This window comes from Periophthalmus magnuspinnatus, chromosome 22 (genome assembly GCF_009829125.3).
Source record: "Periophthalmus magnuspinnatus isolate fPerMag1 chromosome 22, fPerMag1.2.pri, whole genome shotgun sequence".
Lineage (NCBI taxonomy): Eukaryota > Metazoa > Chordata > Actinopteri > Gobiiformes > Gobiidae > Periophthalmus > Periophthalmus magnuspinnatus.
The window spans coordinates 13,492,034-13,636,212 of NC_047147.1; the positions used below are offsets into that span (position 1 = coordinate 13,492,034).

The 144,179-nt window shown below is 38.9% G+C and overlaps 5 protein-coding genes and 1 long non-coding RNA gene across 10 annotated transcripts; 4 read left to right on the forward strand and 2 right to left on the reverse strand.

Moving 5' to 3' along the window:
- Nucleotides 1-2,216: 2,216 nt before the first annotated feature.
- Nucleotides 2,217-17,421, forward strand: LOC117390473 (filamin-A-interacting protein 1-like). The gene is made up of 6 exons (XM_033988219.2): nt 2,217-2,489; nt 10,127-10,412; nt 10,736-10,909; nt 10,986-11,164; nt 13,670-16,448; nt 16,862-17,421. The coding sequence occupies exons 2-6, from the start codon at nt 10,134-10,136 to the stop codon at nt 17,051-17,053; spliced, it is 3,603 nt and encodes a 1,200-aa protein (XP_033844110.1). The 5' UTR covers nt 2,217-2,489; nt 10,127-10,133; the 3' UTR covers nt 17,054-17,421.
- Nucleotides 17,422-17,729: 308 nt separating this feature from the next.
- On the forward strand, nt 17,730-21,267 carry LOC117390474 (cell cycle control protein 50A-like). Of its 3 annotated transcripts, none has more exons than XM_055231132.1 (8): nt 17,738-17,812; nt 17,950-18,210; nt 18,504-18,623; nt 19,032-19,139; nt 19,224-19,311; nt 19,380-19,523; nt 19,621-19,830; nt 20,149-21,267. In XM_055231132.1, exons 2-8 carry the CDS (start codon nt 17,950-17,952, stop codon nt 20,340-20,342), a joined length of 1,125 nt encoding a protein of 374 aa, XP_055087107.1. In that variant the 5' UTR covers nt 17,738-17,812; the 3' UTR covers nt 20,343-21,267. The 3 variants fall into 3 exon arrangements, with proteins under 3 accessions (XP_033844111.1, XP_055087107.1, XP_055087106.1); XM_055231131.1 differs by having other exon boundaries at nt 17,741-17,812; nt 17,906-18,210; XM_033988220.2 differs by having other exon boundaries at nt 17,730-18,210.
- Nucleotides 21,268-22,385: 1,118 nt separating this feature from the next.
- col12a1a (collagen, type XII, alpha 1a) lies at nt 22,386-64,432 on the forward strand. Of its 3 annotated transcripts, XM_055230903.1 has the most exons (66): nt 22,386-22,531; nt 23,446-23,553; nt 26,184-26,300; nt 26,427-26,570; nt 26,653-26,706; nt 27,719-27,982; nt 28,222-28,386; nt 28,610-28,783; nt 29,336-29,626; nt 29,911-30,513; nt 30,758-31,036; nt 31,109-31,384; nt 31,565-31,837; nt 35,141-35,410; nt 36,126-36,392; nt 36,529-36,721; nt 36,800-36,921; nt 38,271-38,420; nt 38,500-38,619; nt 38,737-38,901; nt 38,987-39,133; nt 39,236-39,375; nt 39,952-40,081; nt 40,425-40,570; nt 41,241-41,370; nt 41,530-41,666; nt 42,070-42,199; nt 42,268-42,407; nt 42,486-42,618; nt 42,789-42,809; nt 43,424-43,563; nt 44,826-44,955; nt 45,030-45,169; nt 45,253-45,382; nt 47,168-47,310; nt 48,007-48,136; nt 48,766-48,908; nt 48,992-49,121; nt 49,647-49,766; nt 49,848-49,994; nt 50,082-50,198; nt 50,270-50,422; nt 50,504-50,578; nt 50,678-50,817; nt 50,912-51,035; nt 51,111-51,254; nt 51,380-51,544; nt 51,810-51,848; nt 52,001-52,139; nt 52,806-52,948; nt 54,211-54,320; nt 57,624-57,782; nt 58,026-58,103; nt 58,260-58,346; nt 58,704-58,757; nt 59,030-59,125; nt 59,414-59,467; nt 59,987-60,040; nt 60,375-60,428; nt 60,932-61,003; nt 61,085-61,120; nt 61,214-61,280; nt 61,359-61,541; nt 61,615-61,692; nt 62,501-62,671; nt 63,717-64,432. In XM_055230903.1, exons 2-66 carry the CDS (start codon nt 23,484-23,486, stop codon nt 63,851-63,853), a joined length of 9,333 nt encoding a protein of 3,110 aa, XP_055086878.1. In that variant the 5' UTR covers nt 22,386-22,531; nt 23,446-23,483; the 3' UTR covers nt 63,854-64,432. The 3 variants fall into 3 exon arrangements, with proteins under 3 accessions (XP_055086878.1, XP_055086877.1, XP_055086876.1); XM_055230902.1 differs by lacking the exons at nt 26,184-26,300; nt 26,427-26,570; nt 26,653-26,706; ... (10 more) ...; nt 36,529-36,721; nt 36,800-36,921 and having other exon boundaries at nt 62,967-64,432; XM_055230901.1 differs by lacking the exons at nt 26,184-26,300; nt 26,427-26,570; nt 26,653-26,706; ... (10 more) ...; nt 36,529-36,721; nt 36,800-36,921.
- Nucleotides 64,433-117,695: 53,263 nt separating this feature from the next.
- LOC117390929 (CD109 antigen) lies at nt 117,696-127,592 on the reverse strand. Its single transcript, XM_033988734.2, has 32 exons — nt 127,505-127,592; nt 127,280-127,431; nt 127,118-127,146; nt 126,821-127,054; nt 126,614-126,736; nt 126,501-126,540; nt 126,325-126,406; nt 126,123-126,225; nt 125,934-126,054; nt 125,726-125,844; nt 125,018-125,209; nt 124,752-124,850; nt 124,561-124,623; nt 124,282-124,449; nt 123,601-123,753; nt 123,129-123,198; nt 122,972-123,044; nt 122,776-122,887; nt 122,330-122,443; nt 122,005-122,223; nt 121,758-121,899; nt 121,505-121,681; nt 121,350-121,431; nt 120,710-120,941; nt 120,467-120,638; nt 120,205-120,392; nt 119,975-120,130; nt 119,814-119,879; nt 118,849-118,991; nt 118,621-118,777; nt 118,428-118,530; nt 117,696-117,938 (listed from the first exon to the last, which is right to left on the reverse strand). Exons 1-32 carry the CDS (start codon nt 127,582-127,584, stop codon nt 117,745-117,747), a joined length of 4,158 nt encoding a protein of 1,385 aa, XP_033844625.2. The 5' UTR covers nt 127,585-127,592; the 3' UTR covers nt 117,696-117,744.
- A 1,962-nt stretch (nt 127,593-129,554) lies between these two features.
- On the reverse strand, nt 129,555-140,868 carry si:ch211-195o20.7 (cytospin-A). The gene is made up of 12 exons (XM_033988779.2): nt 140,523-140,868; nt 139,955-140,089; nt 138,177-138,749; nt 137,516-137,568; nt 132,670-133,172; nt 132,020-132,116; nt 131,890-131,953; nt 131,703-131,763; nt 131,393-131,489; nt 130,828-130,944; nt 130,685-130,744; nt 129,555-130,597 (listed from the first exon to the last, which is right to left on the reverse strand). Exons 2-12 carry the CDS (start codon nt 139,995-139,997, stop codon nt 130,508-130,510), a joined length of 1,758 nt encoding a protein of 585 aa, XP_033844670.1. The 5' UTR covers nt 139,998-140,089; nt 140,523-140,868; the 3' UTR covers nt 129,555-130,507.
- A 2,468-nt stretch (nt 140,869-143,336) lies between these two features.
- Nucleotides 143,337-143,697, forward strand: LOC117390581 (uncharacterized). The gene is made up of 3 exons (XR_004542957.2): nt 143,337-143,377; nt 143,447-143,573; nt 143,652-143,697. It is a non-coding gene; the product is annotated as an uncharacterized LOC117390581 (long non-coding RNA).
- The last annotated feature ends 482 nt before the right edge of the window (nt 143,698-144,179 follow it).

Below are 144,179 nucleotides of genomic sequence, written 5' to 3' on the forward strand. Positions count from 1 at the left end.
CACAGCCCTTATGAGTCCTGATAGCAGTGTCCACACAGTGAAATCATAACAGACCTCTTCCTCTCTGGGTCTCACCACATGACCTCATTCAGGGTGTGGGAATCATGGCGTCCCATCAAAATACACTCCTCATGAGCTCACCGGAGAGATGGCCTGTGTAGATATACCACATGCAGCGATGACATCATACGGGGGCCAGTGTCAGACAAACAGGCTTTTGTTGTTGGGCTCGCTGTCCAGCTTTACCTGCACAGATAAAGAAAGACGCACAGTGATGGTCTAAGAGAAAGGCACTGCACAAATTAGCAGGTAGAGGTAGTTTTGTGTCAAAGTAATGTGGAAGTAATTAAATATATTATATAAAATCCACACCCTAACATCTGTGGCTACTGCTTTGACATCAGCTTTGATTGTCAACAGAGTCCATGAGGCACAATGCTGCTTTTCATTAAACGTCAAGCAAGCCCTTATCAGTCTTTTATTAATGTATTAGTCATTGTGTAAACATTGAAATGATTACACAGGAGGACATATTCATATTCTGTTGACCAGTGTTTTTTATATAATCTATATAAATCTATGACGTCTTTAAAATATGGTCCAAGCTGAACAATAAAACCAGTGTATAATGTCTGAGCAAGTTTAAAATGTCCTATTTGTTGACACTACCAGCATCACAGTGAACTAAACTTATTGTGATTAAAATAGCATTATTCATAACCCTGTACGCACTTTATTCTCAAGTCTGTTATTCACTCCCCTGGCAAACAATGACGTTAAGGTACTTCTTTAGCTACTGCTGCCGATTAGAACTGACTATATGACATGTTTGTTGTGAAGGGGGAAGTGATTGAACCGCAAACTCTTCCATTATAGGGCAATCAAAATGTTTCTGGTGTCACTGTGACTATACAAGCCTGAGAACTCCATACTACCAAAATTACCACTACTACTGCTACAAGTCACCTATTACTGTTGCTACCCTGCTCGAAACATTTTGTTGAGCTTTTGTAGTATCCTACTGAGAAGACCATTAATAGAGTCCTTTACAGTGTAAAGTCCTTTCCTGTAGACACAAAACCTTCTTATTATGTCCGTGGGAATTGTGGGCGAATATTACAAAACGCCTCTGTTTACAGATAGTAAAATATGCATGAGTTGTAACAAGTGGGAATTTTCCATTTCCATTAAATCAACTCAGTGTTTTCTACCGCATTCTTTTCCAATCTCAAGCTAAACACAATCTTCACAAGAACACCCATCAGTCCAGAATAATTGTTTATGTCTCTATTTTAATTTAACTTGTTTTGAAAGCTGAAGGCCAAAGGAACTGTGAGTCTGCCAACAACCACTAGTGTTTAGCTGCATTCATGCCTTCCAAAGCCAGCAATGGGTGGTTCTTTCTGACCACTGCTGAGGCTCGGGTGGCTACATGGACTTTCCCAGGACATGGGAATGGCATGGCAGACGTCAGCTGTCACCATGGGGTCAGCATTGCAAGTTAGCCCTTTTGCAAGACAGTCCAAAACTCTAGATTTCAACTAGCCTCAGCTGCTAACAGCCCATGTGCTGGCAGCAGAGCACTGTTAAAAATAGACTGATACTTTTAGCCTCAGTGACTGGTTCAAAAGATCACAGCCAGACAATAGAGGAGTAAAAATATCTGACCATTGCGCTAAACCTTTGCCTTCTACACTCTAAAAAACACTTTTAAAAATCATTTGAGCGAGAATAAAAACACCTACTCAATTATAATTGCACTTACTATATATCGATACATATTGTACACAGTTAACCATGGACAGGTTGCAATAGCAGGAGTAGAAACATGATGCTTATGGAAACTACCATGGCAGTTATTTAGTAGCCACTGAAGAGTAATGATGATAGTACACTTATAATCGCAGCAAGTATTGGCGACTCAAATGTACATAATGCGTTTTTTACAATTTTGTATCTTTACTTAAAAATTGTAACCATAAACTACAATATATATTTCACATTTGTTACTTTGTACACAAAGTAAAAGTTAAACTCTTTTGTGTTTCTTTTTCTTGAATGAACTGAATAACTCGGTTGGGTTTTGCAGTGTATAGTCTATTGCCATGGCTCATTTCAATGGTCAAGAATAGTGACGTCCCACCTCCTACACGCCCCTTGCCCATTGGCTCCTACACTTCCAATCCTCAAGCACTCCTCAAACTGGGCAGATTGGTAAGAAATCAGAGATGTGTTTTGTAGTGCTACAGCCCATAGAGCAGAGGGTGTAGAGGGAGGAGAGATAGCGAAGGGGAAGTTACAGCCGCCTCGTTCTGCTGCGATCACCGTTCCCTCCCTGACCTGAGGAACTGAAGAGAGAGAGATTGGGATGGCTCTAGGGAGCTTTCAGTAACTACACACTGCCAGCTAATGAAGTGGAGGATACTGTACAGAAGTTAGATTTTTCGCAAGGACTAATTTTGCTTATAATTGGGGCTGTACCACTCAAAGTAAGTCAGTTTTTGTGATTTTAATGTCTCATTCTGTTTATTAAATGCTACTTCTGCTATACATATACAGTGAAATATTGTATTTTGGGGGTAGACTCAGATTTTTGTTTTCTTTTTTTTTGAGATACTGGCTGAATATCCAAAGCTTATTCCATTCTATGACTTTCTGATAGAGTTTTATACATAAAGAATCTTTGAGTTTCTGTCCAGGCTTAAGCTCTGTCTTTACCGTTGCAAGATGGACCAAGTGCCTTAACAGAGGTCAAGTGCTCATTATCTTAATCATGCATATTCAGTGACTTTTTGTGTGGTAATTTATATAGTTCTTCATGAAAAATGTAAAGATATGACTAAAAGGAAACTCACTTCTATATTTGAATTAATATATATTCCCCAACGCTCTTAAACAAGTGTTCGATTAATTCTCCTCACTTTAAAACATTCAAACATCATGCATACATACATATTACATGAAGCCCTTACTCACTTGAGGAAGACAAGTGCCTTGTCTTGCTATAATGTATGTACTTTGGCAGGCAGTAAAATGTTATAAATCAAATCAATGAACAAAAGTCTATTGATAAAGACTTTGGGAGTTGGGCAAGAAGCTATTAATCGGTATAATGTAATGGTTTCAAATGGGATGTATGGTCCACCAACTTAAAATTACTCATGCCTCTGCAGAACTGGCAGCTACAGGCTACACATGGGTACTCTGGAGGCAGCAGACTATCACTCAGAGGACCTCGATAACAAGTGAATATTTATGACTTGTAATGAAGCCAAGATGAATTCCATTTTATCTGCATGAGCTCATCAGCTTAAGGAGAAGACACCCAGCTTTTTTCATTAGTCAAAGTCCACATCTCTTTGTTTAGGTGAGACTCCAATTATTCAAGTAAGACTATGAAGACAAGAAACAGTAACATATGAATTTAATACAAAATTTTGCTTCAGGCCAACTTCAGGACATATTGTGACCTGATGCTTTTTTCAATAAGGTATGATGGAAAATCACTATGAGCTGCTAGTAAGCCAGTACTCAAAAGTATTGACACCTTCATACTAATTGAAACTAAACCTGTACGGAAACTCGAGAAGCTTTAGGTACTAGATACAAGTATGGAAACAGAAAGAAATTACATAAACAGGACACAGAGGGACCTTTCCTAAATTTTGAACTATCTCAAAATCAAAATTGGCATTGAGTACCCAGCCGTTTTTCTAGTATGAAAATCGACTTTGATATTTGGTATAATCACTTCTTCTTCATAACACAAGACTCTTCGCCCATATACCATATATGTCTCATCATTTGGTTGTTTTTAATAGAAATTTGTTATATGTTGGTGTAGCTTACTGACTGTCAGAGATCCTTGCAGCTGAGTCCACCTTTCTGTCAGGTTCAAGGGCTCATTACAGTCACTATTAGTCTTCTCTCTCCCTCTCCTCTTCTCCTCCTCTCTCTCTCTCCTCTCCGATGGGTGCTCTGGGTGCATTGGGTCCGGGCGCTATCATCGCTCAGTACTCACACTGGACGAAGACAACAAGAGCCAGATATTATTCATTAACATTTTTGTACTTGAGCCAGCATATCCTTGTCGGCCTAACACATGTTAACATTTGCTATATCCACAGTATGGAATGGTACACTCTAATTTATGGAAGACTATATTGGTGACACGCTAATGGCAATTCCACAAATCAAGTCATTTCACCAGTATGTCAGCTCTTACGGTATCTTAGCAGGGACATTTTTAACATATGATTTTGGGCAATGTTACTTCAAACCAAAACAAATAGTGAAGATCTATTTAAACAGTAACCAAGATAACAGCAGCACAAGCCAAGGCAACATTGATTTGACTTGTGTCACTGGTTTACATCATGCATTACATCTGTCCAAATGACTCATTATGAGATGGACATAGTTATCCAGTGAGACTTGTATTGAACATGTGATTGTGAGAGGACCTTTTGTTGGGCACTGCAGTCAAGTCACAAAAAGCAATGCAACTTTTGGCAGTGCGCAAAGGAATCTGAACAAAATAGCCTCAGATTTAGTTTTTTCTCTTACAAATCCTCAACCATCTTATTTACATCCTCCAGCAAAGGTAGTCCTGGCAAAGCCTCGTTCACGCTCTGGAGATGAGTGATGTACAGTAGTGACGGGTGTCTTGACGGGTTGCCTAAGGAGAAAATAAATGTACTTTAACCTTAATCTCAATATATCCAGGCTGCCAAAAACAACATATTGGCATGTAACTTTTGAATTTTTGATCAGTAAAACTTATTTGAGGGCATTTGTCTTTCTGAGTGAAATGACAGTGATTTATACAGCTATGTCACACTTTACCCATGGCCAGTTCCTCCCCTTATTGTAATATATGTCCGGTGGAGCCTTACACCAGCTGTCACTGACACATGCACAGTTGCACACCCAGTCCAAGGGCCTCTGAGTCTTGAATTCCAAAAACACTCTTTGGGCACTTTGGATATTTGACAGAACAGTGGCACTTATAAGTCAAGTTTTCAGTGGTAAAAATAGGTCAAACTCCAAAGCAACCCGGGAGCTATGTGAAATCATTTGATACACAGTCAGTGTGTAACAGGGTTTTACAGTGGGCTGATTGTTGGATGCTCCCTCACATTAAGTTATATTACAACTATAGGGGCATTCTTCAAGATCATATGGGTGTAGACATAAAAACAGGCAAAATCTAGTAGATATTGTACCATGTGTTCTCTTTAAATTAATGGTAAGAAAGGACAAAGAAACTAACTAAACTAAACTAACTAAAAAACTAAGAAAAACAAACAAAGCTAATTTTCTCTAAATTTGATCCCCATGCCCCAGGATGCCCCAGTGACATTGAAGGGTGGGTCAAATTTAGAGACACATGTATGTCGGTGTACCTTAACCACAGAAATAGAGTAATATTGATTCCTACCTTCTGCTAAAATAAATAACCATTGCACTTGCACTGTAATTTGCATATTAAATACAACAGAAAGGTGTATATAATCAAACAGAAATGGGTTGTACATTGCATGCTTTGTTGCTTCTTACAGTTATTGATCAATCCAATAATGCTACTGAGATTTCTAAACTCTCAATGTGTCTGACCTTGGAGGGGACAATGTGAATGGACACAGCCATAACTAAGTGTCCTTATCCATATGTTGCCTGGTCATTCTATTCTTAGAGCACCCTGAACTTGATCTCTCTCTTGGTCTTTCTGCTTGAAGATGATACTCAGTAACCAAGCCATACGACTCCAGAAGACTGTCCATGATTCGCTCCATGGTTTATAGGCCCACTCCCACCACGTGAACGAGAACAGTTGCTAGGGGAGTCATCACCTTTTAACAGCTTAATCAAATATATGACCAAGGATGGCATCAAGCTCTGTGCATCGCTAAATTCAACATTTATATGTGTATCTAAAACTAGTCTAGAAAAAGTTTTAAATTCAGGTTGTAAACTAATTAAATACTTGTATTACCACTACTTCTGTTACTTCAACTTGCACTTCCATCAACTAAACATTATTTCACTATTACTCCTCTTACCTGCAGCTAAAACTACTACTCCCATTTCAAGTTATCACAATTGTAAGATCACAATTAAATATGAATTAAACATAATATGATAACATTAGGATGTGCATGTAGTGCTTGCTGAAGTTGTAACTGTAACATATAATCCTCCCATTAGTGAAATCTTAACTGCCAAGGCTCCAGTCAGCTCCATGAGCAGATCAGGTGGACGTTACATCAGGAAAATATACCAGCAGACCCTGTGGGTGAATTTAGCTTTAGTGTGACATAACATGTTAGCGGCATTAGCACTATGAGCTCAGAGTAAAAGGTGTCATCATCACCTACAAGAAAAGCTGTAAATGTGCAAGTGCAACATTGTAATGTTAAGGTTTGCTAGGGTCAGTGGTCAGGGAGGTACAAGTACTCAAAATACCCAAGTACTCTTAAAGTTATCACATTATATACAAGCATGTTATTATCATTCATTCACTACAGTACTTAAAGCCTTACTTAATTACACCTAAGATTAAAATAAAAGGATTTATTTCATGGGTGTTTTTATTGCACTGAAAATATTGGAAAAACGTGAATTTACTGTGAGTGGACTTGCCTTTCCACAGAATTGACACATAACTTAGTCTGCCACTTGCTTGCTTCCATAAAGATAATACAGCTATGCCAGTAAAGTTCCAGAGTGGGCATAAAACAGATCCATCTCCATGGTGAATGTTTCAAAGTGTGGCTTTAGCTTTTTATATCCGTGGAGTCATGCAGATACCACTAGAATCTTTTAAAACATAATAATAAGAGTAAAAGTATGCAGTTCCTCACCACCTCTGCCTGTTATTCTGTACTAATTGCTCCATTTTCCAGAATGGAGCCAAAAATGTAAATTTAACCCTGTAGGTCAGCAGCTCTCTAACCTGGAACGTGCTGCCTGATGGACCATAAATACTGTCAGATTTGTGCTCTTACATGGTAACAGGGTCCACATTACCTCTCATATCAGACAGATCCACTCCCAGATACACATCTCATTCACAGTTTGAAGGATGATTGAAACTCCCTACTTTTGGCTGACCTGAGTGTTTTTCTTGTCTGGATGGAAGAGCAGTATTTTATCTGTGTCTTGAAGCAGAACGTGTCAGCTAGCATTATCTACTCCTTATTTAGACAAAGCATGAGTGAGGATATATCAGGCATCAATCATATATAAACACAGCATTTTTCTATAGGAGAACTGTAAAGTATAAAAGGCAGCTGTTCTTGGTCCTGTTTTATGATATTAAACATGGAAATAATTTTCCAGCAAATGTGAAATCTGAAAATAACATGGTGACAATCGAGTTTCAAGCCTCTCCTTTATATTGGTATGGGAACACATGTTTTGTTGGGGTAAAAATACTCATATGGGACAGCTGGACTTGACCAACCCCATAGGATAGATTTTACTTTAAATTTAGTCTTGGGCCTTGACTGGAGTGGAGCCTCTTGTGATATAGGGCTTGGTTTAAGCCTTGGTTTTATTGGTCCACGAATTCCTATTGGTCAATAACATTATGTATATGGTGCAGATGCCATGAGTATGAGTGTGGGCGTTATGGAGATTGAACAGGGCTCACAGTACAGACATATTGTCCAGAACGACTCCTTCAGACTGCACAAAGACAACTGTTCGGTGCCACACAAGAATGTAGGATGCGATCTGCTGGAATTCCCATTTGCTGCTCCGAGTTCATAACAATCCACACTTCACTGACACTTCAACAAAGACTAAACAAGACAAGTCTCTGCCGGCAACGTCTTTGTCCCATTAGGTTGTAACGTCTGAAAAACAATTAGAGGTGGACAGTTACGACTGTTGTTATGTTAGTAGCACCAGAAAAAGTAAAAACATCTTCAAAGCAGTACCTCTATAAAAATAATATGATGATACTGAGTCCCATGATTTTAGCCTGTGATAGTTTCCCACTTCTTCATAACGACTTTCACCTTCATTTTGGAACGTTGCTTGGGAATTTTAGAAGTTGTGTTAGAGTTTTAAATTGTTTTTCTTTTTGGACATACTCCTGAGAGACATTCTAATCATAATGACTAAAATGATTTTTTAAAATTACATTTTAAAATGTATTTACGTTAATTATGTGATTAAAAATGCATTTAGTCAGGTCTTGCTTAGCAGCGACTCATGACTTTCAACTAGTTTTCTGTTTTTTTTTTGTGGAGTAGGATTGCTTGTTTTGGGCTTTTCTTTCAAAGGACAGTCACTTGGCATTTGTCATTGTCATTTATCACCCCTGCACTGTGATCCTGAAAGTCTGATATGCGCCCCCTTGTTGGGTCATGAAGGTACTGCAAGGGGGTTGCCACAACAGTCTTTGATTTTGTTTTGTTTATGGGCTGGTTGAGGTTGATTTGGCCTGAGTGAAGTACATAGGGCCAATTCACTTTTTATGTCTGTCCCAAAATTTGATAAATAAAAAGTATTGTATCAAGAAGGCATCCAGTCAAAATTTACATCCCCAGAAATTACAATTTTAACTTTTTTTTCTATTTTTCTTATGTCTTACTGCTGACATGCGTGTCTTTTACTGGATTTAACTGTACTAGTAACACTTTACATAGAGTTCATTTCAGTCAAATGATATCACTCCCTTTTTGGATTCCCATGTCACTGGCCCAGAAAATAAAAATAAACTTTAGAGTGTCAGATGGAACTTGTGTCACCCTTTTGTCACTTGCATGCGTGCAATAGGAACTGTGCCCAGGTCTTTTACAGTAGCACAGGTTTAATTACCCCAGTGCCCCTATCGTGTCTCAAACAATTGCCATATTTGGAGTATTTACAAATCTCAACAATTGTTTACTTTGGCATGACACTACCTGATCATGTTAGCTTAATGCCCTGACATTTGACTAGTGAAACTAATAGTTACTAACAGAGCTGTACTTCCCCACCGTGAACCGACTGAACTCCGATAGATAAGAAGTGGGTTCACAGAATGGGGATAGTTTGTACTTTTCTGGTTGAACTGAAGACGCAGTGGTTAGCTGTGGCTTCCCATGGCACTGTTGATGTTTCCTGGAATTAGATTAGGATTCAAAGAAAATGGGGACAAGCCTCATTGAATTTCACTGTGATCTTAACTTCACTCACCACTATCACAGCACACAAACATTTGTCTCGTGGTCATTTGTGTTTCGATAGCCCTGCCAAGATTCTTCATAGTACATTTAGGGCTAATACTAATGCGAACAGTTATTATATACTTTACATATTAGGAATTAAGTGGTGCAAGGGGACAGTGGATATTCATTTTCAGAATAAAATCAATTTTCTCTTTTGGGGACTTTAAGTGTACTTTATAAACACCTTGATGTATAAAACTTGAAAACATTACTTTAGTTTTGGCATTTGTCCTTCTTGGTCATTGTATTATTTTGTCTACTTGGTTGTGTTTGTCTTTTGTTCAATAATAATCAAATTTTGAATGTGTATTGCATCATTCTGAGGTCAAAGTGCTATGACATAATCAGGGTGCTACTAGGGGATTTTGTGCCTTCTGTTTGCAATTAAAATGTTGATGTTATGAAAGCAAAATATATTGAAAAAAGGTGCTGAGATGTCAATGCAATCTTGTCTTTACAGTTAATTATAAATGATCCTCATTTTCACCAAAGTGTAATTTTGATTTAAATTTTTTTCTTTACCTTTTTAAGACAAAAGGGGAGGTTAGAAGATCTAGCAGCGCAACAAATGTGATCCCAGATTTGCAAATAGAGTAGACAAAACACCCTCTTTACTAATGCCTTTTATACAGTCTAAATAAAAGTGTACTTTCCCTTTAAGCAATAGCAATCTGTTTTATGACCAACAATTTTACAATTTGCATGAACTTGTAAATAAATAAAAGTATATCATATGACTTAAGCAGGTCAGGCAATAAAGGTGGAACTGCCACGAGGAATGCAAGGTCAAATACAAAACAACACATCTTACGGTAATATACTAAAATGTTATTGAAAAGGAGGAGCATTATAAAATCGCATACTGTTTCAAAAGGCTAAAACAATACCATTCGTCTTTGGTCCAGATAAAGGATGAGATCCAAAGGCAGCGGGGTGGAGACTCCAGCCAATGGTGTGCTGGGGGTTCCACAGAGTGATTCGGACATCAGACAGGAAGAAGATCTGGGGTTGTCTGTGAAGAGTCTCAAGGGCAAAGTCCAGCAGAAGGAGCCTGAGGACAGACTGGAGGTTGAGGTGATTTCTGAGAAAGAGGTGTGCCCACTGGACAAGAGTGAAAACAAAAATGGCATAGTGGATTTATCGAAGAAGGATCTGCTCAAACTGCTGGGCATCATGGAGGGAGAGGTTCAAGTAAGTATGTATGAGAATATAGATCTAATGACCTTTGACCCTTTGTTGAACTGTTAGACGTACACTTTTTAGGACAGAGGTTAGAAGTACACTTTTTTTTTACTTCATTTTTTTTTTTTTTTTTTTTTTTTTTACTGCAGTAACCAAAGTCAATTTTACTGTAGTTTACCGAGTGCTTTTTCCTCAGTTAGTAAATGATTGCATTTATTTTCCTCATCAACTCAACAGCTCTATCTAGTGGCCATAAGAGGTAATTGGTGTTACAGAACACCGACACGTGTTTCAGTCAGCATTTTAAATGTTAATATTTAAAAAATTGCCAGGCCAGAGAAGATGTCATCAGCATGCTGAAGTACAAGCAGACTTCTCCAGAGGCTCTCGAGTCTCGCTATGGCTCTGCGACCCCTGCTTCAGCTCTGCAGGCTTTGCAAAGAGACAGCATCGTCACAGGCACTAAGCATCACCAACCCAGTGTTTACCAGAAACCTATGCTGGAGGTCAGTCAACGTTGTATGGTGTATTGTATATATGATATTATTAATAATATTAATATTTGTGTTTTCTTTACCTTAGCTGGAGCGTCTCCAGGAGAAGCACAAAGACACCTACAGGAGGATGTTGGGTCAGCTGCTGCTCGCTGAGAAGTGTCACCGCCGCACCGTGCATGAGTTGGACACAGAGAAACGGAAGCACGTGGAATACATGAACAAGAGCGATGACTTCACTAACCTCCTGGAGCAGGAGAGAGAAAGGTGAGGAGAGGAATGAGGAGAGGAATGAGGTGACATGAACAAACTCTTTGCATGGCACTATCTGCACGTTTGCACGAAATTTTTCCGGTCAGCTGAAAGGCAGCCCTATAGGATGTTCCAATAAGGCTATTTATCTGGAACAACACGTGGCTTGATTTCACAAGCCGAGATCAAAACCAATACTATAGTAAATTTGCATGTTTTGTACACTCAAAGTCACTTTATATTTTTGTGCATTATTCTCTCACTGTGGTAAGCTGCTTGTAGCCTTAACTGCACTGTAGCAGACTGATGGACAACTAATTCAAACATGTCATAGGCAGTGGTTGAGCTACAATCATTCTATCTTGTTTTTGAGGATGAATCGTTAAAAAAATGAGCCATTGACACTCTAGCAAGAATATATTTAATATATTTTATATGGAAAATAACCAATTAAAAACAGTTCAGAAATTTGGCCTGATTTAATCCTATCGGTTTACTGTGCAGGGGGAGCATGACCTGGTATAGGTCTACTATAACTCTAATTGAAGACAGTGTTGTGTCTTTTGGCTGTGTCCGGTGTAAACAAGAGGAGGAGGCTGAACCACTATGCCCTCTGTGAGCAGTGGGAGCATATGAGAGTCTCCCATGACATCATGTATATAGTGAGGTGGATTCAGAGGTGCTGACCGTTCTGTGTGGTCAGTGCAGCTCAGAACATAAGCAGTGTGCCCCAACAGAGAAAGGCCTGGTTACATCACATGGGCCTCAAAGATCAAACAGGCCAAAGCTATAGTGTGTATGGATGTGTACGAGAGAGGGGCCCTAACCTACTAATTAAAGCTTTCACAAACTAGAGTTTCTAATGGCCATTTCTTGCTGGAGAATGCACTCAATGCATTTCCCACAAGGCAGTCCTGGCAGAGACTGGATGTACACATGAGGCATGAACAACATTTCCAGCCTTAATTTTTTTTTCTTTTTCTCATACTGAGACATAAAATCTAGTCTAATGCCTTCCTCTAATTCTGTCTGATTGATGCCAGATATGTAGATCTGTATTTCCTCTTTCCAAATCTTGTTTAGTTGTAACCCTCACATGGCGGTCACAGCTGTAGCCCTCACTTGACCTTTGATTTCATGCACCCCTGACATCATTGCTTTGACATTTGCAAATTTAGACAGCCAATTCCTAGAATGGCAATGATATGTGACGATGTAAGTATGAATTTTGAGATCTGAAAGCTACTCCTGTACAATATCCAGCCAAAGGGACGCTGATCCTACTTGGCAAAAGATGAAACTGTAACCAAGTATCCAAGTACACTTACAGTAAAAATAACTATAGTATTTTAAACATTTCACTTAGCAGGCTACTTCATATCTCATTTGTATTTTTGGTTTGTTGTGTAACTTAAGCTGTAAACATTCAATAATGATAATAATATATGATAATAATTTGGAAATAGTAATTTAGAAAGCTATCCCACATTTCATAAATGATATACAAAGCATTGTGTGTATGTGTGTGTGTGTGTGTGTGTGTATATATATATATATATATATATATATATATATATATATATATATATACACATACATACATACATACATACACGCACACATACATATATAGGATTAGGTCATTACGATATTTGAAGAAGAAACACCTATGTAATTAGATTTGTAAAATTTGATAAATGTAAATTTTTGTTAATTTTTATATATATAATATAATTGTTATATAAAATATTAGTGTGCCAGTGTCCCTTGTTATTATTTGAAATGTATTCTTACAGTGGCCTGGCTATGCACTTGTCAGATTTACTTTGCACAATTGTCAAATACTCCTCCTAAGGATCCGCCTCTTCACTGTGCACAATGTAGAGCAGGGCATCTCTCCCTCACACGAGACAAGAGGCTTGTATGGGTGAGATGACATCACATAGCTCTGGCTGAGGTGTGAGTGGAATGGATGCTTTTTAATCAAACTTTTTTGCTTTCTTAAACTGCTTTGGTTAGATTGATCTGCACAAGGTGAGGAGTGTGTTAATGTTTTAATAGTGTAAGGTTTTTTGGCTCTTTTGTGGCTGTGGACATTTCCTTCTAACATGATGCAAAGTGATTTGTTTAACTCATTTTGCAATGCAAAATTGTCTGGGTGAATATTGCACAGATGTCTGTGGGACTCTACAAATGCATTGTACTTTTCATGCATTTTGTCACAAAGATGTGAATGGCCATGAGCAGCATGGACAGAGACTGAAAGAAAAGACCACTTGGTGAGGGGGTATTAAACTTTTTCTCTCTTTTTCACAGGCCCAACCGAGGAAATGGGAAAATTGAAAAGTTTATTTACTTGTTTGGTGTGATACTATTATCTTATACTTCTCATGATATATAAAATGCTATTGTATTATTATACTTTCTTATGATCCTTTGCTGTTAGTGAAATTATTTACATGTGACTTACATTTCATTTTGTTTTAAATACCAACTAAATGTGTTTTTTTTGCTCTGTAGATTAAAGAGACTCCTGGAAACTGAGAAAGCCTACCAGGTAAAGAAGGAAAAGGAGCACTCCAAGCGACTGACCAAGGTGAGGGAGGAGCTGGTCAAGCTGAAGTCCTTTGCTCTGATGCTGGTCAATGAGCGCCAGCAGAACCTGGAGCAAATGGACCAACAGAGCCAGCGTGTCCAAGAGCTGAGCCAGCAACTGCAGCAGCGAGAGCAGGCTTTGAAAGAAGCTAACGATCGGGAACGTGACGATGGACACAGGCTTCAAAATCTAGAGACTGAACTGAAGGACAAATCTGCCAAGCTGAGCCAACAACACGATGAGATGAGCACCAAATTAGCCAATAATGAAGCCAACAACCGGCAACTCAATGCCAAAATTTTTGCACTGACTCACAAAGTGGAAGAACTGGAGTCAGAAAACAGCACACTGAAGAAATCTGAAGAAGAACTGATGGAACTGAGAGACAAGCTAAGCAAAGGAGAATATGGTAACTCTAATTTGACCACAGAGTTGGAGAATTTGAGAAAAAGGGTAATGGAAATGGAGGGAAAAGATGAGGAGATCACCAAAACTGAACATCAATGTAAAGAGCTGAGGAAGAGGTTGCAAGAGGAGGACTGTAGAAGCAAAGACCTCAGGCTGGAGGTGGAGAAACTTCAGGCCAGAATGATAGAACTGGAGAAGTTGGAGACAGCGTTCAGCACCAGCAAAGCCGAGTGTGCGCAGTTACACACAGCACTGGACAAAGAGAAGGGCCTCTCCAAAGAGCTCTCAGATGAGGTTGTAGCACTTCGTATTCGTTTAAAGGAATTAGAGTCTTCAGAACTGAAACTTGAAAAGTCTGAGCTAAGCCTCAAAGATGATTTGATTAAGCTAAAGTCCTTAACTGTTGCCTTGGTGGACGAGCGCAAAGGTCTGATGGAGAAAATCAAATCTGATGACAAACAAAAGGAGGATTTGAACAAAATGGTGGAGGTGGAGCAGGGTAAAGTTATGGAAGTCACTGGGAAGCTTATAGAAGAAAGCAAAAAGCTCTTAAAACTAAAATCTGAAATGGAAACCAAAGTGCAGACTCTTAGAAGTGAAAAATGTGATCTGTCAACAAAACTAGCTCATGAATTAGATATAAATAAGGAACTTAATTCCAAGATTAGCCAAATGAAAAAGAGGATAGATGGATTAGAGGCAGAGAAGTTGTCTGTGAAGAATTCTGTTAAGAGCGACTTTGGAAAAATGCCTGATCCACTCAAACAAGACAACAAAGTCAAGGAGCTGACATTTGAGATTGAGCATCTGAAAAATCGCCTAAAACAACTTGAGGTGGTTGAGGGAGATTTGATCAAAACAGAAGACCAATATGACATGTTGGAGAAAAAGTTTATTACTGAACAGGATAAAGCCAATGTTCTTTCCCAGCAAGTGGAGGAGATGAGGAGTCAGATAGCACGCAACAAAGCCATAGAAAAGGGTGAAGAAGAAAGCCAGGAAGAGGATCTCAGGCAGCGATGTAGGAATGAGGAGGTCAAGAACAGAGAGCTGCAGGCTGATGTTATAGCCCTAAAGGAAAAAATCCATGAGCTCATGCACAAGGAAGACCAACTTTCCCAGTTACAAGTGGATTATTCTGTTTTACAGCAAAGGTTTTTGGAGGAAGAGGAGAAAGCCAAGAACATGGGCACTGAGGTCTTCCACCTGACTAAAGAACTAGAGATAGTCAAGCGCCACAGTCGTGCATTAAGGCCGAGTATGAATGGCAGGAGAATAATGGACATAGCGATGACATCCACCGGAGTACAAACAGAAGTGCTATCCAATGGGGCTGCAGATGAAGACACCCCTGCAGTGTTTATAAGAAAATCAGTTTTGGAGGAAAACCACATTATGAGCAACATCAGGCAAAGGTGTCTCAGAAAACCGTCTGAAAAATCTATTGAGCGCTCCCCGTCATCTGGCAGCGATCTGAAAAAATCGTGGATTCCCTGGATGCGGAAAAAGGATAGTGTTACCCAGGATACCAGTCTTGAAAAGCACATGAACGGTGACGCCCTGCCATCTGAGCTACCCATGACCCAGAAGCAAGGTCAACCTTTGCACATACGAGTTACACCAGATCACCAAAACAACACGGCAACTCTCGAAATCAGCAGTCCAACTGAAGATGCATTCTCAAGCTCAGCCCCACTTAGCCCCAACCCATCCCATTCCCAACCGAAATCCAGGATCACCATCATTCCCACTGCCACTCCTGGTCATAGGAGGTCCGGATTTGGTTGCCATGTTCCAGAACGAGCCAAATCTCCAGTTTCTATCACCACCATTTCCAGAGCCAAGTCTCCAGAAAGCAGTAGATCCTCTTCCTCAGCCTCCAGCAGGCCTTTGTCCCCTGTTTCTATCATGACGGTCAGCACTGTGGTTCCTGAAGGTTCCCCCTCTCCTGAGCCCCAAGAAATGACCATGGGGCGGGCTGTTTTTAAAGTCACGCCTGAGAAGCAGATGGTTCCCATGCCGATAAGAAAAGGCCCTAACAACAGTAACATCATCACCACGGAGGATAACAAGATTCACATTCACCTAGGCAACAACCCAAAGTTGGCAGTCAGACAGGTGGCTTCTGCAGCAGAGAACAAAGAGATGACCTTATCAACCGGGACAGTCTTGCGCTCTCCTCGGCAAATCACAACCACTACAACAACAGCTACAAGGAGCGCACAGAGCAAAGTCATGAGCAGTATCACCATCACCCCAGTTTCATCAGCCACCTCCAGACATACACAAAACACGGTAAGACTCCTGCTATTACCTTGATTTCAAAATATAAATCTTAACAGAAACTAATTTAAAGAACCATAGTCATAGTTACATTTTCTGTAGACCTCATGCAATTATTTCAGTAAAAGTCTAATTGCAAATCAAAGATGGACCACATGGAGTTTTGCTACTTTGTCTTCAGTAAACATTCAATTAAATAATAATTTCAGTCTTTTCAATTTCATATTTACAACAAGAAATTGAAAGCAGCCTTGATCAAAGTCAAATTGCTACACTAAATAAACAAACTGCTACAAAACTGTAATTTCACTAAACACCTAAACTCATCTGGGTGGAGTTAAATAAAACATAAACTAATCCAGTATTATAAATCTTCACATTTGCTGTCCCTGTTTATTAAACTGCACTTCTTCTGTGTCCATCAGCCTGCACAGGACACTCAAGGGTCCCGCACAGGGCTGACTCGCATCCCAATGTCCAAGAGCCTCAAGACGGGAAAGGCAGTGCTGGGGTCTCTAGGAATCTCTAGTGGAGTAAAAATGGAAAGCCAGTCTATGAAAATAGAGGTTAAAAAGTCTGTAACTAGTACCACTTCGGAAAAAGGGGTCAAGTTTTGATATTTAAAAATATATCAAAATGTCATATTGTCCTCCTCTAACCTAAACATCTGACCTACATGTACTTATAAATAATGTGTATGTTCTCATATAGATAATTATAAAGACTTGTATCTATTCTAAAAATGTTATTTGTCTTATCAATATATAAATCATACTTCAATGTAAGGTTTGCATTTTTGTCATACAGTTATTGTGGTGGGTTTTTATTTTCACATTGTGCTGCTACTAACTGCCTTTAGTTTTGTATTTTATATGTATTTTATAAGAAAATAAGACTGTGTATATCAAATTTGTGTTAATAAATTATGAATTCATGTAAAGGATTTGTACTGAATATGTATTTTGAATAAAGACTTTCATAATCAGTGTGTATTCATTTCCAAACATCCAAAAAAAATCTATATAATCTCACAAAAAAAAAAGCAAAAAAAAAAAAGCATTTAGCCTTAGAACATCTTAAACGGGAATAGGAAATAGGCAAAACAAACAAATATTGAATGCCTGTCCAATACTGACATGGTCATGTAGTTCATAATAATATTGCAGCATTTTATAGCGTTACATAATAGGTTTGTCGTGTATCGTGTATCTAATCCTTTTTTTGTTTGCGCTCAATGGGCGTGGGCTTTGCGTATTCCACTGTGACGTCATACTAAAATACTAAAATCTCATTGGTTCAAAGGCTTCCGGGTTCTTCTTGGGATGGGATTAACAACACGTAGAAGTCAACATTTCATAAAATAGACAGATGATTAAGTTAGATAAGGACGACGCTGCCATGCTGAGACATTTTTACTTTTTATGAGTGTTGTTCTTGCTTCTAACATTTTTTTTACAACAACGACGAAGTCTATAGACTAAAGAACTAAAGTGGATTACTGCGCCCGAATCAGATGATCACAGCCATGATGGCGTCAAGCTACAACGCGAAGGAAGAGGACGGACACCACTCTGGAGCTGCGGGTCACGGTGGAGCGGGCGCTGATAAAAGTAGAAAACCAGACAACACGGCGTTTAAACAGCAGAGACTCCCCGCCTGGCAGCCCATCCTCACCGCTGGCACTGTGCTCCCTGCCTTCTTCGTTATCGGGCTAATTTTTATCCCCATCGGCATCGGCCTGTACGTCACCTCAAACAACATCAAAGAGTTCGAGGTAAATCTATAAAAAAAACAGGAGTAGGACAATTATGTTATAGAATACTTCTGTTCTATATTTTACTTAAAATCACTCAAATTTGCTATTTGTAAATTGTTTCCTGTATTTGATGGATTCTCGCACGGGCACCTGTTGAAATAACCATATTTTCCCACAGTAATGTAGCACTTCCGTAACAAGATCATGTTGATAAATGGATGATTTCTATATCTTTTCCAGTCATAGAATAAAAACAAACGAACAAACAAAACCTTTAGTATTGCTTAATAACGCGTATATTTTGTTCATAGATCGACTACACAGGTGTTGACAGTAAGAGCGAATGTTATGCCTGTGCCAGGAATTTCAGCTGGAACAGCACAACACCCTGCACATGCTCCATGAACTTTACACTGGAGCAGCCCTTTGAGGTGAGCCAGAATCTTGCTGACAATATGCGGTACAATGAATAATAGATGCCCCCTCCATCAGAATTGATGGAGAAGAACCTTTGTGTACAGTACAACAAAAAGGGGAAATATCTCCCTAGTGCAACTGGTCCATTATGTTCTATTTTTGTCCAAGGCAGGCATTGAATGTTTGCAAAGTGTTCATTACTATCGATTCTTGTAGTCTTAAAATATTCTGTAAAAGGTCCTGCCTGAAAGGCTGCATTGATTTTTAATAAACGGTGTGCCTTTAAACCAGCTTCATTTCATAATTCAATTGGACCAATTCTAATGTTACAAGTGAGGATGGCACAAACAAACACTCTAGTTAAACAATGAAATTTGTCTTAAGTCTAACTTTGCTCTATACTATGTGCCTTTTTCTTACAGAGTAATGTATTTATGTATTATGGCTTATCCAATTTCTACCAAAATCACAGAAGATATGTGAAATCCAGGGATGACAGCCAGTTGAATGGGGATCCGACAGCTTTAAAGGTACACATTTGCTTTCACACTCAGCAGTAAAATAGATTAAAAACAATACGTGCTAATAATGTGAGGAATTATGTTTAACTTCAGGATCCAAGCAAAGAATGTGAACCGTATCGCACAAGCGAGGGCCTGCCTATTGCTCCATGTGGGGCCATTGCAAACAGCCTTTTTAATGGTAAGTGGCACTGCTGAAATCTCTTATTATATGTATTTGGATTTTATATTGTTAATTTTTCATTTCAGATACTTTGGAGTTACATTATGTTGACTCTAATGGCACAAAGGTTGAAATTCCACTGGTAAAGAAGGGCATTGCTTGGTGGACAGACAAACATGTTAAGTTTAGAAATCCCAATGGAAACACCAACCTCACTGTTGCTTTTCAAGGTATTGCAATGTATTGCACTATTCAATGGATTGAATGAAATGATGAATGAAAACCTGAATTCAACCTGATTGTAACATGATCTGTGTCTGGACTTAGGCACATCTAAACCTGTGAACTGGGGAAAGCCGGTGTATGAGCTGGACCCATTAGACCCAGAGAACAATGGCTTTATCAATGAGGACTTCATTGTGTGGATGAGAACAGCTGCTTTGCCCACTTTCCGCAAACTCTACCGCATCATTCAGAAGAAGTCCAGCACGACCCCCACGCTCCCCAGCGGCAGATACATTCTGTCAATCACTTACAGTATCCTTTCAGAATAATATTGTGCATTCATCTTTGATAGTACAAATCAGAAGAAGGTGCAGTTTATTATTTTAGAACAGATGAAAGGTACTGGTGCAATCATTGAAATTTATTTAATATTTCAGTTGGATGTTTCTCTCTTGTTACGTAGAATACTCCATAGATGTAATCAGTTTATAGACATAAATTGCTACTTCTCCAAATAAACATAGGCCTAACACTTTGCTTATACCGAGCCTCAAATTCCCAAATTGTGCACTGTGTGTACAATATAAATGTGATACTTTGTTTTCTTTTTTCTTAACTCTGTAAAATCAGACTACCCTGTGCTCAGCTTTGATGGTCGCAAGCGGATGATTCTGAGCACAATCTCTTGGATGGGAGGAAAGAATCCTTTTCTTGGAATTGCTTACATTACGGTTGGCTCCATCTGCTTCTTCTTGGGAGTTGTTTTACTGATCATTCACCACAAATATGACAACCGTAACACCAGTGCTGATATTCCAAACTAAGTACTCTGTTCTGCATGCCCGGGTGGACCATTATAGGACCTTATATACAGCTGAATGCGGATATACTGGTCTGCAAATGTATGTTGTCTTTGCTGAATGCGCCTCATGCTAACTTGTGTAAATTATATTTTCAGCTAGAAGGATGCCAAGCCAGCTGCTAAGAATGTTAACTTCTGCTTTTTCTATTGAAAGTTGTACATTTTATTTTAGAAACGGTTATTGAAGGATTTATGCATTTTTTTTTTTTTTTTTTGTCCAGCACTGTACTGCGTCCTGCTGAAGCCTCATAAATCCATATACCTCTCTTAGGAAAACCAGAAATATCTATATTGTAGTACTTAAAACACACATAATCTAGTTAGGACAGTTTGCTTATGGCTGGAAAGGAGTCGATATTATATGCTTGAGCTTGATGCAGCACGTTGGGATTATAGTACTATTTTCAAATGTATCTAAAGTAATGGTCAGGTATAACAGAACGTTGACCAAAACACATGCACTTTTAAGTGTTGTTGTGCATGTCTATAAATTACCATTTGAGAAAGTTGAATAAAAGTTATTCAGCTCTATTAGTTTGAAATGCATTGTGTAAGTCGGGAAGGTTCCATAAATATTTAGTAACCAAATCTAACTGCATAAAAATGTTCACTGTATTCTGAATCATCTCAGAAAGCAGCAAGGTTAATGGTAGGCTTACCTAGTGTTTACCAGATATCCCCACTTTTTTCTTTACTGGAAGTGTTTCAACATTGCTTTTTTTTTTGTTTTGTTTTTTAAATCATCTGTACACCCACCTCATTAACACTCTTTGTTAAGTTAAACAGCCCTTAAAAGGTCATTGTTGTGCATGTATTTATCAATTGAACGATGTGTGTGGTATAATGGTGAACTTTTTTTCTGACGATGATTAAAGTATTTGAGATAATTTTCTAAATCTCTCTGTAACATACATAATCAAATGTATACTTCCAAATGATATAACATCGGTAAGGCCATGTAGTACATAGCCACAATAATGGTTAGGTTCAACTTCTCTATATGATTATATTACTGTAGTATTCACTGCTGGTGGGACAACCTGCTACAGAGAGTGGGCCATCACAGCGCAGTGTCTGCACAGTAACTTGATCGATGTTAATAGTTAAAAATATACCTGGCTGAGGATTAATCTATCCCCAGACATAAGGAGAATATCGTCATGCAAGCTCTTCGCAAACAAAGGGATGCAATGTAACCGGTAACCACCAGAGGGCAATATTTCTTCACAAATGTTTGCTCCTGTAATAAATCTGAATCCAACCTGCAATCAATGAATCTCTAACACACAAATCATAAGTTTCCACACATATCTGAATGTCCAGGATGCTGTGTGTCTGTGCCTCGTTGTCTTATACGCCTATTTTATTTCTCGCTATAAGTAGTGTACCCTATGCTGGTAAGAACACTTATGTTTTGTCCACATTTGGGGACTAAATTATTTGATTAGGATTACGCTTGGCTAGTATAATAAAGTGTAGTAGTCTGAAATGAATATTTAAAATACAGGAAGCACCAGCACGATTCTGGGCAAATGCTTTACATGTAGTAAATTGCATCCAACACTAGAAAGCGCCAAATACATCATAGATCACATAAATCAAACATCACAGAAATCAAGAAAAAACAATTATTGCCTGGGATAATCACATAGAGCCCTCAGAAATATGTCCCATTGTGTCTTGCGCCTTATTTTTGTTCAGCCTACGTTTTTATACAGCCTTGTCAAATAATGTCTGTCAAACCAAGCGACATCTCGTATTTCTTCTGGTTCATTTTATTTAACATGTGGTGTCCTTCTATCTCGTGTCCATGGTTTGATAAATGATCAGACTCAAAAGAATGCAGTCTAAACCATTCCCAAAGAAGGCATCTTAAATGACATCAGGGGCACGCACATCTACAGACAGGAAAAGGTCTGGAGCTCCCATGGTAAATTGAGATTTTGGGATCTGCCCCCTATTAAGTAGCCGCTGGTGGAAAGATTCTTCCCACTTGGAAAGAGGCTTTTCCTTCTTGGACATCTGTGGCGGAGCTTCCAGTAGTAGTGAGGGAGAGAGGGGTCCCGGCGCAGTCTCCTCACACTTGTACTCTGCACAGGGACAGGCTCCGAGCAGCAGCGATCCTCTGCTCCGTTCATTTAGGTGGTAACGGTGAGTAATTTGTCTTTTAAACGAGATTTTCAGTTCAAACTTTATGCATCAAGTGCTTTTGAAATTATTCCTAGAACACTTAAATTAATACAATTTAGTTTAATTGAAAATTCAAGTCGGTGGTTGAGCATTTTTAGTTGGTTTATTGTATTTAAATCTTTATCTTTGTTTAATATACATTCTTGCCATTTAACTGTATTTATCAGTAAGCAGTATGTGATAGCAGAAAGCAGGTGGGGATTTTCACAAAAAAGTCTGGATTTGCAATTAGAGGATTTGGGCTGTGAGAAAGAGGGAGACTTTGGGTCCTGCAGTTCTTCACTCATACACCAGGGGGGGCACTATGTCTACTGTATGTGGAAGTATGGGCTTGAACGAGACTGAATGGGAAGAATTCAACAATTTATAGCCAGTAAAAATGTAAGATGGTTGCAGATTGAAACATTTCAGTTGCTATTACATTATTCAAGAGGATGAATAAATTGGTGTATAAATTTGTAAGTTTTATCTCCTCATGAAAAGATGGAAAAAGAGAAACTGCACAATATTATAATGCGTTAAATAGTAATGTTACAAATTTCACTGTTATTATTTTTGTTTGAACTATACTACTTTGCTTTTTGCATTGGCATTAGCTGGCTATAAGGTGTGGCATGTGTTATGTAAGTCTGGCGGAGGTCTGAAGTTTCTTTAGTGTAGTAATAACAGTGCGTCTGTAGTATATCTACTAATCTGATCAAACTGAGATGAGATGTTTTGGTGAGACACGTTCAGAGGCGTTGTCTGTTAGCTAAAGTGGTTTATTGTCTTGTCTTGTCCCTTTCATGTTGCTCCAGCTGATCCTGTGGCTCTTAGACCAGTGTTTAGACTCTAAGCCGCACCAGGGGCCTAACACATCTCTCCTTTATCCTCAGACTGATTGATGCACTGCTGACGATATAAAGGGCTAAACATGAAGATAGGGCTGTCACTAGCCACAGCTGCCTTATTTGCAGCTTTGCTCTCCTCCATAGATGCTCAAGGTAAATGAAACCACCTGGCAACAGTACACACACACACACAGATACACACACTTCTCCCTCCTTCTGCCTTTCCTCTGTCTCTCATCTGCTGTTGTGTCTAAAGGATCAGGTGTTTGATGTTATCATAGAAGTACTACAAATCGTTGTATTTGGTAAGAAAATAAAGTGTTTTTATGTGTGTTGTTATTGTGACTGGTATTAATTTGCCGATATTATCACAAGGAAACCAGATATGGGCAATCCAAAAGTAAATTAAAACTGCTATCTCTGAATAAATCTTAATTGACTAAATCAACATAATAAGCACAACTGGAACGATTCTGTTGACTTTACTGTTTGTGGTAAGAGTTTATTGGTACAAAAAAAATCTTACATTTTGCCTTTGGTCAATGGCTGATTTATTATTATTAGTCATTGGTGTTTCTGTCCAAAATGTTTCCTTGATGGTAACATAACGAAGTTTTCTTACACAAAAATTCCTCTGACTGATGTGTTCCAAATGTATGCTGATAATTTGTAATGCCTTTTGCCATACTTGTCACCAAAGCTATTATGAGCTGTATATTATTTAAAATCTGCCTGTCAATTCTACAACAACTTTGTGATTTCATTTGCGAACTTCCAAGGCAAAAATCTTGGAAAATAAAAAAGTAGTAGATGTGGAAACCTTTAGATTTTTCCTCCTTGATCGGTCTTTGGCAGGATGCAACTCCCTTTCACGTATCTCCACCAGTGGAATGGAAAGATGAAATACGAGAATCGCAAATTAATAGTCAGACAGCACAAAGACAAAGAGCCTTTCTACTGCCTCTTTGTGGGCTCGAGCAAAAGTGCTGAGTTGCAATACGTATGGAAAGTAATATGCAGTAATGTTTAATGTCAGCACATGTTGTGGAATGACTTTGGCATCTCTCCTACCTTTTTGGGAGAGTTACTCTTCGCTCCTCCTCTGGTCTGTCCTCTGGCACTCATTCAGGCCTGGACTGCTGCTTGGCTGCAGAGCTGGAGACTTGGTTCTAACACAACAGTAGCCAGGCCTGAGCCCTGGAGCTGAAGAGGGGAACTTTATTAACAACTGATGGAGCAGACACCAATAAGATCAGTTCAAAAACATCATAAAAGTTTCATACCTATGATTGCAATGTGGACAAACCATGAAAATACCTACTTACACCCCAGTCCATCACCTCCTATAACTGGATATAGTCTCTCAGTGTCTCTAACTGCGTACTTTGAGTGGAACGCGTGGAAAATGACTGGGAATGCAGTTCAGCAGGACCCCTTGATTTGATGTGCCAGGTTGGTGATTCTCCAATCCCACTAATAGAGTTTGTGGTGGGCTGTTGTTTGTCGTCTGCCTGTGCACTCATTGTGTCAGAAACAATGGCTTCTTCGAGAAGTAATATTTTACAGTGATATTCCTCTATCCTCTGCTGTGCCTTAGATTACAATGATTCTTACTGATGCCTAAAACACTTTTGCACACCTCTGTCTTAAATGCTAAGAGGTTTGATTTTAAATACTTATATAGATACAAACATTACTAACCATGCTGAGAAGAGTATCTCTAAATAATCTCCAATCTTCTCCCATTGAGTCACAAAAAGTTATATGTTTAAAAAAAAACAACAGGTAGAATATTAAGGAATTCAATCACAAGCCCCACAATAATATTTTCTCTACTATTCATCCTTCTACATTTCAATACATGTAAAAGGAAAAAGAAAACATTTTAGATACTGACGTGTTCAGTTCTTGCGGTCACAGTGGTAAGAAGAATATCGTTTTAAAATATATCGTCCTCTGTGTCTGTGTGGTCTCAACTGTACATGGAAACTACTGAGGAGTCAGTCAAAGTTGTTGAACCAAACAACTTTCTCATGTACATGATGCATGATGTTGTGATCAGTCCACTCAGTGAAAACCTGTGTTTATTATATGGACTCTTCTTTATATCCTGAGTAGTGTATGCATTATCCTTCACCCATGAGAAAGTACACAAGAGTCTTCAGTGACATGCTGTGTATTATTTTTATAACGTCATGTTTGCATTAGATGTATGCCTCTGTAGGGAGTAACTATTCAAATAACAAACTGGTAATCCTCTGTGAAATATGTTTATATACGTTGTATATAGAACATATCCTGTTCACTTTTGTCTGGATGTGAAAGACGGCTTCATTCCCATTGTATAATCAGTCCAGCGAAAGTGAAGTCACTATTTACGTGATGCAGAGATCCACCTCATGGTAAACAGAGCCAGCTCGGAGGTGGGGCATGTGACTGTATTGACTGCACTCAGCATGTGTGGATGGTTCACTCATTGTTTGCTCTTTGGTACAGTCTGTTTGGACGTATGCATATGTTGCATATGCTGGTGCTTGAGCTGCAGACCAACAAAGTCAAGCAACTCAAACAAATGCCATTTTATCTCAAAATGGCTTCTCACACTTCTCACAGTGTTGTCATGTGTTCTCACAAATACTGTATGTGCACCCACCCAACAACAAGAGCAGTTTACTTCTCATGAAGTGTTTGTTGTTGGAATCTATAACAGAGCATTATTGTGTACAAATATCATACTGTACATGTTGATTTCTGTGATTCAAACTGTAATTCTTACGTTGCAGTGGAACCCCCATCAAACATGAAATTTAAAATTCTAAATGAGAACACAGTGGAAATGACATGGAAAAGACCCTCATCCACAATAGAGGGCTTTAGAATACAAGTCGTATCAGATGCAGGTAAGTCAACAAAAGCAACTACCAATATTGTATGTAAAAAAAAAAAAAAGAAAAAAAAAAGGAAAATAAATGCCATTGTTAATGTTTTTAACATAATGTTTTGTGTTTGATTTTTTTGTCCTTTAGATGAGCCAGTCCGAGATTTTAACCTTGATGCAGATACCACTATAACCTCCCTTACAAACCTGACCCCTGATTTGGATTACTCAGTGTCCATAAACTCCTTTTATGGGTCAGAAGAAAGCATACCAATCTTTGGCCAAGTCACCAGTAAGTCCTCTCCAGTCACCTTTTAAGTACGACACAGTTTATATTGTATTATTTAATGTGGTGACTTTGTGCCTCTTCTTAGTCCAGTCCAGTAACACCAGTGATCGTGCCAAAAAGCCACAGACTGATGCCTTGAGTGAGTATGTTTACTGTCCTGTCAACTCCAATCCATCCCTGTTTCCCATGTAGCTTTCAAATAGGCTTTTTCATTTACCTTTGCCCCCACAACTGTCATCTTCATATTTTTTTCCTATGTGGAATCATTTGCTCAGACCTACATTTTAACTTCTGCCATAGAGTGAGCAGACAGAGCCCAACAGTGAATAGGCCGCATATGGGTTTTGTTAATTAGAACCAGGTTGTGCATCAAGAAAGGGGCTTCAAGCTAGTTACTGTTTTGCGTCATAGAAAAAAGGCAGGAGGCCTGAGTATTGACGTATGGGTCCTGCCACGTATATGTGCGAGTTATGAAATGGTTAAAAGTTGCTTTAAAGAAACTGGCTTTAAATCAGTTTTCCCTTTTAGTTGTTGGTGGTCCATGTGTTTTGAAGGAATATTTAATTTTTATTTTACCCTATCTGTCCGCCTCAAATGGAACTTTTCCTAGTACAGCCAGAGCTTCCAAAAACCTTAAATTATAAGTAAACAAGCAGGTTTTTGGTCTCAAACCTCAAAACCTCTGTAAAACTTTCACTGCTACATCATTGCACGTATGTATACTATATTTTAAGGGAATGAAGATTTAGGTTCATGCTTATAATCCTGGAACATTATTCTTATAGACTGATCTGAAAGCCAAGTTCATGAGTTTAAACCCTTTGGGATTAGGAATCTGAAAAATGAGGTGGAACTTCTGCTAAATGTTTAGTCTGTAAAGCCACAATTAAACGCCTCTGCCTGTCGAAATGACAAAACCAGCCCACTGTTTGGCGCTGGTACATATTTCCTTTGATGTGAGAATGCAGTTTTCAGTCCAAATATCTGTCATAAATTTGATTTTATTTAGACAGACAGATCAAGGAACGGACCAGTAGAAAATGTTTTCCTAACATCAGCATATTTCTTTGTTTGGAAGTCAGTTGGAATAAATCAAAGTCGCAGCTTTTTATACTAAGCATTTATTACAACATCCATCTTTGTCTCCTCAGAGTGCTCTGTCAGTGCCATAGCGGACTTAGTGTTTTTGGTGGATGGTTCCTGGAGTGTGGGTAGGGAGAACTTTCAGCACATTCGTAGTTTTATTGGAGCCCTGGCTGGAGCTTTTGACATCGGAGCAGACAAGACACGCGTCGCTGTGGTCCAGTACAGCACAGACACCCGCACAGAGTTCACCCTGACTCAGTACACCAGAAGAGGGGATTTGCTCCAAGCCATAAGCTCCCTACCATACAAGGGGGGAAACACAATGACAGGTATGCCATTCAACCTCAGCCTACTACCTGGCAACATTTATGGCATTATTTCATGTAGTTTTGTATAATTTTAGATGTGTAATCTGTAATATATGTTTCTATATGTGTATATGATCCATTTGAATCCATCTGTTTTTGATTAGAGTTTCTATAGTTTAGTTCTCATCCCTAAAACACATGATAGTTTGTTAAGTGCTTATTATTTGCCTTTAAATGAACATCTTTCTTTCCTTGGGAAGGTGAGGCCATTGAATACCTGCTCAACAACATTTTCACTGAGGCAGCTGGATCGCGAGATAGCTTCCCTAAAGTAGCCATGATCATAACCGACGGAAAGTCCCAGGACCCAGTGGAGGAGCATGCTAGAAGACTTAGGAACATTGGAGTGGAAATATTTGTCCTAGGTATGTTTTATTATTCTCTGTTCTGTTAGATAGTTCTTCCATTTGAGAGTCATGGAAAAATATGTTATTTTCCTTGAGTTGTTCATTGCTAGGTCAATCTTACCTGAACTGATGTCGCTTTCCAAAATTGTAAAAACAGACTTTTAACGGCATCTGTATCAAAAAAGTTAAAAACACGTGGGTTGTTACTGATGTGTGTGCTATCCAATTCCTTTCATTTTAGGCATCAAAGGAGCAGATGAGGATGAGCTGAGGGAAATGGCTTCCACACCTCACAATAAACATGTGTACAATGTGCCGAACTTCAACCAGATCCAAGACGTGCAGAAGAAAATCATCTCTGAGGTGTGCTCTGGAGTGGATGAGCAGCTCACCGCTCTGGTCAGTGGAGAAGAACGTGAGTGGAAATTATTTGTGTTGCTTTAATCAATGTGGTGTGACAAAAATATGTTGATTAACCCAGTATGAGAAGATTTGATGATGTTAAAATTAATAAAAAATAATAAAATCACCTGTCAAGTCATAGAAAAGTTACATAGGGCACCTTTAAACTGGTCTATTTTCTAAATTATGTTAAACCAACTCCGTAACAACAGGACTAAACTGTGGAACTAACAGCGGTTGCAGTTAAAGCACACTCAAAATGTGATTATCAGATATCTTTGAGTTATAAGACTAAAAATCACATGGCTAACAGCAAAATGGTCACAATAGTATTTTTTTTCTTATTATAGACCCTCTGATCACTCACATCAAATTACGTGGTTTTCATATGATCTAAATAATCTCACGAGCCCAGAATCACAATCACAATCAGATTTTGGTGTGCACATAAACAGTGTGGCCATTGTATCGGCCATAGATCGCTCATAAGTGCTTGTCATGTACTGTCCTTCAATTTTTGGATGAACTCAATTCTCAATTCTATTAACTTCAATTTCCCTCTTAGTTGTTGAGCCACCCACCAACCTGCTGGTGACAGAAATTGCATCCAAATCGATGCGAGTGACCTGGGAGGCATCTCCAGGTGACATAACAGGATACAAGCTCACCCTGATCCCCATGGTGCCGGGGATGAAGCGGCAGGAGCTGTACATCAGCCACACACAGACATCCATCAATGTGCGCGACCTCTCCCCCGAGACCGATTATGAGGTCAGCCTGTTTGCCCTCAAAGGTCTGACCCCCAGCGAACCCGTCATCGCTATGGAGAAGACTCAGCCTGTCAAAGTATCAACCGGCAAGTATATGGGCTACTGATGTTCTCCTATGTCTACTATATACAACTACTTTTAAACATATGTGGGGGCCGTGTTGAGTTTTATTTACATTTTCAACATGCCTTTTGATGAAATACTGTAGCCACTCTACCCTTGTCATAGAGATGCCTGTATATTTATTGGATTCACAAGCTTTAATTTGTAAAGAAAGATTTGTATTTCTTTATATTTTTCTGCTGTTATTGCTTGATAGAACCAACATTTGACAGTTCTCATATGATTTTTTTTTAAATTCTTGTTGCAGAATGTTCTCTTGGAGTGGATGTCCAGGCTGACGTTGTCCTCCTCGTTGATGGCTCGTACAGTATTGGATTACAAAACTTTGCCAAAGTTCGTGCCTTTTTGGAGGTTCTTGTCACGTCTTTTGACATTGGACCAAGCAAAGTGCAGATCAGCTTGGTGCAGTACAGTCGCGACCCTCACACTGAATTTGCCCTCAACACTCACCATGACCTCAGCGCTGTTGTAAAAGCTGTGCGCACCTTCCCTTACCGCGGAGGCTCCACCAACACTGGCAGAGCCATGACCTATGTCAGAGAGAAGATCTTTGTCTCCTCCCGCGGAGCCAGGTCAAACGTTCCGCGCGTCATGGTGCTGATCACGGACGGAAAGTCTTCGGATTCTTTTAAGGATGCTGCCACCAAACTGAGGAATACTGATGTGGAAATTTTTGCCGTGGGTGTTAAGGATGCTGTTCGATCCGAGCTGGAAGCCATTGCAAATCCCCCATCGGACACTCATGTCTACGAAGTGGAGGACTTTGATGCTTTCCAGAGGATTTCCAAAGAGCTGACTCAATCCATCTGTCTGCGTATTGAACAGGAGCTGCTCAACATCATCAAGAAGAGTGAGTAACAGTTGGCTTGTTAAAATAATTCTATATATAGTATTGACCACATTCATAGATTTTTATGTATTTTTATGCTGTATAATGTGCAAAAACTTTGTCCAGATGACTTACTATTTCTACCATATTCATACATTTTCAAATTAATAGAATATTGTGTAATTGTGTGTTGCATTTCTTTCAGATGTTACAACAAAACATTTAACAAGCTCAAAATTACTTATCTCTGTCATTGTTTATTCAGGTCTCCTCCCACCCACTGACTTGCAGTTCTCTGAAATCACCTCCAGAAGTTTCCGTACCACCTGGATAGCCCCGACAACCAACGTACTGTCCTACCTGCTGCGCTTCCGTAAGGCTGAAGACGTGACTGGGGACTATGTTTCTATGGCAGTGCCCAGTGGGACCACCTCGGCCGTTCTGCCCCATCTTACTCCAGTCACTACTTATGAAGTTCTAGTGTTTGCTCAGTATGAAAAAGGAGACAGTATTCCTTTGTCTGGAGAAGAAACAACATTAGAAGGTATGAAGGCTGTCAGTTGGATATACCATCATTCTTTCATAAACCAGTGATAATTTAATCTCTATTTTTCAGAGCAAGGTACTGTTAGAAATATTCAAATCACGGAAGAGACAACCAACAGTTTTAGGGTGTCCTGGGAGGCGGCCCCTGGTCCAGTCATTAGGTACCGTATTGCTTATGTGCCAGTCAGAGGGGACTATGCCTTGCAAAATGCCCAAACCAGTGGACCAGAAACTACTATTGTTCTCCAAGGACTATTCCCTGCTACTACATACCGCGTGGCTGTAGCTGCTGAGTATGCTGGAGGTGTGGGAGAAGAAGTGAAGGAGCAGGGCACAACCAAAGAAGGTAAATGTCATGGAAGCTAGAGCTACAGTATCCCATCATTATAAGAAGGGGTGGGTGGTAAAACAAACAAAAAAAAAAAAGTTAATAAATTTACATCAATAGGCCAGTTGCTGTGGCTCAAATGGGTGGACATAATTTTAAACCAAATTACACGTTACTGATATACTCGTTTTGTTTTAGTGAGAGGTTCCCCTCGAAACCTGCGTGTGTTTGATGAAACTATAAATACTATGAAAGTGGCTTGGGAGGCAGCCCCCGGAAATGTCCTTCAATACCAGATCGCGTACAAACCAGCCGAAGGTGGTGACAGGAGCGAAATATCTGTGAAAGGAGACACTACCCAGGCCATGCTAAGGGACCTCACGCCCTCCACTGAGTACGAGCTGTTTGTTACGGCTGTTTACGCTTCAGGAGCTGGGGATCCTCTACTGGGCACGGGAACCACCTTGGAAGGTAAATTTGACATATTGTTTTGCTTGTGCTTGATGTCTTGTGGTTGCATGTAGGATGTGGCTGTCTTCAAATGTAATTACATCAGCAAGAAGGAAGTTGAGATTTCAATTTGCAGGGGTGGCAGCCTATAGGCTGCGGTTTAAGAGGAAAAGACGGGAATGTGGCAGTTGATGTAATTGTTGGCACTGGCTGTAGGATAGGTTGGCTTTGCCGCCCATGAAGGCAATGTTAAATGGGTGGGGGAGGCTTGTAAACCCAAGAGAGCCAGGAATGGGCTGGAACAGGAGTTGAGAGCCATATGTCTGACTGGTGCATACATCCTACTGCAGATGGTTGGACTGAATGTACTGAAGTGTGCAATTAACAGTTTGTGATTTGGATCATGAGTCTGAATTGAGATTAATAGTTGTTGGCAATGGGAATTTAATTTGATTACACCATACTTTGTACTACTATTTGACTACTTAAGTTATGTAATATTATTTGAATAACCATATTCTACCTGAGTGATGTTATTGTATAGTAAACTGCAAGAGATCTCATAAGTTACTGAACATACTGTGACTTGGTTTCAGTGGTGTTATACTGAAAAGTTTTGTTTTGCTTTTTGTCAGTAAATACCAGAGCCTGCACTGTATAAAGTCTATCAGATACTCACGCACTTGACTCTGTGAAATGAATGGTATTTTACAGATTGACCAAATGTTTTAAACCTGCAGTAGTTTCCACCAGTGCTGTCCCCAAACAGACAGACAAAAAAGGCTCCCTGACAAAGCAGTTTGTTTAGTCGTAACTTTGAAACTGTCATGACTTCAAAATGTCCAAACATTGATCTCATTGTTTTGTTTGAAACTAGCTTTGAGTGACCCTCTCTGGGAAGACTGTGTAGGCCTGGGCTGACGAAGTGGTTTATACAAAGTCATTCATTGTGGCTTAGAGCAAGGCCTGTACAGAAGCGTAGAGGAGGATGAGTTATAACATTCTGACCAAGCTGACCGTCATGGCAAATGCTTAGATAATCACCCCACATCTGGTTATTAGACACAAACATGAAAAATATTTACTTTACTAGGCTGGAACTTTGGCGAACTTTGAAGAAAAATACTGATGTTTCTGTCTGCCCCAGCAGGAACTTTCTGCTCATCTGCCGTCTGGGTGTGGTTCAGACAGGCAGGGGCATGGCTCCGGTCAGTGTCAAAAGACACACCAAGCGAAATAATTGAAATTAATAGCCACACGAATGCATCAATTATATTTCTCAGTTAGTCTGAAATAAATAAATCCTAACATTTCCTTATTATGACAGAGGTGGGCTTTATCTGTTAATCAAGAATTTTTCCCCTAAAGTTGGTTTATTACAATTTTTGATTCAGAAAATAAATATGGCTATTGTATAATAATACAGAATGAACGTAGACAAAAAAACTTTGTAAATAAATCTCGGCTTCAACAACTAATAAATCCTTTCCAGATGTGTGTCTACAACAAACAAACATTCTATTTATTCCTCCAAATTAAGCTCTGATTAAAACCACATGATTTTAGTATTTCTGCTACTCTATTTGCTGTAGTGACTCTCAGTTAAGACAATAATTACAATGTGTGGTCAGTTGTATCACATTCAGATTGAAATTCCTTCTTATCCCTTTTCATTTTGAATAGCCAAGGTCAAAACCGTGTGTCTTATTTCAAACAGAGGACTAAGCTATCGCTAAACAATGGAATACTTAGCCATGTATTTGCCCATATCTTCATTTAAATAGTGGATTCAAGTACTTTTTGTTTATCAGATGTAAGATTATAACTTCTTTGCTTGTGACTATTGATACGGATAATGAATTTCCAAGTATTGTAAGGGAACATTTGCGATACAGATTGTGCAGTACATGTTGAAAGACTTGCTCCCACAATCTCACCTTTGGGATCTTTTCGCCACAGTGCCCTAACAGTGCCAGAAGGTTCTCTCAGGTCTTGATACATGACTTGGAGGTGCAATGAGTGCTGCTTGTGAGCTGGACTTCCTGCAGTGGCCCCTCTGTCTGCAGAAGTCATTATTTTGAGCTCCTTTTTGGCCTTAGTTCACACAAAGCCAAAAAGAGTCATTTAAGTTCATCCTTTTGGATTTTCCGTAGCTAAGATAACCCTTTTGATGGAACAATCCCGGTATTTATAAGTGGTTATTTTATATCCGCACTGCTTGCAAGCTTGGAAATTTTCATTAAGTCGTGGCCATCAATTCATATCTGGCTCTAAAGGTGCAGATCACAGGACTGGCAACTCTGGATATTATTTCTGTTGAGATCATTTTCCAATTCATCTGCAGTGGACAGTTAACTCACGGAGGCTCACCGGCTGACAAGTCCTCTTCCCCTCAGTGCAACTCAAATACTATACAGACTGCTACTGCTGTATTTTATTCTATGTCACTTGGCTTTTATGGTGATGGATGAGCCGTAGAAGGACCACCCAGCCACACCAGTGATTATTCTGTCATTAGCTGCAAGCATTTTGGGTCTTAGAGGTTCTTGAGGTTACATGCAAGGCAAAGCTTGGGCCAACTTCCGTGCTGACTAATAATTATTAAAGCCCACTACTGTTGTTCTACCCTTCACCTATGCACAGGTCTTTGGGGAAAACAAAAAACACAGAGCTAAACGTCACAACATCTGTATTTGCAGCGAGTAGCATGTTTTTTTTCTATTCAGCATTTTCCCCCATATTCTGTGGAAAAGTGTTGCAGAGAAGGGAGCAAGAGATACGTGATTGGTTTTCCAGAGGTCTTTGATTATGAAAGGAAAGTCATGTTGTTCTAAGGGACCTATAGGGATTCCAGTGCAGACAGATGAGTGATTCTTAGTGCTTTATCGCCATCTGCCCACGTCTCAGTTACTTCCTCAACATTCACTCTCTCTATCTGCATTTCAAATCAACACCATGTGTGTGTAGTCTGATATCAAAACCCAACATTTTGGGAGAAAAACTTAAATACCTGTTTTGTTTTCCATGGACTTGTATGTATCCAGTTTAATTAACTCTAACGTAGACTAGTGGTTCTAAAACTGTGGTACATACTCATTTGCTGGTATGCTTTAGTCTATGTACTGGACAAGCCTGGGTCTGTTCTGTAGTAGCAATATTCTTACTTTACTCTCAAATGAAGATAATTTGCCACTTAAGATGTCAGTTGTTGTTTCCCCTTCAGCTTGACATGCATATGTTTTTGTTGCATACATTCACAGTCCATATGTTACACAAAGTTGCTGGCATTTTATTGACAGATTGTATTTTGCGCTCCCTCTCCAGAACTTGGCTCGCCCAGAGACTTGGTGACTTCTGACGTCACAGACACCAGTTTTGCCGTGTCGTGGTCCGCAGCTCCGGGTAGAGTCCGACTGTACCGGGTCACGTGGAAGTCCCTGTATTCAGAGGAGAGCGGAGAGAAGTCAATCCAAGGAAGCCTCACTGAGACTGTTCTGCAAGGACTGACTCCAGAGACACGCTACCAAGTCTCTGTCTACGCCGCATATGGGCATGGAGAGGGCCAGCCACTAGTGGGAGAGGAGACCACAGACAGTATGTTTTAGCTTTAATCAGTGCATGTAGCATTAGTTCAACATGTTCATCCTAGCTGCCTATATTTTATAATTAACACAGAGTAACAGAGGTGTACTTTCTTTAATCATACCATATGGTTTTATACTGGTTCTGAAATGGACCAAACCTTCTACCTTTCTTTTGTCCTGTTTATGTAATATTTTATTATTCAGTATTGATAATTCAAATGACAGTTTTAATGCTAATTTTAGTATTGATTAGTATCCTGACCCTATAGCACATAAACCCTTGTATAATATTTTGCATCAATAATTATTTTGAGGTTAATAAGGGATAAGGGAATAATAAGGGATACCATATTACGGTACCTTTTTCCAGTGACAGTAGTATAAAGATGGCTAATATACCCATTTAGACTAATCTACTTTGGAACTTTTTGTTATCTCCACTATTTAATACAATTCAGAACATGAGACGTTTGTGCCATAGGGCAGCTTGTACTTGTATTCTTTTTTTATTTTCTTTTGCATTGTTTCACTAATGTATTGAGCTTTTAAAACCTAGTACTAATGAGGTAATGCATTTAAAAAAAATTCCAGACAACCATGACCAAACCAACTGTAGCACCAGATGTATCGGATGTAGCACTCAAAAGTAGCCAACTGTGATAATCTTAAAAACAAACATTCCTACTAGCCTAAAACAACAAACCTCTCCTCTTTTTCCAACGCAGTCTCAGCCAATGCCCGAACCATAGTTGTGTCAGAGGAGACAGAGAAAAGCATGAAGGTGACATGGCAACCTGCACCTGGGAATGTGCTCAACTACCGCGTTACCTATAAACCCAAGGCCGGAGGACGCCAGCTGGCAGCCAAAGCTCCTGGTGGCACAACCTCCACTGTACTCCGACGCCTCACCCCCCTCACCACCTACGAAATACAAGTGATCCCAGTCTACCGATCTGGGGAGGGCAAAACAAGGCAGGGCGAAGGAACCACATGTGAGTTAGTCTTATATGTATTTTTCTTTAAATGTAGAATTAACTGAGATATTCCAACTTTTATGCCAACATAAACTTCACTTTGCAACAATAATTATACTCGCTAGTAAAAAAAAATCTATAACTTTTATTGCAGTGTCACCTTACAAAGGCCCCAGAAATCTTCAGACATCAGAACCAACCAGGACCAGTTTCCGTGTAACCTGGGACCATGCCCCAGGAGATGTAAAAGGTTATAAAGTCACTTTCCATCCGCAGGGAGAGGACATTAACTTGGGTGAACTGATGGTTGGGCCCTATGACAACACAGTAGTGCTAGAGGAGTTGAGGTCAGTATTCAGAATGCATTTTAGTAGACATAAGAAGTTATTTTACCATGTTTTAATCAAATTGTTTGTATTTTCTAGAGGTGATACTACCTACACAGTGAATGTATTTGGCATGTTTGAAGGAGGAGAGAGCATGCCTTTAGCTGGAAAGGAAACAACCACAATGTCTGATGGACCAGAGCCTCCTCCATACTCAGGAGGTATACATGTTAAACAAAAGCACAATTCATGATCCACATTGTATTGCAGTATATATATATAAATTTGCAACAAATTGGTTTAGTCCACCTATGATTGCTTTGAAGACAAGGGCCAGTATTGTGTCTCTTAGAAACCACAACACCACAAATTACCAGTCACTTAGCAAACGGCCTACTCGCCTTGTAAAACCTAAGTTTCTCTAAATGCCTTGAGCTCAGCATGATAGTCTTGTAAAACAGATCTAATGGGAATTCCATCTGTCTGACGCACAGTCGCTGTGTCACACAAGAACAGCCAGTGCACATTCAGTCCATGTGAATGATATGCTTGGGGACATAAAATATTAGACTACTTATGAACACAACAGGAGCTAATCGTGAGAAGAGAGAAAAAATGTGTTTTTATACGAGGTCAGGATGACTGTTCTGCTTCTGTTCTCATCCCAGTAAGGCTGCCATTTGAAGAGAAAAAACAAAGGATCATATAACCATTGTTATTTTACTTTTGTCACTTTTACGATGACAGTATGAATAACATAACAAAATCACTTTTTCCATTAAATTCAAGTTTATCTTAAAATCCATTTAAATAATTATTTCCTTTAATCATTGCCATTTAAAGCACTAAAGAAAGGTGTATTTCTTTCACTATTTTCTGTCCCAACCCACATGGTTTTACTTATATTAAAGGATTGGCTGAATAAAAACACCCAAGCATATCATTGAAAATTAGAGATGACTGAATCTCAATCTCGTTTAAAATGTGATTAATCTCACAGTATCAGTGTACACTAAATAAATATAAGAGACAGTGTTGAGGACATTAGTCATAAATTGCATTAGACTCTTCGCACATGCATAGCAGACATAGTTTTGCTACACCTCTTCTGTTGTCTAAGACAGCTTTACTGATTTATTCTGTTGCACTTGTGATTTTTGGCTTTGATCAAAACGTGATAAATCATGTAACCTGTTCTCAGCTGCAGACAGTGGCAGTTAGTACAACATCTGCAGCCCTCTTTTCAGGTGCCGACAATGATGCCTTTCCATGTTTTTGAAAAGAGGATGAAGAATTCTGAAAGTTTTCTTAAAGGTCGATAACAGAGTTGACTTGGAAGTGGAATAACTCATGGATCAACGCATGATCTACTGTCAAGAAGACTTCTATTACTTATGGCTTTTGACAATGTCTCTTGTTTCCCTACATCTGTCTTCTGATTCTCAAATGTTCTCAATCTTTTTTCCTTCCCACATACATAAATTGTCAACATAATTTCTGTTTTGAAAGGCTATGTTACAATTATATTAAACATTTTGGCCAAGTCTGACTGATCTAACCGTGTGCACAGATGTTCAGTGCAGGACCACAGCACAGGCTGACATTGTGCTGTTAGTGGATGGGTCCTGGAGTATTGGACGTCTCAACTTCAAGACCATTCGTGCCTTCATTGCTCGTGCAGTGGGAGTGTTCGACATTGGCCCTGACAGAGTCCAGATTGGTGGGTACAAAATTTGTCTACATAACAACATTGTAAAAAATGTAAGTAATACTAATGCAAGAGTTTTTTATTTGTAAAGGTCTTGCCCAGTACAGCGGTGACCCCAAAACTGAGTGGCATCTGGATGCACACAGGACCCGCGAGTCACTCTTGGAGGCTGTGGCTAACCTTCCCTATAAAGGAGGCAACACCTTAACTGGTCTGTACATAATTACAAGCTAAACATTCCTCTTTCAATTATGTAGACAGCTAATCCTTTCAGTGACTGAGATTTGGTAAGTGCCAAACATACAGTGACTGTTCATCGATATTTCAGGTTTGGCCCTGAACTACATTCTGCAGAACAATTTCAAGGAGAATGTTGGGATGAGACCGAATGCAAGAAAGATTGGAGTGTTGATCACTGACGGCAAGTCCCAAGACGATGTCATTGTCAACTCTCAAAACCTGCGAGATAATGGAATAGAGCTCTACGCTATTGGTAAAAATATTGTTATACTCCTTTACAATTTCACTTGAATTTGTTTCATATTTTGATTACCTTATAATGTGTATGATTTGTAAAGGTGTGAAGAATGCTGATGAGAATGAACTGAGGTCCATTGCCACTGACCCAGATGAGATTCACATGTACAATGTGGCTGACTTCTCCTTCCTGTTGGACATTGTGGACAGCCTCACAGAAAACCTCTGTAACAGTGTCAAGGGACCAGGTAAATTACCAGTGCCACCATTTCACATGAACCATTTTCAAGAAACTAACCAGTATTAATAACTTGATCTTTGATATACTCTTTTTTTCTTATGATTTAAAGGAGGCCCACCTGATGCCCCCACTGACCTGGTGACCTCAGAGGTGACCCACCAGTCGTTCCGTGCCTCTTGGACTGGTCCAGAGGGTCCAGTGGAGAAGTACCGTGTGGAATACATGACACTGTCTGGTCGCCCTCAACAAGTATGAGAATACAGGCAGCTCACACATCAGTGCTTATTGCTTATTATCAATAAAAAAGCTAGCACATCCTATTTTATGAGATTAGTAGCTAAATGGATCCTGACAGTTTTGAAGTCCAGTGGGAAACTCCTTAGTCTAGTCTATTCTCGGCTTATTGTTTAGTTTGGCCTGTTGGTCTGCAGGAGTCTAATTACATCACAAACTGACTCAAGGCAGAGAAACAAAAACATACAGCTCTCACAAGGGAAATAGGAAGTAAAAACTTAATTTCATAGTGATAGCTCTGTTTGCCTAACAAATAGTGAATTTACATGTTTGGCATCTGTTTCTGAATGAAGTCTTTCAGACTCCAGATATTTTCTTTAATAGTAAACCAATTTTTGACTTTTGTAGTAATTTGTGCCTGTGGAATTGGACATGCCACATTTAAAATATATGGAAATGTCAAGCTTACTTACTTACTTCAGTTATTCTTAAAAATACCATAAAATACCACTGACATGCTGCATCTTCTTAGAATAGAATTTAAATGGTCTTTACTGTCATACTAATAACAGTGTGTACTATTGCTTTTAGGTGTTTGTGGATGGCACTGAGACCACAGTGGTACTACAGGGCCTTAACCCTTTGACAGAGTACCTGGTGAATGTCTATGCCATTGTGGGAGAGGAGAGCAGTGACCCTCTGAAAGGAACTGAAACCACATGTAAGTCCCCACCTCATTCAGCCTTTCACTTACTGTAAAAATATTTGCTCTTTGTCGTTACACTCATAAACAGTTGGATGAATGGTAAAGACTGGCCGTGAGAATGTAAACGAACAACTAAATAATGGCTTACTTTGAAATAAACTATGTAAACAGTGACCAAATTGTAAAAACGTTCTGAGCTGTTATTTAATCTTACTAAGTGCTAATTGCATGAGACACAGTGTGGTTCATAGGGATATTTCCATTTTATGTCAGGGGATAGGAAATACTTCAGTCAACTAAAGGTGGTTTTCTGGTGGAGACAAAAAATGCATACTCAGCAGCTTGATTTTCCTTGTAGTGTCCCTGCCTGCTGTGAGAAACATGAACATTTATGATGAGCAGACCACCACCATGCGTGTGCGATGGGAGGAGGCTGAGGGAGCCACTGGCTATATGCTGCTGTACAGTGCCATCAATGCTACAAGGCCCACCACGGAGCTGGAGGTAAGAGTCTATAGTTAGTTTTAAACTGTAACATACGTAGATCATTATTTTACATGTGGTTAATTGTGAATTGCAATATTGGTTTAAAACAGCTTGATAATAGAAACAGGCCCATTGGCTCCTTTTTCAGGGTAGGGAGTATTTGCAACAGTCATATTCAGAGCACTCAAGCCTCAAATACAAGACAATACAGGATTACTCAATTATACATGAAACAATCAAAAATACAACTCTGAATACATTAATGATTAGGGAAAACATTTATAACATGCCAGAAGTTCATAAAAGTCCATTTTACATACTATGTCCCCTTTAACTTCAAATTTACATCCACAGATCAGCAAGCAGTACTAAACACCAGAAGTGAGAAAATAATTTAGTGTTGTGACAGCAGCTGATGAAGCCCAGATGTGTCAAACTGACACATTTAACAAAGGCAGTAGTGTTAGACTCATTATTCACCAGAGGAGGCAACAGGGAAATAACAGGGAAATAAGTAAGTCACAAAGGAGTGGGTTAGCACTGAGCTCACACTGTCCAGGGAATGTCATCATTGGTCCATGAGGTGTGAAATCCATTGTGTCTAAGCAGAGTTCAGCAGATGTGTGGTGAAATTGAAATATTACTCATCCAAATGTCACAAAATGTCACTCACATTTATTTATTGTAGATGAGAGTCGGAGGGGAAATGACAGATGTCCAGCTGGAGCGATTGCTCCCCAACACAGCCTATACTCTGTCCCTGTTTGCTCTGCATGGGGAAGCAGCCAGCGAACCTCTGACCCAGCAAGGAGTGACCTGTATGTATATGACAAATCAAATCTAATCATGCATTTTAAAGCTGCACTTTAACTTTTCTGGAGAAACTGGCCTCCATGGATATTGTTTTTTTCTTGCTCAAAATACCTTGAAAAACATCCATTCATGGATGCATAAATCTACAAATCTATGTCTTTTAGTGCCTCTGCCTCTTGCGGGAGAGCTGAAGGTTCGGGACATTACCCACAGCACGATGAGGCTGATCTGGGATGCTGCCCCTGGTCCTGTCCGCAGATACATGATCACATACAAACCTGAAGAGGGAGATCCTAAGGAAGTATGTATAACTGTACTGCATGTTTGAGTCTTGTCTCAAACTTTTCTGATTAATCATTTTTTCTTAGTAATCCTAGTAATAATGAGCAACCTGGACTGGGTTTTAATTTTTGTGTATAAATCGTTGTTCAGAGTTCTTGACAACATTTGGCCTGCAGATACTTTTAATAAGGGTGAAGAGGACGTGCCGGAACCATTGTAGAATTCCATGGCATTTATAATGTGTTACCAACATTTATAGTCACATCCATGTGTTTTTGATATCAGTTCACTGCAACTAAAGTAAGGATTTGAATAATTGTTTCAGTTTGCCTTGTAAAATTGAATGGGTTCAACAAGCAGTTTACTATGCCAGTTAGCTTCCTGAAGCTGATAATGTTGACATTACATTTGTTTTCTTTTAGCTTGAAGTTGATGGAAGTGTGACTACCAAAGTATTAGAAAATCTGATGTCTCAGACTGAATATGCCCTGTCTGTAACTCCAGTTTATGATGAGGGTATGAGTCCGTCGATGCCAGGAGTGGGTATTACAGGTAAGAATCCAACAACAGTGCTAAGTAACTGAACCAAACAAATTTCCAACGGTTCTTTTAACCCATAGAACCTGTTCCTGCACCAAAGAACCTGCGTTTCTCAGAAGTCACTCAGACCAGCTTCAGGGCGACCTGGGAGCATGGAGCCCCAGATGTGGCTTTGTATCGTATTGGATGGACAAAGAAGGGAGACTCCAACCTCCAATATGTGAGGAAAAGTCCAGTTATTTATTTGATTTATATTAAATCCCAATCGAAGTGTAACGGTATTCCACATCCATTATAGGCAATTCTTAACAACGATGAAACCACCCATGTTCTGGAGAACCTAGAGCCAGACACTCCTTATGATGTGTCTGTTACAGCCATCTACCCTGATGAGTCCGAGAGCGAGGATCTGCTGGGCACTGAGAGAACATGTAAGACTCCTCTTTACTTGGCCTTATGTAATGATTTAACTGTTTTGGCTTATTTGCAAGAATTTCCATATAGGATGTTTGCGAAAGACTGGACCAATGATTACATCCCCCATGTTTAAATTTTTCTATCAAAATGTGTGTATTTTATATTTCTATTTTTGCCTTTGTAGTGCGCAGAGGCGCTGTCCCATGTAAGTATGTGTTTAAAGCAAGAAGATCTGAATTGGAAATAGAAGCATGTTTTATTGTTTTGCCTTGTCATCAGTACTGCGTTTGGACAATCATCATCTCATCATCAGTGCAGCCACTTCGGTGGTTCTGTGTCCGAGCTGACACAGCCTTTTGTCTATGTCCTTGTCATTTATTGCTATTTGTGAATATGTTTTGTCAATTACGCGGCTGATTTTGGAATTCCTTCATGCATGTTTTGCTACATGAGCAAATGAATCCAGAGAGTAAAAGCTTATTGTGTCATGCATTCATCCATCCATCCATCATCTCCATGTAATGTTGGATGCATTTTCATCCCATCATCTAATCATTCATTAATCATCATTTCATCTCAGAAAAGATCAATTGAAGAATTGTCTTTTCTACTGCCACTTTAAAGCTGTTGTCCCTGATAAATCCTGATGTGTGTTACATTAACATGTTTATCAAATATTACATTTAAACATTACATTTATCATGGGCCCTGTCTTTAAAGTGTAAATGCTATCACCAAATACCATTTTGTTCATGACTATATCATGTATCATATCACTGTGATTTTCATTTTCCTTTCTATGTTCTTGTGCATTTCCAGCCCCAAATGCACCACCGACAAACTTAGTGGTATTCAATGAGACAACCACCAGTCTGAATGCTCGGTGGAACCCAGCTGCCGGCCGCGTTCAGAACTACAGGATCACCTTTGTCCCCACATCTGGAGGCAGAAGTCAGACAGTAAGTTCAGTTGTCACATTACATACATTACATACATTTTAAAAATTGCGTTTCCTGCAACTCTTATAGCTTTAACATGCATTTCAGATTTTTATGTGATTGTCGTATCAGCAGGTTTTCGTGTACTTTCAGTTAAATCCTTTGTAGCACATTTTGACTTAATCTTGAATAACAATGTTTGGTTTTCATTTAGTATCTGAACTTTAACTGTCTCAAGTTAGACATTAATATAGACTATTATTTGTGTGTCTCCAATTCCACAAACCCATTTACACCAGAGTAATTCCTTTGAGCACTGCCAAATACACTTTTTGGCCTAATGACGGCCTGTGACAGTGACAGAGCTGTCAGGCAGAGTAGTGATTTTAGAGGTTTTTCCAAAAAGTGGAATTTGCCTCTAGGTCAGTGTGTCCCTGTATAATGAGAGAGTCCGGTGTCATATATTATAAGCTCATTGTCTCTAGGAGGTAACACAGACGTGACTTGGCTATTGTGCTACAGCCAGTGGCTATTATCTTAAAGTTTAAAGCTCAAATGGCCTCCAACAACTGTCAGATTACACAAGGCTGTTCAAGGACACATATTTTATTCTGTCTTTCATCAGTTACAGTTGTTACAGTTTTTTTCATTGGACTTCATCTTTAGATGTAATCATGGTTTAGTTCAGTAAAGCAGGGCCTATATATAAAATATCTATATTCTATTATATAATATTATTCATTCCTACATGTTTTCTACTGTAAACGTGTGTTTAGCGAGTTTAAATAAGACAGCTAAAAGGCAAGTCTCTGTTGACAAATCTGTTTTTCATTGCCAGTACACATGTTGTGTACAAGTGCTGCTTTTTGTTCCATGTAAAAAGGCAGAGAGTGATAAAAACAAACCAGCTAAGATGAAGCGGATGTCAGCACTCAAGCTTGTGAATGGCCAGTTATTCTCTCTCACAAGCTTTTTTGAATTATGCCCCTGCTCTTTGCTTAAGCCAAAAGCATTGTAGTAAATCCATCAACTGTCAAGACTGTTATGACAAGACATCCAAATTCTTCAACCATCAAAGTCTATGTTTACCTTGGCCAGTGTACTAGATCATTGTCCAAAGCCCCTCAAAACAGCACTCATCATGCAGACGGTGAAGAAGCTTTTAGGTTTGAACCAATGTTTTAGAGCCATTTTCATAAGCACACATAGAAGTTTAAACCTATTCTCACCTCATTCTAGTCAGCTTGGAATTTTTTATTTTAAAAATGGCCTTGTTTAACTAGACCCAAGTTGGAGGGAAGAAGACTACTGTGCTGCTTCCGAAGCTCACCCCTGACACAGAGTACGCCATCACTGTGGTGGCAGTCTATGCCAAAGGAGTGAGTGGAGAACTCAATGGCCTTGGCAGGACCAGTAAGTGGTGCTGATGTTACAACATCTCTGCATGTGATTCTATTGGACTCTACTCTCTTATTATTTTATTGTAGAACCTTTGGGTGGAGTCAGGAATCTACGTGTCACTGATCCCACCACCAGCACTCTGAATGTCCAATGGGAGGCAGCTGAGGGTCCCGTGCGCCAGTATAGGGTCTTCTATGTCCCTGAAGCTGGAGGAGATGAAGAAATGGTAAGCATAATGACAATATTTACATGAATAACAGTGGGTTTGTATCCTCTGTAATATAGCAAGCCTTATCCCTGTGTCTTTAGGTTCAGGTGTCTGGCAGCACATACAGCACTGTCTTAAAAAATTTGCAGCAAGATACTGTCTACAAAGTGACGGTGGCCCCTGTCTACTCTGCCGGAGAGGGCCAGCGCATGTCTGAGAACGGCAAAACATGTAAGTAAAATCTGTATTTGCTGTGCCAATATTAGGCTACGGAGAACTATTAGTAACATATCAGTATTAGTGATGGGTTATTGTAGTGTGGCAAGTTAGGATCTCTATTTAAGAAAGTGAAGAAAATAGTATGTGTCAGTACCAAGCCCAGATAAATGGAGATTGAAATGACCAATTTGAATGATTTGCCTTGCTGACCTTTATAAGAAGCAATGTAATTTTAAGTGACTTATTAAAATGTTCATGTCTTTCCAGACTGAACTTTGTGGCCTTCATTTCTGGCATGTAATGTCTTTATGTCACCAAGATTCATTGCAGCAGTCAGCTAAGCAAATTTTTTTTCAACTTTTACGAGCAGTGAGACCCATCAAAATGCCCCTAAATTCCAATTTGGTGAACTATTTAGCACTGGGTTCACAATGACATTTACGCTATGAAAACGTAATACAAAAATTGAGCTCAAACATTTCTCTTTACTTGACCTTTGAATAAGCAGACTTGGATTTTCCATCTTCCTCCATCAATGTAAACCACTAGCCACTGCAAGGAATGAATCAGCATTTTGTGGGGTGATTGTGTAGGAAGGAATTTCATCAGCCTTGCAACGTTATAATGGTGTCTTCTCTGTCTTTACTGTAATATTGTCCATTTATAGGCTGGAATGGAGGCCGGCGGTTAGGATAATGATGGAGCTGGGGGAACGGGGTGGAGGGACTCTGTTGAGTAATTGGCTTTCCTTTGAGGAAAAAGAAGCAGGGTGCACGGAGAGGCTTAGAAATGAATAGAGAGCATTATGTGTTTAATAGCTCTCAACTTACCAGTCCAAGGTCACATTCGTGGTTGTTGCTGCTACCTCTGTTTTACCTTTACTCGTAATAATTTCTTATGTAACAATATTACTTACATTCAAGTCTAATCTAAACTAGTGCGGATGTCTCTGGTGCAATTAGGTTGTTGCCGACATTAACTTTTAAATGGCTGTCTCCGTGTTGTTCCTATTGTGATGTTCAGCAGTTACAAGGATATAAGAAGTAGTAGCACAAAGCTTTAAAACATGTGCTTTTTAATGGTACCTCATACTTTCATGAAGCTTTATAGAGCAGAGAGGAAGTGTCCTGTTGGTTGTATTGTTAAGCTGTCTTAAACTTGTCTGTGCTTCATGCTGAGCTCTTTTGTTACTCAAACACTCTCATTAGCCACCGCTAGCATCTTCTCCAGCTAGTCTAGACTTTACTATGAGAAAAATTCATTGTAACTAGTGTTGAAAAGAGTCCTGGAAATGTATACTTAAGTAAAAGTATAGTTACATTCTTAGAAATGTACTCCATTACCAGTACTGATGTAAAATTTGTACTTAAGTAAACGTATGTAAAACATATATGAAAAATACTACTCAAAGTACTAGTTACTTTTTTACACATTGTTACATTAGTCTTTTATACAATACATTAACAATTAAAGAGTTTAAAGCTCAATTAAGTTGTTAAACCACAATCAGCGTATTCTCTCTAGCCAATCAGAGGAGGCGATGCTGTGCCGTTATGTGTTTGTAGGTGCAGAGAATGTGACAAGAAAACCAGGGAACAATTGGGACTGTACTCAATAACTCCTATGATTTGAACTGTAGCTAATTACAATCACATGATTAGAATTATACGCTATTACAAGTACAAAAGCATGTTTAATCATTTACACAATTACAGTAACATGGGTATTTGTAATTACTCTCCAGCTCTTGATCATGTATGTGCAGTACTGTAATGTTCTTTCTTGTGTTTCTTATAGTGGCACGCGGCCCAGTCAGGAACATCCAGGTTTTCAACCCCACCACCAACACTCTGAATGTGCGCTGGGAGGCAGCTACAGGCCCAGTGCTACAGTACAGGGTGGTCTACTCCCCTGTGACTGGTGCCAGGCCAGCTGAGTCTGTAAGTCCAAATATTTGACTTGAAAAAGCCAATCTCATCATGTGTTACATTTCTGTTTTGTGAAGTAGTAGTAGTAGCAGTTGCAAATACTGTAGTTATTTGGGTAATAGAATGTTAACAACACTGTAAACAATTAAATTCATTGAATTCTTGTATTAGTTTAGTAGTTCATCTTTCAGTTTTCTCAAGAGTTAAAGCTCCTTTAAATAGAACTATACTTTTCATTTGTACATTTTTTGTACAACATTTTCTAGTATATGTGTGGCCCTAGGTAGTTGTAATAGTAGTTGTAACATATGGTGGGGTGTTAAAAGTGTTCACTGGGTCATTGAGACGTGACAATGCCACTGTAGATCACCCCCATTTGTTTGACATTGTGTTCAACATTTTTTTTTTTTTTCACACTTAGAGTTTACTTGCCCTGGTAAACCAATACACAATTCACTCATCTAATATGGTCATGGCTGTTGAAGAACATTGCCTTGTTGCCTAAACCAACTAATTAGGTTTCAGATACTATGTGACTATTTGCTTTCTTTATTGTGAGGTAGGCTTGCCCAGCTGTTCCAATTGTCAAACTTCACACTTTCTACAACGGGGGGTTATTTAGTGTAAATGTGGTGGTAAACATTATAACAAGCAACTTAGATTAGAGAATTAACACATAGTTTCATTATTGTGCCTGTTTATGTACAGATTGTAGTACCAGGGACCACCACTACCACTTTGCTGCAGCAGCTGATCCCTGACACCGACTACAACGTGGGCGTGGTTGCCCTCTATGCGGATGGAGAGGGACCTGCAGTTAGTGATGCTGGAAAGACACGTAAGCATAACTCAGCTATACAAGAAAAAGTATTTTTTTTAAACGTAGAAATATCTATTAATTGTAAAATATATTAATTTAATTGGACCATGCCAGAGTACTTTGTAGGGCACCATGTGGTGTACCATGTGGTGTACCATGTGGTGTACAGTGAGTTATGGCTTAGAGAATTAATGTGAAAAAATATATGTTTGACTATATTCTGCTTAAAGTTATTGAGATGGAATGCAGAAGATAAATTAATTAAAGGTGAACTATGTAACTTTTCTGCTCGTCTCCAGGAATATGCTTGTATTGTTTTGTCTTCCGATAATTAAATTACATTTAATTTAATTATTGGAATTCAATTATTCATTGTTTTTGAATTGCTTAAAAATACATTAAAAACATGTATTTTTATGGTTAGCAGTGTTAGCAGAGATAGAAAACTTTAATACCAGACTGAGAACTGAAACACTACAGGAAAAAGAGTAGCACATCTATAGAAACAAACAGGGGGAAGAACCTCCTCACCAAAAGCTACGTAGTGCACCTTTAATAGATCTAATATTTTGGATTTTCTTGTGGTAAACCATTATCACAAAATGTAACCAATTTTGGAAAACTAATCAAATGTTTCATCTTCATAGTTCCCCGAAGTGGTCCCAGGAACTTGCAAGTGTATGACCCCACCACCAGCTCTCTGTCTGTGACCTGGGAACACGCTCAAGGTCCTGTCATGGAGTACCGCATCACATATGCCCAGAAAACAGGAGATCCTATTGAGGAGTTTGTAAGTTAATTTTTAACTTAAATATTCTTGCCAAAGCCTTAGTGCATCAGTGTATATCCTCTCTTTGTAATCTTATTTTACAGACTACCGTACCAGGAAATAGGAACAGTGTTGTGCTTCAAAACTTAGATCCTGATACTCCTTATAACATTAAAGTGACTGCAATCTACGCTGATGGACCAGGAGGAGAGCTGGAAGGAGATGGACGCACAGGTACATAATTCAGTGTGCACACTCTATACCTCTGTATGGAAAGTTCTGACATCCTCTTTAAGCACACTGACAGACCCACATCACCACATAATCCACTGAAGATTATTTAAAATAAACTGGCCATTGATTAAGGTCCTGAACTACTCTTGCAAAAATGGCATAAGTGAAATTCCTGACTTTTCCCAGAGCCAAAAAGCAGCTGTAACCTCTGCCAGAGAATTAGGATCTGGCTATAGTCCAGTAAGGAGGATTGTATACTTTCAGTGCTTGACGGGGTCTCCACTAATATTGCCTTTCATATCATGCGTAATACCTTTCCACTCCTCCAGCTAGCTCAATTTTTGGGTTTCTGTTTTCTCTGATGTGGTTGAATTCATCATCCCAGCCTTAATTCAGAAGCTATTAACAGTAATATGTTTTAATACTATAAATACAACGCTGACAGCTCACATTTGGATCAGGCTGTAAGTAAAGCTGTCCACTTCTCCAAGCCATGGACTTGTATAGCTGTCTCTTTGTCCACAGTGGGCATGCTCGGCCCAAGGAACCTGCGTGTTTCTGATGAGTGGTACACGCGGTTTAGGGTGTCCTGGGATCCTGCTCCTTCCAGAGTGACTGGATACAAACTTATCTACCAGCCTGAGGGTAAAAAAATATTGTTTTTTTTTTATGACTTAATTATTTTTTATCAATGTGATATTATTAAAAAGGTAAATCATTTTTCAGGTTCTGATGAGTCCCAGGAGGTATTTGTTGGAGACGTGACAACCCACCAACTGCACAATCTCCAACCAGGAACCACCTATGACCTCAAAGTGCTGGCACAGTACAGCACAGGGATTAGTGAGCCTTTGGTAGGACAGGGCACAACATGTAAGTGAATACTCAGACATGGTTGTTTAAAATGTCTATGGACAGAAGAGAGAATAATAAATAAACCAACTTTGTTATACTTTTTAGTGTACCTGAATGTAACCGACTTGACCACCTACAATGTTGGGTATGATTCTTTCTGCCTTCGTTGGGCTCCACACCGCGCAGCTACCTCATACAGGCTTAAAGTTAACCCATTTGACAGTAAGTTAACTATTTTTTATTGAAATAAAAATGATGAAACCTGTCGTAATATTTTCTTTCTTTGCCCATAGCTTCTAAATCTGGTGCCCAAGAGATCACAGTCAGAGGCTCAGAAAGCACACACTGTTTTGATGGGCTGACTCCTGACACTCTGTACAATGCTACAGTTTACACTCAGACCCCTAACTTGGAGGGCCCGGGAGTCAGCGTCAAGGAGAGGACATGTAAGATGCCACTATTTCATTGGTCTTCTTTGTTTCTGCTGCACGCTAAACCTTACGTGTGTTTATTGGTGTGTGTTGTAGTGGTGAAGCCAACTGAGATGCCCACAGAACCCCCTCCCCCGCCGACCCCTGCGACTGTCCCACCTGCTCTGGATGGTATGGCATTGGTCAAATGGCCGACGTAACCATTTAATTATGATTTCAGTATTAATATATTGATAACAAAACTTTTTTTTTTTTCAAATTGTCCTGTAGTTTGCAAGGGTGCTAAGGCAGACCTTGTGTTCCTTATTGATGGCTCTTGGAGTATTGGAGATGAGAGCTTTGCCAAAGTGATCCAGTTTGTAACAAGCATGACAGGAGCATTTGAGGAGATTAGTCCTAAAGGCATGCAGGTCAGCAGACATACTGTCATTGTGGATTACTTTTTACCTGTTTATTAACAATTACTGTTTTAACAAGTCTTTCATCTGTGCTTGTTGTCGACAGGTTTCATTTGTGCAGTACAGCGACGATGCCAAGACAGAGTTCAAACTAAACACATATCATGATAAGGGCATAGTGCTGTCAGCTTTGCAGAATGTGCGCTACAGAGGAGGGAATACCAAAACTGGTAAATCAACTTTAAATAAACATGTTCATTTAAAGTGACCGATTCTGTAATAACTCCCCCTCAACACTCTTTCAGGTGTTGCTCTGAAGCATGTCTATGAAAAGGTCTTCACCTCTGACAGTGGCATGAGGAGAAATGTGCCTAAGGTGCTGGTGGTGGTCACAGATGGAAGATCACAGGATGAGGTCAAAAAGAGTGCTGAGAAACTGCAGCATTCTGGTACGTGTGGGACTAATTATATATATATATATATATATATATATATATATATATATATATATATATATATATATAATTTGTATTATGGCTAATTGAGCTATCATCTTCATCAATCTATCTTCCAGGCTACAGTGTGTTTGTGGTGGGTGTGGCTGATGTGGACATGTCTGAGCTGAGACAAATTGGCAGCAAACCAAGTGAAAGACACGTGTTTGTGGTCGACGATTATGATGCTTTTGCAAAGATCCAGGATAACCTGATTACCTTCATTTGTGAAACAGCCACTTCCAGTAAGACTTGTATTTCACTAAAACCTTTGTACATACTATCCATTTCAGAATGATGAAACATTAGGACTGCTGCTATAGCAATTAACTATTATTTTACTAGTGAAAAATCCTCAAAATGTTGCCTATAACAGGAAGCTCGAACCCCTGAATACTGTATATCTCCAACATTGTATTCCTGCTATGACTTTTGTATAAAATGAAAAACGTCAAAGACAGCTGAATTTCTTTTATCAAATGTTTTCTAAAATTGCCTTTCCTGTTTCAGCTTGCCCTCTGATTTACATCAATGGCTTCACCACACCTGGTAAGCACACATCATTGCCTTCAAACAGAACTATTATAAATCCCTTGTAAATCTTGTCAGCATTGTATGATTGCTCTACAATTGTATATGTGCTTTCTCTACTTCCACTTGTCTATGCTCATCTCTTTGCGTCTGTTTTGATCTCTTTTCAGGCTTCAGGATGCTGGAGGCTTTCAACATCACCGACCGCACATTTGCTGGAATGAATGGCGTGTCGATGGAGCCTGGTTCCTTTAACAGCTACATCGCATACCGGCTTCACAAAGATTCCTTCCTAAACCAGCCCACCAAGTAAGACACAGGGCTAAATAGTGTTTTTGTGTGTCAAATATGGGGTGTGTGAGCCTCATTATGTGGATATTCCCAGCCTTTTGGCCCTATCTCCTGTGTACTGTAATCCCTCTCAACCCACAGTCGTTAGTCATAATAGTGTTTAATAGTGTATTCAAAGGGGTTTCCTTGTTGCCTATTGGAACAGAGCCCACAGTTCCATTTGTTCTTAAACTGAGTGGATTAAGAGGTGCTCGAGGAAAATGAAATAACTGCCAAATGAAAATCCTACAATCAACAAATCGATTTTTAGTAGGTTCATATCAGTTTGGTGTTAACTTACGCAACGTGGAAGGAAACATGGAGAGCAAGCTATCGAAATTCTTCCCTAAGTATGCTGAAATGATGCGTATTATGTTTATAGTCTAGTTTTTCTTTTATGTGTGCAAATGGGGCAACTTCAAACTGTAATGAGGCAAGGCAAGAATACATTCAATTCCTTCAATATGTGCATAATCTTTTCAAGGCTGGACAAAAAATTGAAGACATTTGCAGATTTGGTAGGGATGAAATAGAAGCTGGATGATTGTTGCGCGATTTATGTTTTGTATTGATGTTCCTGTTGGATGCCTGGCCTCCTGGATTTGATTTTAAAGCAGAAACACGTGTATGTTTTTTGTCAAACAGGGAGATCCATCCGGAGGGTCTTCCCCCAGCTTACACCATCATCCTCCTCTTCCGGCTGCTCCCTGACACTGGATCCGAGCCGTTTGACATCTGGCAGATTTCTGACAAGAACAACAACCCGGAGGTCGGCCTCACTGTCAACCGTAAGTGTCCACAGAGAGGAAGCTCTTAGTAAACATCTGGGCACCTGTTTACTTTTAAAGCTAATGCACTAAGTTTTTATGACATCAGAATAAGGCTAGGTAATACGACAAAAAAGATTAAAGGGAAAAAAAATTGACTCTTGTGAGCTTTAATCAATGTTATAATGTTGTTACTCCCTTAAAAACAAAGCTGGAGTTATATTTTGTTTCATTCACACATTTGTGAAATCCTTTATTATTAGTCTGTCTACATCTCCAAAGCTCAAAATGCTCTGTTCCACCTTGGGTTGTCATGAAGTGGTAGTTTGTAATTTAACTGCTACATTTTACCTCTAGTTCTGTGGAGACTGACAATTCCAGGGCTGAAATTATATGAAATGATTCTAGTGAAATGTGTATGGATTTAAAAACACAGCAGAGCAGAGTATTTTCAGTTTGAGAGAAGAACTCAGGGTTTGTGAGTTAAACATGCATGAATGAAACAAAACACAGGTATGTGTTTGATGAGGAAACAACACTATAACATAGAGCAGAAAATAGTGTAATATAGGCTCTGTAAACACATTTTCTTCATCGTATTGTTTGATCACATTTTTTTTTCATTATTGCCATTAAAAATATAGAGCCACATTTATTCTTCCAAAGTCTGAACTCTGCTCTGTGCTTTTATTGACCGTGTATTGGCTGAGGACCAAAAAAGACAATTAGAAATTACTATCTCAATTAAAAACCCTACAATAGAAATCTACATGTACATAGGTAAATATGAGAACTTACAGTAAAAATGGTAAATGAATGGGTGTTGAAGGTGGGGAAGGTAGAAAAATTATACTATATAAAACTACTACTCAAAATGGCAAGAAATTAAAACTTAAGCACCTGAACTAAGGAATCTGCAAAAACTGACTGATTTATTTTTTGTGAATGAAACTTAAATCCTTAGTAGTGAATATTTGGCTATACAAATGCAATAAAAAAGCCACTCTAACCAGGCCATTTTATTCACATTGCACTAGCAAAGTGCTTTACATATACACCACAACAATGAAGACCATTTTTTTAGAAGTTTGAAAAAAAAACCCAAAAGATCATTGTACACACATGCCTAACGCATGTCAACAATTATGCTCATGAACCTAATCCTTCGTACCTCTCTCTTGATCCCCCTGCTCTGTCCTGAGCCATGTGCTTTCTATACTTATGCCTTCGCGTGCCACCACAATGTACCATTGGGGGTTCATCAAAGTCTTCTCTCATTTCAGCTTCAAGCAAAACAATCTCATTCTACAACAAGGACACCCGAGGAGAAATTCAGAAAGCCGTTTTCAATGAGGACCAAGTTAAGAGGGTCTTCCATGGCAGTTTCCATAAGGTAAACAGTGTATACATCTTATATATGTGTGCGCATGTTGATGTTTTGTATGGGTTTTTGTGGCCAGTTGTTTTCTATCGCCTCATGCATTATTGACTTTTGTTGCCCCATACAGTGTCTCTCTAAATCAAACACTGCTTTCTTTTAGGCTTAACCGCTATACATCCCAAAACATTTTCATATATGAAACAGAATACGCTTACTGAGCTTAGCCTTTGTTCCTCTGTGCACTTGTTTATTGTCAAAAGAACCACCCTTTTTGAGCTTGGACACTGAGTGTTGTCAGACCGTGGCCACTTGATGCATGAAATATGATTTGAAAGGTTAAAACTGTGGATGGAAACTCCAATGACCCAGTGTAATGTGCAAACTGTTAGGCATGAAAGCCTGGCCACATCTGAGCGTCAACATCACCTGGTGGTTGTTAGGAACATTCCACAGCAGCTTTCGCCAGTCAGGGAATTTTATGAAATTGTATTATGAATTTGGTAGATTTTGATTTGGGCTTACCTCAAGAAACTCTTTGAAAGGCACAAAAGTCAATGATTTCAAATTGATGTATCCAGAATCCAGCATCCAGAAGGAAAGATTAAAACTGTTAATTTCTTATCATCATTGGATGCTTGTAGTCAGATTATTTGCTTTTGTAACTTGCCATAAAAATGATCTACATAATTGAGTACTCTTATTTAGTAGCATACAATAATATAACAAGCTATTTTCCCACAGATTTATGCCCCCACCCATTGAGATGAAATTGTCTCCCTTAATGTCTTGGCATTGTTTTGTTTTTCTTTAGCGGTTTACCAAGCATGATTAACATTTTACAAGTCAAGCACAGTGCTAAAGTCTGAGTGTCTAAGAGAGACATCAAATTCAAAGTAAAACCAAATGTAAACCATCATTTTGTGTGTCCCACTGCTGTGTAGTGTATACAGACAATGAGCTGTATTATATTTATGCAGTGACCTAGAATGACTTTGTAGCTTGAACGCAGCAGGACAAACACAACCTCCAGTGTCTTGTCCATGCTTTGAGTATTGCAGTCTTCAAAATGGCTGACCTTTCTTGCACTTTCTTGCACTTTCCCACTTCATCACTTTTGAACAAAGTTTCTGATGCTAATGATACTAACTACTGGCGTGCACATCAGAGCTTACTGTAACTGCCCCCGGAATTGGACCGTTTAGCTAATTACAGGGTAACATTAGGAATGAATGGGTAAGGGGAAGAGCAATGGATTAAAATGACATCACTGTTGTTCCTGTTGGATAGCAGCCTGATTTATGCATGCATTTGTGTGTCTTTGGGGAGACAAGAGTCAGAATGTAGCATGAGTGGGCTAGTTTGTGGTTGTTACAAGTTGCTGTTGTATGAGATGGTGAGGCTGCAGTGGTCCACCTAGCTGCTTATTTACCGGACCGCTGAGTAAGTGCCCTTACCAACTGGTGGCGTGTGTTTTTATGTCTGTGGTAGACCAACATTAAAGCCATGGCTTGTACATCATTTGAACATGTATTACCAGGGTTAGCAGCATAAAAAGTTTTTTGTTGCTGCTTTCTGCATGTTAGTGTGCAGTGTGTGTACAGTGTTTAGTCAATAGTTGTTCTAAACCTTAATGTTGTAAGAAGGAAATTACATCATCAGGAAAATAAATACTATGTGGAACAATATTCTAATTTTCGTTGTGAATTTGAACTTCTCTGGTACCGAACATGTGTGAAAGTGGTCAGGAATGACTTTGGCAGATGTAGTCCCTCCCACACTCCGAGGGTGAGTTACCATCGGGGGACCCTTCCTGTTAGGTCATGGGGAGAGGATTTTCCATGCGCTTCACCAGGCATCATTGAGTTCAAAATTGTGTTGCACTGACTGTACACATCCCACATACAATACTTTGTTGTAATTTGAAATCCTGCTCCTAGCCCGTCCGAGTTTGTGGTTGGGAGGGTTGTAATAGTACATGCAGACTGCTCTTTAGTGAGGCAGGAAGGTGATTAGAGCTCTCTAAACACTTTTAAATAGGAACTTATTGGCCTACTCTATGTAATAGTATTTTATTTTGAAATTGTTTACAACAACTTTTTTGATAGAGCCATTATGTGTAGAACATGCATGTAAAATCCACATGTCAAATGGTTCTGAACATTCTTGTGCAAATGTGGTCCACATAAAGATTGCATAACTGAGAAGGGGGGCAATTCTGTTTTGTGTGTATTTGATGTGATGAAATAGCGAACAATGACACATATCAGTAGCACCTGAGCTCTGTGGAACTGAAACATCTTTCATCAGGTCACAGAGTCCAACCTACTGTGTTTGCCAAAGCCTTTTTCATTTTCCAGTGACTAAGTAGTGTGTACTTGCTGGTTTGGTTGGTTGGTAAAGATATTATACAAACATGTTAATTATCGGCTAACCCAGCATACCATTGAATTGTTATTTGGGTAAGTAAAGGAGGTAATATATCCATGCCATAATCCTCAGCCCACCACCACTTTGCTCTGTTGCCAAGGAAGTCAATTTTAATTTTGTGATTGGTTGCCAAGAACTATGGCTCGCTCTGTGGTTGGTATGGCTTTGTACAGAGAGTGGTAGCTTGCTTTTTCTGACATGAAGAATGCTGTCTGATGGTTGAGCTAGGGAAAATTTGCAACTGTGAAGAAAAAGTATGGAAAGAGTAGCACTTTTGATGGCACACCGCAAATGATATCATTTCAAGATGTGAACGAGGCGCCTTGGACAGGAAACCATCAAACCTGGCACTTTGTCATTGGGCCTTACACAATCACTCACCACAGCTTTGTGCAAATGCAGGCTTTTTGGTGACTATTCAACTTTGGAGACATCACAAAGTTGATGAGTGCCAAATCACTAACCACACTGGGGTAATATCCGAGTGTGTGATTAAACCCAAATCAGCTAAGACTAAACTATGGAAGCCAACCTCTTGTTTCTTAGAACCATTCAAGTAAAGGGTTGCCAAACAGTGCCTGTCTTAATTTTCACTAGTAGAGCTTTGCCATCCACAGAACAAAACCCAAGACATTTTAAAGAAATTCAATGGAAACTAGAGTCACTCATAAAGTTTGCTAAGGGACTGAATCAATCTCATAATATTGTTACAGACAGTGTGCCCAAACCTGGACTCAAAAATCATGAAATATTAAACCCCACAATGTCCAAAATCTACAGAAAATTGAAATTTGTTAGGACATGAAACCAGTATTTTAAGTCCTTATCTCAAAGTAGTCCTTTAAAAAGACACATGTATTCATACCTTGTTCATTCTTTTCTCTTTAGCTCCACATCACTGTCTCTCCGGAGAAAGTCAAGTTGAATGTGGACTGCCAAGCGGTGGCAGAGAAGCCCATCAAGGAGGCCAACAACATCACTCTGGAAGGCTATGAAGTGCTTGGCAAACTGGTCAAGTCTGGAGGAGGAAAGAGGCAGTCAGCAACAGTGAGTGAAAAGAAGCTGTTAAAATTCTGGGGAACGCACATTGTGAAACAGAATCTCTAAGTGGTAAATAAGACGATCCTCTGGTGCTGAAATGCACGATTAAGTTTTAAGAGCGTTCAGTGACTGTAGTATCTTTATAGGCACATTACAGCTCTTATTGTTGTCTGTTTTGGGACAATGGTCTTTTTTATTCCAAGCGCTTTATGCAATGTTTTTCCTCACTTTTACTTTTCTGTCTCGCAGTTCCAGCTCCAGATGTTTGACATTGTCTGCAGCCTGAGTTGGATCAGCCGAGACAAATGCTGCGATCTGCCAGCCACAGTAAGACTTTTAAACTGAATTAACAATATAATGACATTTGCATTTTTATTAGTGCTTATGTAAACTTAAGATCAATTTGAGAACACTACAGTGTCAACTTACCAGACATATAGGATTTCCATGTCTTATTAATGAACATGTAATTGTGTGTTTCAGAGAGATGAGGCCAAGTGTCCATCCCTGCCCCACTCCTGCACATGCACACAAGACAGCATTGGCCCACAAGGGCCTCCTGGACCATCGGTAAAACAACCATATAGTCTACAATTATACCCATTTATCTGTCTTCACCTCGCTCGAGTCTCTCTGTGCCAGATATTGATATTAATGCCATATAATTTTCTACCAATCAACATAGAGGCGTAATTACTTAAATATTTTCCAGCTACAGATGGAAGTAGCATGGATTAAAATGCTGGTTCAGGGAAAGTATCAACAGATATACAGTTTGTTTGCAGAGAAAATACCAGTTAAGTGCGTGTGGCCTGGGTAACCCTGCTGTCCCACAGAGGATTTTGTCTGGCTTTGGGTTTAATGCTTTGGAATCCATTCCAGACAGTTAACCTTCTTACACTCAATTGTGTGTCTTTAAATATCTAGGGAAGCCCAGGTACAAAGGGACCACGGGGAGATAGAGGAGACTCAGGTCCTCCGGTAAGTCCAGTCTTATTGTTTTCTATGAATAATTATTTGACATGAAAATATCAACTAATGTGGAAACTGGTCTGCTTTCGCCAAACATATTATCTTCATATATTAGACAAAGAAGAAGGAACACGTTTGAGATTATTTATTACATATGGGTGTATATTTGTCCTGTTGTTTTTTGAACAGGACTGTTCATTGTCTCAATCTGAAAAAATGATAAGGCCTGTCTGTTCACCTTTTGTACCAAATAACAGTTTTCATCTTTTTGTCTTGGGTAGGGTCCTATGGGTCCACGAGGTGAACAAGGACTTCCAGGCACAATGGGACCACCTGGCCCACAAGGGCCAAACGGACTGTCTCTACCTGGTGAACCAGTGAGTCAGACTTGTTTACTGTATATGGCTAGAAATAGTCCATGCATATGCGAGAAATGTCATAACTTATGGCTGTTGTGTGTCTTGAGAGGATATGAGTTTATTGAAAACCTGTGGAATTGTACTGAAATATTTTGATTATAAATCTAGTGGAAGGAATTTACAATTATTGACAAAACATCTTAGGCCAACAACTCAAGCATTCCTTTATTTTCCTACCTACAGTTCATGTCAAAACAATAAAATCAAACATTAAATGATTCTGAAGTTTTCCTTCTGCACCTACAGGGACGACAAGGACCAAAGGGAGATCCAGGAGCCCCAGGCCTGCCTGGTCTTCAAGTGAGTGTGCCTTCCTGTCTGTCTCGTCTCTGTGGTTTATGAACAGGAAGCAGCAGACTGTCCATGAAGAGAGCAGTGCTATTGGAGCCTGTCCACATGGTTAGATTGAAACCACATTCAAAGTGGGAGGCTTCTCCTGCCATCCTCCGGGAGCTCCTCATTCTACCATCAGTCCACTGATTGACAAACAGTAGAAAGCTAGTCCTGCAGTGAAATTATTACAAAGCCTAGACTCGTGTTACCAATGGGGAGCTGTGGATTGGAAAGTATCCATCCTTTGTATTTGAACATTGGAAGACTTTACATCTGTTAAACAAGTCAGTATTTTTGCAATAGTGCATAGCCTTATGTTATAAAATTTGATGAAATTGCTCAGTCCAACAATGAGTACTTTTCCTCTCATCATGTTGGAGCTGGAAGACCTATCAATGTTTTTGATTTATTTACTGAACATTTAAACTCAACATTGTTCCTCACTATTAGCATGTAATGAAGAATGAATGTCTGTTATTTTGGCAGGGGCCTCCAGGGCCACGGGGTCCTCTAGGCCCAGTTGGACCGAGCGGCGCACGGGTGAGATTTACCTCCAGGCTCGTCTCATTTACACACTGGATTCTAAACATTTACACGTTTTATTCAAAAGCACACATGAACCTAACACTTACTTCAGCTCTTGTTTGCCCTTTGGTCAATCACTTAGCTCTTTGCACGCTATAAACCTGTGCCATTTTTTACACTTTCACTCAGTGTTCTTGCTTGCGTCAGCCAGAATTATTAAACAAGTTCTGTTGTCAAAATGACAAAGCCAAGGCTGAAAGCAATGTATAGGCATGACATTGATGTATCGCATGAGCAGCGTCCCTTGTGTGTTGTAAACCATTTGTGACTGTATGTTGTTTCTTTGTAGGGCCCACCAGGAAAGGAGGGACAGTCTGGCCCCCGAGGTCCTCCCGGGCCCATGGTGAGTGTGTGTTTATGTTTTCCCTGTTCTACACAGCCAAATAAATATCCATGGCTTAGGGCTTTATTTCCTGACACATTTACAATAATTAGTGCTGGTTCCACTGTTGCCCTGCTGGAAGGCTGAGTAAAGAGTAGGGTAGTTGTGTTTCTAATTTTCTTTCTTGTGTGGTTTCGGGATGTCTGAATCTACTTAATGTATGCTTCTTGCCAAGAGAGCTGATGCCAGCATAGAATTGACATGCACTATAGCATCCTGCCTGCTCCAGCAGCCATTACCAGTGGCTGTGTGTTTATGTTCCATCTCTGTAGCTCTGGGTTGGATGTGTATTTCCAACCCCTTTGGTGTTCTTGGCTTATTGTGCCACATGCACTGCAGATGTCAAAGCATATATCCTTTCTGTAGCCTTCTGTACAACTCTTAACACAAGTTATTGGTGTAATTATGATTAGAGAGCAGGAAAGCAAGACAAACAATGTAATGCTGAGGTTTTCCATTTTTAGGGAAACCCTGGAAACCCTGGTGTACCTGGAATTACTGGAAAACCTGGAAAACCTGGAGACCCAGGAAGTCCAGTATGTATTAGACCTTCAGAATGACCCATTAATGTCTCTGAATCTGTGTTTTATTCATGCTATAACTGATATTTTTAATAGGGCCCTGCTGGTATTAAAGGAGAAAAAGGAGAGAGGGTATGTACTCTCATTCATGAATACATCTTGACACAACTGTCCACGCACCTATTTTGTTTTCCTAATCTCAGCATATTTATGCCACTGTTTTAGGGAGACTTTGCTTCTCAAAACATGATGCGATCAATTGCCAGACAAGTTTGTGAGCAGCTTGTCAATAGTGAGTCCTTCTCTCTTTCTCAATGCACTACAATGATTTTTATGTCTTATTTTCAATTTTCTACTTATACTTTTACAGGTCAGATGAGCCGTATTGACCACTTGATCAACCAGATCCCCTCTGGATACAACAGCCGCACAGCCGGACCACCAGGTCCTCCGGGTCCTCCCGGGGACCAAGGGAATAGAGGCGAGCCAGGACAGCCTGGGAGACCAGGTTTTCCAGGAAGTCCAGGTTTACCTGGAAACCAGGGTGAAAGAGGTACATCATCATAGATTGACAACAGGCCAGTGAGTGATCTTAAAGCAAGGGCTCATGGTGTTTTCTAATGTAGGTTTGCCAGGAGAGAAGGGAGAGAGAGGTTCTCCAGGAACTGGCATGCGAGGACAAAGAGGCGCTAATGGGCCACCAGGTAAAGAACTTTTTAAAGTCATAACACTTCAACACCTCGAAGCTTAATCCCCAACAATAATGTTTGTTATTTGGGCTGAGCCATGGCCTGCAGCAGCTGCAGGCCTCCCGCTGATGTGACTCTAACAACAGTGCTTTTACTATGAAATCACTAAAACATCTACCAACACAAACGGATACAGATACTATTATTTACAGAATCATCTCTGCTGAAAATACACTATATTATGTATTATTACTAATCACTAATCAATGCAAATCCATATCTTACGTTATTTGGTGATTGTCAGTGAACAGCTTGATCATTTGAGAGATGGTTTCATATTTATTGAGTCTTTTGTAAATCCCCCATAACATCATAAAACTCCTGTTCTCAGAGAAATGCATTTACATCAGTGGTTTGAATCTTCTGTCATTGTGTCGCCCACTCGACCAAACAGTGACTGTTCTGTTTCTGTGAATGAAGTGAGAAAGGCCAGTGGGAGGAAGTCCTCTGGTGACTCACTATTGTGTGTGTGAGAATGAAATAGCTGTACAATGAGCTTTCATTGGTGGCTTGATTGACAACACATGGGCCCACTTAAATCAGAGAGTACAGAGAGTGGGGGAAAATTCCATCCTGAATTTTTAACGTCTAGACGGACGGGGCCAGGGGGTAACTCCACCACACCAGACCATATCTTCTTTTCTCAGGCTTTTTAATTGAGTCATTGAAGCAGTTAAACTGCCCCGCTACCATGGAGTGTTACCCTATAATTTCCTCTAAATAATTTATGTCCGATGTCAATGCATTCTTCTTTCTCTCACAGGTCCACCAGGCGAGTCCAGGACGGGATCCCCAGGTTCTCCTGGCTCTTCTGGAGCTCGTGGTCCTCCGGGTCGGCAAGGTACTCCCGGAGTGAGGGGACCACCCGGACCACCTGGATACTGCGACTCTTCCCAGTGTGTTGGCATTCCTTACAATGGACAAGGATATACAGGTATACTGACCACTGTCTAGGCCCTGCATGGTGCTACTCAAGTCAAACAAGACTAAATGTATGCGCGTCAACTCACTACTTAAATGTATGGAGTAATGGAATGCTCTGTCCCAGCAAATTAAACTTGAAAAAAATTACAGTAGCAAAGTGGGAATCTCAATTCTTATTCCTCCATACATTTCAAACATGTTAGAATCAGCATGAAAAGTCTATTTAGTGTATGATCTTTTTATTATGATATGCCTATAACTTTGTTCAACAGAAAATACTCACACCTTCTTTGACCTATTTCCAGGTTTGGCATAGTAAACCTTAAGTCAACTGTGCCGCTTTCACTTTGAAGTCCTGTTTCTGAGATGTTTGCCCAGTTTCTAAGGGCATGTAAGGATACTCACCATGGACATACTGATACTTAAAAATAAAAGCCAAAAAAAATCGGACCAGACTGACTAACACCATCTCAGATACAAGTAATGACAACCTGCAGGCCTGCTTGCATCTTGAACTACAAACATGGAGGAAAGCAAGAGAGACAAAACATTTCTACGCAAGGAAGGAGCATGTTCAACTAACAGAGAGGATTTGATTAAAACCAAAAAAGCAAACAAACAGTGTTGACGTTAAAGTGATACGTGTAAATAAACTAATGTTGTGTGCCTTGTAAATGATGTATGATCCAGGAATCACACTAAAACATCAAGTTAACGTTGTATTTTGAAGCTTTCCGCCTCTTAACCCTTTGCTTACTCACCACCAGCATAACCTTACAACAGCTCTGATCCAGCATGTTCCTTATTACATCTGTTGGCCATGTCAGCACTATTTTTGTTTACCATTTGTTCTTTGTAGTTTTTCTTTTTAGTATGTATAATCCATTGTTTTTGATGTTAACACAACTCAGCCTTTTGTAAGAACTAAAGACGTGTAGAATGCTTTTACATATGGGGCATTTTTGTGGGAGTTCCATAGTGCAATATAATTTAATTTGTGCATATGAAAACTTGTAGATACAGTTTTTGTTTGATTTGGCCAAAATTTTTTTTAGCTACCCGCTTCCAGCCTGCACCTGACGTAGTGCCTTTACCTGTGGAGCCCGAGGCAGAGTTTGAGACAATAGATTCATCTGATTTCTCACAAAGGAGAAAGAGATCGCTACACCGGGGTAATGCAAAGAGATCATAGCTTTTTTGGTCCAAGTTCTCAAAGGGAAATATGTAAAAAAGTGTTGAAGAAACAATCTAGTACTTATGGGTTTGATACCCCTGGCTATGTTGAACATATATATATTTTTTGACATGAGAAAGTTACATACCAAACTGCAACCTGTGTGTCTCTGTGTTCATATATGTGTCAGCTTGTAATATAAAAGCAATTGTTCATTCGACTTCATCCTGTGCTGCACTAAACCAGCTAAAAGTATGCTATAGTACCGAGTGTATGTTTATGGACATTTTCAAATATTCCATCCCCAAAAGACAATTTTTTAAAGATTTTCTGAATGTTTTCTACGGTCAGTAATGACATTTGTTCATGCATTTTCTCTTGCCAACATGGGCTTGCATGTGTATATTTACTGAGGATTTCCAAGTCCAAATGTAATTGTTGTTTTTTGCCGTGCAGTACGATTTGGTTTGCGACACTATCCAATAGCTGTTCTAATGTTTTGACTGCACATTTTGTGAATTCCACACAGCCTTATTTTCTTATTTATTTCAGAAACAGAGAGGCATTTTTCAATAAAACTACTGAAAAACTACAAAAGGGTGTCTCTTGTCTATAAAAATGTCTCACTTCATTCTTTTATTGGTTTTGACAGTTAAATGTGTTTCGAGAAAACAGCTAAAACACCAAAGCCAAAAAGATGGGGAAGGTTTTAGAGTAAAAATAAATAGCAAGGTTTTCATCAAAAGTTATTGTTTTGGCAGGACTGGCTTTACTCTTATCAGTTTGTAAACACGTTTTACAAATAGGAGATAAAATGGAACCTGCAAAAGATCAGATGTGCTGTAAATCATTCAATAAATGTGAATAATTATTACAGACAAAGTCATTTCTCTACTGTTCGATCAGTAAAACAAAGACGAGTATAAACTAGATTTTGGTATAACTACTATCAGCAGTCAGAAACTGTTCAGTCTGGTTATTTATAATACCAACAAACAAATGTTAGCTTTTTGTATGCAATAGAATGTCCAAAATTAATTGTCATTCAAATAAACCAATGATTCATTTTCAATATGAGATTTACTTGAAATAGTCTAATACTGGCAGCTGTTATTTCGCTTGATTGCATTAGCACACTTTATTTACAATAGATAGCCTGAATGAGATCCAGGCAGTGTGGTGAGGCATTCAGAAATGATTGAAAAGTAGAACATTTATTTGGACTTTTAGACGATCACTGAAAGCACAAGCATAACAATAGCTGGAGAAAGGCAGCAATATGGAGTAGTGGAGTATAGTAGAACATGTGGAACAATTTTGTATTTTCTGAAAATATGAACCCACATTATGTAACTTCTGCTATATATAATGTTCATCAGGCCCCAGTCATGCCCCTATAGCACTGATGGGTTATGTATGGTTCTTTTATGTGCTCAATGCAGAATGCACAGTATGGAGAGTTTTAAGGTGCAGCTGGAAGGGAGTATTCAGACATCCACATGGACCATTCTTTTGATATATAGACCATAAAGAATATAGAAATTATGTATGTATGGTGAACTTTTTTCAGCTTTCTTGCCTTACTATTTCTGATATTTTTCTTAATATTACTTCTTTGTCAGTTTTGCTATTAGAGGCTCAAGGATCAGGGAAGTTTTTCCCAAAGTAGTGATTACAATCCAGACCAGAACGTAGAACAATTCAAAAGGGTATTGAATGACGCTAATATGATAACTTAGGGCTTTAAGCGGAAAACTGACACTGGTACCATATAGTCAGCCAGTCTGAAGATCCAATCCACCAGCTAAGTTGACCACTCTGCCAATAAGTACCCCACAGTCTACACAATTGTAACACTAAATACCATCCTTAGTGGGTAAACATACAAAACAAAGTGGACCAGACACTAATACAAATCATTTTCTTTGCCAAACCACCGATGCCTACTCCACAGTTTTGATTTGTGACTTTCCAACCCAAACTTGTCGAAGTATTGGAGCCGTGTTGTTAAAAACTGGAGGGGAGTTTGTCTCCTCAAAGGGCAAATATTCAGTCAGTGTGCAGACAGTAGGTTTCCACTGCATAACGAGCCAAGAGCAACAACAAGCCTGCCTTGAATCTACAGCTAAACCTGTTAAAAAAGGAAGATGGTAGTAAATGATTAAAAAAAAAACAACATATCCTTATTCGACCTGATATCTGTCACCCAAATGTTCCCCATATGAAAAATTAACCACGCATTCTTTCTTTTATAGAAGAAACAGTCAAACTCCATACAGTGGACTGAACACACAATTCTACACCATCCAACTGCTTTATCGGTTTATTGGCATCTCACAAAGGGCTTCTCATGCTATAGTTTGGACAGCAGTGGGTCCAATCTCCCTCCCACATCTTCTCTTTTAAGCACAAGTATCACGCAGCTGTGAGCGCTTCAGAGTGACAGCCAAAGTCTGTTGTTTGGGTTTGTTTTCTTCACACAATGTTTGGTCAATGTGAGATAAAGAAAAAAGTCGGAGCCGGAGCTGCACTCAGGAGGGACTTTATTATCTGGAGCTGTTGGTGGTCTCCGTGTTGACGTGAGGAAAGGTCGAGCTGGATGACAGATATGGGAAAAGTAAAGGAGAGATGAGGTCTTCGTTGATTGTCTGAAGGATTAGATACAAGTTTTAATATTTCAATACAGAAGAATATGCCAATTTAAACACTGGATTTTGACCTATTTTGATGGCTTCCTTTGGGTGACTTGGATTTTGCCAACTCAAACAATAAACCTCTGGCTACTAAGAATATAGCAATACCAGTCATAATAATATTGTGGGCTCATTTCAGGATACAATCGCATGCTCAAATTCCTATAAATACATTGGTTGCAGTAGCTAAAATAGTAGAAGGAACTACATAGACCATGGTGCATTGCTTCATTTCCTCAAACAGGAAAGATCGAAGATTTTACCTTTTCTACAATACAATTTACCTGCCCATAATGTCACACTAAATATTGTTCTGTTACCCCATGAGATTAAATATTGTTACATCAGTCCAGGCAAGGCTCTCCTGACAAGAATCCTGTCCAGTCAAGATATGGAGACCCCCCAGGCATAGCACTATTTGACCTATTTGAGGAATGGGAATGCAAATAATATAGAAGAGGGACAGCTCAGAGTCAGGACTGTTTCACTCAGAGCTGAACACTCCATCACTGCCTTCATTCTCCAAAGACCAGCTGAGAGTTTACATGTTTACAATCCCCTTTGGATCATTCACAACACTCTGAAGCAGCTGTAAAATATTTCATTGGGACCTACTTACTTTTTTGACAATTATGTTTGATGCATTTTAAGAGAATCTGGAGACTGTTAGCCAAATAATGCAGAACTGAAGCATGTGGTGACGCAAGCTCTAATCAAACTTTCCTAGACTTTCCCCAGACGCTTCTTCCGGCTAGACCTGCTTTCGGGGGAGCCATTCACATCCAAGGTGATAAGCAAATACAAGTAAATAAAAATCGTAATTAGATTTGTAAATTAATAAATCCACTCAATGATTTTGAAATTATAACAAACCACACATTAAGAGCTAACCCTGTACTTGCATATCTAACTATTTCATGCGACATTATTTTAGTTATTGGTGTAAAAAAAGGGTCCTTTGGGTCTTTGAAACACTATGAGGCAGCTGTAAAATATTTTACACAGGAAAGAAGTGGTCTCCAACTTATGACAATATCAATTTGAAGCGTCTACTTATTTTAACATTATTAGAATGTTGACATTTTGGGGACAGTTAGAGGATGTAGAAATGGAGCATGTTATGGCATTTTGTAATGACGCAAGTGTGAATATGTCATTGGCTTTATAAACCACCCAAACACAGCTGCTGCGATTAGAAATACTCATCAACAAGAAAAATGACAAACAAAAAATATATAAATGGAAAAAAACTGTAATGAACAGCCAATGTGTCATAAACGTCTCTTTTTTTACTCGTCATGTATTTATGTTTTAGTTCTACTTTCAAATTCTCATAATTGACCAAGATTATGGATTTGATATGGTAACAATCCAAAATAAATAAATAGATTATATTTTTGTGTTGTTTTCCTACCGGTGGAGGCAGGACGACAGCTCCATTTGCAGTGCAACTTCTTCAGGACAGTATCCCAGGTGTGTGAGAGTAAAAAAGCCCCCTCGTTCTGGTTTATAGTCCCGTGGGCACGTCTCAATAATGTTTGCTCCGGCCCAGTCCATAATATAGTTCCCTTTTTTGCAATGATCAAAAACAGCCAATTTGGGTTGACTGCAAACATCACAGCTACATCAACTGACCACAGCAACAACACATGACCACTCGGAGAAAGATCACTAGTGAGCAGTTGAAACGGTCAGGTATGAAAACAAACTAAACCGTCTGGAAAAAGAATGTAAGACCAGATGAACCTCATTGTTTTTCTAACTGATTTAATTACCTCACCATTCTCATTGTATCTGATCAACTACATGGCAAAAGCAGATGCAGTATAACCTTTGTTTTTTTATATGGAACTAAATCTCTGGTCATAGTTTAAACCATAACATGACCTGAAGCTACGACTTTGACAGGTGTAACATGGGTCATTTACTTGGTGAGATCCCCCAGAGAGGGAAGGGGGCGCACTAGGCTGCTGCTCCGTCATACATTCCCATTAGAGAAGTCCTCAAGATCCCCCGGGCTTAAAGATGTCGACAGGACAAGAGTCATCACCTCCTCTGACTCCTGTGCACATGACAAGACGGTGAGTCAGCCCCACCCCGGGTCAGCCTGGGTCAGCATGGGTCACACATGAAGACATTATGAGAAAAAAATCAGTTTGACAAGAAACTAGAGTCTTAAAAGTAGGGAATTTGCCTATTGCATATTTCACAGTTACTCAAGGTTTACTTCTTGAGTTGAATTCTGGATTATGCTAAGTGGCTGCAGAAGAGTAGCCAGAAATATTACTCAAGTTTACTGTTACTTCAAAATGTTATTATCGAAGTAATAGTATAAAGTCGTGATAATCAATCAAGTAGAAAAGACACAAAAGTCTTAAGCATAAAATACTATAAGGAATTACTATTTGATTAACTATGTGGAAGTTAGATCTGATTTATGTTTTAGAGTGAATGTAATCAGACTGGTGTTGCCAAAGAAAACAAAGCTATAACTTAATTAAACATAGCTTTTCTTTTTAGAAACCCACTGAGAATCAACCACATGATACTGAGGCAGACACTCTGCAGTCTAGACCACTCCACTAACAAACAGCACTATGACTAAATCATATCGGAATATGGTTAAAAAAACAAAAGCTAAAAGTAATTTAATATGTATATAAACATAATACAAACATGTCTGTTATAAGTGGAATTGGCCACCAAGGCAAACATTTTCAACCTGCTGAATTCCGTAACAGCTTGAAAAACGAACATTGTTTGGCAGGAGGAAAACAGCAGCAGGTATTAACATTGAGTAAAAATTGCCTAATTCTCTCCACATTGATGTCGTTAACAAGTTGAGAACAGCCAGAGGAATAAAACTGGAGTCTCCATCCCTGGCTGTGCATTCGAACTCACTTTACAGCCTCTCCGTGAAGTCATAGTCCAGTATGGAACATAAGGTTACAGAACACACCATATATTCTGGGCTCTAAACGTGTCACATGGTTGAAAATAACACATATTTAATAAACAGACGAATACAATGCCATTATAATGATTTATATGGTGTATGTGTTTAGTCTGTGAGTAACCTTTCCTGGGGAAGTTGGGGTAAAATGGTGGAGGTGTGTGGGAGGGACATTCCTGGTGGATGATAGCGGGGTTCCTATCGCTGATGTCTTCCACAGATGAACATGTCTGGAGGAAGCACACAACAACTGGGGGAATTGTGGGCTTTCCTATTTTCCATCCAGTCTAACCCCCAAATCGTATTCAATTACAATGGCTCTTAAATGCATGCATTGGTTTTTGCAAGCCAAGACAGTTATATGTTGTGTAGTCTGTTGTAGGCATATTAGATTAAATCAGTGGGTCTTAGGGCATGTTGGCACTTCTATGTTTGGTCCCGGTTTGAGACTAGTTAAATTTTTATGTAGATTTGATGTATGTTTGATCCAATTCTAGTCCTGGTTTAGCCCTGGTCTCCAGGTTTAGTGCTGGGTTTAGTCCCTTTTAAGTCCCAATTTTAATGTGTTGTGCAAGTGCAAACCCACCCTTTAATTGTCCACACCAAGTACTACTACTACTTCTACTACTACAACCACCCACTAACTATTTGAAAATATTTGTAATATTACAAGAAGGTAAAAGTTAATTAACAAACAAGTTCTTTAAATTAATTATTTTCCATAGCGATTATAGTTTTGTGGATTTTTTCCAAAATGTGTATTATTCTGAGAACTCAAATCTTTAACATAGCAAAATAAGACAACTGATCTTCAGTTTTTTCTTAGCCGTGGCTTTGCATGAGTGCAGCTACCACACAATGTCCACTGTATAAAAATTACTCCACCCACTGCTGGGCCTGTTTCAAGATTAATCATGCTTCTTTATTGTTCTAATAAATTGTTTCACAACAAGAGGCTTTTTCTTTACACTTTGGAAGCTTTGGACGGGAACAGCAGCTGCAGGCCCACGGCTCTATTAAAGTGATTTGTACCATGAAAAGAACACACAGCAGGCATCTGAGTACATCAATAAATATAAACTTATAATATTGTATTGAACAGGACAAAGAACTTGGATTATTTTCAATTGGTCTCATTGATTATTCTAATGATTTTAATCAAGAATGGATCACTTTCTCTAAACAAAGGTTAGCATGTCAGCAGCTTTCCTGAAGTCATAGCAACAATGTAAAAAATGAACTAAAAAGATCTTGACTACCATTGCTTGTAACTTTGGCACAAATCCTTATAGTATGTATATCACTATGACCGTAGCCTTATTGATATGGCAGTAAATGTACAGATGTGACTTTGCTTGCATTTGTGGTGCTACACACTGTATTTCATATTTATGTGCACATTTACAAACCTGGAACACTCCATCCAGACCAAATGAAGTTATAGACCACAGTAACCCCACCTCCTCCTGCTGCTAAGGTGATTTTCTGTCTGCAAACATCTCTTTTTCCACATCCTCTTTAACTTTGTCTCCTCTGTTACACAACTGTAAAATAAAACACAATTATAAACCGATGGATACACACACACACCAGTTGAGTGTCGTTTGCTATAACCTATCCCATAATGGGGAAAAGATGTTTAAAAGTTTGTTTGAGTTGAGCTGTCTCCATTTCTTGTAACAACAGAAACATGTCTGTGGTTAGGTGAGATGGCCCATACAGCTCGGCAGGCCTGACCCTCTTCCTCCAGAGATGATCTTGTGGTTTTAAAGCCTTGTTTAGCAGCTACTGCTAGTCAGCATTGTGCAGCAGACTCCTACATCTCCTTACCCAAGACAAGAATAAAGTATCAGTCATGGGAAACTTATTTTTCCTCTCAAAGTGAACTTCAGTTTATGTAAAATCTAATCATGTTATTTAACGGTACACTATGCAACTTTTCTGGTGCATCTGCTTGTCTCCCTTTAGTCGTTTTTGTTTTGTCTGAAATGATCCACTGTATGACAATAAATTGATGTAGCTTGCATTTACTCAATAACAGGTGTTCTTATTGCTCAAAAATACATTGAAAGACAGGGCCACCCCTATCCTACCTGCAACTTGGCCCAGTGGTGTCACCTGCTTATTTCCATGAAGATAGATACTTTCATAGTCTTAGTGTGGAACATTCCCAGAAAAGCAATATTATTTCCACACAGTAAAAATTTTATTGCAAGCACACTTTATTGCATTGTGTGTTAACAGCTGCCTTAACAAATGAACGTTGCTGCAAGCTAATCTCTTACTTCACAACAACTTACTGCAACACCATTAACTCCCAATAACCGCAACTATTACTATTAGCACAATTACTCCAACTATGCACTGCGATAGTATTACTAAACTCTTCCAGGAGTACATTCCAGTGCTTTAGATTCTCACCATGGGCCCAATATATATGAACAATATAACTAAATGAGTGCCATGTTTTATTGAACTGAACTGTCCCTAACAAACAACACAAGTGCCTCTGACTCTATTAAACATGGCGTGGGATGGAGTATCAAATTAAATAAGATTTTATAAAGCAGGTGTTTACGGGGAGGTTCATTTCCTCCTCACTCATCATTCACATTTAAAATACATTGTACCTATCTGTAGAGACACAGTTATACCCATGTGTTCCTTATTACCAAGCACTATCCAGCGATGTGGGAGGAGAGGCTAGCAGATGTTATGGTGTTTTGGAGTCTAGCTTGGGCCAATTGTGCTATGGAACCCTACTGCGCCCCTCTCCCATCCTCTGGCTTAAGTTTAGTCCCTGCACAGATTGTTAATAATGGCCAGTCTGTAATAAGCCAGCACTGAGTGATTCCTATGGCTAATCCTGGGCTTTCCACTGTAACAATCTGCCTCATGTTACACTACAACTCCAAGGACATCTGCCAACCCTGTAGCCGAAAAATCCTCCTAGGTACATTTTGTGAGCTATGGTGTTTAACAGTTGCTTTTAAAGATACACAACATATTTTTCTTATAAATTGTCTGCCACCCACTTGTCTCTATAGGGATGTTGTTGCTTTGGCTAGAAGGTTCCAGAGTATGGCATTGAGTTTATAGATGTTAATGGAAGCAGGTGCCACTTCCAGGCCAAGTCATGCATCAGATATCTGCATTCTTACTGCTCATAGTAAGAATTCATGTTTTTCAAGATATTCTGAGCAACAAAACACCTGTGACTGGGTGTAATGCCAATACCAGCAGGTAGTGGACCCCTCACCAGAAAAGTTACAACACCAGAAAAGTTACCTAGTACAAAAGCTCTTACGCTCTGCAAAGCAAGTTGACATGTAAATAAAACATGACAGCAATGATGAAAGAGAAACAGCTTCTAAAGAGGAAGTTTCACCTTAAGGACAGGGCAAACAGTCAGCTTGCACGTTGTTTGTTAGAATCTGCAGCATCCTCTTCCACAGTGATGTAATCCTAGGGCAAAATTCACAAAAATATTTCATAAGTGCATCATTCCCAGTCCTTCTGTTTGAACTGGCTGCCCTTGCATCCCTGTGGGACTTTTATGAACTTTTCCAGATCCAAAGGGTAGAAAAACTGCGTCTATAAATATTGGAATGATGCCTAATGTTTATCGTGGGGATAGTGCAGGAAACTACTGCAGCATCTACCATACAAGTCGATTGAAGTCAACCTTGTCCAAATTCGGTGAGAAGTTTATAAATAAAACTAATATAATGAATAACAAATGTACTATCAGTGTTTCGAACGATTACATGGCAATAATTTGATGTCTTATTATATGTAAAATTAATGGTAGTAGCAAAATTATGCTGATCTTGATGGATTATTAAAATTTCTGCTATTCATGTAATAGACTGAAAATTGTCGTTCTCTGATATTATAAGCCTTTTTTTGCATTCATATTTGTAGGCGTTAAAAAAAATTAAATATGGCAGATGTATGTATGATTTTTTTTTTTAAAGCTATTGCTTATTAGAAATATTATTCATGCCACAGATACTCAATGTTATGATGAATATTTATAGTGGTTACACAGAAATAGGTTTACATCTTAATATGTGTAATTTTCTTTCTTAGACAAATTGAAATAGCACAATAATGTTAAAAAGAGGCCAAAGCGAAAGATCTACTGAACAGGATTTCCTAAACATACTGTTACTAAGGTAAAGTTGTTGCAGACGCAGACGTCCTTAGGAATATCCAAAAGCCAATTATTATTTTAAAAATTTCCCTTGCTTTCTTTGGATGGGGATATAGAGGGGCCGCAGTGGGACCCTGTGGTAGGGTCTGAGGCGGGCCAGAGAGGAGAGGTTCTCACTGGTGCAGAGGTGACTCAGCAGGCACACTTCCATTGGAGCGTGAGAGCGGCTGGACACCAGCCCAGCCCCCGGTCCGGTCAGACCACCGATGGTCAGAGAGAAGAGAGGAGTGCTGCTGCCTCCAAGTGACTGGAAGGAAAGAAAGTACAAGTCACATGCCACACAAATCATGCAAAATAATATATCAAAATCTCAGCTGGATCATAAATTATAAATAATAAGGACATCCAGTAAAAATGTATCAGAAGCCCCAATAAATGATTTGCGGGAGTCATTTGACAGAAAATAGAACAGTTAAAGGGAAGAAGCTGTTGACGCCCAAACCAACTTTGAGCATGTTGTTGCTCCAAAAAGTTTGGTTTTAGGGTATAAGCCTCCCAAGCCTTCCTACAAAAGGAAAATCAATAAATGAACATTCAAAAAACCACAGAAAAATCCACCAATGAAAACCCATTCGTTATTTATTTGCCTACCCCTAAAACCCCACACTGCAGCTTTAATGTGGTCCACTCCACTTCTTGGCCAAGAAAAATGCTGCTTCTTGCGTGCCTACCGTTGATATTGGAAGTTCCTATTTTCCCTGCACTTAAATAAAGAGTGTACCCCTTACTCCTAAAAGTGCTGGGACGTCGACTTCCACAGCAGATGGAAAAAGTGAGCGCAGAGTGGAAAAAGTTCCGGCTATGGTTTGAACACTTCTAATTGAAGCAGACAGTGCCGGGGTCCACAGACAAGGATCCCATTTTGTCTTTATGGCAGACTAGGCAGCCCTGCAGCCTGTGGATAAATAAATCAATACAAGCTGCTTAAAGGTGTAAAAGTGGTTCAGAAAGTATAAAACAATATTTAGAGAATGGAAATCTAATAGAACATTTTACTAACTTAGTAAAGGCAATAGGGATTGTTTGGTACAGATGTTCACAAGTCCACAAGGCAAAGGAGTGCACATGACAAAATAGTCTTCATTGGTTATTTTTCTGGTGTTTAAAGTTTATTGCAGTGGTTATGCCCCTTCCAGGGTTGAATCTGGAATATTAGACACAGGCCTGACATAAGGAGATTCACAAATCTTCTAAAATGTCAATCATGATATCATTTTTTACAATGGACAAACCCATCAAACCCCATGTGGGTCTGTGGAAGAATGCAGATCAGTTTTGGTTACAATACTCATATAATAATGTAAAATAAACCATTAAATGATATATAACAGTTTGCAATTATCATCAATTATGTTCAAAACCACAAATCATGGAAAACTGAAATGTTATCGTGTGTCATAATCCACGATTGTTCCAGTTACAATCTTCTGGGGAGAAGTTGAAATTACAAAGCAATGAATATTTCTTTGGCAAATCACAATGTCAAGTTAGTTTTGTATGATTTGGGTCTGATTTTGGAAAGACATTGGATTGATTAAATCATTTTGCACTGGGAAATCGACACACCTCCCTTTTCCTGTACTTAGGAGTATAGACCACCGCTTTGTTCTAGTTCATGTTACATTTAGGACACAATAGTTGTCAAAACCATTTTAGTCAATGCTGATATCCTTATTGTCTTAAATTATCATGCACTTCATTTGGTTAGATGATGCAGTTACATTTTAAACCTAAATTGTTGGGATAATAATAGCTTATGCCAAGAGTTGAACAAAAGGCAAAAATGTCCAACACCATAAATCTCCAAGTACTCCTTACCAACTTGTACTAGGTTAAGTAAGGGCAAAGTGTGCACGTAGCAACTTTGAGAAGCCTGGAAACAATGCAAATTCCGACAGTGAACTTTCCTATGGGTAATTATCTCTGCCAGTAGTTCCTGTTTCGTGCAGTGGTCATGAACATTTGGGGTTTTTGTCTTTGAACCAAAATGAAAGAGCATTACCCCATCAGCTATTGGGGTGCGCTCTCATAATGGTTGCCAGAAATGAGGATGATGTTTTTGAGTCGTAACTCTTAGCTCCTCTTGAATGAGATGGGGAGACACTGAAGGAATGGTGGGGAAAGTATTGCACACAAAAGCTAAAAACAGACTAAACATCGGCGGAAGAATGTCAACACTACAGAGTTGATGACCTAGAAGTAAGTGTAATTATTACTACATGCAAGACAAAATTTTTAAAGAAACATAACAGAGAGCATAAATCAATGTGAGTTTTATTATTGTCTTGCTGAAGAACAAAGGTACTGGCAATTAAACCATAACTTTGAATAAGCTAATAAGGTCATGTTATTGTTATCTGACTTTTTAGTTTATCTAAAAAGAGCACACATAAAACCTACAATTGTAAGAGGGATTTAAGGAATGATGGCCAATTGGTGGTTAAAAAAAAGAAAAAGAAAAGTTTTTGGTGCAATCCTTGGGGAATAATGTATCCATGTTAATTTATGGAAAGACTCACAAGGTCTGAACTGCTTCAAACTTCAAACTTGTTTCAAATGACATACCAGAATACCCTTTTTCGCTGAAATATTAAGATCAAAAACAGAATTACAAAAGCTGTATAGCCCTGTCAAACATGCTCCAATTAAAAGGCAAAGCTAACAGACTGGATCATTGTAACAGCAAACTCATTCTGTTTTGGCATCTGCACAGGGAAGCCTAGCATGACCAAGACTTTTCCTTGTGCTGTGTCTGCCCATTAACCACAGCTCAGCGGTCACCCAGCCCTAGGCCAGTTGTATCTCATATCCACACTTTTATGGTTCTAGTGGCTGCAGGGGTTACACTATTCTCCAATGAACAAACACTTTCCCTCTTGGTGGTCTGAGCCCTTGTGACCTTTGCACTCTTGTACCTTATTAGGGAGCCAACATTCTCAACACAAGCCTGTCTTTGCTGAAGAATTTTGCACAATTCATGCTTTTGTCTGAGAAATGTCATCACCACATTGCATTTTTATTTAAACGTAAGCCCTTACCCCTCCGTTCTGTGCTACGAGAGACCGGATACTACAGGCAGTAAAACGATACAGCCTGCTCCGTTAGCACACTTTCAGATTTCAGTACCTTGCACTTGGCCAGCACTATCAGCAGTAGTAGTTATATCCATGACGTTATGTGTACGTAGCATGTTGTGCAGTTAACAGCTCTTTGGCCCCAGCAGAGTTCTGGTGAGGGGAATGCTTCTCATTAAACAACACATCCTGACTCACTCTCTAATCTAGCATTAGGAAAGGGCTTGTAAGGCTCAAAATAGAACCTCGGCCACAGTTATAGAAGAAAGTCTGGGAAATCATAAAAGGTTCCCATGTAGGAGTTCTGTGAGGTCTCAACAGTGTGTGGAGATTTGGTACACATCTGTGATCCTGATGCCAACGTGATGACTTGCTCAAATACTTTTTCATTGGGGACAGAGCATTTGATTACATTACAGCAAATATTTTTGTATTCCAATGTTTAAATGGAGAAAATGACGCACGGGTTAGTTAAATGACTCATTATTTCACAAATCTAAATGCGTTTGAATAGCTGGGGCAATATAATGTCATGCGCTTGGTCATCTCTACACATTTTATCCAAAACATTGCCTGACTTAAAAAAAAAAAAAGGTCCATGTTTATTCACGCTTAAACACGCTTCACTGTGTGTGTGAGTGAGATCTTGGTAATTGTACTTTTATATCGTATGTGAACCCAAATAAAACAAAGGAAAAGTACTCCACAATGCCACAGTACAGACCCTTCGTTACATAATCATTATTGATGTTAAATGCTGTGCAGGCACTAATAAAGGATTAAGTGCAGTAATGACCTGCAGTCCAGCGGCTCAGAAAAACCAAAACATTCAGAAGCAGAAATGCAAAGAGGCAAATGTGTGGTGCCTGAGGATGAATGAGCAGGATAAGCCTTTAAACCTGATCTCCAGAGCAAAGGGGAAAATAAATACAGTAAGTGTTGGCTCAGGTGATGGATGAGAGCTGCCAGCCCTGTTGTTACTGCTAAATGATGACTCCAATTAGACCCATTCTGACACCTCTATGGACTGACACTATATTAGGAGGCTGGGGCTGTTGTTTAATAGCAAGAAACATAAAGACATACTGCTTCTGAGATATACTGCCTGGAATGCAAGTAGTACTTATTAAATGTAGTGTTGTAGTGTTGTGCTGTTACAAGTTCAAAAACCTCCTTCTGTTCCCTGAAAGGAATTTTGGCTTGAGGTGAGATGTTTATTATAGGAACAGCTTTTGTACAAATTTGGATAATACTTCCTTTGAAACGATTTCTGTTTTTTGTCAAGTGCAAGGTGTAACTGAATTTTCTAAACAATCTCCAGTCTTTTTCAGCATAAACTGTGCAGGGTCTGTGGAGTGGTCTGCAGTCAAACTAAAGGTGCCTTTGTTGGCTGTGCACTGTTGTTCTTTTAAATGAAGCACTAAACCTCACTTTCCATGGAGCTGACTCTGAGGCCCAGACAGGCCTCTCCTCCACAGGACAGGCCCAGTACCTGCAGGACGACATCAGAGTGACTCATAATATCCACACGAACATGCCTTCCACTAGCATTCATGGCTGGATCACTAAATCATTATGCACATGCTTAACAGAGCTCCAACAGTGCTGTAATGCACTATGCAGCGTTTTGTAATGGACTTACTATAAAGCTCTCATTTTAGTCAATGACTTACATACTGAAATAAGCAAGGCAAAAGTACAGTACATATGAGAGGGATGCAGTCAACCTTCATACATATTGATAAGTGAATAGTGAACAAAAGTCATATAATAAATTGATCTCTCAGATATAAGTGTATCATGTTGAACACTATGGTCAGTTGAACTTCAAGGCCTCATAGTAATTACAGTGTACGTAAACAAGTCATACTTAGAACACACATTTACATTTTCATAATGTTGTTGAGGCCCATGGTGCCTTGAACTCTGAAGTGGAAAGAAAAAATGCATGACAGATCTTTGCAACAGTGGAAAAGATCTCTAAGTGCTGCCACATGTCCATGTAGACATCAAGCAACCATCATGTAAGAAGAGAGAGCAGACAAGCCCTGATACGTCCCTGTGGTCTGCCAGAAGACTAAAATGAAATTACCATTCGGCTGCTGTGATTGTGGCGCTGGTGAACCTGGACTGTGGTATAAACTCACGTGTTTTGTTTCACACAGATCTTCTGACCCAGCCGTGAGATCCCAACCTGTGGTTTTATTACTCTATGTTACATTAAAGAGCTGTTTTATTGTCCAAATCTACAAAAAACAAAAAAAACCAAAAAAAAAACAACGATTGAAGCCTTTAAATTGACTTCTTCACTGGGTATTTCTTTATAAAATATAGCACTCCATTAACTCATGCACCGTTATAAAGTTTTAGTACGAGTCACATTCTGACCCACTGGTCCTGAAGCAGCAGGAGGCCACACCTGGGGCCTACCAGTGATGCACCTCTCATCAGGACATTGGACACAATGTTAATAAAGACCAGACGTGGGTCATGCCTCATCTGCCCTTCCCCACAAGCAAAAGTCATTATATTCAAACTGACACCAGAGCACCACCACAACCTCCAAACCTGTTCAAACTGTACTTTCTGTCACTGACTGTTTAGCTACTGTAAATCACAAGTGCTGGTGCTAAATACTTCTTTTGTGCACAATTACCTGGGCAGGTTCCCCTTGTTAAATCCTCACCACCACAAAAAGTACCCTTGAACATTTCCACATAAGACTCAGGAGAGGCAGGTGTGGCAGTAAAGACCATCCAGAACAAGCCTGCTGATCTGAAAGTGCTTACCACCAGTCATTACTCCAACCTACTAATTTGCACATCTCGCTACATGGCCATAAAGCTGTCTCAGGATTTTCAAAGACACCCCATCATGCACCTCTCATCCGCCTCGCTCAGAACTTAAAGTGGAAACATGTGCAAAAGAAAAAGGGGTTTGTGATGTAAAAACTCTCACGTCGAATGGTACGAATGGAAGAATGGTTCAACAAAAGTTCTATCTCATGTGTTGATAAGCAGAGATGGAAAAAAGGATTGCTGCAGTGCCATTTGAATATTTAAAGGGTTGTGAATGGAACATGGAAAAGAATTGAATGAATCGCAGATGGTTTTACATATGGACTAAAATATTTTGGAGGTCATGATATTGTCGAGATACTTGATATGTTTTCTTGCTGTATCAATTAGTCTTTTAGTTTTTTAGCTTTCCATTGTGGGGTCATTTGGGGAAATAATCAGACTCCCTGCGTGCACTGTATTTTAATTTGGCATCGGTTTTATTCCCTGATGCAATCACTTTAAATTTGTCCTGGAAAATTGCTAGAAAGTTTGCTTATTTTCTGCTGTTATCCAGACAGTGATTTAAAGTAATGAATGTCTGCTATTTGTCAAATTGTGATTTTTTATTGTAACACTGATTCCAGTTAAAGTGGATACTTGCAACTAAAGGCCAGACACAGCACATTGTTGTCTGTACTAAATCTGCTAATTAGTAAGATTGTAAAAATGTAGTTGGGGAAAAATTGGATCTGGAATTAGCATGAACCTAAGTCATAAAGTCATAGAAATAAAGTCATTTGTAATTTACCTCTTTGCTGTTCTTTCAAGCTAGTGTCAAATGGCAACTTTTAAAATACCATCATTCTGTAATTATGTCCCTGTAGTTAAACTGACTATACCCACTAGCCCTATAGCAAATTACCAAAATTGTTTACTAAACGGTATTTTTTGCCAGTGTTCAAACTTGTTTTACTGCCAGCGATATACAGTTGGGAAGTAACTAAATACATGAACAGAAAATACATATTCAGAATACATATTGTGAATAATAGTATTATGATAACTGCCAGAGTACAGTTACTTTCCTAAAAGCAAAGGAATACACTGGGGTAGTTGGGTTCAAACTGAAAATATTCCTCCCAACATTGGCTATACAGTGTGCTGTGGTTAATGGGCAGTGTAGTAACACTCTAAGTACTTTGCCTTATCACTACTACCAAAAAGTTCTCTGCTGGTCACTCGTGGTCAGTCCTAGACAGAGTTTTAACAGTATAAATGGACACAGACTTTCCATTGGGATCTGTCAGTGGGGGATGAGTAAAAGTCTGCTGGGCAGCTTCCAGTTGAGGAAGACTCCGGATTAGAGCCTCTGCCAATGGGATAATTCTCCACACATGTGCAGGGAGCCCAGCGTAGCACCCACTCAGCTTTATAGACACACACTACCACATCTAATTCCTCAGCATTAGGGAAGATTAAAAGGATTTTTGTAACAGGGCAGCCTCTGAGGTACAGTAAATATGGTGAGATGGCACATAATACAAGTGTCAGGCCTATATCTTCAACTTTGACAGGTCTATTACTAAATATTACCATAAATGCATGCACAATTGAGCGTTCTATATATATGTATATTTATATATTGCATTCTCTGGTTATGTTTTTACTTTTTCTTTACTTTTTTTTATTTGGCATTAGGAGAAAATACAATCAACAGGCCCTCTACATCTAGTCTACATTCATTTACCTATTTTCACGCTGTGTAATTCTCTTTTTCCACTGATTCTTCATGTTCATTTTACATCTCTTTGTAAAAAATATACAAAGAAAGCAAGTAAACAGTGTAATGTGTTGTTTTCATTTTAATAGAGCATGACTGAGTTGCCCTCTATTGATCTCTTTTTCTCTGTAGTATTAGTAACATTTACAATATTTGTTAAAACCATGAGAAGTTCAGATGTTTTTAGAGATTGTACAAAGTTTAGTTTATTTATTACACTGGCTTGTTCGAGTGCAGATCTAAAACTTGCTGAAATGCTCGACTCATCCCATGATTGAAGACACAACTGTAGCAGCCATCTTGAATTCAGCGATGACATCATTTAGACAGTGAAGCCCAGGATGTGTAAGAACAGATGTAGCTGTTCGCAGGCCTCACTCAGCCTCTGACGATTGCACATGACTTATGAAGGAGCCATGCTTGTGCTAGTCCCATGGTAACACAGTGCATTCTCCTCTGGACTCAACGGTGAAGCACCCGGGCCACATATGACACTCTGAATTACTGCGATGGATGAGTTATCCAGCCCATACTGTTGTACTTAACTACTACACATGATTCAGGGGGGCCTTTGGAGGTTTAAATAGACAAGAATGGATGGGCATCAGGTCATGTTGGGAGTACAATTCTTGAATTAAATATGTCTACCTGTGTAGTCCTATACACCTTATTCCTTTTTGTGGCCAAACCTGCCTGTCAAAGCCTGATCTCGTCAGATTTCAGAAGCTGAGCTAGGGTGGGCCTGGTCTCCTTGGATGGGAGACCGCTGGGAATTCCAGGTGACACAATGAGGCGACAGTGGGAAAAATTATGGTTGTGATCTTAGGCAAGGCACTTCAACCACACTGTATAATAGGAAAGCGGTGTTTGAATATTGGTGAGGGGCTGATGGTGTAGATTGGCAGCCTCACTTCCATCAGTCTACTGCAGGGCAGCTGTGGCTACAATAGTAGCGTACGACCACCAAGTGTGGAGTGAACGAATAATACACAAAATTGTAAAGCCACTTTGAGCATCTGGAATAGCACTACATAAGGCTAAGGCATTCTTCTTATTATTATTACTATTATTATTCAGGAAGTTGCGACTGCTGCGGCACCATTTACTGTAGCCCTCCTTTCGGCTGTGTGTGATTTTGAATAGGACTGCCAGTCTCAACAGGAAATAAATTATATGCAAACTACAAGGCCATTTTCAAACCATCCAACCATGCTAATCACCAAACTGAAATGCACGACTGTCAAGACTATTGGATTGGTGGCACAAATTACAACACTGACAACAGATTTAATTGCTGACAGCTGATGACAGTGTTGGTGATAATGAGTCAATAATACGATACACAACTGGACAATACTTAGACAAGCAGCGTAAAGGTTCACTTTTCTGGTGGGGGTCTAGGATTTTCCAAAGAATGGCATTAAATTTATATATTTCCATATAAAGAAGCAGGTGACACGACACCACAAGTCCAAAATACAGGTCAGGTCTGTGGAGAACACGAGGTATTTCAGAGCAATAATACAGCAGCAATGAAATAAGATATAAACATACTGGGGAGATTATGATAATATCTCCATTGGGACAAGCTGGTGACGGACCATCAGAGAAGTTACATAGTGCACGTTTAAGGGAGGAATGGTTCTGCATTCTCATAAAATTAACATTAAAAGAGAAGAATGCAGATTAAAAATTTTCAGTCATATGCACAGCTAAACAGAACTGTTTTGGGCCTGGATTTAAACATTGTCAAAGTAGAGGTCTGTCTCATATCTTCAGGAAGACTGCTCCAGGTTTTAACACAAAACTGAAATCCTGATTCCCCCTGACGATAGGCATCAGTCCCTGAAGTCCTCAGAGTGTGAGATGGTTCATATGGCACTAACATGTGGGAGATGTACTTTGGTGCTAGGCCATGGAGAGACTTGTACATAAGCAGAGCTGCTGTAAAGTCTATTCTCTGAGCCACAGTCAGTGTAGACACCTGAGCACAGGACTTATGTGCTCGTACTTCCTGGTTCTAGTCAGGACCTGATCAGCAGTGTTCTGGATGTACTGCAGCTGTGTTAACGTTCATTTAGATAGGCCAGTGAGCAGGCCGTTACAGTAGTCTAATCTACTGGAGACAAATGCATGGATAAGTCTCTCCGAGCCTGGTTTAAACAGTATATCTTTGATTTTTACAATGTTTTGGTTGGTAAAGAGCTGCAGATGTTATTGATTTGATATGGCTGTTAAAGTTCAAGTCTGATTCCATTATTACTCCTAGATTTCTAGTCTGATTTGAAGGTTTTAGAGAGAGACTGGAGGTGACTGCTGACACTTTGTTTTTGTGGGCCAAAAGCTATGACTTCAGTCTTGTCAGTGTTTAGCTAGAGAATATATGCATACAACTTGAAGGCATCATTCTTCTAAAATCAAAAGACTGACATTTGAAGGCCAGCCATCTTGTGTAATAAAGGCACTGTGGCCAGACATGTTAGATCATTGGTAATACTAATATATTGGCTTTGCAAAAGACAAGCTTTTATTGTTCTGAGAATGGTTACGCATCAGCTTTCACCCACTCACTATAAATGACTATAACCTCTAAGTTTATTTTACCAGATACTGTCAAAAATCAATAAACTCCCACTAACTGTGTGGTCAGCGTGCCCCTGAACGCACCACGGCCTCCCTCCCACTTCAACTCCCCTATCCGCCCCTATCATTACACTGTACACTGCAAATGGATATTAATGATGATAATGAAGGCTAGGATGAATAAGCCTATTTAACTGGAATGATGCAAACACAGATTATCTCCTCAATTTAACTTCAGCTTTTGGACAAAATGGAAATTGGTTGGTTACATTTGTTGTGATGGCATTCTTCCTGTGCAATACTAAAACATCTGGACTTTTATGAGCGACTGAGACATGTGTCTATGAGCCTGTTTTATGTCAACAATGACGAAGCAGGGGGTAGTCCAGGTAACAACAATATCTTTGTCCTTAAGCCTATTTTCCAGCACCAGAGATCCAAACAACCCGAGACGCAGACCTATAAGACACATATGCTGAAACACTTCACTGTGGTTAAGGGCGAGTGCACATTTTCAGATTTGTTTGTGGCTTTAAAGAAATGCTCAACTGGATCTAGGCTGAGTAATCATCAAAATAAAGTTTCCCAACACACATGGTCAGCACAATTTTTTATTGTTCACAACACAAGAAACTTAGGATAAAATCACAATTCTTTGACAGAGACTTGGGCAGACATACATAATCATTCAACAGGGTTATACAAAGTTGGCAAAATAAATCAAGAAACAAAATGCTGTTATTTGGACAACAAATTTGGTTTCAAATCAGAATTGCGCTTAAAGTGCACATTTTCAACCTAAAAGCATTAACATTTACGAGAATACTGAAATGAACTGTTGTTGGCTAGTATTCATGTTTCACCATAAGAAGGTTTAAAGTTTGATTCCCAGGTCACCCAGGCCATTCTGTGAGGAGTTTGCATGTTTCTCCCTCTGTGTGAGTGGGCTTCCTCTGGGCACTTCAGTGTCCTCCATCAACCCTATACATGTACCATAGGTACAATTCTCCAGCTAAGGTAGTTCTGACCAAGACTAGCTCAAGATCTAGAGTCCTAGATCTAGAGATGAGTCCTGGGCATTGCACTGCAGCGCCCACTGCTCCTGACAGGTTGCCTGGGGACATTGAAGGATGGGTCATATACACAGGACAAAGAAAGTGTACCTTAAATTGTTTTTCTAAAAAAGAAGAGATGTGTTCTTTGCAGGACAAGGACATTCTATCACCAAAATAATGACTCTTGAGATATGATAATTGCAAAAATTGCAGTTCTCTTCTTTTGCATGCATTTGAATGAGAGGAACACTAATATCTAATTATTAGAGCACTGTTTATCATCTATCTCATAACTGAACCTTCATTAGGAGAAGCAACCGCACAGCAAATGCTAAATCTAATACTGTTTTCCATTTTATGAACTACCACATATCCTAAATCCTTAACCTTTACCTAATGCGGACTAAACTAATTAAGTTCATTTTGAATAACACATGCTTTTAAGTATTTGGCTATAGTATCCTTATCCATCATCATAATGACAGGAAAGTGTGCCTCAATGACAAGACTGTGCCAAAGTAAACAGTAGCAAGTAATGGTCTTTCCAGGTAAAGTTTTTGCTTGAATAAGTCAGGCTTTATTTTAAAGTTTGGTCAGAGAACTTTCCTCTTTTTACAAAGCACTCTATCCACAGATCACAGGGTTTGGTATAATTTATCACAAACTTAGAGCAAAAAAAGTACTTTTAAAAGAGTTCTCATCATATGTTTGGATAATTGGTGAAAAAAATGCAAGAACCACTGTCTACGTAGTGCATTTACTCTGGCAATGCACAAGTCCAGAAGTCTCCATCTGGTTACTGTCCTCATGGCAGATCATGACAAAACTCAGTCATTCACACTGATGGACTAAAACTGAGCAGAAGAGTGTTAGCCAATACAGACTCATTCCTAATTTTTACTCATTCATTCACTCCCAAAGGTATGGAAGCCCGTTTCCGCCATGAAAAAAAAAATAAAAGCCCCACAGAAAGTCGAAATTACGAGTTTTAAACTCGTAATTATGAGTTTAAAACTCGTAATTATGAGTTTAAAACTCGTAATTACGAGTTTAAAACTCGTAATTAGGACTTTTAAAACTACTAATTATGAGTTTAAAACTCGTAATTATGAGTTTTAAAACTACTAATTATGAGTTTAAAACTCGTAATTAGGACTTTTAAAAGTATGAATTATGAGTTTATAACTCGTAATTTTGGGAATGTAACATTTACAAAAAGTGAACCTTATCAATTTTGATTAAATGAATTTGGTATTTTAATAATTTCCTCAATAAACCAGCGGGGTTGTGACCAGCTGGCACTCTGCTCAGACCAGGAAAACGAGCGCTCACAGACACAGAGCACAGCTCATGAGTGGTCAGAACAGCACTCAGGGCCCACTGATTTGTTCAAGACGCCAGAAACTTTACTGGAGCTTAATTTATTCATTTTTTAAAAGTATGTAGGTGATAAACATAACAGTCCTCCTCCTGTCTCCTCTGCTCTGTACACTCAGTTGCAGTGTGCTACAAGCTCAATTAAGACTTTAAAAGTTCTAATTACGAGTTTTAAACTCATAATTAGTAGTTTTAAAACTCATAATTACGAGTTTTAAACTCATAATTAGTAGTTTTAAAAGTCCTAATTACGAGTTTTAAACTCGTAATTACGAGTTTTAAACTCATAATTACGAGTTTTAAACTCATAATTACGAGTTTAAAACTCGTAATTTCGACTTTCTGTGGGGCTTTTATTTTTTTTTTCATGCCGGAAACGGGCTTCCATACAAAGGAAACCCTAGCAGCTCAGTTCTGCAATATGCTTTGTCACCTATCAATCAAACTACCAAAAGCATTGTTAGATCTTAAAATTAAAAAAAACCCTTAAGACAGCTGAATAAATATCAGGCCTTTTCAGAAACTTGTTTAGACTTTGGATTTTTCACATAACCTTGCCGTGCCTTTTGGTTTGGCCATTTTTAAGTTTTCCACTTCTTCTTAGCTAACGGCTGCATCTTCTTTATGACAGGTCACGGGGAAAATTTGTCATGATTTAAAACTTTGGCTGTTCTCATGTGCACATGCAGCACCTATCTAAGCACCAGCCACCTACTAGGTTTTATTTTGTAATTGTTCAGGAATTCTCATCAAGCCCATGTTGAAGTGATCATGTTGGATTGCATATTCACCCTATGGGGAATGCGCCGCTGGACTGGGGCAGCTTGGATTGGCTTTAGCCCACAGAAGACCCTCGGGATTTCCATAAAGTCTTTGTACATGTACGTTTTTAAGGGTTTCTACAGATGTGTGAGATATTTAATCCACTGCTAGCTTTGGGCATTATGTCAGACACCTCCTATCAAAACACAGAGCTCACCACGATACAACTCAGCCCACAGTCAAACCTGATTCCGGCCAGGACACACCACTCACCACCTAACAATTTCTGATAGAGCACATGACCTCTGGAAAACTCACTTTAGCCTATAGACTCTTTTAGTATTTGTAGATTAAGGGGAAAATGTGCAATGAAATAATTACCAGTGCCTCGCTGGAGACAAAAAGAAAACAAGCATTTACTCATTCATTCACTAGGGATAATTTGGAATGGATTCATCAACCACGCTGGTGTCTTTGGGTACTTTTTGTAGGAAGCAGGAGTACACTTTTAGGCATGCAGACTGGAAAAGCATGAAGGCACATTCTGCAAATAACTTTTAGAAAAGTATTTTACATCAGCTAAATATTACAGCTAAGCAACAAAAAGCAATCAGCACAAATCCAACTTTAATAATTAAAGTACCGTATGCATAAACAATGCTATCAATGCTGATAATTACAGCTGCTCTAATACGTCTTTATTTTGTACATGCATGCATTTTCACTTACGCCCATAACTACTATAAATTTCCCATGTTCCATGGAAGACAGCAAACACTGGGGATTTTAGAGGACATTTAGTGCTCCATGTGCTCTTGCTCTTGGTTCATACTTTGCATAGCCATTTTTTTTGCACTAAACCATATGAGTCGTCAGGAGTTATAAAAAGTGAGTAGGGGATCATGCTGGGAAATTAAGCCGGGATTTGTCAGTTTTCCTGTTCTATCCGTTTCCACAAAACTTTGGAGGAGGTTCTTTCCATTTGTTGTCCACTCCACACAGCTGATGATTTAGGTGGTAAGAGCTTGCGGCCAGTAGCTCTGAGGCAGAGCGGTAACAGCCTGTTGCTCATTACCAGTCAGGCCTTGGGAACACACTTTTCCTTTTCGATGGAAGACATTTCTATTCCATACCCAAGACACACTGAAGTCTTTTCAGAGGTCATAAAATCCAGACTTGTTCTTTCCTTTGAAATCAATTTTGTGGGATCAAGAAATCCACAAATACAGTATATGGTTGGTGTAAATTGCAGCCTGCAATGATGCGCCCAGGCCAAAAGTATTAGTCATACTGTATGTGGGGACATATATATGGGGTGTACAGTGCAGGGAATCCCTGCATCATGAGGACAACATGTGTTTGTACCCCACCTTATAGCTCAAGGCTGCAGTCAGGTCACACACACCTGACAAAGCAGACAAAGGAATGTGGAGGTTTTATGCACTATAGTAGTGCTTCCAGAAGATTTTAGTGCCTATAGTAAATGAAAAAATATTATCAGGCTCAAGACTTGACATTAAGCACCATGAGCGGTTGACATAAAGCCTTCACATTCCTGATCAGTCATGAAAAGGAATCATCTGCCTCCACACATCTCTGGCAGCACTGATATGTCTGTGATACTGTCGAAGGCAAAGATCTTATTCTAAAAATATCCACATTCGACTTTGACTTTTGTTCCTTACTATTGAGGTTTATTGTGGCCACAGTTGATGCCAAACAAGTAGCATACTCCACTCAAGTGTCACCACCACATTAGCAATGACTTCAATGGATTTAATAGATTTCTTAAATTCAAACTTCAGCCAAGCTAAACTCATATGTCAGAGTGAGTGAGCGCCCGGTGGAGGTCCCTTGCAGGTGTGCTGGGTGGATGCTTGTGAAAACAAATGCACATGTCTAAATTAAAGCTTAAATGTAATTACTGGTCTCTTATTTCAGTTGTATTTTAAGATGCTTATCATGTGGTGGGGTTTTCTGCATTTGTTTGTGCTGTAGTCGCTCTTGACTCTTTATTTTTGGTGTTGAAGAGGGGCCTCCCAGCTCTCACTGATTGCTGCCTGTCAATTATCTGGTGTAGCGTAGCAACATCAGTTCCCATGAGGATGCCAAGAGCCCACAACAAAGTCTATACAGCTGAAAGCCATCCGGACGAGCAGGGAGGCAACCTGCAGAATGGCCATGTTTACACCAACTTTACATGTGTAACTATTTTACTGTTAAAGCTAAAGTATGTAACTTTTTTAGCGAAAAAAACTCAAATAAAGCAAATTTTAAAGCAATTTTACATAATGGCTGTGCTGTTTACTAGACTTTACTTCAGACTACATACTACAGTCTGAGCGGGCTTGCATCTTCACAGACCTGAGTGAACTTTCTATTTCCATGGAATCAGGCAGGTGAGATGTGTAACCAGTTCATATATATCTATTTAATTACACAAAATTGTGCTTTTGGTTATTACAGTTTGATTTACTCTGCAACTTTGGTCCTCCAGCTGTTTGTTTCTTCTTTCAATATTGGGAAGAGGTCAGTCATCTATTGTAATCTCATGATTTAAGTGACCTTTTGTTATTATTTGCCTTTATTTAGATCCATAAAGATATTTTACTTGTATTTAAGTTTATCTTGAGCTCTGATTTTACTCTGTTGTTTTAATTTATTCATGTGAAGATGCTGTGGGGAGATGCTAACTCTGGAACTTGGGAATTACCTTTTCCCTGTAGTTTGGGCTGGACCGATAAATGTTGATCCTATTTTCTATTATTGTGAACCAGATTAGTCGGAGAAATCCACCGGTCACACATGCCGCCTCCCAACAGTTATAGACTGTACCTTTAAATTGTTATTTTTGAAAACTGACTTTCGCCATTTTATTTTTGACATCCTCGCTGCTGAGTTTCACAGTGTCCTACAATAACATTCCCCAGTCTGGCATCTATGACTGCCAATATTGTAAAAATCGAGAAATAAATGGGCCAATTTCTAAAAGGAAAACGTTGAAATAGTTCAGCTTGAGCCACATGTCTTATTGTGTGTAGACTGCGGGCCTGTTTTATCCTTGAATACATTGGAATAGCTGCAGTCTGGTGTTAAATGGAACCGTATGCAAGTGTCTGAGTTATGGCAATGATGCTGACAGTTGACAGGAAAAGTATGATTCTCATTTTGTACTCTGCTGTGTAATGACAACACAAGAACTTCTATCACTCAAGACCCACTGAAGCAACACATCATTTATCAACACACTGATAAAATCCTTTGATATCTCAATACAGAAATGGGATTTTCAGTACTTGTTGCATTAAAGGACACATGCAAAACATTTTTGAGCTTTTATCCATCTTATAACATTCAAAAACATACTTGGAGATGTTAATTACTTCTATTTTGTTGATCAATTTTACAGCTTCACATGCTGTAGTTAAGAGTTCAGGTTACAGATAAATATTACACAGGTGTGTATATCAATCACCTGCAAAATCATCTGAACAAATAAAGTCTAATTACAAAGTGCACATTTATGATGCTTTCTATAAAAACAACATAGAGCCAGGTTATAATGAGGTGCATACCTGAAGTACATGTGCTTTCCTATCCTGCAGGCACTGAGCATATAATAATAATAATATCTACAAGGGGCTTTTATGCCTCAAGGAAACCACTGTGCATCTGAACGGTAGAAGTCATCTCTAATTTATTGTTCCACAGCGGATTTGGGAAATGGTGTAAGTGCAGCAGACGGGAGCAGACATGGTAAGAAAGGATGTTGAGTGGAACAGCTGTTGGTGGGGTGGACTTCATCTACAGTCCTAGGTCTGTCTGCTTAAACGAGTAGCATCCTCACCACAGGGGCACAAGGAGCACACCCCACCTATGGAAGAGTTATTAACACCCAGCTATACTGAATCATGTTTTCCAATGTACTTAAATATTGCTCCCCAGAAAGACCCAGTGTACATTCTCACTGCAGTGTCTGGCACAAGGTAATGTGTTTATTCATCCTCTACTTTTGAGCAACCATTCAGCACTGCCAGGGCAACTCCTGAGCTGCACCTGGGGAAACTTCACTCATATCTGAGCCAGGATCTTGGTTAGAGCTAACTATTCTATTTAGTGGATGAAGCATGTGTATATAAGGTTCATATGTGTACACAGAAGAACACTGGAGATCCACCCACACAAGAGAAAATGTGTTCTACGCAGAGTAACCCCATTGGCAGCAGGTGTCAATACCAGCATCTGCCACAAAGTGACAGAGCAACCTATTCCTTCAGTTATAGTACATTACACTATTTCAAGTTAATGTGACAGTTAATGGAGGTCAAATACGAAAAGAAAAATGGAGTTAGTGATAAAACTATTCAATAAATCAAAAGATGCTTCATACATGGATTGTTTTATTGTTCTATTTATGAAATTGGCCAAAGTAGTGCTTGTTTATACATGGAGAAGTGTGCAAATAGCCTTTTTCTACAACAGTTATAAACAACTTTTTAATTTATGAGCAGTTACAATTTAGGAAAATGATGCACAAACAAAATATTCAATATGTCATTTTATTTGCACAATGAGATGATGAATGGTTTATTCACATACTATGAAGGAGAGAACGATGGATTTCAGTTCTAGCTGTGCCGGTGTCAGACACTGGAAAATTACCTATAATTATTCCTCCACTGAAGTTTACAATATAACTACTACTCCAGCTGGGATAGTGAAAATATGGTTTGAAGGTCTGGTGTGAAAACCTCAGAATAAACACCACAAAAGCTGACCATGTACATGCATTAGCAGTCTGCTATAGTAATAATAAAACAGTACATCCAATTAAAACATGAGCATGTACGATTGGTTGTCAATGACTTATTATGATAATTATTCAATTCTTTATTGAATCGTTGTTTGTTTCTAGTTCTCACAAACCCTCTGTCTCATCACTAGTATTAACATATGAATTTTTTAAGTGTGTGCAGAGCCAACCAACTTTAAACCCAAAGTATAACAAAGAAACATTTCAAACTCTTTCTTTTGGCTTCACAAGTGATTTGTCATTAAAAGCAGAAAGGGGCCTCAAAAAATGTAGAAACGTATCTGTTGTTTGGTAAAATTAACAACAATTACTGGTCAAATCGGTTTGGCAATTTAAAGAAATGTATCAAATCAAAGCCAGAGATCAGAGCTCAAGACCTACATGAGAGAAGTCTATCTAATACTAGATTACGGCATCAGTTCTGATTTCAAATGCATTTTGTGTAATCATTTATATTGCCAGTACTTGACATGGTGAACTTACACAGGTCCCACTGCTAGATTATGAGTTTACTTTGTATCTGTGCTTTTCCAAAGTTCAAGAATTAAGAAAAGGCGATTTCTACGTGCGTTAACATGACTACGGACAACACAACGTTAACTACTTTGTACCTGTACTTCCTGTGGTGGTATTTACTGAGTGAACAGGCGAGGTCCAGATGGATGCTAAACACTCACATCTGGAAGGGTCAATACGTGCTACATGCTAACAGCTGCAGCAAACAGAGGGAAAGGGAGACATGCAATACCAATTAGTGTAACAATTGTACAGTGGATAGATGGAGTTGATTACACACATGTACATTTACTCCGCAGTCATGGCGATGATTGAGAAAAAACAAGTGTTGTGAGAGCTGGAATCAGGACCAGATCAGTCTTCTGTTCACATCTAAACAGTTTCAAAAGCCTGCATGTTATAACGCTTTTTCTGTATGTTGTGCTTGCCATTCTCACCAGAAACAAATGGAAATGTCTAATCATCAGCATGTGAAGTCATCTATGCCACAGCTTTCATCAGGACAAGGGATTTGCCAGAGTAGACAGTTGTGATTCCGTGTAGACCAAACACGCCTGTTAAGTTAGTCATTCGTCGTTCAACGCTATAATGATACAGGGTAATGGGTAGGGCTGTGCAATTAGTGAAATTTTAATCGAGATGGGGATTCTGTCATTGCAAAAAGTTGATGAAATGCTTTGAGAATTTAGAAATTAATATACTGCAGCTATGCAAAATCTGTTGTGTTTATGTTCATGAATTGATATTGTAAAGTTCTAATAATAGGACATTGCATAAGTTCTTTACCTCTACAACATTTGATTACAATCATAATATTTTCTCTTATATAGCTTACTTTACTTGATAATTAAAGTCACTCCGATATTTACATATTAAATGATTCCCAAACCATACTTGGAGGTGGTAAGCTACAACCATCACTACTCTTGTGGCAATACACTTTGGGTCATGACTTAAAGGACATGAAAGAAAATAAAGAAAACTGAATGAGGAAGTCTTATTTGCAGCAGGAGCTTAGGGTAGAGATGCTGCTCCTCCATATAAAGAGGTATCCAGAATGTTTGTCTTGACCTGATTGAAATAATATTCAAAATCCAACGGGAAAACTACTTGGGGAAATGTTTATGTGTCTGGAGTTCATAGAAAGATTAGTATTGTATTGTCTACAAAAATGCACATGCCATCAATTACGGTTTAAACACCAACATCTGATTAACTAAGCAACATCTAGCAAACTCGTGCTTTAGAAACCAGACAATGACTGAATCCCTGATCAAAACAAAGGCATGCGGAATGAGTTATTATCAAAGGGTACCAGAGACATTGAAGTGGGGCGCATGTTTTCCTTATTACATTCTCACGTGGTCCATGTGGTGTCTGCCCAGTGCTGACTGCTGAGTTATATGCCGACATATGATTGTGCATATATCACACAGTGGGTTAGAGATCTGGATGAAAGCATGTTTTTGGTCATGTTGTTTATGACAGTCCATTGGTGTTTCTTTTTCAAGATGTGTGGACTACTGCTTCTATAGTTACCATTGTAGGATTTTTACACGCAAGCTATTCATAATACTATCCATCATATGCTTCTGGTTTAGTCATAAGAAAATATACCTCCAGCTTTTAAAGACAACTATTTGGGCTTTTAGTGTGCAGCAAATGACATTTTAATTAATTGACCATAGCATGTTACGTGGGCACCGCTATAACAAACATTAGCAATGACTTCAGTTATTTTTGGCCCTCGACTGGCATGTCAAAAGAAAGAAGAATGGATGTCGGCAAAAGCTGTGGAAGCCAAGAGTAAACTGGCAAACAAGCTACTACAAAAAGATGGAAGTGTTTTGACAAAGTAGACTGACCGCACAACTTCTGCACTGTAACAATTGTGATGTGAAATATGACTCAATTCTTTGATGGTCTTCTTTCTTGGAAACTAGCACACATATATAAACCATGGAATCAACATGATGAAACAAAGAATCTAGTTTTACACAATGCGGAGCAGACTACAGCGCCATAGTGGCCAGCACTCCTGCCATGTAACCAGTTAAATTAGCATACCAGGTGGGGACTTTCAGTGTGGAGTTTACATGTTGTCCCGAGTAGGTTTAGGAGTGCTTTGGTTTGCCCTGCCAGTACTCCCCTGTCAAAGAGATTCTGAATCTCAGTTGGACTTTCTGGATTAAATAACAAGTAAAGCACACACACACAAAAACATCTGAAATTATTAATGCATAATCATGGCACTGTAGGATATAAATTCAGCAAATGTAAGTATATTTGGGCCAAGGACAAAATGATTACATTCATCATATACTGTACAGCTTCCTTCAGTTCCATGGTCAAAGATTTAATTTTTCCTTGAACAAATATTGAAGTCCTTCAGGTATTTCAGGCCACAGTTAAAATTTACTTGTAAAACACAAAAGTTGCTGTGTTTGCCACAAGAAGGATTATTGAGGAGATTGCTATATGGGTTTAGTGGTTTCACACATTATTCTATTTCTGAATGAACAAAATGGGGTTACCGAACTTCTATAATGAAAGAGTACCAGAAGGTGGGCCCCTTTTAGCTGACAAAAATAATATGTTTCAGCTAACTAAAAAAGACTGCTTACAGATGATGGTTCCATATTGGAAGAACACCGACTATCTGGAATTTCACTAAAGAAATGGCATGGTAAGCATTGGAAGCAGACAATATTGTTTTTCCCCTGATGTTTGGAAATCCTCTCACTCTCCTGCTAAGACAATGATCTGTCTGTAACAGCTCCAAACATTGGAGCATTTGAATGGTGGGCTTAAACTTCACAGTAATTTGAAGTGCAGAATGACAACTGGATCGTGGCCGTGTGATTCTCCATAATCCTCTTGTTTTACTCCCAATCTGTGAACACACTTTTCTCCTCTTCATGCCCAGATGAGACCAATTACGATAAATAATGTTTATAGTTCTTAAGTTCAAGTGCTTGAATGGAATGATGTCATTAGGCAAATTATAACCCCATTTCACATACTTGAAATTAAACGCTTTATTAAAGCTTTGCAATGGATTATTCATTAATTCTAGAGTCAGTGGCTATCTGCCCTGTTGTAGTCTAAGGGAAGTGAGGCTATCTGCGCCACCTGCCTCCATTCACTCTCTCATACACACACACATAACTCATTCATACTTGGTTGAAGTGTATTGCCAAAGAACACAACAACAGATGGCTCTAGTTTGAGTGGGGTCCTTGCCACTGAGCCAGTGTCGCCCCAGTTTTGTCACATATACATATAACACTGGGCCAATTTAGTGACATTAAAGCTTCCTCTTTAATCTTCTCTTCTCACCAATAATGCTCAACTCAGGGAACCCAGAGTTATACCTAAACCAACTTCAGTCATGTACAGCAGGTAAATCCTCTAGTCCTGCCAAACTCAAGCTCTGATCATGTGTCCCCAGGTGCTGCACTAAGTAACCCACTCCTCCTCCTGACATGTCGCCCCAGCAGCATTCAAGCATGGGTCAAATGCAGAGGACAAATTTCCCCACAAGGACAATAAAGTATAGCCTTAAATCAAAAATCTGTCAGACAGGATATATTGCAACTTGGAGATATATGTGGAGACCTTGAAAAACACTCTACAATCTGCTTAGCTGCTCACGCTCAACTATAGCTTCATTGTGCGATTATCTACGACCGGTGAGGTCTCATCACGAGGAAGTGGAAATGTGCGTGCCATAAATCAGGGATATTTACTTGCCCTAGCTTCTGGATGATTGAGTGAGCAGTTTGTGTGATGTTCGCTTGATTAACCCACACATACGAGCTGCAATTGTAAAACTTTACATCAAAAGCCATATTACATGTTGATACAAGGCCTCTCTAAGTTCATGCATCCTGTCGCACTTTCCACACAGCCACATGAAAACCTTCTTGTCCTTTTGATTATAGGAATATTCCAGACAAAACACGCCACGACCAAATTATTTATTGCTTTAAAATACAGCATGTAAACAGACCTGATTTCATGTGATTACCATCATGCAACAATGATAACAACATGGTGAACCTCAAATAAAAAGACATGAGAAAATCCATTGTTCTACAGAAGGTTAGATCATGTTTAATTGTGGGGACGTGCTAAGCTGGAGATTGGGGTTTCCTTTGGCATCATTAAAGGGCTCAAATAAAAGCGTTTCATTGTGACTGTTAAAGTAAGTATGCTGAATGATTGTGTGAAAATTAGCTCTTTATGTAGTCAGAGAGTGGGCTTGCCAAAGTTAAGAGAAAATGCATTATGACAAGCCAAAACCTCACTTAATACAAGGAAAATCAAAGTCTGAAGTTACACAAATTGACCCAAGAGAAAACTTCTCAAAATAATTTAACACATCATAAAAAATTTCATAAGAGCATCAGAGAATCAGGGCGAGTGGCGAGTGCAAATTGAGGGTCTGACCTTGCCAAATCCACCAGTGTCACCACAACTGAAAACTCTATGGTTACGTTCCCCTATGGTTTGGTCAGAGCGGTGGATGGGTGTCCCCTATACAGAAACCAAGTGCAGCCGGTATTGAGGTTAAACTTTGGCCATTATTATAGAGTTGTAGTCAGTAATGGGTATCCAGGGAGCATGCCATATGATTGGAGCTGGTGACTGGTATTATAAGTCAACACTCAGCTGGACTGTGGCAGCACCATTGTCCCGTATGATTAGATAGTGAGGCTGTGCCATGGGAAAGTGCAAACAGATGACTTCAAGCATTACACAGTGAATCCCTCCACAGCTATATTTGTACTGACAACCAACCAATCAAATAGCTCAAATAGATATTTTGTCAATACAACAGAAAAGTGTTATCAGACAAATGCGAAAGGAGTCTAAAATTACCCACAGATGTGAAGAAATACCATACGTTTGTTAAATTTGTATTTTTAATCAGCTCTGTCTGCAACATTTTTAACACAATATTCAAACCAACATTTATTATATGATCAATAATTCAATATACTGCCCTGCCCACCTCCAGAAGTCCTACTGTAGTCTTACTATACAAATATTACTAAAAGTACTACTATTTTTTATAGTTGAAGTGCTGCATGAACGATAAACTAACACATATTTGTCAGTTGTCAGTAGGTGCTTATCCCAAGTTATGAAAACAGTTGTCAAGAAAGCGATTAACAGCTCTCCTCCAACCTTTTCTTTTTCTCCTTTCTTTCAAGTTTTTTTTTCTTTGGATATAGGCTATATGTGCGAGAAAAGCAATACAAAATGCAGATAATGAGTGGGGAGAGAAAATCCGCCGACAGATCTTGTGATTGGACAGTTCTGCTAGCTTTTTATGCTATGATAATGTTGCATTCACTGTATTGCGGTTCTTTCACTCTCTGTATAAGACATAGTTTTCCAATAGTAAAAAATAGTAGGAATTTTCACTTACTACACTTGTTCTTCTGTCTTACTTATACTAAAATAACCACATTGAGCTCCTCATCAGCTGGAATTAAGTAAGCATCAGAGCCATTCATTTAACAACAGAGCTTTATTGTTCATTAGAACTCTCACAGCTTGTGTTGTACAGCTTTAGTTATTTTTCCTCTTTGTTTATCACCCAGGAGCAATAAACCAGGATCGGAAACACGCACTTTAAAAGAGCAGGGGTAAACAGAACTCACTGAATCGCCTATTGTACTTAAGCCTAATTATTAACTCACCAGTCCCACCAGTTGCCATTCCAATCCAGGCATCCTGCGACCTGATGGGGCTTATTCGTCCTGTCCAATTAACGTCTTTATGGGTCTTTAAACCAATCACTGTAGCGGATTCTTACGTTACATTTTTGTGCTCAGGCATTGGCAAGTGTATGTGTTTTTCATTGCAGGGCTTCCAGATGAACCAGATGTTACTTCATGTGGTCTGCGGCCCGGGCCCTTCAAGTTTAGAGACACTGTCCGCCCATCTTTACACAATGCAGAACACAGCATGCCTCTAGCCTCCAACGAGCAAACCCCCCTAAAGATACAAGGAGAAGAAAATGGATGACACAATTTTAAACAAATGAAAAAAAAGCTAATTATTCAAAAGATGTGAGAAGTTGTGATAGAAAACAATGAACTATGGCTACAACATAAGATCAAAAAGTGCCAGACTTTTACATATAAACATTACAGCAAATGCTTCATGCTGGGGGTCACGCAAATGGTGGAAATGATTCATCCGACGGCAGTGCTAGGTTGGTGATCACATCTGGAAGCAAGTCCATACCAAGAGCCCAGAGCACACCAAGTCCTTTTGTGGAAATGAGCTCCCAATCATCATTTACGATCTAATGGTTTCATAATGCACAGAGAAAAGAAAAAAATCTCTCAAAAGTGTTTGTGTGTGAACTGTATGTCAGCAGTTAGCTATTACAGAGGCATCTATTCCGGGGTGCAAATGGATTTAATGATTAACATCAGCAGTATAAGCAACAAAATCTAGCAACAAGCTAGCAATGTATATAGATTTTATAGATTAGGTCACATATCACCAGACTGTAATTTATTTTAATGCTATTTTATGCAGTTTCGAGGGGGTGCTGAAAGAAGCGGTTTTATTAAGTGCCCCATAAAGTGGCTTAAGTTGCTGGGAGGAATGAATCCATTGGTGTTTACAAGACACTACTTCCAGTCTTATAACAGGGAAGATGTGTTAAACTGCCCAGATCCAAAATGGCTGTTCTGAAGTATCTACATCTGCTTGCTGGATTTTATGGACAGATATAAACACAATTTTAAAGTGAGATGGAAAATTAATGAGACAGCTACCCTTTTGCACCACTGCATTTCACAAGTCATTATAGTAGTTGAAGACTTTCTTAAAAACAAACTAAAATGTTTTTTATTAAGAGCTTATATAAACAATCGTGACCTTAAACTAATACTCCATAATGTCAAAAACATTACCATATGGAAAAAGTACCCATCTAGTCATTTGTAGTTAAAATCACCACTACAAAGTATTCAAACCAAGTCCACACTTTGCCCATGTCCAATGCATTTACATCACATACTCATACTGTATTCATAAGGGGCAGCCTTATACATAGCTAATTCAGGGCATGTTTTTATTCCATGACTTTCCTAGTAGATTTCCACACCGAGATTCAAAAACCTGATATAATAAAGTTAAAAATTGTGAGAGGGTATTTGCCAGCGTCCATAACTTCTAACTGAACAGTGCCTCCTACTGGCTTTGACAACGACTCCAACTCTTTAGTTTCCCATTCACTAAAGAGACCACATAAACCACACACACAATGAGAATTGACATATCAGTGCAATTTTGTTATCTTGATTTCATTTAATTTCTATATGTTTGGGTGTAATTCTACGCAATCTTTCATGGTCTGATGAAAAATCGTAGTTACATGATTGGTTGGTGGCCCATTGGTAAATCTATTTTCAAAGATGGCCATTGCAATATTCATGCTTCCCTAGACCTTTTACACGTCATTGTAAACCTGCCTACCTCTGTCTCTGTCCTTCACAGGCCAGTGAGATTTTTCCTCATTAGTGATATCATTAAGTTTTATGGTTCAAAATAACTTCACTTTTACTGCTGTGTAACCTGCAACATTTTGCCACTCTATAAATTACTGTGTTATTTTGTAGGGGTCATTGAAGTTATGTAGTCAAATGTTCAGACTTTTACTTCTTCTGTGTAACTTTTCTGGTTGTGGACCCTTTAAGATGTTTTTTCTATTGCGTTAAACAAATGATGCTACCAGGACAATCTGTGGAAATCTGACCTGTGACCTGTAATTTCATAAATGATAGATATGTACATTTAAGGCCGTACAGTGGAACATACCAGGGAAAGCAATAAAATCTCCATCAAGGCAAGAGGACTGCATATCTACCATCAGAAAAGTTAGATTGTGTATATCTGGCTGTGTTTATAGTCCTGAGGGTGAAAGAAAGACAGTTTATCCAAGACAGACCAAGCGGTATCCATGTTCTATTAATAATTCTAACTCAATTATAGTAGAAGTAAAACTGGTACCACACTGTTAGCTGAGTGTGTTTTCGGTCTCTTGTTTTCATGACATCATCCCTTTCTATGTGCTGAGGATTCTCTTTCTGCTCCATGGTGTTGTCCTAAGCCCCTACCCCCAAGGAGTCCCTGCATGAATATCCCAGCTGATAGCATCTACCTAGTAACTAATACTTTGTTTACTTATTCAACTGTGACTACATCTCCCCCTAAACCTCGAATTTGACCTCTGCCCCGTTTAAAGATTTTAAAAGGAAAGAATAACAAATAAAAAGCTAACCGGAGAGGTGCATTAGTCACTGTGGAATCTTGAGCAGCTTGTATTAGACGACATATGGATCTAGAGGGGTCATATGGAGTCAGCACCTATTTGGGTCAGTCAATTGTACAAATTGTGAACGTTTTAAAAGCATTTAGGGAGACATTGCACTGCATAGTCTAGTGTATACACTTTGCCGATTGGATCTCGCTCCCTCTGTCTCCACACTCTCCACACTCTCCACTACTTCACATCTGCGAGTTGAACTTACAAGATTGTCCATAAAATGCCTGAGAGCAGTTCCTCTGTCTGGCTGCACCAAAAGCTCCAATAAGTTTATGGGCATCCTGTCTTAAGAGAAGAAAGGCTTAGCAGCTCAGGATGGAGTGAGAGAACACAGACTGCCCCTGGTTACAGCTGAGACAGAGTGCTACACAGATCAAATACTTTAAATCATGCTTATTGTGTGTTATTGGGGATGTACTTGTAAAGTGCAGTCTGACAAAGACCACGGCATTTGTGGAAAGTATGGGTAAGGCAGTAATGTAAAGAAAGTGACTATGCGAAGTAGACCTTTTGAGCTTTTCCTTTACCAAAAAACAGGGTTGTATATTTATAATGAGGAGTAATGAGATGAGAGGAAAATAAGGACATATTTTATTAATTAAAAAGTAGTGTTTTTATGGTGTTTTTATTGTTATTTTAATGGTAAAAACTTTCCCTTCAGAAATACACTTTCTCATATTCTTTTTAGACATGCCAAAGCAAACCACTTATTTGTGTTGTACAGGTGCAATTCCTGACACAATCACATATGGTTGCTGGTTGGTAAACAATGTGGATTTCCCTCGGCAGTGGACACTACAAGCCTCGTAACAGCCTCTTACACACTGTCTTTGTGGCCATTATTTAACAGAGCAGGTATGTTTTTGTTTTATAATTGGTAATAACCATTCTAATGAACAAAAGATGTGTGCCTGGCCAGCTGTAACTCACTTTTATTATCGCATCAAACTTAAAAATCAAACCTTCAGTCATTTGGTTGATTTAGCGTCAGCATGTCTAATGGCCTGAGTGTCCAGTGTACATGTGGAGGGAGTAAGTGGGGCAGTAGGTCAGTCTGGGAGGAAATCCTGGGGCCCTTCATGGCAATGGTTTCATGAGCTCATAACCAGGAGTTATATGGTTATACATTGGCTAGCCAGAGCTAAATGAGGTCATGCTTTTTGCTAGTGATCAAACCCAGTGTTTCCTGTTTGGGATTTCTTCTATTTTCCAAGTCCGAATATTAGAAGAGACACCTCCTCACCACATGATGTAACTTAAACGTGTGTGTGGCAGTAGTATTTTTAAATTTTTTTTTTACATGTTTCTGAATCATCACCTTTTAGTGCACACCTCCGAACTTTTTCCCTCTGACAGTCAATAAAAGGCAGGACCAGACGCACTGCATGAACTGCGCGCGACATGGGAATATGCTGGGAAACGCTGAGTCGACACATGGTTGTATTGTTTTAAGGGAGAAACGTGATGAGCGCAGAGATTTGAGTGGTCTAATGAGTGGAAAATCAGGCCCGTGAGCAGAATTTGCATGTGAGGCCTGAAAAGCCAAACACCAAAATCCCTTCTCTCTACACCAGTCGACACAGGATCAGATTTCTAATGATTCTTAAATTTGGCTGTATATCTTTGTAGTAAACACTTGATTCTGAACTTTTTTGAAAGAAAATTGTAATTGAAACCACGCTACAATGGATTTCAAGTGCTAGGACTTCCACAACCACTATTATTTTAAAGTAAAACAAACAAAATGGAGCAGAAACAGCTATTACTCATTTTGTATTTTTTGGCAAAGCACAACGTGTTTCAAAACAGTAGGAACAGGGACAACAGAAATAGAAACCTATGATATTTAACACAGAAAAAAAAAAAAATCTAAACTAGTTGTATTTGGTTGAATGAGAAAAGTTAAGACTTCCCTGAATAAAAGTTTATATAATTGGACCACAGTAAAACAAAAGAAAAAAGGATTTGGCCGCACAGCAGACCTACTGCTGTGAATATTTATTTTAGCACCTTCTAACAGCAAGGTATGACTTCATCACTTTAGTTTTTTCTTCTCAGTGGCTGGCTGTAGAACTCATGATGTCATGGCTTACCTTTTTCCAAGACTCACTAATGACAGGCTGTAAATCTCATTATCACATTAAGCAATGTCTTGTTATAGGCAGCACATTATTCACTGTAAGTTCACGAGCTACAGGCCTAAGCTATGAGAGTGTGCAGAAGGCTAAAGAATCCATTATTTAAGACAGTTGATGGAAGATGTTAGGAATATATATTTTGAAGCAAATTAAAGTTCCAATTTAGCCTATTCCAGTCTGCGTACTTGATGATTAAGATGTACAGGACTATACCATTACTTTACATTTTACAAACTCCAATTTAGCATGGAGTTTACAGTCTGCGTTATTATGACACTGGAAAGCAGAAGAGCTCAGAGTTCTGCCATTTATCTGGAGGTGGAGTATAATATTTACTCTAATTCTGTGTTTATTTCAGGCATACATAACATTTGTACAAATATAAATATTGGATATTTCTAAATAACTAAAGTAGGGTTGCAGTGGAATTAAGCAGTAATTTAGGCAAAAGAATGTCCAGTGTAAACAATAAAATATCCTGTTAATGTTAATGCTCCTGGAGTTGTTTACAATGTGCACTCTGAATAAAACCCTATTTTTTAAAACATTAATCACAAATTTAATTGCAATCGCAGTACTTGGAAAAATGAAATGCACCTCTAATCTAAAGTACATTCTATTTGGTAGACGATCACAGCTATCAATCACCTCGCCTGTTCATTTTTCCAGATGCAATTCATTTAAGGTACCACACTTCAATAAGTACAGTGTAAGACGAAATATTATTTGCAAATTGCTAACAGACCGCAATTCTATAATCTGAAGCAGTTTATCTAGTCCCTATCTGATCAGTCTTCAGCCCTGTACAGTGGTGTTGACAGACGGATTGGGCATGTGTAACAGGACAGCTGTCAATGAGGTGTTGTTGAAAGCGAAACTCCTCTCACAACTACTGCCGCCTCTGCGTCATTTCACTTCGAAAGCTTGTCTTCCCTGTTTCCTTCCTGTTAGCTATGCACACAAAGCAGAGAGGTTTGCTCAATAGAGACAAATGGAGTCCGTGGCATACACCCTAATAGCCCCCAACTGCTGAGCCAGGGAACAAGACATTGAAATTGCAATCGCTTTGACCCAAATAGATTTCACAGCCGTTGTGTCTTGCGCACCGACGCTGGGGGAGTTAAACATATGTGAAAAGCATTAAAGCGGAGGTGAGACCAGACGTTATCTACAGTCAGTGGGAGTTCAATGCCATGTTGCTTTTGAGGAAAATGGCTCTCTAGAAGACGCATTGCCAAGTGTTACATAAGGCTACCCACAAACAGGCCCTATTCCAGTTTGCAAAAAGCCTCTAAGCCCCGCCTATTTGTCAAGCAGGTATCCAATGAGAGAATGGAACAGAAACGTGAGCCGTGGAGGAGATAGTGATGAGGGATTAAGACGCATTTCTCCCATGCGAAGTGATGGTTTTCCGATGTCTAGACTATGATGTATTATGGCAGCTTTTTCACCACTTAACCTTAGGGGAGGCTGGGCTATAGACATCCATCTGTATCAAAAAACCACCAATCTCCCCCCTCTTTCCAGGAGACGGCGCGGAGCCTTCAATGGTGAGCCACGAGCAGCTACTGGGGTTAAGTCATGGAAAAACTGAGGCTCCGAAAGCTTGTAATTGCTTAATTGGACAGACCCTCGGCTACCCCTCAACCCTCAACCCACTCTCCCCCTATCAGAGTTCCTATACGGGACTCTCTCGCTCTCACACGTGCAGGTAGCTATGGGAGACGGAGGGGGGAGAGGGTCTGTGGGTGATTTGTGGTTCTGTCATTTGAATACATTTTTCCAGCTCCGAAACCACTTGGTGCACATGCAGTAAAGATGGTCTTGGTGGATCAAGATAGATGGGATAAACTTTTGTGAGTTTGTGTATTGGGCGGCAATTTGAGTCCCCTATGAGACATGCACAGGATATAGCTGTGAAATATGTTTTAGAAGCTATATTTTAATAGTCTAGCTGCTCAAATTTAGTCAAAAAAGGTAATGTAACTTTATAGGCTTCATTTAAAGACTGTATTTTTGTAGTTGATGTAATACTTCAGTACAAAATTGTCTTTATTTTCTTGTAAATCCAGGCTAATCATAATCACCTGTGCTACATAGGGAAAATAAAGTATGTGAATGTACACATTTATAAATGCCAACTTTACAAACCCATAGAAGCAGTTTGCAGCAATAAGAGCACATAGTAAACCTACAATACACCACAGAAGCCAAGTCATTCACAGCTCTCGGGGGGCGTACTCACACAGAATTTACGGTAATCTCAACATCAGCGCTTACTTTTCAACTGAACCATTTCGGCCAGCTCACCCTTGGCCAAGTCGATTTGCCACTTTGAGCACTGACAAAACCGTGAAAGTCAGCAGACCCTATAGCCCCCATAAGGCCCTAGAAAGGAGGCAAAGAAAAGGGATTATTCAGCTTTATTTTCTAACAAGATTGTATATTTAGATAATGAACGAACGCTTGCCAAGACACATGGTTTAATAATCAGTCTGCGTGATGGATTATATGGTATCAAAATACAGAGCTCAAATATAGGGATCAAAGTTTGGTTCTACAGCAATTACTCCAGTCTTTCAATTTGATAACACTGCTAAAGTCAGCACACATTTTAAGCTATTCGACAGATACACAAAGTCAAAGGGTTTCCTCTTGCAGTAAATTTCTGCTATTACTGTCACCACGCACATGACTTACGGTACTCCTTACTGGCATGATGTCATAACTCTGAAGATCTGAGTTAGACAATATATTTAAATGTGTTGTGAACAGAAAACAGGCTCTCCACAGCATTTATGACCTAATCTTACAGACAAGCATTTGAAGTGTCTATCACATCTATTTTGGGATTAAGAGCTCAAGATGTTGTAAGAGCCAACTTGTTTTACCATATGCACTGGCAGATCGAATCAAAAGATATTTCATCTACAAATCTGAACGATGGAGCGTTTGGATGTTCCGTGATGTTCTCAAAGTGGTATTATCCCAAACTATAAATTCGAAATGTCTTTTGAAGCTGCTAACCAGAACAGTGCCGATACAGACTTTGAATATCAAGAAAGCAGTCGTTCATTTTATGTTAATCAGGACACAGATTGTAAAAGTTTGTGTCTAGGATTACTATTACTTTCGGGGTAAAATTGTGTTTCCATGAAAGCCACAATAAAATATGTGGTTACATTGCAGTCAAAATAATTAGGGACTGTTCAAAGGAGAAGTGACAGAACCAAAGTCGTCTGAGTTATAAAATCAGCACATAATATAAAAAATAATAAAATAATTGGAAAAATTGAATGAAATAACAGAGCTTGAGACTCTAGTCCCTTTAGCTCGGGAGCCAGACCCTTCCACTGCGATTATTTTGCTACCTTTTTCTTCTATTATTTTTCATTCACGTACACCTTGGACCATTACAAATTCAGGGTCTTTTGGGTTTTTTTTTGGGACCCACCTTGTGTGAAATTATATGAGTCTGTTAAAGGGCCCATATTACACTATTATTTTAATGTTATAATGTCGTTTCCTCATCACAAATATACCTGACATTGTGTTTTGCTTCATTCACACATGTCTAACACACAAACCCTACATATTTATGCTGAGTTCTTGTCTCAAAAAGAAAACACTCTGTTCCACCTTGTGATGTCATGTAGCAATACAGTACTACATCACAAGGTGGAACAGAGTATTTTGAGCTTTGGAGATGTAGACATGCTAATAATAAAGGGTTACTCAAACATGTGTGAATGAAATTAAACACAACTCCAGGTTTGAGGAGGTAACAACATCGTAACATAGTTTAAAGCTCACAAGAGTCCATTTTGCGTAACACAGGACCCTTAAAAGTGGTGCGCAGTCACATGCAGAGTCACACAGAACACTTAAATGATGAGGAATACAACAATATAACCTTTCAGGGAGTTATGCATTCTTATTTACATTTATTAGACTATTTATAGAAAAAAAATGTCTAAAATGACAATTGTATCATTTTGCACAAGGTTGGGCTGAGTTGAAACAAAAGACCCCAAACTTGTAACGGTGTACACAAATGAAAAATAATAGTAAGAAAATAACAGCGGTGGAGGGGTCTGGCTCCTGGACTAAATTCCTTTTGAATACGTGCCACCAACATAGACTACTCTCAATTGAAAATGTTACAATGCATAAAAACACTTAAGTTTGCATGTCTTTCTTGTGCTACAAAAGGTATTCACACTCAGTTGGTGAACCGTTCAGTCATTAATCCAAAGGTTACTGATTTAATCTCCACAACCAGTATACTGCCATTGTCTCCTTGGGCAAGACAGTATAGACAGTGTAAAGTGTTTTCTAGTAGTGCTAAAAGATCTTGGAAAAAAATGATTTATCTGACTAGATTTAGAAATTATGATTCAATGGTGGATTCTGTTCCATGTTTACGTTTTGGTAAGTTTTGTCTAAAATGGAGACATATCAAAATTTACCAAAATATATGTGAATGGAATTGTCTTGCACTTCCTATATGCTATATCTTTTACTTTGCAGGGCACTGGACTGTGCACAACTATATACATTTCATCACTACACATCTATACATCACTTACAGTAAATTCGTGCCATGGATGCCTGCTGCTTATGAACTGAAAAGTGATTTTGCACCCAAGTGTAATGCATGTGTATTTACATTGACCTTGGTACATTGAGCCTGTGCAAAGACATTTTTGCACATTTTTTGGTACTTTGGAATCACCAAGGAGCCTCACAGCCAAAAGGGCAGACCCTGTGCTTCATGTGGCCCTCAGATGTTAAAAAATTCCACTGTGCTTGAACAATAATTCATATGCCGGACTGTTGCAGAATGCAACTTGTGCTGAGCAAGTGGAGACCAAAGCAGACTGTCCAGGGCTCAGCAAGGTGAGCATTTTATTCTAATCTAGGGACAATCCTTACAGATAAATAGACTTGATAAATGGAATTGATCTTGCAGAGGCTTCAGTGTTGCCTACAATAAAGATAATATGAACATTTATTATAAGAGAACCAAATGTATTCCTTTTATGGATGCAGCTTTCATGTTGTGAACCTAGATTCAAAAGCAGCAGGAGGAAAGTCAAAGCAAGACAGATGAAAGTTTGCATAGCCAGTTTCAATCATTCCACCTTCAAAGAATACAGTTGTCAGTCTATTCTTGCACTACACAGCTCTTTATAACCAGTTAAATGAAGTATATTCCTACATAGACATGATATATCAGCAAAGACACACTATCCTGACAGGCAGCGCAGGTGAAGAGCTGTTGAAAAGCACCCAAAGTGGTGAAAAGTGTTGCCGAGGTTTGTGAGTCAAAGTGAGCCATGGTGTTTTGCAGAAAAGTAGAGGTAAGTAACTACCGGTAGTACAATAGTTACAGTGCCCAATAAGCAGCAGTGGTAAAAGTAATAATAGTTGTAGTTGAAGTAGTAGTAGTATTAGTAGTAGTAATAGTAGTAATAAAAGGTCACATTTTTATACAGCGCTTTTCCACCTACAAGACACTTTACATGAAGGAACCACTCATCTATTCACACATAAGTACGTAGATACTGGGGGCAAGGTGGGTTAAATGTCTTGCCCAAGGATACAGGGACAGCATTCATCTGGGGAAGCTGGAATCCAACCTCCAACCTGTGGGTCAGTGGATCTGAATGCTCAACCAATGACCAACCTATGGACAAACACTCAACACCAACTGAGCCACTGTTGTTTGTGTATTTTAGAGTGCCAAAAATATTAAAACTACCTCAATGTACAGACATAAGTAGTTGTAGAACCAGGATAACAGCAGTGAGAGTAGTATTAAATGTGGTCTTCTAACTTTGCGGTGACAACACTTTGCCTTATGGGAATGACAAGCATACATTCCCATCTGTCATCCCACTGATAGAGCCACATTTAAACATTGCAACTGAATTGTGAGGAGAATAATGATGTGTTGTGCAGTGGCCAATGCAGAGATTTACAGACATTTCCTCTGGCTCTGTTCAGCTTTGCAGCCCATAGCTCTTTATTAGCCACTGTTTGTTGGTTTCCGTCCAGTCTACTCCACATATGGCGGAGTTCAGTCCATCTACAAACACATGAGACTGACACGAGGAGCAGGAGCAGTCTTGGACGTGTTTCTCTGAGCAGTGAGACTACAGAGGGGTGGGGCACTCTCTCTTGGTGTTTAAGTACAAATGCTGGAGAAGCAAATGCCTCCAGCTGTGCAAGAGTGAGAAATTATGCAATGAGAAGTTGAGAAACTGTTTGGTATTTTGTGTTTTGTCACAAGGGAGAAGGTAATTCTCTTTGGATCAGGGTTATAGGCGAGACACTATTTTTGAATCCAAGCTACAACAGCGTTTGAGTGTGAGTCACCGGTCCAGGCATATTTTATTTTCTCACTTTTGGCAAGTAAAGATGCACTATGCAACTTTTCTAGAGGGGGTCCATCATATTCTTTCCATAGAGTTTCCACAGAGATGTTTTTTTTTTTTGGCTTGCCTACAGTGATCAACATTGCATTACAAATATATCTTTAAAGAGACAAACAAACACCACCAGGCCAAGTTACCAGTCAGATCTGTGGAGAGGCGAGTCAGGAAGGTATTTTTGAGCAATGCTGAAGTAACGCAAGATGGATTGTTTAATGCCATCTAGTGACAGAGGCAACCAATAGCATCTCCATTGAGACAGGTACATGGCTGACTGACTGACAACCAAAAACATTACATAGTGAACTACATAGTGAATTTTAATTTACAGCCTCTGATTTTTTCTTTTGGACAATGTTCCATTTGGCAAAACTAAAATCAACCAAGACCAAAGTTCTTCCCAAAATAACAATATATCAATATCAATCAAATTATCAACAGAATGTGAGAATGTTTCAGTTTGCATTAATGTAGACCATGGTTAGAGGTGAATGAACCACTGGTGTAAACCTGACCAAACAGGAAAGTGTGTTCATTGTTTGTGGCTGTTGTGTAAGCTGTAAACTTTACAAGCTCGTGACTGAAAACGCAACAGTCTCAATCGGGGAGACTGCGGTTCATTAAATTTAATACAACTCATAATGTAACCTATATAAGTGCCTCAAGTCGACACACATACTGAGGAAGACCAGTTCACCCTTTTTTTGTCTGTGTTTATACTTAGACTTGCTGACAGATAAAGCTCTCCAGTCAATGACCCTATTGCATTCATAAAACACCTCCATGATCATTAGGGTTAATGGTGTGGCAAAGTTTGACACCTGACAGAGAAGCGTTGGTTATCTAGCCTGGGATAACCCCTATAACTCTGTCACTCATGTAGCCCAGTGGTAGAATAGAAATATTAGACTCCTGACATTTAGAATATCGGGCCTCCTGCAAAACCATTCAAACTGACAGGAAATATTTAGACAACAACATAAGCTCCAGTGGACTCACAGGCCAGGAGGGTCTACCATAGTGAGGACAGAGGGAAAGACAAACACAATGTCGCAACGCACTAGACGCCGGTCCCATTATGACACTATAAGACAGCTTTCCTGAGCGCGAGCCAATGTAATCTGTGAAAATGTTTAAAAAGAGCTGCTGATCAGAAATTCCACCTTGAAGTCCTAAATCACTTGCACAGTCCTGGTTTTAACACCGTGGATTGTGCAACTAAATCCCTAATTCTTTCCTTTCAGTTTTTCCTTTCCACAGCAATTCATGGCAAGTGCACATTCTTCTTAAATTAGAAGAAGCCAGCTGTGCTTACTGATAAAACCAACTCTGTTTATTACAACTGGGAACTGGTACAAAGAGTTACCAACATCTCAAACTAATTCACTGATCTCATGCTAAAAATCTTTGCCAATCACTAATGAGCCCCAAATTGACTGGTGATGATGAGAAACAGGGCAAATGGTAAATGTTACAGTTCATGTTAAAAGGCAAGATCCAGCAGCAAGACAATGCCAAGATTAAGGTTAAGCCTAGGGACCAGGACAACTTGGCCCCGGTTAAGAAAACAACTGTTCAGTGTAATGGTGTTTCCTTTTGGTCAGAAACTGGACTCCTGAGCTCACATTCCTGGGTGCATCTGACCAATGACCCTTCTACTACTATGTAATAGATCAAGCTAAAAGGTTGTGAAACAAGGTTGTCTACAACATTTTGTAGATTGCTGAACAATCTAGCAATACCATAGGTATTATTTATATTGATATTACATAGTGTCCAGTGTTTCCCATAGATTTTGTTGAGTCTATGATGGCACAAATTGATTTATAATTGTAATTTTGTCAAATTTTATTTATGGAGTACAAATGAGCAATAGTATTAACATAAAACTGTCAAAGTAAAAGAAAGTGTCTTGCACAAGGAAACCAACAATAAATATTATGCATTAGGAAACCACTTTGGTTCAGTTGTTGCTGTAAAAGTGCTATACAGATTATGTTATTAAGAAATTCAAAATTTGTTTTTGGTGGTGCCACTCATTGTAAACAAAGAATACATTAATAGACTTGGACTTGCCTATGTGTAACTAACAACCACATCAAAACCGCAATCCTGCATTGCTTCATAAATATTGGAGCGGTGCCACCAAAGATTGCTCTATGACCACAAGTTAAGTATTTCCAGCAGAAGCCAGGTCTAGCGTTCACTGGTTTAATTATGGCGCCTCCATATGTCAGTGGAATAACAGAACAGGAGCGTTTATTTGCACAGCCCCATCCATTCATCAATCGCCTGATCCCTGCTACTGCGCGCGGCCTTGTGTCACATGTGTTTAGCTAAAGGGAAGGCCAGCCTGCACACTTCCGCTGCTCACTCTAATCAAAGTAGGATCTGACACTGTTTAGTCCAGTTAAACCTACAGCAGTCCCTTTGACTGATGTGGTTTGGAGACAAATTCATCTCATGTCAGTCAAATATAGGCAGTGTACATCATGACCAGGAAGAAATAATTTGTGCTATTGCTTTCTGAATGCTTTCAAAGGATTTATAATGATGGTGAGAGACTAAAATAAATATACTCATTTCAGCCGTGCAATGCTAGTACAGGTTTAAGTAAGCCGTCTATTCACTAATGACGAACATGAGAAATACCCAGCAACTGCAAAATTAAAAGTCCCAATCTGTATATTCTACTACAAAAAATACTTACTAAACCAGTAGTCAGTAAAGAAATAACTCATTATTAATGCATTTGTAAAAGTGCATTATGCAACTTTTTGTGGTCCACCACTTCCCTGTCTGCTTGGGAATATTAAAAGAAAAATATAATCTGTCAACTGGACAAAATGTTGTAGACGTGAAGACGTGTCGCAGCTCATCCAAGCTGCTTCTTCAATTCTGGTCAGATTACTGGTGGACACTGCCTGGAGATGTACTGTGGACTGGGGTCCAGAGGAGCTCTTCCACCAGTGTTGAGTCATTCTCTTATGGTGTGGCTGTTTTGTTTCTCCAGTGTAACGCTCACTGCACTCTTCACAACACTGAATGGAGTAGACCACATTACTTCACACCTACAACGTTTTGTCCAGTTGACAAATTTTATTTCTCTTTTGGTATGGATCAGACCTGGGCAACTGAGGGATTACACAGAAGAGAATGGTATTGATTTGCCTAGAACGGTTAAAAAAATCTATTTGTTCAATCACAGTTACAGTTTTTTTCACAGATTTATTCATTGTTCAAAAATATACTTTGAAAAACGTAATTTTCTAACTGTGAGTGAGGTGCCCTCTCCATAGATCAGACCTGTAACATGGTTTGGCGACATATATAGATATAAAGAAATAAAGTTAGATATGCCATGTGGACAATTTCAGGCAAATCAATATAATTTCCATGGAGACAAATAGGTGACAGACCCTCCACCAGAAATGTTACACAGTGTACCTTTATCCATTGTAGAATTCATTTTCAAGATATTAGTAACAACAGTATATATAATCCAGAATAACATAGATCTTACTCCAACAGTACAGTAAATATTTTCTGCCAGACAGAATCTGGCTTCTAATCTGATAGGATATCCTCATGCAGTAATCATGACCGGTGGTCTAATTTTCTATTTAAGTCATTGTATATTCTTAGTAACTGTACATATTTTGGCTCTCTACACTTCTATATGGAAGCAGCGCATTGCCAGCTGTTTCTGATTAGTCTAATTGGTCTATGAGTTGAGGGGAAATGTGTGACATCTGAGAGTGGGCTAGCAAAAAGTGACCCCTGTGAAAAATGAGTGGAAAGTCAGAAGCACTGGGGTGCAGCAGCAGATCAGGTAAGTTTAGTCTGCCTCAAACGATGACGCATTCATTCTCTCATTCCCTGAACACAACAGAGGAGCGGGAACTGGCTCACCCAGCCCTAGTGCATGTAGACAAATGGAGCAAGCAGGCGATGAGTAAAGGGACAACCAGGGGCAAAACCAGGCTATTAATCACACCACAAGTGGTAGCATCAGCAGTAATGTCTACTGACAACAGCTTATCCCAAATACAAATGTTTAACATGAAGTAGCTCTCATTTATTTAAAAACAAAAGTACTGTCAGAGGCCAAATTTGCAGCAAAGAACTGAAAGTCTTAAAATTGTACTGTAGTTGATCAACAACTAAAATAGACGGATAATGACTTCCGGATGGTTAGGCCAAATGTCTCGATTTAAAAAAAACAATATCCAGAAGATTATCTTTGAAAACCTTTCTACCATGACCACTCCCGCTGAACCAATAAGGGATTACATCAACATGAGTGCACTATAAAACGTTTCTGGTTCTTCTCTCCAGGAAGATGTTATTTCCTTGTCTAAATTGTTTTACAATATGGCTTTAAATTATCTACTTACACTGAGACAAGCAATAGGCACCAACAGGACAAGTTCAAGTCAAATATATGGAGAGGCAACCCTGCTCACAGTAAGAATGCAAGTTTTTCAAGGTATGTGTTTAGTAATAAAAACACCTAATGTCATACTGTGAAACATTCCAAAGCTGGAACATCTCCTTCGAGAAAAGCAGGTGGTAAATCCTGCACCAGTAAAGTTACATAGTCCACCTTTTAATTATATACACTTTCACTCAGCCCTGGCAGGATATACATGAGTTATTTTCCTTTTGCAATAATAATAATAATAATAATAATAATAACAATAATAATAATAATAATAATAATACATGCTGGTGTTACATACATACAAAGCAGCTACGCAATTCAATCTACAAATGCTCCGATTACAAACTTTTCTCACTCTTTATCTAGCTGAAAAGAAAAATAAAAAACACTAAGCTACTTGAGTACACTGGCTAAATATAGTACAAATGACTGGCATTAGGGACCAAGTTAGTATTTATTTGTGAACATGCATGCCCCTATAGTTCTCCACCTTCACAAACTCTCTCAAGTTGATTTAAGTTCTTAAGTGTTTGCACAGATGTTTCAGTCTACATTGGTGTTGTTTTAAGCGTGCTGTAACAAGTGCCCTGCAAGTGATACCGGCCTCTTGCTGGGCTTCGTGACTAATCAGGAAAAGCCACAATAACTTAATAATTATCCATCACTGGGCTTGTAAGGACTTATACTTAATCTAATTTCAGACAAAACACATGATAAAGGCGCTGACTCATATAAAGAGACAGCTGTGCAGACAGATTACCCAAACAGTTTTTACGATAAATGGTTTGTAAAATGAACATACCTTTGTATTGAGTGTCCTCCCTGTAGTTGGGTGACTAGTAGACATCCTTTAATCTAATGTATTTGGGAAAGGATAGGCAGTCTGGGCCTGTTCCAGTGAAGGTGGGTCTCTTCAAAAGAACGCATGCCAAAATCATCATCATTGAAGTGTATTTTCATAAATCAATAAAGCAGAAATGTACCTGGAGAAATATGGATAGGTAGGGCAGGCAGACTTCACTTTGGCTGGTACAAGGCTGAGATGCCTGCAGGAACTCAATTAAATATTTTGTAAGAACACAGAGAGAATATCATTACAGATCATTATGCCATTATGCCGGATGGTAGAGGTATAGCCTAGAGATAAAGCATTAGAAGACAGCTACTCCTTATGCATGCTGCCATTGTGTCCTTAGGCAACACACATCATAGCTTTGAGAAGGAGAGAATGCTGACTGTATTTAGAATCCCTCAGTCGAGAGAAATGGCAAATGCCATGGTTTTATCATTCATATCAGTAATTAAAGCAATCAAAATGATGGAATGGAAGTTAAATGAATAGGGCTTTTACTAATGAAAAAGTAAGAAATTCTGGTTAACTGGACATACCACTGAAATGACCAATGCATGTTTTCTCTGAATAGCCGGGGCATATTCCTGTGGAGTGGCCTGTCTCTGAAAAGGGATGGATGATGCGGGCCGGTGTGCGCAGGGTCGCCCTGTGGTTGTCCAAATACACATCTCATTGTGGGTGGGATAGGAGCTCCAAAGGATTTTCCATGCCTTTTCCCGGTGAATGGAGCATGCCTTGCCAAACATCATTCCCATCCTCCCCCGTTAGAAAGTTTTGGAGCCACATCACATGGGAGTTGAATACTTCTTTCCTTTTTGATGATGCCACCCCCACACTCGGCCATGACACCATCAGCACCTTTGGGTCTCCCCCTGTGATGTCCGTTGCTGTGGTGATTCTTTCCTGGTGATGTCATCTGGTCCACTGGGAACAATTTTGTTTTTTTGGGAAATGATCTACTGAAAACAGAAGCATTATAAGAAGCAGTTGCTCACACACATTTTATGATCACATCTGGAAGTTGAGTCACAAATGTAAACTTTAAAGTGCTTATTACGCAGTCCATCACTATAATATCATAATGGAAGACCACTGGTTTTATCCTACTATACACAAATCTGTCATCCCCATCGTCAATCCAACTCATCTGCTCAATGTGTGCTAAATATTGGAACTAACACACACTACATCTTGCCTTGTGCAACAGTCACTCCAAAAACAACTGCACATGTTTGCCAAAAAATTTCCACACTAGATTAGAATTATAAATTATCACAATTTTGTTCATCTCATCTGCATAATTGCTGTTGCAGGCTTGTTAAAAATGAGAGGAAATGCATCATGTATAGTATTAGTAAAACTGTGCACTGGATTGGTTGTGTAGTTATGGCAGCTCTTGTATAATTATGTTCTATCTTTGCAAACCCGTCTGTTTAAATCATAAGCTTACCATTTTTGAAAATAGCCCATAAAAAAGCCTAGAATTATACGTGAAAAAGGGTAAGATATAGGCCCGTCAGACCTTACCTGTTGATCCTTGAGGAAAAACACGTGTTGAGTAGAAAAGGCAACACTGACATCTAGTGGTGAAAGCAATAATTCAAAGATCAGACGGAACACAAAATGAAAGAAAGTCTTTATGAATAACAATAATAATAATAATAATAATCATAATCATAATCATAATCATAATCATAATCATAATCATAATCATAATCATAATCATAATAATAATAATAATAAAATACAATGCAATAATACAGCATTGTCTGAGTTTATTTTTGAGTAATTTGTTTTAATATGTTTAAAATAAATTAATATTCCGGGCAAGGAAATTAAAACAAATAATAATTGTACACATTATTGAACTGTAGGTCTATGCTTAACAACAGCATAGACCTACAGCTCAACAACAGCAGCATTTTGGACAAAAAATACAATCCAAAAAATGTATCTCTTGTTCATTAATAAATGGATATATAAATGTATTACTTTTCTTCATTAGAGTAGACTAGTAGTAACATTTTTGTCCAGTATTGGCACTACACTTTGCATTGGGCTACTTGTTGAATGAACTGTAAAAGTGCACCAAAGCAGCTACTGTTGAGCTTCACTGTTGAAAAAAAAAAAAAAAGGTTAATAACACAGAATTGCCTTTTAAATTATGTAGGTGCTCAAAAGCTTTGGGAATGTGTAACCAAAGCTTACTGTATTTACTGTATATAGATAATCATGATCATATGAGTACAGTGTGGTTTATGTTTATCTTGGACATCGTCATGGACCAGCAGGCACTGGATCTGCAGGCTAACTCTTACAATAATATCCATCTTTCATGATCCAACATAGCCGTCTAACCCAATTATTGCACATTGATAGTTTGCATGTGTGTTCAGCTTCTGCTCTCCCTCACTGCTCATTCTTTGGTCTGAGTTTTTTAAGACGGAGTCCATCATCATAAATGAAAATATATAGTGCATTGTAGTGCCACATTCACACTGTTTTGAGGGACTGGTCTTTATCAATAATGAAAATAGTGGCTGTTGAATAGCCCCTTTAGCCAAGGAAGTACAGTAGGACTAATAAATCTTATTCCAGCCCTTCTGTGGCTAGGGAACTTCACACGTCTGCTTTTTCTGCCAAGATGATAACAGGATGCACATGTGAAAGGGTCCCTTTCTAGTCATTGCTAGTTTTGAGCCATTTTCACAGCCAAAAAGTAAACTGTTTTGTGTTCAAAATGATTTTATTTCAATATAAAACAAAACATTAAATTTGTACCCATATGCATATTAAGCAGTTATTGGCTAACTATTATATGCAATTGCATAATCACATACATCATTTTCCTTCATTTTAACAAAATCTGTCTGAACATAATGCACATTTTTTCTCTCCTTCAGTAGAAATCAGAATATGATATATCATTGCTTAATTAATGTTGCAACATGCTTGTGTCTACCAGCTTTACATGACATGTCTTGAAACAGAAAGTTACATAGAGTTTGAAACCTTGAAACCTTCAAATAACATTGCACAAAAATACCCATTTTCTTTGTATAAACCATCTAGATACCAATCAGCCAGTCATACAAATAGCAGTTAAAAGTAGACACATCAAACTGTTGGTGGTGCTAATTACAGAATGGGACGTTATACCAGACACAATGATAGAGACTCCAGGCTTGCACAGCTCACAGTCCTCACCACAGAACACACAGGAGTCCAAGGTCCTCAGGTTATCCAGATTGTATGTCCTGGTGGCTTTTCTCGCTGAAAAGTAGTTTAGATAAAACATGTTATGGTTTTTAAGGTACTTAGTATGGATCTATAATATATCATCATCATTATTTTACTTAATAATAGAAACAGGTCCATAAACCTCCAGTTCAAAATTGCAGAACTGATGGACATTCTCTTCATAGTGGTACTTCACTGTATCAAACTGTAGATTTTCAGTTACTTCATTGTTGTCATTTGTGAATGCATGGCCCAGAGTGTGATTTAAAAAAAATAATAATTGCAGTAAATAGCTTTGGCAGGAGATAGAGGGTAGGTGAAAACGGCAATTTTCAGAGCACTCAAGGCTCAAATACAGGACGATATAGAATTACTCAAGCTAAATAATCTATATAAAACTCTAAGTAAGCTAATGGTGAGGAAACACTGTTATAACATGGTTTAAAACTCATAAAAGTTTAATAATTTTAGTTTTGCAGAACAAATGTATGAACTTCAGTAACAATGCCTGTGCATACTCACTTGGTTCATAGTAATCATAAACACGCACTACTGCATCTTGTATTTGAGCCACCTTGTAAATCCTAATGAGGGGAAGTGTGATGCAGACCTCTGTAGTGTTAAGCTGTAAGTCACATATGGCAGAGTATTATGAACAATCTCAAATACTATATGCACTGTTCAATTGTAAAATCATTCTGCATGAAATACTTACAGTGTGAAAATAAAGGATGACTTTGTCAGATAACGTCTCCGTCTTGGGGATCAGGTCTGTTGGTGTAGTGGCTCCAGGGGAAATGGTGAATCCACTGAGCATGCCCACATCCAGAATGGCCATCCCTGTCTTGGAAATCTTCTCAGTGTCCTTGAGTCTGGAGAAAGATAGAGAATTACATTACTCCAATGTATTTAATGTTTAAAGAACCATTTTACAACTGCATACCTCATACAAACAGATAACTGCAATCGGTTGTACTCATTTCCTTGAGTGTAAACATCCACATTTAATAAGAAGGCCTCCTCGTTCATGATGTTCTGGAGGTTTTCCGAAAAAGTTTTGCTGTCCATATTGTAGAAAATATTCATCTGGTGAAAAGAGCAGAAGGAATACAGGTTACATAAAACCTTCCTCCAGTACTGACAAAAAAGTTTGGGACACGCAATAGATAAATTAAAACTAGGGAATAGTACATTTGAATATTATTTGCCCCCTCGATGAAGGCTAGCACACTAAAATGTGTCAGGGATCAGTGTGGTTCATTGCCATGATTGAAAAAAAACTATGTTATAATTATAAGAGTGTGTCTTGGTTTATGTAAAACAGGTAATGGTTTGAACTTAATTCCAGTTTAACTCACATAGTGAATGAAAACTGAATTGGATCACCGCAACTTGCTTAGAAAAGTTATTTGTGAACCACAACAAGATTTTTGTTGTATTTTTTATTATACTTTTCTTCTACAGTTTCAAGAATTTGCTTTATTTAGGTGATAATTCATACAATAAACATAGCTGACAGTTTGGAACAAAGGTTTTCAACTTAGAGCAAAAGATTCATGTTTGGCCATACTGTTCTGATAGATGCCATCAGAACATCTGAATGTATGGAGAGCTCAATCATGTGCATGTGTTCCAGATGTGCACTTCAGGGAGACCATTATCATGCTACATTTGCATCTCGAGGCTCTGTTTTATAATACTGTATTCACTACAGTGTGCTAGCTGAGCTGCAAATATTTACTGTGGTCACACTCTGCTTATTGAACCTAGTGTTTAGTGGATTATGTTGCATATATGGAAATATTCAGCAATGGTGTATGTGTATGCAATGTTTTCATTGTACTACTGATCCATGAATATAACTTTTATGAAGCCAAAAATCCAAGTGGAAGTTAAGATGACTTGTACCTGAAATGTAGCAAATCCTCTTCCTTCCATGTATATGTCAAGTTTTAGATCGTCATTAACATCAATCTGAAGAAACCAAACAGAACAGAGCACAGAATGTATACATTACAATTCATTTCAGAGGTAAAATAAATGCATACAATGGACATAACATTTGTTACCTCTTGGCTTTGGTACATGCGGTAGTTGGTTATGTTAATATGAAAAATGGAAGAAAATGTGGTGGTCGGGTCTGTTATCTTAAGACTGAGGTCAATAGCAATGGCTCCACTGAAAGCAGCAAAATGTGCCAAAGCCTGGAGAGCTATCATTGTGTCCTGTAGAAGAAAATAGTGACAGGACATGAATTTGAATGTACTTAAATATAGTATTTATTGTTAAACAAATGTACCTGTGTGCTAAAAAACCCTCCAAGATGGTTCCTTTGGTTGCAGAGCCATTTCATGACAGGAATTGCCTTCACAATGTCCCCACTATTCAAATATGCCAGAAGAACGTATGCAGCGATTTCAATCTGAACTGAGTGAGACTGCTCATGTGACCGAGTGCCACCAGAGGACATCCATATCATGCTTCCATCTTTAATATAAAACAACTGGCTTAGATTGAGGTATGCTGCCAACTGCAATGTTTTCTTTCCTTCCTGTACATACCTTGATTGTCCGCCCTCTTACTGAGCTCTTCCAAAGCCATAGACACCTTTGGACTGTTGGCAATGGATAAGGCATATGCAGTGAGAGAAAGACTATAGTTACTGACAACCTCTGTGGATATTTTGTTCTCCAGGTAGCTTTGAGCCAGCAAAATCTGGTCAGCGTATCTTCCCTGCACATAGATAATAGATTTTGAATAAAAAAGTACATGTCAATATAGATACCCAAATGTCATTTACTCACAACAGTGACCGGATCTTCCAGTAGAGTTATCAGAACGTATGCAGTGAGTGCCACAGGACCATCGTCCAGTCCAGCCTGCATCTCTGTGTGCATGGCTGTTCCCACCTCTCTGAATACTCCCTCCGCTCCCTGTTGTTTAAGCATCCAATCTCTGGCTCTGGTCAGAACATTCTGGTCCACTGTGATATAGGTCTGGGCCAGCTGGAAGCACTTCACCACAAATGCTGTCAGCCTGAGAACACAAACAGTGATGCCATTTGAGTGTAATTTCAAATAATATATATTAATATTAGAGAAAAAAGTTAAAATGATACAATTTCAAATAAAATTAAGAAAATAGTTTTCACTTTTATGCAGCTAAAACCAACTGAAGATGTGAGACAGGCCTCTACCCAATGTTTAAATCCAGGCTCAAAACAGTTCAGTTTGGCTGTGCATATGACTGAAAGGTTTCTGATCTGCACTCTTCTCTTTAATGTTAATTTTATGATGATTATTTGTGTTTTGATTTGTTTGTATTGTGATTTTAATGTCTTTCTTATTCTGTAAAGCACTTTGAATTACTTTGTGTATGAATTGTGCTATTTAAATGTTTTTTATTTGTTCTGCTGTAGTGAAAAAGCATTAATATCATTGTTACCATGTACTGCCAGAACTGTCACTAGCTCCAAAAGCCCCAAAGGAGCCATCACTTCGCTGGTATGCCAACTGCCGCTGATATCCTAGTTTGCATAGAGAATTCACAGGTAAAAAGAGCGTTTTTCATATTATTATAATAAATAGTGTGCATCTTGCCTTCTTCTAAATGCTTCATAGCCCTGCTCCTGATCTCGGCATCATCCTGATCAGACATCATCAAATATCGCAAAACATAAATACTGGGAGCGAAGTGGACCATGTTTTGCTCTCCACAACCAAGAGGCAGGTCTACTAGGGAGTCCAACTGGTGAAAAGACAAGGCCAGTAAGTCCCCTGAAAAAAGAACAAGCTGTCTTTTCTTTCCCATTTTTTTGTGTAATGGTATATGAATTGCAAACAATGTCCATACCTCCTATAGCCAGATAGGCCTTGCAGCTGTCTGAGATCACTCCTGCTGGAAAAGTAAAGGCAGTAGACCTGGAGAAAGTGTTCATAGAAGGTGGCAGCTCCAAAAAAATATTCTCCGAAACTGATTCTTCAACTCCCTCAGGCTGGCGAAATATAAGACAGCTAATGTAATTCAATAATGCAGTTACAACAATACCACTGCAATACCTCCTGGGGTTAGCTTCTGTTTTTATAGAATGTGGTCTTACCTTCACAAAGACAGTCCAAACCAGACTTTCTGATGCATCTGCAGATACAGCATCCACTGAAATGTCCACCTCTCCTAAAGCGGTCACTTTGACAGGAAACATGGCTTTAGCAGAGACGTGGCTTCCTAATGTCAGCTTTTGAGCATTCACAACTGAGAGACTCCCACGTTCTGCCATGACAAACTCAAACGCATCACTTTCCGCCAGCAGTAAGATGACCTAAAAACAAATGTAAGCAAACTTAATATAGGGAGATATTGGGTTGAAGGTGTGAAACTATAGCAGGGGTTAAGAAAGTCAATACAAGCAGTCATGTATGACATACCTCAAGGTCCCTGTGCAGATGGTTGACGATGTTGACCTCCAGTACAATCTCCTCTCCTCTAATAAGATATGGAGGCACATTGAGAGACAGAGAGAAGTCTTTGGTAATAGACAGCTGGTGAAGGGCACATAAAAAGAGAACGTTAAGTGCCTGAATATATTTGATGTTTAGTGACAACCAAATCTAAACGTAAGAGAGCTAAACATTTAATTTAAGTTTGAAAATAGGGTTAATCTTGCAAAATTAAATAAATAAAAATACAAAAGCCTTAAACGTTATTTGATAAAGAAGTATAGCCTAATAATTATAGCACTGTTTTGTGTTAGATTTTCAAAATGTACATGTCTGAATTCATGAAAGGCCTGCTTTAAGTAACTCTGATTATACTTTTGTCCAAAACATAATTAAAATATAAAACGAAATAATATTTAATATTTGGTATTTACTTTCTGTGATGTGAAGCCCAGTCCGTGTCGTTGGGACATGACGAAAGCTGCAGCTCTGAGGGAGTTCACACCATCTGGCACTGTTATTTTCTCACTCGTCCATGTAGTATCACTGAAAAATAAAATGCATAATAATTGCATATTCATACATATAGTTTATGAATACATTTTCATATTTGAGATAGTAGTTTTCTACCTCATTGTTGCATCTAACCACAGCAGAGATTCAGCTCCATCCATAAAGTGGTACCAATATTTCTCAATCATATCTGTATCCCAGAGAAAAAGACATTTGCTTAGAATAAAACAATATATTTTTTTTAATTAATACTGTGGTCATATCTTCACCTTACCTTGAGTAGATCCATCGAATGATCTTGTTTTATACAATTTGCCATTTGTCAACATTTGAACAAAACATTCCTTTATAAAGAGATAAAAAATGTCATCAGTTTCAGCAGATGAAATAAAGAAACGCTTGACACACGAACAACAATTGTTTAGTTTACAAATACGGGCTAAGTGTGTAAGGACTACAAAAAGAGCAGTATCAGTTGCACAATTGCCTGGTATCATATCAATACCCCTGGAGTTAACCCTACAACCCTGCACTAGAATAACCATCTTAAAGAAAACTTCCACTGCCACTCGAAGGAGGCCTATCTGTTACAGCCTGAGTGACTGGTTTAGGTACCACATAGAGAACAGAAATCTTATAGGCAATTAATGAACACTTTGTCAAAGATACTCTGGTTAAACAAATACATTCAAATATTTATTGGTCTACAAATAAAAGAAAATGACTAGTAGATCTTGTAAGTTTACCTGTTCCACTTCAAAGTGTGTGGAAACCTCTGGAGTGGAGTCGTGCGTGCGCATGATGACAATGCCCACCACAGAGCCACTCTCAGGCCCAGTGACACTGAGGGTCATCTGCTCCCCCGGCTGGGCCATGTTACTGCTCCAGCTGAGAGAGATCTGAAAGAAAACACACACACATATCATACCACTGTGATATTTAATTTTCATATTTTGAGTCAAATATTTCCAAAATACTTGATTAATAAAAAAGACCACCAGACTCCCTTTTTGGTATTTATTCTTTATTTAACCAGGATAGTCCTATAGGAATTTAGAGTTAAATTTCAGGGAGTCCTGGTTGGAGATGGGACCCTATTGAACATCTTTAGTTCCTCCAGAGCATTGGAGGAAACATATACAGACACGGACAGAACATGCAAATTCCACACAGAAAGGCCCCACACTACTCAGGAATCAAACAGGATTTTTTGCTGTGAGGCTGTAGTGCTAACCCATTCACTCACATACATAAATGTCAGCTATTTGTCATTCAGCTGTTAGCTGAATGATTGCAAAGCACTTGTACATAAACTATTTTTAATAAGCATAAACAACAGCATCATTGTATTTAGTAAGTAATTAATTAACTGCATTAATGACAAAAGAAAGGTGCTAGGTAATTATTATATCATATACTTCATATACCTGTTGTTGTTTGACCAGAATATCTGCAGTGTCACTCAGGATCTCTCCATTAGCAAGAACATAGTAGATGGTCACACAGGCCTGAGGGGCCCAGGCTGCTGTGGGAGTCAGAGAGAAAGAACCAAACTCCTTTGTCCCAGCAGCCACAACCTGCCCCCTGGACTTCACCTGGAAGAACACACAATAGCACAGACATGAGAAATCCTGAGTATACTTTACTTACTTTACTGTTTTGTGTTTACTAAAGATAAGATCTATTAAAAATGACATGACACATACCACATAGTGAAGCAGTTTGAGCTGGACTGAGCTCTCCAAGGTTATCTGAACAGGTGATCCTATCTAAAATCATATTAAAAATGCAGTATTTGTATATAATATATAACAGATAACAGATAAAAAACAAAACAAAACAACAAACATGTGTACACTACAGGTTTTGAGTAAGGAAAAATACATCTTGAGGTTACCTGTGTGGAATTTATTGGATAGATCTGGATATAGGAGGCACTTGGAGATGGGTGAGTTTTAGAGAGATTTAGAGCTACAATGCTGGACTGGAATCTTGCCTGTTTGCAAAAATAACAAAATGTCGTCAACGTGTTTACTTATCCAACCATTTTAGGGAGGGCAATATTTTTGTTCTGGACTGAAACTACTCATCTTACACTGTGAAACTGGTGAACACTGGCCTCCCCCCTGAGGATCCACATACCATTTAAATCAAAATGCTCACCTGGATAAAAAGCGCCTCTACTTCAGCCTGTAATCTGAAGCCCAGGCGGACAATCCCGTCTTTAGGCACCGGATGTGAGAGAGATGTGGGTTCACCAGCGTCTGATGAGGTTCTCTGAGTTATTTCAATCAATGCAGACTCACGCATATCCACAGAGCTCAAGGACTGCTGGTCAAAGCGAGATATCTTGAGCTGCAGACAAAAAGAACAGAATTATTACAAAAAAATCATTTGTGTGGTGAAAGTACACACACTTGTACAAAAGTGCGACTAAATGTAATTACTAAAAAAATACAATAAAATATAGTAAAATAAAAATAAATAAAGCAAATAATGCATTAAAAATAAATGAATTGCCGATATTATTAGTACAGTATTATGCCAGATGCTTTAGATCCAGATTACGCTCTTCTGGTCATCAGGTAGCACAAACGCACAAAATAGCTTATAACAGATCAAAGCATTTTGCAGCCTGTGTAATGTTTTGGCTTATAATTATTTGATAAGAATTATTATAGTGTAGTAATAGATTACAGTAGACCATATTATACAGAGATTTCCTTATGAACATTTGTTACACCAATGAGTGCATCAGTCCGTCCTTCTGCCACATGCCCAGATTGAAATGTGGCCCTGGGAAAGACACTGATTGCCCACCCCTGGCTTATAATCACAAAATTACTTTCTGTACAAGACATAATGATGCACCTTTGCAAAGAACGGCATTCCCGGCTTCAGTGCTTGAGAATAGTCATGTAATGTTAGGCGATATATCTCCTTGGAAATTTGAACTGTAACTTGTTTGGTCACTTCAATTCCTTTGTTGCCTTCACAATGAAACAAAAACCACAGGACAGTGATTAATACTACTAGTTCAGCAAAGCATTTTGAATACCGTTAATCTGTGGTATTTTACCTGTGGAGTTGCTAGTAACAGCAGCATGGACAGAGACCATAACATCTTTGTCTCTTTGTATCTTTGCAATTAACGGGTGCAGATCATCCTTACTGAAATGAAACTGTGCAGACCCATAAATCTGAAAACACATTTACGTTAATGTCAAAACAGAGCATCTAATATAAGAAGCTCTCAAAATCAATGTACCTCTTTGGTTCGAGTCAAAGTGAAGGTAGAGTCATCATCAGTAGTGGGTACAAGTGTGAGCGTAACCTTTACTATCCCATGCACAGGCTGCCCACTGGAGTAACTAGTTTGGAACAAATGTATAAAATAACACATTAAATATTTATAAAAATAAACATTATGTACTTCATCTCTAGATTTGTTTGGCACGTTTGGTACTTACAGGGCCCTCACAGATCCCAAAATATCCTCATGACTTAGAACATGAGAGGGTGTGTTGATCAAAATGTCAAAAACAGGATTCTCTGTTTTAGAAGAGACTCAATTATGAAAATTTACTTAAAATTCACTTATTTTTTCAGTACTCAACGCAACATAACTACAAAATATTAATCTTACCAAAATGTTCCACAAAAAATGTTGTTACATCTGTCAGCCCCTAAGAAAAAGAAAAGACCAATTGAAAAACAAAACTAAACAGTTTAACATCACAAAGCATAATGAAAACCTACATTGATTGTTGCTACGACTGTCCACTGTCCGAGTGGAGCTGTCTGGGGTAGAATGAAATCCCGCAACAGGATCCCATTATTCCCACTGGACTGAAACCTGTCCATAGTATTTCCATTGGGATTCTGTGTGTAGCCAAAACCAACAAATGCAATAGTGTACATTTATACATATGGCACTTAAAAAATACAGCACAACAAAATACATACATTTATAGAGAGCTCCACTTTGCCATGGTAGGGATAATTATTCAAGTCAACTGACGCCACCCTGACCCTCATACGGTCCCCTGGAGGGTAGCGTGGTCTGTCTGTCTGAATGAATGTTGTGACATTTCTAGGGTTGAATGCTATAGTTGTGGTGTTGGTAAAAATAACCTCATCACCTTTGTAGCCCCTCACAGTCAGCGTGACAGAAGAACTCTTAAGATTTGAGTCATAAATCTGCAACACATTCAAGTTAGTAAATAAGCATAAGGCAAGATCACAAAATAAAGTATTACTTACTGGAGGAAGCGTAAGCAATCCTGTCACATCTGTGGAAAAACAAGAAGTGATTTAACCCAGAACGTGTTACATAAGTAAAAATGTGTTGGTTATTACAGCTAATATCTGATCAATTTGATTTTAAACTGTCTAATATTATACCCAACATTATTAAGCCATCACCTTTAGTAAATTCCTCAGACTTCTCCATTTTGACATTGCCTTCCACAACCTCAGCTGTGACACGGACACTGAAATCTGCTATGATGGTCACTGCCAGTGACGTAGGCATCCCAGCATGAATCTGTTCTGGTACCGAGACCAGGAAAAGAGAGCTAGAGAGAAAGATTTAAAAACAACTTTAGATCCATTCAAAAATGGCACATTGAGTATCAGACAGTTTCCAACCTGGGTGATTGCTGATGCGATCCAGGTACATTTAAACTAATCATTCCCAGATACAAACCTATTCTATAAAAGCACGCCATGTTGACTTTTGGACATGCACTTCTGAGTCTGCTCCGAGAAGCATACCTGTCCTATACCTGAATGGGACAAAACCCCGCCTCCACTGGCCCAGAACTGCCTGATCACATGACCAAATACTCAAAGGTAGTATCACATGTGTACTCAGCCCTGAACAAAAGCGGTGATTTGGAGGGGCAGGGGTAAAGACACATTTCAACGCCTTGGCCCGAGGGGAGAAGGGTCGGGGCTCAACTGTCTATTCACAGGTTGACAGTTCATATAATATAATAAAATATATATATATATACACAGACACATACACACAGGATGGCCCAAAAGTCACTGACACTTTTAAATCTTCAATAGCTCCTATAATTCTTAAGTTATACTCACCAAATTTTAGCAGTAGGTAAACTGAACCTTCTGAGATTTTTGGCAATTTATAAGGTTATAATTGTTCACTTACACTTGAACTTATCACTACTTAAACTAGGGGAAGTAAAAATTACCTAATTTTTAAAAATAAATTTCAGTTTCACAAGGAATAGCCCTATCCAACACACTTTGCATGACATTTGAAAGCATTCCTGGGCTTATGGCTCTTATTTGATCCTCGATATAAAATTTTAAGTCGTTTATTGTCTGAGGTTTATTCACAAACACCTTTTCTTTAAGATCGCCCCACAGGAAGAAATCGGGACTAGTCAGGTCTTGGAAGATCACATACTGTACCCTGTCTTTGAAAATGACGTATTCCTTTAATGGCATTTTGGGGCTTCTCTAGTATTAAAATGTCAACGGTAACACCACTGGCTTTCTGAATATGACCCATGTTACTCAAAGTACAATGAGGGTTCGTTCCTCAGTGCTATATTTGCTCATATTGATGTCGGAAGAGTAGTTCTAAATGCTCTGAAAAAAAAAAAATATATATATATATATATATTTATATTTATATTTTTGTGTGTGTGTAAGTCATAGAAAGACTTCTAAATGCTCCTATTGTATACTTCTGTTGTTTGAGCCTCACAAGATTCACGTTTCCACTAATGTTTAAACTGCAACTAGTGTCATAGTATAAAAATGTTAATCTGAATTTTGATACTGAAGAAAAACATGAATACTTTCAGAGTTTCAGTTATCCCACAGTAAATACAGATCCCCTCCGTATCATGTCCATTAACATTTATATAACACAGTCCACCCTTTCACCACAAATACAAACCACTGATTTCCTCATATGGCCCAATAATGCTTCAAGAGTATTCTATAGCTGTTCAAGGTCATAATTTGCCCTATTTACTACACATTTTAGTTTAGTGTGTGTATGTATATATATATACCGATTATATATATATATATATATATATATATATATACATACCGATTATATATATATATATACATATACCGATTATATATATATATATATATACATACCGATTATATATATATATAATCGGTATGTGTGTGTATATATATATATATATATATATATATATATAATCGGTATATATATATATATATATACACACCGATATATATATATATATATATATATATATAATCGGTATATGTATATATATATATATAATCGGTATGTATATATATATATATATATATATATATACACACACCGATATATATATATATCTATATCGATTATATATATATATACATACCGATTATATATATATATATAATCGGTATGTGTGTATATATATATATATATATATATATATACACACACCGATTATATATATATATATATATATATATATTATATATATACACACATATATACACACATGCACACATATACAGATATATAGACAACTGTACAAATGGGTATCTAATTTAGATACTAGCTTTGGTATTGATTTTTGACAACCCAACCTGCTGTGAAAATATATGAAGCATGCTCCTTCGAGACAGCAGATGGCAGCAGAGTCAAAGCTTTACAAATGAGAGAAAAAAATATCCTAGAACTACATGGTTTTAACTTTATTATTTTATTACTTTGGTATTTTTTTCAATAGTTACATAAAATATACAGTAAAAAATTCACACTTATTTTGGCATGTGTTAGTACTGACATACTGGAATTGATTTGCATCTGTGATGATGCTCATGTAACAAGAGATGTTCAAATGAAACGTACAAGCCCTCAAAGTCAGGCATTTGCATTGGCTCCAAAGCTTTCAATGTGTGCAATGTCAAACCAGTGGTATATAGTATTCACAAAAACATAATTCAGGCACTTCACTAGTTTCATTTATGTCTGTGTGACTGTTACTATGTAAAATTGTTTTCTTTTAGAGTCTTTGCACTGCTTCTAAATGCCCACTACAGCAGATTGCAACATTATTATTAATACATTCTACAACAAAGTGCTGACATAAGTGCATATTTACAGGATGGGAGTGAAAAACAGGGGTTAAAGTTTGAAACATATCTAGTACATGAAAGGAAAAACTGAAACTGAATTGATGAAAGGCATGGTGGGATACAGTACTTTCTGTCAGTGAGGTGTCAGTGTGAAGACGATTACTGCAACCAACACAAAATCAAATGGCTGCTGGTAAAGGCACTTTAGCACATTTAGTATTTTGAAACTTTATGAAAGCTACACATTATGCTTTGCAACAAAATGCAAAATGTCATTTTATGTTAATATGATCTTTCAAATGTGCATGGCACACAAGAAAATGTGGAAATGATAACTTGAATGTGATTAGATTTTTGAGCAAAAAAATAATATTTTTTACATTAATTTCAAGAAAATATCCAATTTGTGTACAGACAACACTGGGGTAACATTCACTGTGTATTGAGAAAGGCAAAATGTCTCCTTTTATCCAAGTAATCCTAAACAGGCCACACAGTCCTAAATGTGTTTCCTTTGATCATTCCACATTACAAGTCCTTAGGAGAGTACCTCCATCACATTTCAAAGTGTCGGTACACACTCTCCACATAGCTCAGGACCCTCTGCCAGTCCGGACCACCCACTCGGAGCATCTCTTCCAAAGTCTGCAGCACAGAAACAAATATATCACCAACCTATATTTACTGAAACTATGTGAAAATGTCCAATATAAAAAGGGCCCAGAGGCTTACCAAAGTGGGCTCTATCCCCACACTCTCTCCTGTTTTGAATGCCAGGCTGAGGTTTTCCCTCTAAGAAAGCAACCGTACAATCAATCGCTGAACACAATAAATCATTGTGGCCCTGCCATTGCACAGGCAGCAGCAGCACATACCTTATTCTCTGGATTGAGGCTGTTGTAGGGAATGTGTGAGGGGAGGTATGTGTGGTAGATGGCACAGAAGGCCAGACCATCGGCCCAGCTGCTGCTGAAGTTGGTAATGTCAATATTCTGAATAAAAGTAAGGAGCACAAAGGAAGGATTAATATTTGGCACCTGGACAAGGGGAGCAGTATTTAACAGTGTATTATGAGAAACACAGAAAATAGCTGCAAGCTCTGAAATAAATTAATTCAATTTATATTGCCCCAAATTTGACACACATGTTTATGTGTATGTGTGTATGTGTATAAACATACATATAAAAATAAATAAATCAAACTTCAGTGGTAAGATATAAAAAGGACATAAAAATATCAAAATAGAAACAAGATATGCTAGCAAAAGAAATACTTCATTTATTCAGTATGTTCATGTTTACTTATGTGTGTTAAAGCCTTCAAGATAAAATATGCACCTTTATTACCTCTCTTGTGAAGTTGTCACATGTGCCCTTTAGATTCTAAAGGCCTTTATATATTATATGCATTAACTAAGGCCAGTGGTGTGTGTGGTGAACCTTATAGCCTTGAGTTCGATTTTGGCACCAGCGAAGCAGTGAGTTCCTTTTGGAGCCTCCATGGCGACGTAGAAGCAGATTGAAGCCATCCTGTGACCTGTCAACCCATGTACAAAGACACACTCATACTGCTTGAGTTGTAGCTTTGTTATGAAAAGAAACTGTACAAATATAAGCAACATTTATTCTGGCATTCTGTCTTGTATACAAAGCTTGGTCATCAACAATAAATTGGTGTCTAACAATGTTTTACAAAAAAGAAGTAACAACAAAAACAAAAAGCTTCTATTAAACACAGAAGTGTACTCACTTAGTAGGAGGCAGATCAGCAAGGGCAGAGTTGTACTTATTTAAAGATTCCTCACGCTTTCCTGAAAATCAATAAAGACACATTATTAATATCAAGATAATTACTGTGGACTACATTTTGAAATACTTCACTGGATACAAAACAAAAAATAATAATAAAAAAGGTACTGTCAGCAAACTACACTGACCTTTATCTAAGCTTTTGTTGTCTTGCCAGTCCAAAGTTCTCCTGCCTCTTAGCTGCACCAGGTTCTAATAACAAAACACATTATTAAAAGCTTAGCCGAACATGTTTTAAGAAAAAGGCATACAAATCACCTTGTTTGTAGACCCAGATGATGCGATAGTATTTGATTGAGAATTTCTATTCTGAGTAGTAGAGAACTCTGCTGATGCGGGTAATCTGGACAAGCTCCTACAAAAGGGAGAAAGTTACATAATTATGCACAAATCAGCAGCAATGCGAGTCTAAATCATTAAACTCACTTTAATTTTATAAAACTATTTGGCTCCATCAAGAACTGACTTTTTAGATGTTTTTGGTTAATAAACAACCAAAAACCTAACAAAAAAACTAGAAGCATAATGGTTCTTTCCAGTCAAATATATTTGAGCTTATGCCAAACAAACAAATCTTTTGTTCCACTTCTGAAGCTCCGCCTACTCTATTCAAATGAATGTGTTCTATACAGTGCCTACAAACACCCACACTGTGCTGCCTGCAGTCAAAACAGTGTTTTCAGTGGGCAACTAACATGCAGAATACTGTATCCAGTATAAAAACTGTATTTTCTGTCTTTCAAGTGTATTTTTATTTTTGAAAAGAAAAATTCTGTTAACAATGCAAAGATAATGGTGGTAATTGTAGGATGGCAAGTTCACAGAACTGCTTGGATGGCACTGTATAACCTTCTTAAACAAAAATCTAAAACTAAAATGCAGGTGAGTATATGACTATTAATACAAACCTTGACCTTTCTGTGGTTAAGGGCCTCCTGGTCTCACTGAGGACATCCTCTACAATTCGGTCCTCATTGGTCACATTTTTCAGGTACCTCTTGGTCACATCTGTCCTTGGCCCTTCCTCACGTTTGGAGTTTTCATTGCCGTTTCCAGTGTCTCTGCGTTCACCTCCCAGCCTGTGTGTGGCCCTGTCCCTGCCCCTTGGAGTCTCCTCTTTATTAACACACTTATTAGCATTGATTTTATCTACATTGTGATCATTGGAATCTGCTGTAGGCGTCATTCCTGCTAGCCTTTGCCTGCTCTCCTGCAGCTCCCCTCTTAGTGTCAACAGCTGCAGATCTGCATCTTTCTGCCGCTGTTGAGCTGCGGTGAGTTCCCGCTCCATGTCCTTGTGAGCTGTCCGGAGAGCCGTCAGCTCCTCCTCTGCCTCCGCACGCAACCGATCTGCCACAGACACCGCAACCTGGAGGTCAGCCTGGAACTGCAACCACTCTCCACGCTCAGTCTGGACATACAGAACAGCACAAAATGGTGTGAACAACAATACAAACATTTGAGATGAATTCTAGTCAAGGAAATGACCAGTCAAGATGGCTATTGGGAAGCAAGAAATGACTATAAAAGCCTTACAATAATCTGAAATGGCCTAATCTAAAGAGAAGTTACTGGCAAAGCTTTGTCACAACAATAAATTAAAGCTTGAAAACAAGTTTCAGCAAAAAATGAATAGTTGACCCAAGTGGTTATGCACAAAGTACTTTATACATAGTACATACACACATCAAGCATATCCCTTACACCAGGCCAAGCCATCCATAAAAAAATATGTCAGAGTGAACAAGACAAACTATCCCACTTCGTTTTGGCAACATCATAATAACTGTTTCTCTTGTTCTTTGCTCAATAGTTTAACTTCAGACTCCAACATGTCCAAACACTACATTGTAGATTTAGACAGACTTCAAAAAGACTAATCAGAAATGACAAAACTTAGAAGCAACTAATTGTATCATCTAAGAAAGTTTTATCATGAAAAAAGGCTTAAAAAAAGACAAAAGTGCCTGAAAGATGAATATGATGCAAACTAACCAGATATGAGAGCTATGGGAGTGCAGAGCAGGGCTGAATTGTAATTAGATGAAGAATGGTTATGGGACATGAGGAGGAGGCGTGATATCTGAGCCAAGACGCTCCCTCATCTGACCAGCGGTGACTTAAGACCACAGCTGGACCCAATTACGCTGCATACACATACAGACACAGAGATCAAGTTCCCCTTTCTTCTCCTTAAACACCTCCTTGTTCTTGTACCTCACTGCTAAACCACATTGTTAAGTCTTGCCCACTGTCTGGAGGGCATTTGCTGGCATAATCTGTCACATACACACACACACACACACACACGTCAGGACTGGATTAAACAGTTTCACAAATATGCAAGAAATGTTTGTATAGTGACAGCGCAGCCTTCTCTCTCTGATTCTCAACCTAAAACATGCAACAATAAGATAATCCTAAAGCTATGTAATCCTCAGTTATCTTGACCAAGCTTAAATAAATCTAGAGATGTGCTGTGCTCTGCTTTGAGAACGCCCACTGCTCCTGAGAGGTTGCCCCTGCAGCAGCATTAAAGGATGGGTCAAATGCAGAAAACACATTTCCAGATGATATGTCCATCTACCAGAAATGTGTTAAAACATGTTTTTAAATGTATATGTTGAAGTTTAAGCGTCAGACAAATGTGAAATACACATAAAAGTGCAGAGATATACCTTAATTTAGAAGTTTAAAATCATCATTTGCAGTGTTTTTTATAATTTATTTCAATATTGACAAATTTTGCCCATCTTCAAACCAACATTCATAATATTCTCTATAGACATTATTGATCTTGTCTCCTCTGTGTGAAAGCAGTAAAACCTATTAAGATATCTGAAATCATGTAAGCTATTTAAAGATGCCCCATTCATATACAGTGGGTCTACAGTAAGTAACTATAGCCTTGAATTGAGTGTGGACACTATCTGCTAAAGGAAACAGGAAACGGCTCCTCTGGTCACATTGAGATAAGGGTGTGAGCTGTCAGTACTGAGACACACACACAGGCCATCCCACCAGAGTTGACCCAGTGCACCGCTGCATGACCAGATGTGGGATCCTGCCAGCCCACTTGCACATATACATTAAGATGCATGCTCTGGGCGTTGAAACATATGCAATTTTCCAACAATTCCAGGAAAAACGTCAAGACAAACTGGAAAACTGGGAAGCATTGTCCAAACATCTGTCCCTGAACCACCCCCACACCCACACTTTATTGAACATACTTGGAGTAGCATCCAAATTGTGTCATAGATTTTAACTCTTCTTCGAAATGCCTCTCTTGTGCACTCTCATCAGATACCACTGAGGCTAAAGAAAAATGACTTCACTTCTAATAAGTAATTCAGCCTCCACCCAGTGTTCTCTTTGTGTTAACTCCAGATGAATATGGCGGGTTGTACGAGAAAGGGCATCTGGCTTAAAACTAAATCAGTGATTATAACTAATACTGATTCTATAAAGCACTTTGAATTACTTCGTGTACAAACAAATAAACTTCTTATGTGGAACCAGTATGTTTAGCTAATGTTGGTGCTGAAGAGACCAACATCTATAATCTGTTTTAAATTATGCTAACATTTTGTGTTAAACTGTGACTAAACCATGACAACACAAGGACAAGGAGACTAAAACAGGACATAAAACCAAAATGGAAAAGACCCACAAGTACCACCAAAGGGAGCTTGTGTACCATCAGCGCCTACACCTGCACCACAGCTTGAAAACCACTGTTCTGTGTGATTTACATATAACAAATTAGGAGCAAACACTCAGTCAAGCGTTCCAAGTCTTCCCTCTTGGCCCCGAGATACAATACCCTCTGCTGTAGTGCGCCACTGTAACAAGCAACCTGAAGATTCCTGGAATTTAGCCGCACCATCCACATGGAACCAAGGCTAAAATAGGGCTTTATATTGACTCAAGCTCCAATAGTGAACCAATTATAACCCTTCATTCTCGCTTACACATTGACACACAGGCTATTCAGTGTGTGCAGCCTTGAGAGGGACATTTTCATTGTTAGTGTGTAAGCCAAACTAAAGACCATATAGGCTGCTGGCAAACGCAAACATTTTTAAGTGAAAGTCGAAGAGGTATGCAAGCCTGTGCTAAATTTAGTGCAAGTGAGGCCCAATTCAGTATCTTAAATGTTGAACTGATTATTTGTGATGAAAAATGCCATCAAGACATGCAAATGAGTGTGTGTGGTAAATGCTGAGAACTGTTGACTTTAAGATACAATTACTGAAAATTAGTGTTGACACAATTTAAACCCCTACAAATTGTAGTTAGAAACACTTATCAGGTTGAGTTCTTTCCAAGTCTGAATAAATGAAGACAAATACCATTGTATGACTTAGAGAATATCTAAATACAAATACAACACAAAAAGGCCAATTGGACAGAAATCAAGCAAACATTTGGATGCAGTGGTAGAAAAAGAACAAACAACAACAAAGACGTTTTACAGACTTGACTAGGCTAGGAGAAAAAGTTCCAATGGCCGTTGTTGGGCAATTGTTGGAGCTATTGTGTTGGGGAGAGGTCAGTTCTGTGAAAGAGAAAGAATGAAGACAAGGCAGAGGCACAGTGGGGGAAAGAATGAAGCTTCTTAGAAAAAAAAACATCAGCTGTATCATTCTGTGCACGAGGAGTCTCACGTGAGCCGATCATACAATAACACAGCCAGACAGTCACCAACAACTTTGATTTTGCCAAAGACTTTGTCCACAACAAACAACGCCCCTCCTTGGTGGTTCCCTCCACAAAATAGACTCCCAGCACAGCAGACTGGGATAGTTCATAAAGTTGGGGCTTTACTAGCTTATATTGCTCTATTGAGGGCCCATATAAACACAGAGTCAAATTGCTCTAGTATTCATATACATGGTGAGCCATTATTGCTCAACCGCACTCACTCAGAGGGTTGGCTGCTTTGAGCTAAGCTTAAAATTTTCGGGCCAATGTGGGGGGGAGAAAGGGTACCAGGAGTTTACAATAAGATGTGAAATAAGATGCGTATTAGAAGGATCCAAATGAAAGTAAAAACACAAATAATAGTTGTATCCCATCTGTTGTTATCTCCAGATCTGAAGAAACTGGGAGCCTCCAGCTACAATCCTCATAAGGGAGGGTCAGGAATTGGAGCGAACGACTTACAGGAAATTACTACAGAATATCACCTTTCTCATTGGAGCGACAGATGCCTGTAGAACTGAGCATGTGTAGTACAAGAGCATAATAGTCTCACTTTGAAAATTTGCTAAGATCAACTAGCTTCCACAACAAAATTAGTTCTGTACAAATGTGTGTGTGTTTCTTTTCTTTCACTTTTTTCCCTCACATCAAACTTAGGATGTGTACAAAATAATCCCTAAACTAGATCATCATCTTTATGTTTGAGGATTCCAGGGGTATGCTCTTCAAACTTATGATTCTAAGCCAGTTTCTTGACAGGAAGACCTCAATTTAAAAGAAATGCTTCTCCCAGGAGGTCCAGCTCAGGCCTATTGTGACAAGCCGAACAAGCAGAAGTGTCTTATCTCCTGGATGAAAGGTTGCCTGCTCTATGCTGACTCGTAGTGGCTTTCCTGTTTACAGACCTATATTTATACAGGGAAGTGCTTCATTTTTTTTCCCTTTAAATGTGTAACATTATGTTTGTAGCAATTGCATTTAAGGAAAGGCACACGCCCTGTAATGGTGATTCTAAAAGCAACAATTTCTCTCTCATGTCATTATTACCTGCAGAGACTGCTTCAAGCTTTTCACTTCTGACAGTAGATGCCGTAGTGCCTCTGTAGAAAGAAAATACCAAAGTGAATAAAAAAATACTTCCACCTCTGAACAACAATAAGCATGACATAAAAACTAGTATTAAGCTGGGTTAAACAAACACTTTTTTTTAGTAAATAAATGAAACAGCATATTGTAAAAGCAGCACTTTATGACATAACTGTAACAAATAATTAAATATTTTTGTTTTCTTATCAATCCAGAAGTAAGAACTGAAAGCAGAGCTCTGATTGGCTGTGCTTGAGCAGTCCACCTCAGTTCCTCTTCGCCGCAGGCCTGGGTTTACAAGGGTGGAAAAGCATGCATTGTAACCTCATTTATAAAGGTTTGCAGCCTCATTTGAGATGGGATAAATAACGACTCTTAATGAAGCAGTATAGACTTTGCACCCCTTTGAAAGCCTTTACCTGTTCTATAGCTGTGCACACACCCAAAAATGAATGCATGTGGATATTAATCATGTGTCAAAGGGTTTGACAGAGATTTAAATACCTACTTCCTCAGTGTGAAAATCCTGTACCCCCAGCTTTAATTCACTAAATATCTCATCTAACCTGGCCACACAGTTTACAAGATTTCCACATTAAAAATGGATAGAAGTTAATTTTACCTTTTGCGCTTATGGCTCCATCCTGATCAGTAGCCAAACCCAGTGTTGTCCTACACTCTTCCAGAAGCACCCACAAGTCATCCTCTTGTCTGTCCCCAATTTCTGTAACCTGCTGTGGGGACTGGCTCACCCCACTGTCCCTCTCCTTCCAGGCCTTCTCCGGAAAGTCAGTTTCCACGGGAGATGAGGGGCTTTTGGTTGGTCCGTGATCCCCACTATCACCCTGTGGGAGTGGAGTTTTTGGGGTAGAAGTCTGTGGAGTGCCATTCCTACTTAAAGTAATTTGTCCCTTGCTTCCAGCATTACTTCCTGACTTGCGGTGAAATGCATTTGAGGTATTGTATTGAACAGGGGAGTTAGGCTTCCGTTCAGGTGGTGGCGGAGGAGGAGAGCTGGCAGAAGATGAGAGTGCTGCTGAGTGGGTCTTTTTCCCGCTGTGTGTCTGGAAAAGTGGGGTCAGTAGAGATGAATGTGGACTAGTAGAGGTGGGTGAAGATGGAGCACTGGATTTCGGAGATGGGTCTTCTCCTTGAGGTGAACCAGGAGGAGTGTGGAAGCTCTCTGTGGGAGGACCTGCCGTTTTTAAAAAAAAAAAAAAAAAAAAAAAAAAAAAAAAAGACAGATTAGGATATGTCCATACAAGAAAATGGAATTACACTGTGAAATTAGGGGAATTGATTTGAAATATTTACACTACTGTAGAGAATGGTGATCACGAGATGCTAAAAGATTGAATTTTATTAGGAGTAATATAAAATGTACTATGTACTATGCAACATTTGTAATAAAGGGCCTGCTCTCTTCTTGTCTCTATAAAGTTATTATGTTTAATGCCATACTGTGGAAGATTCCAGGCAAACCCATAACATCACCATAGAAGTTGCATAATGCACGTTTAACATTTTTTCTACAGATCCTAGGGCAATATTGCTATTTTCAGCCATTCTTTCACCATTTTGCTTCCATTCAAATTGAGGACCACGTAAACCAAGAACAATTGATTTGCTTAACTAGGACATTTTCCAGCAAGAGCCCTCAAATATTTCCCAAACATAACAATTTTCTCTTTCTTTTCTCTCCCGACCTTGTTGCTTGTCACAGCCCATGAACAATAACTCATGCCCTTACTTGCTTCTCCTTCTCTTCCTTTACTTTTGTTTTTACCTTATTTGGGCAAAAACCTTTTATTTATGATGTAAGAAAGTCATTTGAGGTCACATCACAATAAAACTAAGAAACAACTTTCTTAATGTGTCTGGGTCACTCTAGCATTTAATTTCTTCATTCCAGTCCTGTGCGCTTGCTCAAGCTTATACTGCAGGGGGGACAGCAAACTGACAAATGACTAGGCAATGTGTGTGGGCATTTCAAAAATATGCGTGTGTGTGTGTGTGGGTGTGTGTGTGTGTGTGAGCGTGCCAGTCAGTATTAAAATTCCTATGAGTAAATCCTGTGCTCTTGTGTGGAGCAGGAGAATTCTGCGCAGTCATCGCAGCTGGTCCAGACAGAACAAGAACCAAATCAAATCAAATGGGGACCAGAGGAGAATGACCACAGTTAGAGGCCGGAGGGCAGCCAAGACACACAAGGAGTTCCTCATTCTTAAGATCATCAAGAGATTTTCTTTGTTCTGCAGTTATATGGTATAAACTACTCAGTAAAAGCCAAATGATAAAACCTATGAATATTACACACAGGCAGTCTCTTCAGGCAAAGTACGCCCATCTAGGCAATATCAAGGAAATTTAAAAACAATATGTTGACTTGATTATACATACCTGTGGATCCATGGTTGCCATCTTTGGAGGAAAGGTTGCCCATTCTGTTGCTAGAACAGAAGCACAGCACTAAAGCTCCCAGCAGGTGCTCGCTTTTTTCTCTCGAGCCAAAGTACACTGTTCAGTGTAGATGACCTGCACACAGTCATGGCCAGGAACAATGATTAAAGTCTTCCCTAGCACAGTGACACAAAAATATCTTTCACAGCGACAGTTTATTTCATTAACGCCATAAGCGAGGGTGTGTATAAAGGCGCGGGACACTTTGAGCACACGTGCAAAACAATAGCTCTATGCTCGGCTCACAATCATGGAAAACAATGAGAAATCCCTGGATAACATGTCAGTCAGTCATCAAAGTGATCCACTGACGTGAGGCCGATAACGGAACAGTGTAACCAATGATGGAATAAATCAATCATTGGCTTCACAAGCCCAAATAAAGTCTGTTACTTCAGCTCGCAGGGACATCACGCGCTTCATTCCACAGGTCGTTTGTGCATCGTGCGCTGGGCTTTAATGTCGACAATTATAACAACTTTCGTTACTTTGAAATCTTAAAGCAAACCTCCACTCCTGTGGTCCACTCTGATCCACTTCACAGCTCCAGCCTGTCTGGAGTCCCGCGTTCAGCCTCCGCACTGCCGCTGTGTTCCTCCGCTGCTTCTGAGAAACTCACTTTTATGCATTTCCCAAATCTGGTGCTACTAGAAGAAACTTTGATGTGCTCTTTGAAGTCTTTTCTGGAAAAATATGTCCGAAATTAATCCCAATTTCTGAGATCACAACAACGCACACGATGACCATCAGCGCCAGCAGAGATCCACTGGGATGTGTCCACTGAGATGTGTCCACTGAGATATGTCCACTGGAGGGCAGAGTGTGACTGCAGTTCAGCATGCCACCGCTGGGGGGCAGGCTACCCACTATAATCAATGCACTTTTATGCTGTTAAACCAGGCGTGTGTCTCTATCAAGTGGTCGAGCGGAACCAAATAAAATAACAACAGTTCCCACGTGACTACCAAAATAAAAACACTAAAATATTCTAACGTTATTCTAAGACCATTCAAATAAATTATTGCAGTAAAATCCTTCAATATGTTGTGCTATATTTGACTGCAGCAGGATCTATTAACTATAAACAACGAGAGGCAGAAGTTAGTGAGTGAGTGAGTGTGTTTGGTAGTTTTTGTCTGTAAAAAGGCAAATTAAACTCATGTTTTCGCAAGTTTAATATGTCTTTATATAAATACATTGTTTCCTAGTTCTTTTTTAAATAAATACTTGTTTTTGCATGAACTCCTGTGCAGGTGTAGTCATGTGAGTGCAGTTTGGGTCTGATTGAGATATGTTATATTTTTGAGAGCTTCTGCCACACCCTCTTTTTAGATGACTAACTGATGGCGGTAAACCAAGAAGTTCTTTTAGTTGACTAGACCCCTACTTCATTCAGGCTCAGCAGAACCTCCAAGGCTCCAGTCATCGAGAAGGAATGAGATTCAAGTAAGATATTATCTCATAGTAATCACAAATATTAACTTATGTGTAATATTATCAAAACGTATGTAAAGCATTTCTTCACTGTGACAGACATGGGAAATTTGTTTTCAAGAAACAAAAGAGACACTAGTCCTCACCAGAGAGATCCTAGTTGGATTCAGCTGTGAGGTTAGACCTGGGTCTAGATTCACCATCATGTACTCCACCAATGCTTACAAGCTCAGCAAGTGAAAGTGGGCTCTCCAGCCTTGCCTCTGCTGTGGTTGGTCTGTTCATCCTGAAAACATAAAAAAGGTGTTTGTTTTTTTCTTTAAGAAAATGTAAGAGCTGTACTTTTAAGCAGGGATAAAATATGGCATCAGCGCACAAACGTGTCTGATGAGCTAAGTCATGGAGAGCAGACACGAGAAAGGATTCGCCATCGTGTCCAGCAGATGCTGTCAGATTCACCCACAGGTGAAAATACACCATTAATAATCAAAGGCAAGCCCTTGAAACATTCAATGTGGATCTGTGCATTTTCCTAAATATTCTTGAGACATGTACTCTGTACATGAGGTCATACAAAAGGGCCTTAAATGCACTTAAATATACACAAGATAGATTGTTGCTCATGCCATCCTTTTTTCAGATCTCCATTTAAATGGCAGCACCCTGAGCTCTACCAAAGCTAATATTTTTCCAAATGAGCCCCTCATCTCTCCGAGAACTCCTGTCAGCCCATCAGAAGCCCAGACCCCCGTTAAGGGCTTCACTCCTTCACACCAGCCTAGTCCTCCTGCAGTGCCCCCAAACCCCAAAAGTGTGTGCCGTCTGAGGCGGACAGCTAGCCTTGGCAGGACACGGGCTTCACAGTCTCACTGCTCAGGTTAGTGGATTTTCAATGTCAAGCACCTGTTCTATTCTATGCAATTAACAATACACTTTCAAAACAACTACGTTTGCCTTGTCATAAAGAAGTCAAATAAAGATACCTTAACATTAATTTAGAAAAGTAAGATAAAATGCAACCCATACAATAATAGGCAAGCCAAGTAATAGCTAACTAAAACTAACAAAATCAATAAACATATAAACAAACCATTATATAAATATAAATATATAGACTTGTGCATTTTCAGTTTGTATTTTTTCTCCAAATGGCATTTTAGATGAGGCCATCTCTGGTTCTCTGGGCCACAAAAACAATTTCTCAGAAGCTGCTGAACTATGTCCACTTTCCAAGCCTGAACTAGCACTGACCCAGAGCTTCAACCTTCTGAGCTCAGATGACTGGTGAGAATTTATATGTTCTACAGCATGATATTGACTGCAACCCCCATCTGAAGATATTTTTTCATAATCAAGGGAGAAGAAGATAGAAGGACTTTTCTGAGGAGCTTGGCAAACTACCACTCTGACACACTCCAAAGCAGGCTTCATGATGTGTGCCTTTTACTCACTCAAGAGGTCATATATTTGTGCAGCATGCTTTAAATAATGACACAAGCCTTGTATTTAAATACATCTTTATGGGTCTCAGGTTAAAAACCTGCGCTCGGGTGTGTCGAGGGCTGCTGTGTGCACACTTCGTGACTTCTTTAGTCATCTGCAGAAAGCCATGGACCAAGAGCTAGAGGGGACAGTTAAAGCCTTACTGCACAAAGCTGGAGAGACCAATGCCTTTATTAGACAGGATGTGGATGCAGCTTTAGACTGCATGGTGCAGCACTGCACTCCAACTCGGAGTATTCATGCTTTACTAACTGGAGGCCTTGGGTCAGTCATTTTATGTACATCAAACTTGTTCTCTCACTTGATCCTGTACATTAACTGTAAATCTTTTTGCCTCCATTAGTCATCTCAATGCTCTTGTGAAGAGGTGCACAGGATTTTGCTAGCCATGTCAAAACTGTCACAAGACTCCTCTCAAGAAGCCAGGTTTGACACTTTCTGTTCATAATATTGGTTGTGTATAACACAGTAACAAGTCACATTTAAATCCAAAAGGTATTTTGGTCGACGCATGCTGCTCTCTCTGTCATCACATCCCGACTTTGATAAGATTCTTGAGAAATATGTTCCCACCAAAGATCTACCAACTATTCGAGTCACTGTCCTAACTTTAAAGACAAAGGTATAGTATAAATTTATGTGTCTTTATATTATTTATTAAGTGTTTTGTATCATTTTACCATTATAACCTTCTTTTTAGGGTCTTGGTGACATGCCCTCGGACAGCCAGTCAGCCAGAGGCAGGCGTTTGTTAGGAATAAAATATTTTCCAAAACGGCATAAAATGCAAGCCATCTTTACGACTGGTATTCTACAAAACTCTGTGTTACATATTCTTACCTGGCTGCCACATGTAGGACTAGCTGCTGGTGCACTTTGGCAGTGAGGCAGGGGTGGTCTGGAGTGAGTATGAATTACAAGTTCTGACTGACCTTGAAGTCACTGAACTTTCTGACTTTGGTTTAATCTGACTAAATAACAATCTAAGAGGGTAATCCCAATACCTCCTCCCCCAAGTGTTGTCATCTCTCATTAGACCACTTGCTCCTTTTGTCACATTTACTGCATTAAAATGTAACATAATTTGCCTGTAAATTAGCGTAAAGCAATTGTTGAAATTTTTTTGCATACATTGTCATCTGCACTGAACATTTCACCAAGCCAAAACCATAACTTCAGATGCACAGCCTGGTTGTAGCAGCATGGACCCCACCAGTCAGGTACAATG

What these genes read in the sequence shown, in the direction of transcription:
- LOC117390473 (XM_033988219.2), top strand. Translation starts at nt 10,134, where the DNA reads ATGAGATCCAAAGGCAGCGGGGTGGAGACTCCAGCCAATGGTGTGCTG. An exon ending in ACCAGAAACCTATGCTGGAG is followed by an intron (nt 10,910 to 10,985) that starts GTCAGTCAACGT and finishes TCTTTACCTTAG; the next exon opens with CTGGAGCGTCTCCAGGAGAA. An exon ending in CTGGAGCAGGAGAGAGAAAG is followed by an intron (nt 11,165 to 13,669) that starts GTGAGGAGAGGA and finishes TTTGCTCTGTAG; the next exon opens with ATTAAAGAGACTCCTGGAAA.
- LOC117390474 (XM_033988220.2), top strand. Translation starts at nt 17,950, where the DNA reads ATGATCACAGCCATGATGGCGTCAAGCTACAACGCGAAGGAAGAGGAC. An exon ending in CACTGGAGCAGCCCTTTGAG is followed by an intron (nt 18,624 to 19,031) that starts GTGAGCCAGAAT and finishes TTTTTCTTACAG; the next exon opens with AGTAATGTATTTATGTATTA. An exon ending in GGGATCCGACAGCTTTAAAG is followed by an intron (nt 19,140 to 19,223) that starts GTACACATTTGC and finishes GTTTAACTTCAG; the next exon opens with GATCCAAGCAAAGAATGTGA.
- col12a1a (XM_055230903.1), top strand. Translation starts at nt 23,484, where the DNA reads ATGAAGATAGGGCTGTCACTAGCCACAGCTGCCTTATTTGCAGCTTTG. An exon ending in GAAAGGAACTGAAACCACAT is followed by an intron (nt 40,082 to 40,424) that starts GTAAGTCCCCAC and finishes TTTTCCTTGTAG; the next exon opens with TGTCCCTGCCTGCTGTGAGA. An exon ending in GTGCCAGGCCAGCTGAGTCT is followed by an intron (nt 47,311 to 48,006) that starts GTAAGTCCAAAT and finishes GTTTATGTACAG; the next exon opens with ATTGTAGTACCAGGGACCAC.
- LOC117390929 (XM_033988734.2), bottom strand. Translation starts at nt 127,584, where the DNA reads ATGGCGTGCTTTTATAGAATAGGTTTGTATCTGGGAATGATTAGTTTA. An exon ending in GAGGATTTGCTACATTTCAG is followed by an intron (nt 118,992 to 119,813) that starts GTACAAGTCATC and finishes TCTTTTCACCAG; the next exon opens with ATGAATATTTTCTACAATAT. An exon ending in TTATGATTACTATGAACCAA is followed by an intron (nt 117,939 to 118,427) that starts GTGAGTATGCAC and finishes ACTACTTTTCAG; the next exon opens with CGAGAAAAGCCACCAGGACA.
- si:ch211-195o20.7 (XM_033988779.2), bottom strand. Translation starts at nt 139,997, where the DNA reads ATGGGCAACCTTTCCTCCAAAGATGGCAACCATGGATCCACAG. An exon ending in TTAACCACAGAAAGGTCAAG is followed by an intron (nt 132,117 to 132,669) that starts GTTTGTATTAAT and finishes TCCCTTTTGTAG; the next exon opens with GAGCTTGTCCAGATTACCCG. An exon ending in CAACAAAAGCTTAGATAAAG is followed by an intron (nt 131,764 to 131,889) that starts GTCAGTGTAGTT and finishes ATTGATTTTCAG; the next exon opens with GAAAGCGTGAGGAATCTTTA.